The sequence below is a fragment of the Glycine soja genome, chromosome 13 (assembly GCF_004193775.1).
Source record: "Glycine soja cultivar W05 chromosome 13, ASM419377v2, whole genome shotgun sequence".
Classification (NCBI taxonomy): Eukaryota; Viridiplantae; Streptophyta; class Magnoliopsida; order Fabales; family Fabaceae; genus Glycine; species Glycine soja.
This window is the reverse complement of record NC_041014.1, coordinates 6,054,851-6,169,977: the sequence shown is the minus strand read 5'-3', so window position 1 is coordinate 6,169,977 and position 115,127 is coordinate 6,054,851. Positions and strand designations below refer to the sequence as shown.

The 115,127-nt window shown below is 39.9% G+C and overlaps 1 protein-coding gene across 3 annotated transcripts; it reads right to left on the bottom strand.

Moving 5' to 3' along the window:
- Nucleotides 1-32,497: 32,497 nt before the first annotated feature.
- Nucleotides 32,498-111,516, bottom strand: LOC114382303 (ubiquitin carboxyl-terminal hydrolase 13-like). Of its 3 annotated transcripts, none has more exons than XM_028341620.1 (32): nt 111,389-111,516; nt 110,937-111,006; nt 110,374-110,524; nt 110,097-110,254; nt 109,212-109,477; nt 108,908-109,126; nt 108,712-108,820; nt 108,509-108,624; nt 101,558-101,656; nt 96,360-96,469; nt 77,697-77,771; nt 75,154-75,232; nt 74,923-75,069; nt 74,528-74,608; nt 74,304-74,423; nt 65,264-65,386; nt 56,109-56,186; nt 55,920-56,008; nt 55,733-55,841; nt 42,414-42,482; nt 35,676-35,786; nt 35,395-35,450; nt 35,098-35,275; nt 34,926-35,027; nt 34,766-34,837; nt 34,364-34,429; nt 34,087-34,152; nt 33,808-33,894; nt 33,565-33,681; nt 33,347-33,421; nt 33,161-33,247; nt 32,498-33,063 (listed from the first exon to the last, which is right to left on the bottom strand). In XM_028341620.1, the coding sequence occupies exons 1-32, from the start codon at nt 111,416-111,418 to the stop codon at nt 33,022-33,024; spliced, it is 3,357 nt and encodes a 1,118-aa protein (XP_028197421.1). In that variant the 5' UTR covers nt 111,419-111,516; the 3' UTR covers nt 32,498-33,021. The 3 variants fall into 3 exon arrangements, 2 of the variants coding, with proteins under 2 accessions (XP_028197421.1, XP_028197422.1); XM_028341621.1 differs by having other exon boundaries at nt 110,937-111,003; nt 111,389-111,502; XR_003660235.1 differs by lacking the exons at nt 32,498-33,063; nt 33,161-33,247 and having other exon boundaries at nt 33,565-33,635.
- Between the last annotated feature and the right edge of the window lie 3,611 nt (nt 111,517-115,127).

The window sequence follows — 115,127 nt, the reverse complement described above, 5'->3', positions numbered from 1 at the left end:
TGCATAAATAAGTGGATTCCTCCCCCCCCCCCCCCCCCCCGATAAAAACAACCACACCCATAGTCATTCTAATATCAGTTCGAACTCCCTGCTTCCTATGGCCGCAGGAGAGAAGCCAAAGGCAATAAACTTAAACTCTGAAGTGCCCTTCCCTAAAAACCCGATACTCCGTGTAAGAACTTACAAATAACAATTAAGGAAAATAACTGAATATCCCAATTTTCCTTTGGTCCTAGATTTGCGGCACCAAAAGAAAGTAGCTTCTACAGAAAACAAAGAGCACAGTGAAGGAAAATAACCCAATTTTCCGTCTCCTTCTTTCACTATCCTTATGTCTCTCTCTACTCCTGCTTCACCTCCGCGTTTCCCTGTATCTATCTTCGCTTCTGCTTCTTTTCCTACGTTTTTCTCTGCTCCTGCTTCGTCTTCTACTTCTATCGTTGTCCCTATCCCTGGTCGAAACCCTAGACTCGAAAGAGGGCTTTTTCTTGAGCTTGTCGTGGATGGATTGGAGCTACGCTTGCTTCTTCAAATTGGAGGAGGCTTTGAAGAATTTGGAGAGGAAGGAGGAGGAGGGTTTTGGAACGTTGTCGTTTGGTGCTGAAGAGGAAAAGTCAAGACCTTGCTTGAACCTCGCAGCTCTCTCACCCTTACGGGTCAGCTCGTTGAAGTACGCCGCTACTTTTTCTTCTTCCGTCTCCAAACTTCACTTTTCAATTTCATTCTTCATCCATCTCAACTCAACTAACAACCCTTCATCCTCCATGAAATGTAAGGAAAGACAATAGAGTTAGACCGTAGAAAACGTAAAATAAAAATAACAGTTAAAATTGTGAAGAAATCGTGAATCAAAGAACGAAATCAACAAGGTACCTAAGAAGCAGGAGGAAAGGTGGAACGTTAAGAAGAAGAAGAAGAAGAGAGAGAAAAAGTTAGCTCCATGGATGGATGAATAAACCCTAGTGATTAGTGAGAATGTTGCATGTGCAGGAGCAGAGAGTGTGTGTTAGTGGGTTTTCTTTTCTTCTTATTCTCAGCTTTCTTCCTCTCTCTTGATGTTGAGGTAGAGTATGGAGGCACATGACAGAGTTCTAGCAGGCTAGCTAGGGTTTTAAGTTTTTTCAGTGGAATTAAGACGGTTTTTTACTAAAACCCGTCTTAAATTTTATTAGACATAATATTCTAAGGCAGTTTTCAATAACCATCTTAGAATGTGTGTTGTAAAAGGCATTTTTCATTACAATAATTACAAAAATGCCACTAGCTTATTTTCTAAGGCGGTCCACTTAGTGATGCAAGCTCCATTGGAGCTTGTAGGCCTAGGATCTTCTTCATCAATGGATTCCTTTGCTTCTTGGAAGATAAATGGCAGCGGAATGGAGAAGGAAGAGAGAGAGGAGACGCCACTTCAAGGAGAAGATGAGTCTAGAAGAAGCTCACCACCATAGGAGGCCATGGATAAGAGCTTGGAGGAAGAAGGAGATGAATGAAGGGAGAGGGAGAGAAGAGCACGAAATTTTGTGCTCAAAAGGAGCTCTGAAATCTGAAGTTAATATTCAAATGATCAAAGTTGAAAAAAATACACACACATGACCTCTATTTATAGCCTAAGTGTCACACAAAATTGGAGGGAAATTCAAATTTCACTTGAATTTGAAATTGAATTTGTGGAGCCAAACTTTGGAGCCAAAATTTCACTAATTATGATTAGTGAATTTTAGTTATGGTTCAGCCCACTAATCCAAGATCAATTCCAAGATTCTCCACTAAGTGTGCTTAGGTGTCATGAGGCATGAAAAGCATGAAGGACATGCACAAAGTGTGACTATATGATGTGGCAATGGGGTGTAGTAAGCAAATGCTCACCTCCCCCTCTAAAATTTAATTGGATTGGGCTTCTACCAATTCAATTAAATTTATTTCCAGCCACACACATCAAATATCCACTTAGTGCATGTGAAATTACAAAACTACCCCTAATACAAAAACTAGTCTAGGTGCCCAAAAATACAAGGGCTGAAAAATCCTATATTTCTAGGGTACCCTACCTACAATATGGAGCCCTATATACAAGGACCAAATATAATGACATCCTAGTCTAATATGTACAAAGATAATTGGACCCAACCTTGGCCCATGGGCTCAGAAATCTACCCTAAGGTTCATGAGAACCCTAGGGCCTTCTTCAGCAGCTCTAGCCCAATCTTCTTGGAGCCTCTTGCTCATGGTTCTTGTGATTGGTCCCTTCCTAGGGAGGATTGCATCACTTAGAACCTTCGTAGAATAGGTGTCGTAGAAACTTATATTTCTAGTAGTGATTGAAACTACTATCTCTCCCTGACTCTATAGCTTCTAACTGAGACTTAGAAAAGGATCAGTCTTCTGGCCCTCTTTAATATCTCCAAGTAGTTCACTGGTGATCCTCAAAACTCTCAATCTCACACTATGTAGGGACTTCCTACTCAAGGCGTTAGCCACTACATTGGCTTTGTCGGGATGGTAGCTAAGCTCAAAATCATAATCTTTAAGGAACTCTAACCATCTCCTTTGACGCATGTTCAGCTCTTTCTGACTAAACAAGTACTTAAGGCTCTTATGATCACTAAACACCTCAAACTTAGAGCCAAATAGGTAATGCCTCCACATCTTAAGGGCAAAAACCATAGCAGCCAACTCCAGATCATGGGTGGGATAATTCCTCTCATGAGTCTTGATTTGTCTAGAAGCATAGGCCACTACATGGCCATTTTGCATCAACACTCCTCCTAAACCCATCTTTGATGCATCACAAACACCTCAAAGGGTTTTCTTGGGTTAGGCAAAACTAGCACTGGAGTGATCGTCAATTTTTCCTTAAGGGTTTGGAAACTATGCTCACATTGGGTATCCCACACAAAAGCTTGACCCTTACAAGTCAGTTTAGTCAAAGGTAAAGCTAACTTGGAGAAACCTTCTATGAATCTCCGGTAATATCCTACTAAGCTCAGAAAACTCCTAATCTCAAAAATTGATTTAGGACTCTTCCACTCAAGAACGACTTCTATCTTAGAGGGATCTACAGCTATACCCCCTTGAGATAGCACATGCCCTAGGAAACTAACTTTCTCCAACCAAAACTCAAACTTGGACAACTTAGCATAAAGTTGTCGGTCCCTAAGGGTATGCAGCACAATCCTCAAGTGCTCTTCATGGTCCTCTCTAGTCTTGGAGTATACCAAAATATCATCTATGAACACTACCACAAAGCTATCAAGATAAGGGTGAAAGACTCTATTCATGTAGTCCATAAACACACCTGGAGCATTAGTCACATCAAAGGGCATGACTAGATACTCATAATGACCATAACGGGTCCTAAAAGCAGTCTTTGGTATATCTTTAGACTTCATTTGGATATGATGGTAACCTGACCTAAGGTCTATCTTGCTAAACACACAAGCTCCTACCAGCTGGTCCACAAGGTCATCTTTCTAGGCAAAGGGTACTTATTCTTAATCGTTACCTTATTCAACTGGCGGTAGTCTACACACAACCTCATGGTCCCATCTTTCTTCTTTACTAACAACATTGGTGCTCCCCATGGAGACACACTGGGTCTCACAAACCACTTCTCCAACAACTCTTCTAACTGTTTCTTAAGCTCAGCTAACTCTATAGGAGACATCCTTTAAAGGGCTATGGATATGGGTCCAGCACCAGGTACCAGATCTATGAAAAACTCTATCTCTCTCTCGGGTGGTAGACTAGATATATCCTCAGGGAACACTTTAGGAAACTCTCTGACAACAGGGAGGTCAAACATGGAAACCATTGTCTCTATTTCTAGGTTAGTCAATACCATGTACACTTGAGCATCTTCTTTTAAAGATGTCACAACTTGGTTGGCAGAGATAAGCATCATATCCTTACTCGCTCCAGAATCATCAAACACCACAGTTTTGTCAAAATAGTTTAACAAGACATGGTTGGAAGATAACCAGTCCATACCCAAAATAACATCAATTTGGCTCAATGGCAAACAAATCAGATCAATCAAGAATGTTCTACCAAAAATTTCCACAGGACAATTCAAAAACACATTAGAAGTTAAAACAGAACCACTAGTTGGGGTCTCTACCACCAAATCTTTATTAAAAGAAGGCACAGAAAGCTTAAGTTTCCATACACACGAACAGGATATAAAAGAATGGGTTGCACTGGAATCGAATAGCATAAGTAAGGGAATCCCATTTATGAAACATTTACCTTGGATTAGATCTTTGGATTTCAAAGCTTTGACACCATTAAGGGTAAAGACTCTTACCGTGGCCTTCAGATGCCCAGTTTGGTCATTCAGGCCCCCACCATTTTGCTCTTCTTGGGATATGGACAATCTCTCTGAATATTCCCCTTATGTCTACAATTAAAATAGGTCACACCTTTATCAGCACAATTTGAGGAGATGTGCCCTAGCTTACCACATTTGTAACAAGTGATCTGAGTGGGGAAAGTATTGGGTTTGCTACCACTACCACCCGTAAACCCCATAGCAACAGTCCTCTGATTGTTGGGGCGGTTACCATATTGCTTAGGAGGGGTTGAGTACGATTTTCCCTGATGTTGAGGTCCATTCTTTTTGTTCTTCATTGGACCCATACTCCTAACATCCTCAGGAAAGTATTTCTCCAAAAATACCCACTTGAAGACATCCCAGGCCACATCTTGACCTTCAACCTCTAGGCATTGGCGAGTATTCTCCCACCAATACTCAACTTCTTCCACCAGAGTATATGTACCAAAAGCAACTTTTTGCCCTTCCGCACATCCCATCACTCGAAAAATTTTCTCAATTTCCATTATCCAATTCTAAGCACCATCAGGGTTGTATCCTCCATTGAAAGCAGGAGGATTGTTTCGTTGGAAGCGGTCTAACCCTTGGTACTCAACAGCTCCAGTAGCTTCTCCCCTATTTGGATTCCCTATAGCCTGAGCTAAGACTTGGATATCATCGGCTATCGCACGATCATTCCGTCAAGCCATCGCTCCCTATACACACCAGGAAGTGAGACATGGAAAGAATACACACAAGAAAAAGAGCAACACAAAAATCACAACCATCACAAGTCCCTACTTGGTTACGTTTGAGAGTTAATGCCTCGAGAAAGCATTCCTCTAAACTAGTCCTCTCTCGAGACATTAACACTCACTTTCCATCATTTGTATTTCCTGATCGCTTGCCATATCATCCTATTGCACTTCACAAATTATACAGATGGCCAGTCTGATAACTCATGATACGGAATTGAAACTCATGGTATAGCAAACATCAGGAGAACAAACATGTTATGACTATAATAATCAAATATCTATAACTCATGGAAACACAACAAAGTGAGTAAGTTCCAATTGCAAACAACAAACATCAAGCATTCAACAAGGCAACCACAAAATGCACAGAAAAACATAGCAGGCTCACAACTCATTGGCCGAAAAGGTTCGACCGGCTCTGATACCACTAATGTAATGATCCACCTCGTCGCTACAATATCACCACTCTAAAACCGCGAGAATTTCAATTTTTAAATGAAAACTCCGTTAATTTGCTTATGAAAAAATGAAGTAAATTTTTTTTCTCGATATACATTCACCAAACAACGCACCATCACTTAAGTGTGTGTGTATATATATATATATATATATATAGTAACTCAGTACACATCATTCACATAATGGAAAGTAAATTTGTTCATACATATAATTAAATTTGTGATTTACATCCTCAATTCAACAAAAAGAATTATGGAACCAACTATGGAGGAGTTGATTAAAAAAACACAACTCTCTCCAAAAATAATCCCAATGGCATCACATCGGCTCGGCGGCTCCATAAAAGAGTTTATTGTTAAAGAAATTAATACAAAAATCAAATAACCCCAATTAGTAAGAAAACATTAACAAATATCATAAGCTTACACAAACATTCATTAGTCTAGTACACACTCAACAAATAGTCATCATCCGTCCATAGTTCCAATCAATCATGCTCAGTATGATGCATGCACCTGATCTCAACTCTCAAATGCAATGTGGTACCATCCCCAAGGAAATAGCCTAAGTGTGTCCACACGACACTCTCACTTAGGAAAACTAAGCAGTAAGTGTCGAGGTCACCCTGTCGTGCATAGGCAACTCCCCTTATGTAAGCTCCATTGGAGCTTGTAGGCCTAGGATCTTCTTCATCAATGGATTCCTTTGCTTCTTGGAAGATGAATGGCAGCGGAATAGAGAAGGAAGAGAGAGAGGAGACGCCACTTCAAGGAGAAGATGAGTATAGAAGAAGTTCACCACCATAGGAGGCCATGGATAAGAGCTTGGAGGAAGAAGGAGATGAATGAAGGGAGAGAGAGAGAAGAGCACAAAATTTTGTGCTCTAAGAGAGCTATAAAATCTGAAGTTTAATTTTCAAATGATCAAAGTTGAAAAAATGCACACACATAGTCTCTATTTATAGCCTAAGTGTCACACAAAATTGGAGGGAAATTTGAATTTCTATTCAAATTTCACTTGAATTTGAAATTGAATTTGTGGAGCCAAATTTTGGAGCCAAAATTTCACTAATTATGATTAGTGAATTTTAGATATGGTGCAGCCCACTAATCCAAGATCAAGTCCAAGATTCTTGCAGGTGTCATGAGGCATGTAACGCATGAAGGACATGCACAAAGTGTGACTATATGATGTGGCAATGGGGTGTAGCATGCAAATGCTCACCTCCCCCTTTTAAATTTAATTGGATTGGGCTTCTCCCAATTCAATTAAATTTATTTCTCAACACACATCAAATATTCACTTAATGCATGTGAAATTACAAAACTACTCCTAATGCAAAAACTAGTCTAGGTGTCCTAAAATACAAGCGCTGGAAAATCCTACATTTCTAGGGTACCCTACCTACATTATGGAGCCCTAAATACAAGACCCAAAATTAATGAAACCTTAATCTAATATGTACAAAGATAAGTGGGCTCATACTTAGCCCATGGGCCCAAAATCTACCCTAAGGCTCATTAGAACCCTAGGGCCTTCTCTTGGATCTTTGGCCCAATCTTCTTGGAGTCTTCTATCCAATGCCCTTGGGGGGGTAGGATTGCATCATCCCCGCCCCCCCCCCCCCCCCGCCCCCCGCACCCACGGTGATCAGCTTGACTCTCAAGGGAGTTCCAAATCGAGTGACATGCCCCCAAGTACAAGTATTCCTCCTCATCAGAAACTACAAGTACTTACTGACAAAGTTTATACTATTTCCATGTCATATGAAGTATGAAACATGGGCACCATCAATGCACTGACCGTGGATAATTAAAGATTCTAAGTCATCCCCCTTCAGAGATGCTTAAAACTCTTTAACCACTATATTTCCCCCACCAGGTATATCCAACAAGGTCACTGCACCCCCCATGTACATACACAACATACAACATATGAAACATGGGCACCATCAATGCACTGACAGTGGATAATTAAAGATTCTAAGCCATCCCCCTCCAGAGATGCTTAAAACTCTTTAACCACTCTATTTCCCCCACCAGGGATATCCAACAAGGTCACTGCACCCCCCATGTACATACACAATACACAACGTATGAAACATGGACACCATCAATGCACTGACCGTGGATAATTTAAGATTCTAATGATGGAAGCTTGCTTGTGAAGCTTCTACGGAGGTTGGATCTTTGAGCTTCAATGAGGTCCTTCAATGGTGATTTTCCACCATGGAGATGCAGTGGAAGGCAAAGGAGAAGATGAGAAGGGAGGCACCATCCACTAGGAAATAATCCATGGAAGAAGGAGCTTCACCACCAAGAATGTGCCTTGGATAAGAAGCTTGAAGAGGATGCTTTAATGGTGGAAAAGAAAGAGAGAAAGAGGGAGCACGAAATTGAAGGAATAAAAGAGGGAGAGAAGTGGAACTTTGAAGTGTGTCTCATAAGACTTTCATTCATCAAAGTTGCAACAAGTGTTACACATGCTTCTATTTATAGACTAGGTAGCTTCCTTGAGAAGCTTTCTTAAGAAAAATTCCTTGAGAAGCTTCTTTGAGAAAACTTCCTTGAGAAGCTAGAGCTTAGCTACACACATCCCTCTAATAACTAAGCTCACCTCCTTGAGAAGATTCCTAAAGAATTAGAGCTTAGCTACATACACCCCTCTAATAACTAAGCTCACCTCCTTGAGAAGATTCCTAAAGAAGCTAGAGCTTAGCTACACACCCCCTATAATAGCCAAGCTCACCCCCATACCAAAATACATGAAAATACAAAAAAGTCCCTACTACAAAGACTACCCAAAATGCCTTGAAATACAAGGCAAAAACCCTATACTACTAGAATGGCCAAAATACTAGGCCCAAAAGAAGGAAAATCCTATTCTAATATTTACAAAGATAAGCGGGCTCATACTTAGCCCATGGGCCCAAAATCTACCCTAAGGCTCATGAGAACCCTAAGGTCTTCCCTTGGATCTCTGGCCCAATCTACTTGGAGTCTTCTATCCAATGCCATTGCGGGGTAGGATTGCATCATCTAAGCCACCCCCTTCCAAAGATGCTTAAAACTCTTTAACCACTCTATTTCCCCCACCAAGGATATCCAACAAGGTCACTGCACCCCCCATGTACATACACAACATAACATCATCACAGTGCATTTTCAACATCATCAACATTTCATCTCAACATCAATCCCAACATCAACATCATCTCATCTCAATGACACTAACAACAACAACAACATCATCTCATATTAACATAATCATCAATAACAGCATCAACTCATGTTAACATACTCATCAATAACAACATCAACTCATGTTAACATAGTCATCAATAACAATATCATCTCATGTCAATATTATCATAAACATCAACGTCACCTCACATCAATTAATGTCATCAATAGAAATATCATTAGTAAGTCACACTCTGCATATACATATGTAGTTCTTGCCTAAGATTCACATTTCCCAGGTCTTCAGACAACACAAGTCAAATAAAAACAATAATGTTATTCATCAATAATAGATATATCGCATCCCATTAGTAAAAAACATTGTTTTCTTGAAAATCAACATGCAATAGGGACAAACATATATCCCTATAGTTAGGTTCCCTGACCCCAACTATGGTATTAAAAACTGTAAACAATAATAAACTCCCCTCACCTATCGTGAGCTCTACGTCAGTTTCTCTTTGCATCACTCAGAGACCTCTCTCATTCACGTTCGTCAGTCCAAAAGCAAGGTTCAATATACCAAATTGAAGGAAATTCAGTATAGATTTTAGAAACAAGGTTAATGACAACGTTCAGAGTCAAATACCCCTGTCAAAACATAAAGGGCTGACGGGTGTTTTAGATTCTACTAAAAGGAGACATCATTTTAAATTCTGATCACGCCAATGTGACCGGGGTTCAGTGAAGGTCATGAAAATAACATCAATATTATAAAAAGATAACTTTTACAATGTCTCATTCTCAAGGGTTTTTCAAAGAAAGTGTAAAACCACCCTATTACAGTACCCAAAACAGAAGAGACACTAAGAGAAACTCAAACTAACTAAGAGAAAGGCTTAGAATCACGGTTACTTCGAAGAAACCGCGAAGGAAGGATTGGAGGCTTCATTCTCTACCGAATCCTCAAGTTGAGTTTTGAAGATTCCGCTCCGATTAAACTGTTCTTCTTCATGCGGTGATCCAACGGCAAGCAAAGGTGGCTCGTGGCGATTACCAGTAGTCAGTGGTGGTGGAGGAGGAGCTTGGGGGTGTTGGGAGAGGGTTTAGGGGAGGAGGAGGAGGAAGAAGATGGCTCTTTTATTTTGTTGGACGTATTTGTAGCCTGCAACACTCGCCCGGGCGAGCCAAACCCGCCCGGGCGAGCTGATCCAGCTCAAAATTTTCTACTTCGGTAAAAAAATTTATATCTCGTACTCAAGATTTTATATTGCAAATCCCAACGGTTAGAATTTGTAGAATTGTCTCTGGAAGCTTCGGACAAACTTTGAAGATGATCCAACGGTTAAAGATTCCGGGATGGCGATTTTACTGAAATGGGTTTAGGTAAAATTTGAAATCTCATAATTTCAACTTAGCTCAACAAAACTCCACATAACTCAACATCCACATCAAGAAATTCACACATGACTAATTCAAGCCATACCTAAACTCATTCAAGTCAACCATATAGTCAAATAACATGATAAATACAATTAAACATCGATTTATAATTAGTAATATTACAAGGTGTTACAATTGTCAGAAGGAGAAATGGTCTCTTAATGAGCTCATTTCATACTTTGTGCAAGAAGATGAAAGAATGAAGCAAGAAATTATTGAAAGTGCTCATGTTGTAAGTACCTCTAAAGACAAGGGCAAAAGAAAAAGAAATGAGGAGCCCAAGAATGAAGCAACTAAGGGTCCAAAACAAAAGAAACAAAATCAAGGTAACAACTGTTTCTTTTGCAATAAGCCTAAACATGTAAAGAAGAAATGTACCAAATATCATGCTTGGCGTGCGAAGAAAGGTACGTTTCTTACTTTGGTATGTTCTGAGGTCAATTTAGCTTCAGTACCTAGAAACACTTGGTGGTTAGATTCTGGTGCCACTGCTAACATCAGTGTTTCAATGCAAGGTTGCTTAAGCTACCGAAAACCAATTGATTTTGAAAGATGGATATATGTTGGAGATGTTAAATCGGTGGAGGTGGAAGCTATAGGGCATTTTAGATTATTATTATTATGAACTGGTTTTTATTTTAATTTGAAAGACACTTTTGTTGTACCATCATTTAGACGGAATTTGGTTTCAGATTCTTATTTGGACAAATTGGGTTATTTGTGTTCATTTGGAAACAATGTGTTTAGGTTGTCTTTTAATTTAGATATTGTTGGAACTGGTTCACTCTTGGTTTATGATAATCTATATTTACTTGATATTGTAGCTTCCTATGGTGAATCCTTTAATGCGGAATTGCGTGGTACTAAGTGTAGAATTGATAATACAAACTCAGGAGCATTATGGCATAAGCGCTTAGGTCACATTTCTAGGAATAGAATTGAACGAATTGTGTCAAACGGAATCTTGGATTCCATTGATTTCACAAGCTTTGATGCTTGTGTTGAATGTGTTAAAGGTAAACAGACCAAAAGCAAGAAATTAGGTGCATATAGAGCTACATACGTCTTGGAATTGATACATACGGACATTTGTGGGTCATTTCATACATCTTCATGGAATGGTCATCAATATTTTATATCATTCATAAACGATTACTCCAGATATGCATACTTATTTCTTATACATGAAAAGTCACAATCTTTGGATGTGTTCAAAACATTTAAAGTTGAAGTTGAAAATCAACTCAACAAAAGAATCAAGAGTGTTAGATCTGACCGTGGTGGTGAATACTATGGTTGATATGATGGTTCAGGTGAACAACGTCCGGGGCCTTTTGCCAAGTACCTAGAGGAATGTGGAATCGTCCCACAGTACACCATGTCAGGGTCACCTAGCATGAATGATGTGGCTAAATGACGAAACAAAACTCTTAAGGATATGGTAAGACACATGCTTTGTCATTCAAACTTACCAGAGTCACTGTGGGGAGAGGCACTAAAGATTACAGCTTACATTCTAAATAGAGTGTTGTCGTAACCTACCCTTCGGAGGGAGGGCGACGCGAGACTCGCGGGTGCGTCTTCCAAGAAAGGAATACGCGCGGAGTCGCCACCAACGTTTATTTGAGGAAAACGTCGGGAAAACAGGAAAAAGACGTTGTCTACGAACTTTACGTGAAAGGTTCGGGAGTTGTATTTACGCATGGGGAAGGTATTAGCACCCCACGCATCCATCACAAGGGACGGCAGCCTTTAATCAAATGTGCAAACATGACTTCAATTTGTCTTATATTCTCTTTTACGTCTTTATATCTTTTTATGTTTTTTATATTTTTTTATATTTTTTTATCTTTTTGTGGTCGACAAGGGTGTTTCCCTTGCTCCTACGTATTCCTCAATTATGATAAGGAAATCAGACCTACGTAGTTCTTCGAGAACTAAACGTTGGTTAAGTTGTTTTTATCCCTTTTTTTTTTGCAAGATATATTTTTGATTGAATAAAAGGTCATTTAAGGCGTTGGACCATTAAACGATCTTTTGATTCTTTTTGGAAGGAGAGAAAACAATAAGGCATTGGACCATTAATGATCTCTTGTTTTTTCTTTTGAAAGAGGTGACAAAGCTACGTGTTGATTTTAGGCTTTTAAAAATCCTCGTTTAACCAATAAAAGCGAAAAAGACCATTTCAAGGCGTTGGACCTTAAAAATGGCTTTTTAGGTGATGACAAAAGTTTTATTTATGAATTGATTTTAGCCTTAATTTCACTTTGGTTATTAGTCAATTCGGTTAAGAAAGAAAATCCTAAACAAAAAACGTCCGATTGATTTTTTTTATTATTTTATTAAAAGATTTTTTTTATTATTATATTATTATTTTGCCTCTTTTTTGGTTTTAAACGTGGTTACGACATGACAGAACGGTGGAAATTAAAAGATATTACAATTCAAATGATCGGTGGAAATTTATTTTATTTTTTATTAGGCGAGAAAATGACTTAAATAAATGACTAAAGCACGTCAAAAGGGGGTATGGAAAGTCAATGAAATGAAAATAAAAGCACGCAAAACAAGTGGGGACCACTAAGGGTACATAGAATGAATTGAAAAGTTTGATTTCGGGAACTTACCGGTTGAAGACCGAAGAACGAACGAAGAACGATGAAGAATGGTGGAAAATCTTCGCGAAATCACCCACGGAAACGTCTCGGAAGCGTTACAGAAGTGCCTCGGCTTGGATTTTCTTCACGGAAACAATTTTTCTCACTAATTTTAAGTGATTCTCAGATACCAGGAGGGTTGAACATTTTTGTTTTGCCTTCCTTCCCCTATTTATAGGGGAAAAGAGGGAGGTGGTTGCCACCCAGCTCGCCCAAGCAAGCTCAGCTCGCCCAGGCGAGCTAGGTTGCTTCCACCAGAAGGCACCGCCTTCTGTTGGAAGATCCTGGAAGGCCCAAGTGGGCCTGATTTGCTGATTCTTTTTCCGTAACGTTACGGAACTTTACGAATTACATAACGATACTTGTTTTCTTTCCGTAATGTCACGAAACCTTATGGATTATGCAATCATCCCTTCTTTGGCTTCCGGAACGTTACGGAACTTTACGGATCGCGCATTAACACGTCCTTTCAACTCCTGTCATGTCACGGAACTTCACAGATTGCCTAACGATGGGTGTCAAGTGCCTCGAAGTGGTCAAGCGTGGGTCGCATCCCAACAAACAGATGGTCCCCCGAACGAAATTAGGGTATGACAAGTGTCAACCAAGGTAGCTACCAAAACACCTTATGAGCTTTGGGTTGTGCGAAAGCCTAGTCAGAAACATTTTCATGTATGGGGATGTCTAGTTGAGGCAAGGCTTTATAAACCAAATGAAAGGAAATTGGACTCCCGAACAGTGAGCAACTACTTTATTAGTTATTTTGAAAGATCCAGGGGTTATAAATTTTATGATCCCAAATTAAAGACAATTTTTGAAACAGGAACTGCTACATTCTTTAAGGATATTGAGTTTGGGGGGAAGAATAAGCTTAGAGACTTTGTATTAGAGGAAGAATCAGTAACAATTCCAAAATCAATTCATACAGTTGCTTTTGATAAAGCACAAATTCAGAACCTCTACAAGATATTGTTATTGAATCTCCCACTCAAGATAATTTGGTCGTTCATGAAGAACAAACTCAAGATCCTCAGGAACCTATGCTTTATGAGCCAGTACCTTTGTGGAGATCTACAAGAGAAAGGAGAAGTGTTATTCCAGATGATTATGTCGTATTTCTCGACAAACATGAGGAAAATAATGGTATGATGGAAGATGACCCAGTCAACTTCCATCAAGTCTTGCAAGATTTCAACTCAGAAAAGTGGATTGAAGCAATGAATAAAGAGTATAAGTCCATGCAAGCAAGGTTGTCAAACTCTAGAGTCAACTCGTAGACTCCTACGAGTTTAAGAGTTTACTCAATCCTTGCGAGTCGACTCGGAAGCAAACTCGTTTTTGTGCAGACTCGAAGCAGACTTGGTGGACTCGCGGTAGACTCGTGTAAACTTGCGAGTCTAGCCCGAGTCACACGAGTTCAGTTCGAAATTTTTTTTTCGCGATACGTCATCATTTTGTGCCCACTGCTCCACTCTAGTTTAGGGATTTTGCTTCGTTCGTTTTGTCATTGTCCCTATTCTTCATTCACGACGAGTTGGAGCTGCTCAGATGACATGGCGGCGCGGTGTGGTGGTTGCCTGGTTCTGTTGGAAGCCGCAAGTCCCACCCACGAACACGACGAGCTCAAGAGAAGCTTGGCAGCTTGCTGCTTGTGTCAACGACGAGCTTGAGAGAAGCCGCGAGTCTGGGTGAGAATTTAAAAAATTTCATGGTGTTAGCTTAGTGCTCTAAGTCTTCTTTCTGTTGTTGTGATGCATTTGCTTTACTGGCTTTGGCTAAAGCTTGGGTTAGTTGGGTAAGAAATTTGTCTTTGTACTTGTGGGCAAGAAATTTGAAACAACACAAACTAAAGGACATGTTAATGTTGGTCTGGTCAGAGATCACCCTACTGTGAAAAAGTGTAGTGGGCTAGTGGCACAAGTTTACAAACTTCTTTCAGTAAATCTAAATTCCTAGTGTCTCTGTCTCTCTGATAAATGATGTTAGTCATTAATCTAGATAAGAAACTACAAGAAAAAGCATTTAACTTTTGGAAATCATGAAGCATGAACAAAAGAGGTAATAAGTAAGCTTCCTGTCATAATTGCCTCTTCCACAGTACAATCAAAACTGATATTTTTGGAACTCTGGAAGGATCAGCACTAAAATACTGTTACAAACACAACCCACTAATGTAACCCAAATAGATTATTTAAGTAATTTGAGAAGGATAAGTATGGTTCGGTAAAATATTGTTTGAAAATAGTTAGTACTAATAACTGTCAAGAGAATTAAGACTGAATGGAAATTAAGTTGACAAAGATCAGAAGAAATAATCAGTTAAGGAACATAAGGACCTATGAGTTTACAATCAGATACAAGTTCCAACAACCTAAAAGGCATATGGTAAAAAAAACAATGTTAAGACAGAAACAAACCCAAACAACATTAAATTAAAAATAAGTAACCTGCCTTGTGCTGTTCACAGTGACATAACTGATAAGTAAATTCTCTAATTGCATATTATATTCTGAAATCATGAAGCATTTAACTTTTGTGTTGTTCCAACAACCTAATAGTGAGGCCAAAAGAAAATGTCAGGTAATTGACAAGTAAATCCTCTAATTGCCTATTATATTATGTTCCTGTTAGTACTCTTAGAGAACAATATATAGTAATACACACACCTTGTAGCTGCCATAACTGACATATACTTTTCTTTTTAGTTATTTTTCTTTGAAATTTCAGTCTTCATATTGTTGTTGTTGTTGTTTTAAGACTTACTTTGTACTATAGTGTTATATAGGGGAGGAGAAAACTACTCCTTTCTGTAACTCCAATACAACTTTTTTGCCTACTTTTTTTCTTCTTTTTATCAATGATTACTTGTGGCTTTGCCTAAAGCTTGGATTTCATTTGTTTGTACATATATTATAGGCTGTGTTCCATTTCAGTATGTCTGGGAGAGGGAATGGATCAAATTCATTAAATGCCAATACAAGCACATCCACAGGTGCAACAAGCAGAAGCAAAAATGCTTCAGGAAATAAGACTGATATTGGGTGGAAACATGGGATAGATGTTTTAGGGAATGGTAAAAAAGTTAAGAGCAAATATTGCTTAAAGATCAACAATGGGAGAATTTTCATATTCAAGCATCATCTTGTTGGGACTAGATGGGATTTTGAACCAGTTCAGGTGTCGTGGCAGACCCGCACACTGTTGTCTGGTAGAAGAAGAGCGAGACGGTAAGCCTTGGTATTTCGATATCAAGCGATACGTTGAAAGCAAAGAGTACCCACTGGAGACTTCCGACAACGACAAGAGGACGTTGAGGAGATTGGCGGCCGGGTTCTTCGTGAGCGGAAGCATACTATACAAGAGAAACCATGACATGGTTCTGCTACGCTGCGTGAATGCTAAGGAAGCTGAGAACATGCTGGGGCAGGTCCATGAGGGCTCTTTCAGTACGCATGCTAATGGGCACACCATGGCTAGCAAGATCTTAAGGGCAGGTTACTATTGGCTCACCATTGAGAGCGATTGTTATCTCCATGTGAGGAAGTGTCACAAATGCCAAATGTTTGCAGACAATGTCAATGCTCCGCCCTTGCCTCTGAATGTCTTGGCCGCACCGTGGCCATTTTCCATGTGGGGAATAGATGTGATTGGGGCCATAGAGCCCAAAGCTGCGAACGGACACCGTTTCATCCTAGTGGTGATCGATTACTTCACTAAGTGGGTCGAAGCCACGTAGTACGCTAGTGTCACCAGGAGTGTGGTGGTCAGGTTCATTAAGAGGGATATCATCTGCCGATATGGTTTGCTGAGAAAGATTATCACGGACAATGGCACCAACTTGAATAACAAGATGATGGGGGAAATGTGCGAGGAGTTTAAGATCCAACATCACAATTCCACAACCTACAGACCAAAGATGAACGGAGCCGTGGAGGCAGCCAATAAGAATGTCAAGAAGATTATCCAGAAGATGATCGTGTTATACAAGGATTGGCACGAGATGCTCCCATTCGCGTTACATGGTTACCAAACCTCAGTGCGCACATCAACCGGGGCAACACAATTCTTATTGGTATATGGAATGGAGGTTGTGCTACCATTTGAGGTGGAAATCCCGTCATTAAGAATCTTGGCGGAATCCGGATTAAAGGAATCGGAGTGGGCCCAGGCACGTTTCGATCAGCTTAATCTCATAGAAGGCAAGCGTTTGGCCGCCATGAGTCACGGGAGTTTATATCAGAAACGAGTGAAGAACGCTTTTGACAAGAAGGTACGCACACGCAGGTTCAACGAAGGGGACTTGGTGCTGAAGAAAGTCTCCCAAGCTCTGAAAGACAACACAGGAAAGTGGGCCCCGAACTACGAAGGGCCTTTCATTGTAAAAAGGGCTTTCTCTGGAGGGGCCCTAGTGCTCGCCAACATGGATGGCAAGGAGCTACCTTCACCCATGAACTCCGATGCTGTCAAGTGATACTACGCTTAAGATCTGGGGCAATTAAGGAAGTCGCTGCATGTTTTTTTATTTTTGTGTATTCTTCTTGGTTTCCCCCAGGGATTCCTATCCTCTGTAATTTTCTCATCGCAGTCTTTTAAAAGAAAAGAACGTAGGATTGAGGTTCCGGTCCTCGCTTTGTGCTTTAAAAGATGTGTAGTATTTGATAACCTGAGCCTTTTCGCTCAGTCCATGAGATGCCCCAAGCGCTTAAATGAAACTGAACCCGACCAGCTTTCACTAAAAGGATTATTGCATTTGAAAATGCTCATGCATACGCATACACATGCATATTTGTTATCTTATGACAAGAGTAGGATCGTCTTAGGCGATGGTCAAATACCGAGCCAAATCCAAAGACAGAGACAAATCGAGGTAAACGGTAACACGACCACGATTTGCAGTGCAATGTCATTTCCTGCTTTCAGGTACTTAGGGACGGATGCGTGTAGAGGCTAGGCCCATGATCGACAGATCGTCGTCCCATGTCCAGCTCCGGACAAGCGGGAAGCGCTGCTGGGAGGCAGCCTATTATCCTTTAAATTCCCAGTTATTATTACTGTTGTGTCTTTAAAGGTAATGGTCAGATGCCTAATTTACCTTAAGGGGGTTCGAGTAAGTGAACGTCGACCCATAGAGAGCGCGTACCTGTGTTTTTTTTTTAAAAAAAAAAAATGCAGGGTTAGCTCGCCTGGGCGAGCACCCCCTGCATGAAGTGGTTTAAAAAGAGAGGGGGAGTGCAGTTTTCCCCCAAGAAACTTCTCCCCCTCACTTAAAAAATGCTGCACTCACGGGATTGCTGGTTTTTTCTGATCCTAGGCCACCATTGTGTGCTTTTTGCTTCCATTTTAGTGTCCTTGCCATTCCATACAAGTAAGTGCACTATCCTTTGGTTTCTAGCTTTCCGTTGATTCCTTTTACGCTTTAAATTATACATGATTTGACCAATTTTGTGAGACAATTTGGGGAAAATTTATGCTTTGATTCATTGAATTGGGGGGTTGTAGGGGATGGCCTTAGGACTAGGTTGTGTTCTGAAATGATGGGGCAAGCCACATTGCCCCCATTCCCTTGTTGTTGGTACCCAAAAGTGCGCCCACCAAGTGCTCGGTGAAATGCTCAATGGTGTTTTCACCTAAGTTTGTGAATATGGCTTTTAGATTGGGTTTGTGTATGTATGATTACCATTTTTGGGATGCGGACAGCTTGCGAAAGTTAGGATAAATGCCAAAACATGATTTAGGCCTAGGGGGCCCAAGCCTTTGTTTTTTGAAATGCAAGAAGGCATGAAAGTGAGAGCATGTTGGTGAGGCTTCCCCTTAAGGCCAGCACTTGGTTTGGGCTGCACCATGTTTTTTTTGTACCTAGATAGTGTGAAAATGTTGTTCACCACGTACATGTGTATGTTGAATAGGTAGCTAAATTCTTTGCAAATGTTCATATATGTTGAAAATGGCACGAAAATGCTTCTCAAAATAGGAACATATGATATGAAATTGCCTTTCAAGAATGTGAATGAGTAGTACAAAAATTGCTTTTCCAATGAAGGTGCGATATGAAATTGTTTTCAAATGAGTGTAAATATGTGCGAATATATAACATGAAGTTGCCTCTCAAATGTATGAACATGTATGTGAATGAAATGTGAACATATAGCAAAAAATGGGGTAGGTAGGTAGCAAATGCCTTGGAAAATATGTATGGATAGTTTGACATATAGCGTAAGGAATTTCTTGGCAAAAAAAAAAACGAAAGTAGGTGCGTTTTATAGGATGTTGTTCATCGAGGGAAAGATAGGTATAAATGTATGAATATCCTAGGAGAACCCGCGCATTAACGCGTAGGCATTCCTTTCAAAATTCGTATGGATATTCATGCTTTGTTGGAAAAAGGGTACGCTGTTTGGCTTGATCTGGCTTTCGTTATGATTAAGTTTTCTTGAACTAACTTTCCAAACGCTTTGCAGGAAATGGCTCCGAAGAAACTCTCCACGAAGAGGTCTAGAAGAGACGCCACAGGAGAAGGGTCTAGTACCGCCCCCGAGTTTGATAGTCATCGTTTCCGGAGTGCCGAGCACCAGCAGCGCTTCGAGGCTATCAAAGGATGGTCGTTCCACAGGGAGAGGCGTGTCCATCTCAGGGAGGATGAGTATGCGGACTTTCAGGAGGAGATAGCTCGCAGGCGTTGGACACCGCTGGTGACTCCCATGGCCAAGTTTGACCCTGAGATAGTCCAAGAGTTCTATGCTAATGCTTGGCCCACGGAGGAGGGAGTGCGAGACATGCGTTCATGGGAGAGGGGTCAGTGGATTCCCTTTGACGCAGATGCCCTCAGCCAATTCCTGGGTGACCCGCTAGTTTTTGAGGAAGGCCAGCAGTGTGAGTTCAGCCAGAGGAGGAACAGGGTTGACGGGTTCGATGAGGAAGCCATTGCCCAGCTGTTGTGCACACCGGGGCAGGATTTTGCCCGAACCGCTGCAGGGAGGCGGGTGCAGATCATGCGCACCATCATGACCACTTTGACCCAGACATGGATGACACTGCTGCTCAGCAATTTCTTGCCTAGCGATCACAACTTCGATCTCCCTCTGCCTAAGTGCCAGTTGGTGTATGCCATACTGACACGGATGAGCGCCCACGTGGCCCAGGTGATTGCTGACGCCATTTATTTGTTTGCAGGTATGGCGCCTACTAGGCACCCTCTGGACCCAGATAAGTCCAACAGGGCCCTGGGGTTTCTACGCTGATCACGGGCCTCTGGCAGTCCTACGGAGTTCCCGTCACTCCCAGTAAAGTAATCCGACCGATCACCCGGCCCTTCATCGAGAAGTACTGCACGCCTAGGCAGGCGCAGGGTGATGCACATCAGGCCGCAGACGCACTGCCACCACCTCGGCAAACCGATCCAGCTGGGTCACTGGGCGTGGAGCATTATCTACAGCATTTGGTTCACCAGCAGGCCGCCAACCACCGTGGGCAGGTGCAGATACATGAGTGTCTCTACCGATTCAGCCTCAGTCAGCAGGGGCAGGGTTCCGCCTTTTTTGCATGCCCTACTCCAGAGCAGTTTGGGGCTGAGGTCGCATGGCCTGGAGACTGGCTCGATGCCCAGGCAGGGGAGGAGCCTGCAGGATCCCCCGGTGAGCCAGATGAGTCCCATATGGATGAAGATATGACTGACTTGCTCGGTTTCTTGGGAGGGAGCGGAGCCACGTGACCAAGGTCACCGTACTTATGTTATTAACATTGTTGTTTTCTATTATTGTCTATGTTGCTATTAACATTGATGTTTTCTGTTATTGTCTATGTTGCTATTAACATTACTGTTTTCTGTTATTGTCTAGGTTGTGACTAACATTACTGTTTTCAGTTACTGTTTTTGTTTCTGCTAGAATTTGGCGTTATGGCTCTCAGTTATTTCGTCACTGTTTATTTGCGACTTACCATTTCGTGCGTTTTTTCGTTTAACTTGTGGTTAGGCGTAAGTAGGTAGTATGCGCCTTCGTCCGCACGACCTTTTCAGAGAGAAAAAGAAAAAAAGGAAATAAACAAATGATAATAACTTAAAAAAAGGGAAAGAAAAAGAAGAAAGAGAGAAAAAAGAAAAATAAGTTGCATAGCTGAAAAGTCAACATGCTTTTGAAAAGAGATAACTTCCAGCTTTTCTTTGGATAAAAATTCACTGATCATAACCAGTTTTTGAAAGAAAATGTGTGTAATACACCTGAAGGGTAAATGCTGTGAAAATTTTCCCGAACGCCCAAAATAGACTCAGATGAATGCATGAATTGATAAAAGAACATATTTTGGAAACACTGGGTTGACTTAAATAGGAAAAATGAATCCTGAGCCCTAGTGTCACATGACCATGAAAACTTGATGCTTGAGTGTCCACATGGGTGCATGCATGACCAGTTTTGCGTAAAATTTCCTAATCATCATTGTTGCATGTGTATCATGGAAATAATGTGGGACATCCTCTTTATCCCCGAACTGCTAGCCAAACCCTGACAGATATCATGTCCAGCCATTCTACAAGCCTTGAGCCAAAATCCCAACTTACCATAAACCTTGACCTAGGGTGAGAATGTCAATCCTTGCCATCGAAAGAAAACAAAAAAAGAAAGTTCCCAATCAAAAGAGTGGGAGAAAACAAAAAGAGAAAATTCCCAATCAAAGATTGAGAGAAAGCAAAAAAAAAAAAAGAAGAAAGAAAATTCCCGATCAAGGATCGGAAGAAAACAAAAGAAATATGCAAAAAGGTTTTTGGACCAGACAATATCTGAACAATACAGAATTGTCACCAAGTAAACAAGAAAAGAAAGGAAACCACGACCTAAAGTGGTCCTCTCCCTTTGATTGCCAACCAAAATCCTGTGCGTCGGTGGCTTGTTCATCTCACACTAAACAAAAACAGAAAAGGAAAAGGCCAAGAACACTCAAAGCCAAAATTCCCACAAAGAAACAAATCGTTCCCAAGAAAAAGTCCTATTGATCCATGATCACGCATGTAATCTTTGATTTGATAGGAAATGATTTGCAAAACCAAGTCATGACATATCTATGGTTCGGAATTAGGATGAAACACTTGCCTGTGTGAGATTGATACACTTTGAGTGATTTTCTTCTATTTTTTGTTGGACCCAGTATTTCCTCTATATGGTCATTTAGAAACGAAATGCTAACATCCAAAATCTCATTTATGGCTATGAGAAAATTTCATCAGCATACTCTCCTTCCCCGATAGACACATTGTTTTTCATCCAAAAAAGCATATGTTGCTCTGATCAGTTGGAAGTTTTGTCTCTTTACTAATGCATGTTCACATTTTAGTGAAAAAACACCGAGACTATTTTAGTCTCACAGTTATCAAAAACTACGTAGGTCTGAGTTCCTCATCACAAATTGAGGATACATAGGAGCAAGAGCCTCGCTTTTGTCGGCCGCCCCACAATCTCTGTCATACTGACCCTGAAGTCAGGTGACATGCGGAGATACACAAGTAATTTCTCCACACCAGACTACCTCTATCAAGCACTAACCCATGAGGTTAGGGGGCAGGCGGAAATACCCAAGTGGTTATCTGTATAAACATTTTTTTGCTATCTGTAAGACTCGACGCCTAATAGCATGCAGAGACTAATGTCGTCTTCTGCACCCTTTGTCAATCGCGACCAACAAGCCCGTTGACACGTGGAGATTTACGTCATCTTCCACATAGACTACCTCTGTCAAGCACTAACCCGTGAGGTTAGGGGGCTGGCGGAAATACCCAAGTGGTTATCCGTATAAACATTCTTTTGCTATCTGTAAGACTCAATGCCTGATAGCATGCAGAGACTAACGTCGTCTTCTGCACCCTTTGTCAATCGCGGTCGACAAGCCCGTTGACACGCGAAGATTTACGTCATCTTCCGCGCAGACTACCTCTGTCAAGCACTAACCCGTGAGATTAGGGGGCAGGCAAAAATACCCAAGTGGTTATCCGTATAAACATTCTTTTGCTATCTGTAAGACTCAATGCCTGATAGCATGCAGAGACTAACGTCGTCTTCTACACCCTTTGTCAATCGCGGCCAACAAGCCCGTTGACACGTGGAGATTTACGTCATCTTCCGTGCAGACTACCTCTGTCAAGCACTAACCCGTGAAGTTAGGGGGCAGGCGGAAATACCCAAGTAGTTATCCGTATAAACATTCTTTTGTTATCTGTAGGACTCAACGCCTAATAGCATGCAGAGACTAACGTCGTCTTCTGCACCCTTTGTCAATTGCGGCCAACAAGCCCGTTGACACGTGGAGATTTACGTCATCTTCCGCGCAGACTACCTCTATCAAGCACTAACCCGTGAAGTTAGGGGGCAGGCGGAAATACCCAAGTGGTTATCCGTATAAACATTCTTTTGCTATCTGTAAGCCTCAACGCATGATGGCATGCAGAGGCTAACATTGTCTCCTGCACCTTTTGTCGTCCTAACCCGTGAAGTCAGGTGACATGCAAGGTTACCTTGTGGTCACCCGCACCTTTCGTCAACCAGGGGGCGAACGAGCCCATTGACGCGAAGAGACCGACATCGTCTTCTGCACCTTTTGTCATCTAGGGACGGCGAGTCAGGTGGTAGGCGGAGATACCTTATGGTCATCCGCACCTTTCGTCAACCGAGGGGAATGAATTCGGCGGTATCAGGATGATGTTGGTCGTTCGATGCTGATCATTTTCAAATTTTTGCAGGTTTTTTACTCTCGTCGTCCGAAAATATTCAAGCCCAACGACACGCGGTATTCTTCTCTGCTGGGCAAAGACGATCGGGTGCAATGGCGAAGGGAAGTGTTGTGGTCGTCCAACTTTGTCGTTTTCAAAACATTGAAGTTTGTTGACACTTCTGATGCCTTTTCTTTTCTTTCTGAACGACAGGTTCCGCTGGTGTGGATATTGACCGATCGAATGATGTTCCGCTCGAACGAAATTAGTGTCTTATCTTTACTTCCCTTTTATCTCCAATAAAAGACAAGTAAAGAGGGGCAACTGTCATACCCTAATTTCGTCCGAGGACCATCTGTTTGGTGGGATGCAACCTTCACTTAACTGCGTCGAGGTACTTAACACCCATCGTTAGGCAATCCGTGAAGTTCCGCGACATGTCGGGAGTCGAAAGGAAACATTATTGCGTAATCCGTAAAGTCCCGTAACATTCCAGAAGTCAAAGAGGGGATGGTTGCATAATCCGTAAAGTTTTGTGACATTACGGAAAGAAAACAAGTATCATTACATAATCCGTAAAGTTCTGTAACGTTACGGAAAAAGAATCAGCAAAAAAAGGCAAAGGGGTGTATTTAGTCAACAAGGGTGTGCAAATAGCAAACAGGCCCACTTGGACCTTCTAGGGTGTTCCAGTAGAAGGCGGTGCCTTCTGGTGGAAGAAACCCAGCTCGCCTGGGCGAGCTGGGTGGCAACCACCTCCCTCTTTTCCCCTATAAATAGGGGAGAGAGGGCAGAGCAAATTCGTTCAACCCTCCTGTGATGCAATCCTCCCTAGGAAAGGACCAGTTACCAGAGCCATGAGCAAGAGGCTCCAAGAGGATTGGGCTAGAGTTGATAAAGAAGGCCTTAGGGTTCTCATGAACCTTAGGGTAGATTTTTGAGCCCATGGGCCAAGGTTGGGTCCACTCTTCTTTGTAAATAGTAGAATAGGTTGTTTTCTTATTTTGGGCCTTGTATTTTGGCCATTCTAGTAGTATAGGGTTTTAGCCTTGTATTGCAGGGCATTTTGAGTAGTCTTTGTAGTAGGATTTTTTTTGTATTTTCATGTTTTTTTGTCATGGGGGTGAGCTTAGCTATTATAGGGGTGTGTAGCTAAGCTCTCGCTTCTCAAGAAAGCTTCTCAAGGAGGTGAGCTTAGTTTTTAGATGGGTGTGTGTAGCTAAGCTCTAGCTTCTCAAGAAAGCTTCTCAAGGAGGTGAGCTTAGTTTTTAGATGGGTGTGTGTAGCTAAGCTCTAGCTTCTCAAGGAAGCTTCTCAAGGAGGTGAGCTTAGTTTTTAGATGGGTGTGTGTAGTTAAACTCTAGCTTCTCAAGGAAGTTTTCTCAAAGAAACTTCTCAAGGAAGTTTTCTTAAGAAAGCTTCTCAAGGAAGCTACCTAGTCTATAAATAGAAGCATGTGTAACACTTGTTGTAACTTTGATGAATGAAAGTCTTATGAGGATACACTTCAAAGTTCCACTTCTTTCCTTCTTTTATTCCTTCAATTTCGTGCTCCCCCCTTCTCTCTTTCTTTTCCTCCATTAAAGCATCCTCTTCAAGCTTCTTATCCAAGGCAATTCTTGGTGGTGAAGCTCCTTCTTCCTTGGCTTATTCCCTAGTGGATGGTGCCTCCCCTATCCTCTTCTCCTTTGCCTTCCGCTGCATCTCCATGGTGAAAAATCACCATTGAAGGACCTCATTGAAGCTCAAAGATCCAGCCTCCATAGAAGCTCCACAAGCAAGCTTCCATCATCCTGGTATTTGAGATTCACTTGAAATTAGTGAGAAAAATTGTTTCCGTGAAGAAAATCCAAGCCGAGGCGCTTCCATAACGCTTCCGAGACGTTTCCGTGGGCGATTTCGTGAAGGTTTTCCACCGTTCTTCATCGTTCTTCGTCGCTCTTCGATCTTCAACAGGTAAGTTCCCGAAATCGAACCTTTCAATTCATTCTATGTGCCCTTAGTGGTCCCCACTTGTTTCACGTGCTTTTATTTTTATTTCGTTTGCTTTCTGTACCCCTTTTGACATGCTTTAACCATTTATTTAAGTCGTTTTCTCGCCTAAATCAAAAATAAAATAAATTTCCACCGATCATTTGAGTTGTAATATCTTTTAATCTCTGTTAGAATAAAATCCGACCGATCTTTCACGCCGTAACCACGTTAAAAAACCAAAAAGAGGCCAAATAATAATATAATAATAAAAAAATATCTTTAAATAAAATAATAAAAAAAATCAATCGGACGTTTTTCTTTGGGATTTTCTTTCTTAATCGAATTGACTAATAACCAAAGTGAAAGTAAGGCTAAAATCAACTCTCAAATCAAGCTTTTGTCATCACCTAAAAAACCATTTTAAAGGTTTAACGCCTTGAAATGATCCTCTTTGCTTTTATTGGTTAAACGTGGACTTTTAAAAGCATAAAATCAACACATAACTTTGTCACCTCTTTCAAAAAACCAAGAGATCATTAATGGTCCAATGCCTTCATGTTTTCCCTCCTTTCAAAAGAATCAAAAGATCGTTTAATGGTCCAACGCCTTAAAATGACCTTTTGTTTAGTCAAAATATATCTTTCAAAAAAGGATAAAAACAACTTAACCAACGTTTAGTTCCCAAAGAACTATGTAGGTCTGATTTCCTTATCACAATTAAGGAATACGTAGGAGCAAGGGAAACACCCTTGTCGACCACAAAAAGATAAAAAAAATACAAAAAGCGTAAAAAGACATAAAAACGTAAGAAAGGGAAAATAAAATAATTTGAAGTCATATTTTGCACACTTGATTAAAGGTTGTCGTCCCTTGTGACGGACGCATGGGGTGCTAATACTTTCCCTGTGCGTAAATACAACTCTCTAACCTTTCAAACTTAAATTTCATAGACCACACCTTTCCGGTTTTTCCGACGTTTCCCTCGAATAAACGTTGGAGGCGACTCCGCACATTTTCCTTTCTTGGAAGACGCACCCGTGAGTCTCGCCTCGCCCTCCCGCTAAAGGGTAGGTTGTGACAAGATGTTTAAAGCCTATTTTCTAATAGTGTGATCTACCAATACAGGACGTTTTGTGCACTACTATGGCAGTTTGTGGAACCAAAAATATTGGTCAATCTCAAAGTATTGAAGACTTGTTGCTCGTTTTGGAGAAAAGTTCAGAAAATCTATGGATATGATGCTAATAAAAAATAGCCTCTCTTAAGCAAACAAATTATGATATGGCTTCATATGTTGTTGAGGCCCAAGCAACTGTGGAAGAGCTGAAATTGATTTTAGAGGATGGTTCGTGGAAAAGGTAAGGAGGAAATATGACAACTTGTACATGGTTTGGTTATTCACCAGACCTTTTGATTGGCACTTTGCCTGGAAAAAGCTTCTCAAGCACTTTGAGTTGGGCTCTGTAGATAGAAAAAGTGGAGGGTGTAAGAGCCTTGGTGAGGATGTTCGCACACTAATCAACAGTAGGAATGTGAACCACTCAAACCAGATTAGTGAGCACCTTTTCTAGAACAAAAAATAGATCCAACTCTATGTGTTTAGTTCTAGAATGAAGAATAGATTATAAGCCAAGGCAATTATGCTAGTGTTGTCATACAAAATGTTTGGAGAAGCGTGAGAAACCTTTAGTTCAGAAAGAAGAGACAATATCCAAGTAACTTCTGCTGCAACTAAAGCCATTCTCCTATATTCAACTTCAGTGCTAGAACTTGCAACAACAATATGCTTCTTGAACCACTAGGAAATCAAGTTTGGGCCCAAAAAGATGGTTGCACTAGATGTGGACCTCCTATCATCAAGATCAGAGGCCTAATCTGCATCACAATAAGCATGAATGGTATCAATCTATCTCTCTATCTCTCTATCTCTCTCTTTCTATTATCAATTAATTTAACCCAAAAAATAACTTAACAAAATAGAGCAAGAAATAATCATTCAAGTATGCTTCATAAACTTTACAGAAAGGAAAAAAAATGAAAAATTTAAAAATAAAAATATACTAGTCTTATGTTGATACCATTTATTTACCAGTGACATAATTGTTTATCTTCGTGCCACCTACATCCCAAAGAGTAAAGCTATTATTTTTATATTCTACGGTCTCTCCATTAAGTCCTGTACAACAACAAACATAAGCATCAATTGGCAAAAAAATTTCGACAGCCAAAAGATGTGTAAGAGAAGTTGAATGGTGAATGGAATCACAAGATAATCGCTATAACTTCTAAAATTGTGTAGAATAAAAGAATTTTAGTAATAAGCTAAAAATATAAGCATGAAAAGATGAATTCAGATGAATACCAATCATGGGAAGAGTTGCCATAATTTCTCTCAGGTTGAGCTAGTACAAGATGGTAGTCTTACCAATAGTGCCAAGACCATTGAGGAAACCTTTATTATACAGTTGTTGTAAAGCCAATGATTTATGAGTGCAAGAGAAAGAACTAACCTGACTGTAACGAGTTTAATTTCAAGGGAAATGGTTTCATTGTAGTCATAACCTAGCAGCTGAAGAAAACCGTTGGCAACAAGTCTTGCTTTGAATTTATTTACTGTCCCATCAGGATTTTCCTTCACCTTGAACACTCACTTGTAGCCAATGGCTTTTCATTGTTGAGCATAGCATCATACTTAACCTTCATTGCAGCTATTAAAATATGAGAGAAGAGAGAGGAAAATTGAGATCGAGAAATTGTTATTATTCAACCCAACTAACAAAAGATTACAAAGGTGATTATATAGTTGGATAACAACCAACTATCATAATTGTCAACTAACTAGAGTTAGTTGATACAATTGTCACAAAGTTGCCAGCATTAACACACTAAACAACTAATAATAACTAACTAACAGTCACAAAGTTGTCAACACTGAAAAACTAAACAACTAACTATAACTCAACTAACTAGAGAAGTTAGAATAACAACCAAACAAAAAATACTCATCAAGTAATGAATACTTTTATAGCAGCAAGCCAAGTTGGGTTTGAAAGGGACTTGGCATGTGTACACATTGAGTGAACATTGTCAGGTCTAACAAGGGAAGGTTGTATAGGAGGTTGTATAGGAGGTTCATCATTAAAATGTTGTGCTAAAGGCGAAGTAGATGGTGTGGGTGGTCCAGGTTCAAGGATTGGTATAGATGAATCAGGTTCAACGTCAAATAATTATGTTTATCAAACAAGATGAATTATGATGATCCAGGTTTAGGGGCTAGTACTACCTATACAAACAAACTTGTGAAACAAACATGGATAAGTCATGTAATATGCTAATTAACATGTCTCTTGATGGACGCTCATATAATTATTTCTTTTACGTATTCATGAATTGTGCAAATATTCAGATCATGAAAAGGCAACTTTACCAAACATAAAAGGAAGAAATAATTATGGGGTCTATGCTTTAAGGGATTTAGGATTTACTTAATTAAAGGTTGAGAGTTGAGGGTTTAGTGTGTATTGTTAAGGGTGTACGTTTTATTGTTCACAATTTAGTGTTTAATGGGTACTGTCTATGTTGTAGGGTTAGGGTTTATGGTTTAGGAATTTGGCTTTAGGGTTTTCGGTTTAGGGTTTATGGATTATGGTTAGTGTGTATTTAGGGTTTAGGGTTTACTCAATTTAGGAATTAGGGTTTAACATAATGTATTTATGCGAAGAACTTAATAGTCAAATACTACATAAACGCAAATTAAAATCTTAGTGATAACATACGAAGTTTGTCAAATAATAACAAGTATTAAAAATTGTTTAGTCATATTGCATACATATATCCTATACTACTTAATCAATTTGAACTATCTTCATGTATCCTGAGTATCCCTCCTTCATCTCGACCAAACATAAACATTTCGTTGCTCAGTGACACCCTTGGCCAATCTCAGGCACTATTCGATCAGAGTGTATGCTTTAGTTCCAACATTAACCATCCTCATGTTGATCATGTGTTCCAAAGTTTGTGCTATCTGCTAGCAAGCGTCCTACGAGATTGACAACAAGGTAAAAAGTAATCATTGAAATCATGACACAAAAAAAGACTAACAGTGAATTGAAATAAAATTATACCATTGCATGTCGAGGCATATCTACATTAGCAGGTGCATGTAGTACTAGCATAGTTGTTGCATCCACGACCTGCTGAGGAGGTTCTAGTACAAAAAATGTATCATCATGCACCACAGGTGGATGTCTAAGAGGCTCCCCGAGCTGTGTCGAAATCATGAAGGCGTGAGATATCCTATGGAATCACTCCATGTAGTTTGCTGCACATTGTCTAGGAGCACTACAAATATGTGTAACTGGTGCAAGGTATTCTAATAATAACTGAAGCCATCTATCGTCAATGTTCTCTTTAGATAAGGATGGAGTAGCCCGGTGTTGAGGAATGGTCTGCACATAACCTAACTGTCGCACTACCCTCTTTAGTCGGTGTATGACAATAGATGAACCCCATCTCATATGTTTGGAAAATAATGAGATGAGCTCAAATTCTCAAAATGAACAGTGGTCACCATAAGGAATCCAACATACATCTTATGATGTCAATCTATCCAAGAACTTACGATACGTCCACACTGGTAATAGCTTCCCAGACTTCCATCGACAAACACATGGCTTTCCTTTCATGATAATCCTCATCAGCAACAATGGAACAAGGATGCCACATCATCGAGGGTTATAGTCACTTCTCCTACCGGTAGATGGAAACTACTTGTTTGCATGTGCCACCTCTTGGCAAAAGCATATAAAAGTCCCATCACCAGTGTCCAACGAATAGGTGATCGGAGAACTTAATTATGTAGCAGCCATTATGCCTTCAATCTCAGGTATAAGCCTTCCAAATTTCTCTATCTTCCTCCCATGAGAGGCCAACTTCAACTCAGGACGTTCTTGGAAAAAAAATTAATTACTTAAGTTAAATGATAAATAGTTATTCAAATATTATTTAATTCAATAAATAACTATATCTGTTGTCCAAACTAAGGCTACCACATAATAAACATAATCCTACAACACTGATGTATCTTAAGGCCCGTCAGGAAAACCCTCTATATCAACACCTACACCATCAGTAACTAGCTCCTGAGGCTCCTCATGAACCTTGTCAGCATGATGATCAACAAGGTCATCTTCCTCAACAACAGCTGCATCTACCCATTGTCTACGTGCAGATGTTGTCAGCCTTCGACGTTAAGGGGTTTTAGGAACTTCTTCCGTATCACCTCTAACTTATCTCCCTACGGATCTTCCTAAAACTTTGCCTAAAGTTCGACGCAATCCTCTGATTCTAACCATAATCTACAAATTTAAACAATAATAACATGGATAATGTCATCGTTCAAATAACAATTAAGTTTCATATTTCAAAACTGAATTTTTGTCATTGTATTAATAAAAAACTAATTAACATATTCACTAATAAATCTTATAAAACCCTATTGTATTATGAAATATAGTATATTTTAACAAAGGTAATAAAAACATTTAAATGAACATTAAATGATTAATGTAGCAAACTAAAATATGTGATCAAAATCAAACTTCAATTCAATTTAAAATATTTCATAATTTACTATTTAATGTTTCATAAATAAATATTTAATTATTTTTTAAATAACTATTTTAATACCTTTATATATTCATAAATCAATATACAAATTCTTTTTTTAAATTTTTATACTTTACATCACTAATTCTAGTAAACTAAAATATATGATCAAAATTATAATATAATTTTCCTTTTTATTTCTAATAAATGAGTATTTCAATATTTTACAAATAACTATTTTAATACTTATAAATATTTATAAACAAATGAAAAAATTCTTTTTTTTATACAACCAAACACTATTTATATAAATATTTAATACTATTAGTGTAATAATATTTATACGAATATATTAAAAATAATTCATATACCTTATAAAATAAATCCTAAAATATATACGTTTAAAAAAAAATTGGAATTTTTGTCATTTAACAATGTTATAAATTACTATTTTAAATATAAAAATTAATTAAAATAGTTATTTTAAAAATACATAAATAACAAAAAAATATATAGATTCATTTTTAAATAAACAAATTTATTTAATTAATTATTTGATAAAAAAAAGTTATAAAAATCAACTTAAATAAACAAATTTAGTTAAATAAATAAGTACATTTTTAAAATGCACAATAGTTTTTTATAAAATATTTAAATAATTTTTTAAAAATAAATCATGTATTAATATATAAAAAATAAAAAAAATAAAAATATAAATTGAAAATCCATATATGATACATACGAATTATCCATCCATATTAGACCAACGAACTGCCTTATTGACTAGGATCGGTCCACATTAATGGAAACAAGTTTTTTACTGACTCTAAACTTGTCTGTGCACCCTTTTCATCTTTGAACATTTGAAAATCATGCATCTTTTTCTATCCCACACATTCCAAATCACTCATGCCTTCATGCCTTCACTATGCATATTCCAATGTTGCATTACTACACGCATTACAAAGCTGAAGCAATGCACCAATTCATGCAAATCAATTAGTGACCGTGCCTTCACCGGATCGATCACCGATTCAATTTTTAAACTAGCGATATTCTATTAGCATAAGCTAACAATAACATCACTACAGACACAGTACTTGGAAAATCCAGTGCATATATATATTTGTACCTTTGTACGAGTGCAAAGAAATGAAGTAACAAAGAAGCAACATTGTTGTAACAAAAAAATAAGAAACAATGTTGCTTCTTATTAGCATCTAAGCACCTAACTGGCCATTTAATAGTCTTTGCACACTGGCGTTTACATTTTTTTCCCAACAGGTAGGGAAATGTCAACATCCAATGTAATAGCCCTTCATATAGCTGAAGTGAGAAAGCGCTTCCAATTTTTTTCTCCAATGTTGTATTCATAGTATAAATGAGAAGGGGGAATAAGAGAAACAACCATATGAAATGGTGAAAACTTTATGCTGACCAAATAGATATATATGGAGGCTGGTAAATCTTTTACATTACAATAAAAAAGCTGTCTCTGCTACACCATTATGCAGCCCTCACTTAGATTAACACTTCTAACTGGACAAAATCAGGAAGCAATCAAGAAAAATGGAAAAAGTCAACCAACTATACCCTGTATACACTCACTAATCCAAAAATCTTATGTACTGATACATTTCAGCGATGATGATCAATGACCTCAACTTGTAGAACCTCCATATAAAAACGGAAGTAATAAAAAGCTCAAGGAGCTGTGGTTGGCAGATACAAGATGTTGAGAGCAATGTTACTCCATTGACAGAAAGAATTACATACCACAAACTAACTTAAAAGTCTGCAGACACCGCCTGAATTTCTGATTTCATTGCCTCCTATACATAGTTGCCTTTTGCCATCTTCAGTGCGTTTACAAGCCCATATAAATATAACAATGCCGAATTCAGCCGATGCATGAACTCATCAATATAGCAGTTTCCTAATTATAAATCTTTACTGGCTTCTCAAATGTGTGGCGATTCTGAAAACAAAAGCCATATTATTTTGAATGGTGCAAACAAAAGCAAGCATTTTACCCCAAAGCAAAAGAAAGCTTACTCGACAGAAAATTCACTAACCTGGTTGACAGCATATGATCTTTTAGGAGCATTGTCAGTATGCTCCAAGCCAAGATATTGCTCCCAAGCACCATAAACATCTCTTCTCTATCATAGGATACCAAAACAAGTGCAATGTAATCACAAATAAAAACATGAATACAGTGGATAACTTTTTAAGAAAAAAAATTACAATGAAGTCTCAACCTGAAAACGACTGGATACAACGTCAGAATCTTGAAGGTACTCAGGACGGCCCAGTGATAGAAATGCAAATTTCCACTGGCAAAACCAGAAATAGTAAAAAGAAAAAACAGTTAGATGAACTGACATCAGATATAATTATCAACTTTTTCTCAGTCAAAGCATCAAGCAAAGAAAATTATTCAAAAAGATGGACATAAAAAAATAACACGAGAAATCACCTTGCAAAATTCATCATCAGGAACTTGAAGTTTCTTTTGTATTCGCACTTTAATTTCGTCTAGAGTTTCACCTTCATGTATAACAAGAAAAAAAGGTTCCCCAAAGTTTTGAATTTGCTGTAAATTTTTGAGGAAAAACAAAAATACAATACTTTTGTCATACAATAAAATATCAGCATGAAAATCAAATACATCTAAGTTTTTAAAAATAAACCAAAAAAAACAAAAATTAAAACTAATTACCATTTGGTTTTGAGCCGCGTCTTTATTGAAATGGTACACATGAATTAGACGATCATGAGGACCAAGATTTTTCTCTTCTTCTGGAATCTGTTACATTTGAATATGACCATGTAACAATTACAATTATTTTGTGAGAGGAATTGAACAAGAATAGAACGTAATTATATATTTAGAAGAGTCGGGTAGTGTTATCATCATTTGAACAAATAAAAGCAGGAATACATTAAACTAAATTCTATCTCCCTTGATCTAGCCCCTCAGACAGAAAGAGATTCCTACCTCCTCTGCTCGTAATGTCCAGTATTGATCATTAATGTTTTCAATCTTTTCATTGGGAGGGAAGACCTGCACAGGAAGAGGGCAGGGAAGTGTAAAAAAAATTCAACAAAAATGAGTTTTGTGATAGTCAATAGCGCACAAGCAAAAACAGACAGGCAGAGAGGGCAGGATCATAATTGAAATTGAAAATTTAATCAAGATTTCCAGTTGATTTTTTTTAAACAATAACAAAATAGAGTAATACATCCACAAGTCATCAACACATGTAATTTCATACCTTGTATATTTTGTGATAGAAGACTTCAAGCAACCGAAGTTCAGCTTCAGGATCAGATAACTCTACCTGAGCAATAGTAAAAAGTGGGCATGATATATAGAAATATAGTATACTTTCGTTTAAAATTTATTAATGGAGGAAAAGTTGCCAACATTATTAGGAAAATTTGGCATTTGCCCCACATTGCAGTCACAACATCTCGAAACAGCTAAATATGGGGTGAGCATTCCCCCTCCCCCTACTGTCTTGGCCACATCACTAGTCAATGTGGGATCTCAAACATTGTTAATTGGCACTGTCTTATTTCTCTTTTGACTTCAGATGAAGCCATGTGTGATAGTTGTGTGCAGTTGTGACTTTTGACTGTAAGCAAGTTAATGAATGAAAGTTTAATAATTTCACCTTTGTTTTAAGATCATCAAGGACATCCCCAACAATGCTCTGCTTTGGGAGTCGAATAGTATGAATAACCACCTGATAAGAATATTTAAGGAAACAAAGAAACTGTTAATAAAAGAAAATCTACATAAGAAATGGAAGAGAATCTGGTAAACATACTCACTTCATCCTTAGTGGCATGATGAAATGCGACTTTCAGAGTTTTCAACCCTTGTAATTCTGGTAGAGGGATGTCAAGTACTTCATAGTATAGTATATCCGATGTCTGACATTGAGAAAAGCAATAAGATCTATTGCCTTTTCATGAACATCAAGATTAATATAACAATAGTTACCTGATTGTAATGAACTAACATATCAGACAAATGTTCTACCCCTCGGTATTTGATAGGCTGGGGTTTTGGTTGTTGAGAGTAGCAGTTGTGTGGTGTAAGCCGTATTTTGGACGGATCATCCAAACCAAGTTGTTGGGCTACTCTCTCCACCACATCATCATATGTAAAAAGCCTTGACCTAGAAGTTAACATATGGGAAAGTATAAGACTAAGGACAGAATGCTCAGCATAAATTAGTAAAAAATTTAAATAGTATCAAATTTAACAATTTGCCCATGTAAGTTTCAAGATGCTTACATCTCCAAGAAAAAGTCATCTTCCTTCGGTCTCTCCAGAGATCGAAAGTGAACCACCTAAGAGTACATCAAATATATGAGCAATTCTAGCTCTCATTTCAATATTAACATGAAATTTGCAAGATTAATTAATTACACAGTTATGCACAGCACAAACATGGGCACATTGTGAAAGGAAGGCCAGATAATCTACCTAAAAATGACTGAATCTGGGATGTTTCACATCCACATCACCAAAAACCAAACAGATTTGCATTCAGTAAACCCAAACAATAAAAGTACCTGGCGATTGTGCACATATTCTAAATATGAGGGCACGTCTGGATACCGGACATTTTCCTCAATATCCATAGAGGAAGCCTTCTGAAAGCAAATGATATCTCCATCTTCCAGCTGCAAAAATAGAATATAACAAGTTAATAAACTCAATTGAGGCATTTGGTTTGCCAAATGTTTTCCAATAATGGGAATTGTTACAGAATACTGGATTCCAATGATTTCGATAAACTGAGAGAAAACAGAGTAGAAAAAGAAGAAGAAAGCTGATATTGTTGATCTGTAAAAGATAGTTAGAGTTAGTTACAATTGAGGTATTTATAGACCTCTACACAGCTTAACTAACCATAACTGATTCTAACTAATCCTAACTGAATTCTAACTAACTGATCCTATTAAGATGCAGTTAGAGAAGTCCTTACACCCCTGAATTACTGACTAACACTAGATGGGTGTTGTTAGCAAAAGCTAACAGCCCTTACAGTAGTTATTTATCACTGGATGGGTGCTGTTAGCAAAAGCTAACAGCCCTTACAATCAATATACAAAACTGTTTTCACAGTTATACATTTACATACACTGATACCACCCCTCAAACTCAAGGGGGAGAGTTTTCATTGGAAACACTTCGCATTGAGTTTGCCTCTAAGAGCTTCAAATGTTGACGCAAACAAAGGCTTAGTTAGAACATCAGCCCACTGATCCAGAGCTGTTTCACCAAAATCTTTTCCCTCGCAAAAACCACATCAATCTCCATGTGTTTAGTTCGACCATGAAAAACTGGATTGTTAGCAATAGAAACAGCATTCTGATTATCACAGAATATTACGCGAGTAGTGAAAGAAACTTGTAACTCTGTCCACAGAGTAAGAATCCAAGTCAATTCAGTAGAAGTTTGAACTATGCTGCGATATTCAGCTTCAATACTAGACCTGACAGTAACCTTTATTGAAATTCTGATACCAATGACAGATGTCGTACCGGATGTCACGACATCACGCTTCAGAACATGCAGATTATATTTGACAGTATGAACAGATTAAACAAGTAAATAACACAAGAGAATTGTTAACCCAGTTCGGTGCAACGTCACCTACATCTGGGGGCTACCAAGCCAGGGAGGAAATCCACTAAAATAGTGTTAGTTCGAAGATCTAACAGCCACTGTTTACAACCTTCTCACCTAACCACTACCCATGCAACCTCTACCTAAGAGCCACTCTTAGATATGAGAACCCCTCTCACTCCCTCTCAATCACTCTCCCGTGTTTACAAATAAATCAAAGACACACCAGAGATTGCTCTCTGAACAATAGAGATCAACTCTACACACTCAGGTCCAACACTTGATGTTAGGGTAGCATCAAGGTGGCTCACAAAACACTCAAGTCCCAAAACTCACAAAATAACTCTTCAATCTCGGACTTGGTACAAAACCCGTGCAGCCTTCATGTTTATATAGCAGTGTGCGTATCTGGGCTGCAACAACTTGCGCTGGATAAGATCTATCATTCTCCCGAAAAATCTGCACTTAAAGATCTAGAAGATAAAGTTTGATCTTTTAGTTTTTATCTTTAATCTTTAATCCCTGAACGAACTATTCAAGTTTGTAATTCGAACTTTAATTATCTTTTAATTCGTTCCTAAAGATAGATCGCCTAATCTGTTGCTGACTGCACATTAATCTGTTAAAGGTATAACAGATTTATGTGTCCAGTATTTTCGGGCAGGATGTCCTGGACATTGTATCCGACATCGTGGATTCTGCAGCTTCAATTCTTCATTTGACATTTTATCTTGCCTTGTGCATTGTGCAGCCCGATCTGATTCCTTGACATAACGTTGGACATCATGTGCAGCAACTCCAGCTTTCCTTCATTGTCTAAGTGCTTATGTTTTAACAAAATTTTAGCCAATCTTTTAAAACTCAGTAAAGCTAAGCACTAACATTTATCAGTCCCTGAGGTTGAGCTCCTGTCATCCACATCAGATGCCCAATCAGCATCACAGAATGCTCAAATAGCCAAGGGATTTTTAACAGAAGCAAACCATGAAATAGAGTACCTTTGAGATATCTTAGAATCCTTTTCACCACCCTACAGTGAGAATCCAAAGGAGCAGCCATAAATTGGCAAACCTTATTGACAGCAAAGCTGATTACAGGTCTGGTGAGAGTAGCATATTGTAATGCACCAACTATAAACCTGTATAGAGATGGATCATGAAAGACATCAGCATGTTTAGACAACTTGCAGTTAGAAACCATGGGAGAAGAGATTGAATGAGCTTCAGCCATGTGAGTTTTGTGAAACAAATCACGAATGTATTTACTCTGGGTCATTAAGATAGCACTGTTGGACAAATATTTGATTTTCAGGCCCAAGAAATAATCCAGATGACCAAGTTCTTTAAGTGAAATGGCAGTATTTAATCTGTTTGTGAGCTGTTGAATCAGAGTGGTTGAGCTACCTGTGAGAATTATATCATCCACATATACCAACAGATAAACAACATCCACTGGGTGCCTATAGATGAATAGGGATGAATCACTCTTGCTTCCAACAAAACCAAACTGCAACAGAGTAGACTTAAGTCTGTCAAACCATTGCCTTGGAGCCTGTTTTAACCCATAGATAACTTTATTGAGCTTGCAGACCAGTGACTTGTCTGCAACTTCAAAACCAGGAGGCTGTATCATAAAAACAGTTTCTTCAAGAGTACCATTTAAGAAAGCATTATTCACATCAAGTTGAAACAGTTTCCATCCATAGGACAGAACAAGAGTAAGAATAACTCGAACAGTTACAGGCTTGATCATAGGAGAGAAAGTTTCATGAAAATCAAAAACCATGAACTTGATGAAACCCCTTAGCTACCAATCTTGCTTTGAACCTATTAATGGACCCATCAGCATTTTCCTTGACCCTGTAAACATTTACAGTCAATGGCCTGTCTATTAGGAGGTAATGATACTAAGTCCCAAGTATGATTTTTCAGCAAGACATCATACTTTTGCTGCATAGCAGTGAGCCAATCTTTGTTTGCCAGAGCTTGTTTCACAGTTTTAAGCTCAAACTGAGTGAGAAAAAGTGAAGGGTGTAGTCTAGGATTGTCAATACCAGATTTAGACCTTGTTTGCATAGGGTGAGTGTTGACTAGGATAGAGTTGGATATAGAAACAGATTCTGAAGTAGATGTAGGAGGGTTAGTAGACTCAGAAATTTGAGGCTGAATAGAGATGGATGCCGAAGAAGTAGATGGACAAGGTAAAGAAACAGTGGTGATGGGGGAATGAGCAGGTAATGGCGAAAAACCAGGAGGAACAAGGGGAGCAGAGCCTGAATTAACAGGTGATGCTTGAGATGTTTGAGGAATAGAGGTAACAAAAGGTGGAGAAAAGTTAGGACTTAGACTAAAATAGGAATCAAGATTTTTTGTGGAACTAGAGGAAGAAGGGAAAAGATCAGCATAAGGAAATCTCAATTCATTAAAAAAGAACATCCTTAGAGATGTAAATTCTACCAAAGGATGACAAGCACTTATAACCCTTGTGAGACAAGGAGTAACCCAGAAACAAACACTCTTAAGATCAGAAATTGAACTTGTGTGTATGATATGGCCTTAGTAAAGGAAAACAGGCACACCCAAAAGTTCTAAGAAAATGATAATCAGGCTCTTTATTAAACAAAGTAACAAAAGGAACAACAAATTTGAGAGTAGTAGTAGGAAGCCTGTTAATTAGATAAATAGTTGTAGTAAAGGCATAATCCCAAAATTGCAAGGTTAAACCCAAATCGACTATGTGTCTATGTTTTCTCTCAACCACACCATTTTGGTGATGAGTGAAAACAAATTAGTCTATGAGAAATACCAAAAGAGGCTAGAAGAATAGAGAAAGGTTTGTATTCACCTCCCTAATCAGATTGAATACTCTTGATTTTGGTGTTAAGCAGCAACTCTACCATTGACTTGAAATTTTGAAAAACAGAAATGGTTTCAGCCTTGGACTTTATAGGAAATATCCATGTGTACCTAGAGAAAGCATCAATGAAGGAAACATAATATGTATAACCAGCATATGAGGTAACATGGGCGGGTCCCCACAAGTCAGTAAAAATAAGTTCCAAAGGTGAATAAACAGAAGCAGAGCTGTGAGTAGGTGACCTATGAACTTTTACCCATACAACAAGAAGAACAAATCTCTGTGATGTTTTTATTTAGTTGAGAAATATTACACTATTTGAGAACAATTTTCATTACATGATCATTAGGGTGCCCTAACCTAGCATGCCAAAGATTAGCACTACTGGAAGTGTTAACAACAGAATTTGAAACAACATTAGAGGTATTATTGACAGTAGCAGTTGAAGTAGGAAAATTAGCATTTGGAACAAAGGCAGAAGTGGACATCAACAGAGAAGGGTTGCCTTGAAGCTTGAGGTTGTGAAAAGAATAGAGTCCATCAGCATCAACTACTCCTTGTAGGAGGATCTTATTGGTCTCCTGAGATTTCACAAGACATGAATGAGGATGAAACTCAAAGAAAACAGAGTTATCTTTGGCAAACTGACTCACACTTAACAGATTTTTCGAAATTGAAGGAACATGTAACAATTTATGAAGTTTAAAGGTTATGCTAGTATCATTGGGAGAAAGAAAAGTTGAGGAACCAGTGTTGGAGACCATTGCCTATGAAAATCTGCTCAGGTCCATCAAATTGAGTAAACTGTTTAATGTTTTGAAAATCACCAGTAAGATGAAAACTGGCTCCAGAATCTGGTATCCAAGTGGAGCCAGGTGCACCATTACCATGAGATGATGAGTTTGCAAGCATGGCACTGGGTTGACTGGGACCAGGAGAATAGGGGATAGGTTGTAGCGTGGTAGGATCAAAAATAGTCAGGGACTCATGGCTAAAAACTGATATCAGTCCTGAAATGGCAGACATTAGCAGTGTGCCAATACTTAAGACAAATTTGGCATTGAAAATTAGCAAACCAGCAACCTCCACGGCCTTTGCCGGAACCACCACCACCATGTCCTGGAATTCTATCAAAAAAGGCACCACGACCACCGCCACGGCCATACGAGCCTCAAGAACCACCAGAATCACTGTTTTTGTAAGCGTTTGGTTGCGTGTAACCCTAAGTGTAGTTTAACTACGTAGAACTGATCATTTGAGCATTGCGATTGTATAGTGTGAACCTAGTCTCATGACCATAGAGTAGGGCTTCGATTTCTGCAATTGATGGAGTGTGTTTCTTACTCTCAATGACAAAGATCACAGGCGCATAATCAAATGATAATCCTTCGAGGAGCGCATCAACATACTCCTCATGACGAACAAGAACACTCGCACCTGCCAGTTCATCAACGTATCCTTTAATCTTGCACAAGTATTCATCAATCAACTTTCCATCAAGAGTGACTGCGCACATTGCAGTGCCGAGTTTTCGCGCACGGGATTTAATATGAAGACTGATGTATTCATGGATTCTGTCCCAAACCTGATACGAGTGATTGGAACCTAGAACTCTTGACAACATAAACTTCGAAAGCGTAGACTGCAACCAAACAAGAAGAATTTGGTCTTGAACTTCCCAGGTTTCATATTCTGGGTTGATGCGATCAGCAATGCGATTGTCCTCGGTGAGATAACGAGGTGGAACAACTAGATTAACAACAAATCGCTGCAACTTGTGCAATTTGATCACTGGGTTCGACATGTTGTCGCCAATGAAGATAATTTGAATCATCAAGCTTCTCTACAATAGAGTTAGGAAACAACTGAGAAATGAGGTTTGAAGGAGCAGAAGCCATGAAAGCGCTGAACAGGACCTTGCAAAAACACAGTGATTATGAAAAAATGGCTCTAGATACCATTTTCAATAAACTGAGAAAAAAGAGGAGAAAAATAAGAAGAAAACTGATATTATTGATCTGAAAAAGTTAGTTAGAGTTAGTTACAATTGAGGTATTTATAGACCTCTGTACAGCTGAACTAACCATAACTGATTCTAACCAATCCTAACTGATCCTATTGAAATGCAGTTAGAAAAGTCCTTACACTCCCTGAATTACTGACTAACACTAGATGGGTGTTGTTAGCAAAAGCTAACAGCCCTTACAATCAATATACAAAACTGTTTTCACAGGACAGCTACACATTTACATACACTGATACAATGTTTGGCAAAATTACTAAAATATTCCAAATCAAACATGATTGCCAAGAATATTTTTCCGGAACATTCTCGTAGTAGTTTTCGTTCCTGAGGAGGGAGGTGGGTTTGCTCCATTCTCATAGCATGTGAATATTTCTGCCATGCAAGTAGTCCATAAACAATTTCCATGATTGCCACCTCATGCAGTCTCAAATTGCCACACCTCGGCAACTCAATGCCATTGCCAGTCTACCACTGACTGACAAAGGAAGGCACCTTCTGCCCACATCACCAGAATCCACCACTGTCTGCCATAATTGATAAGTTGACAGTGGACACCAACAGCCCTGTCACCAGAATCCCCCACCCTCTGTTTCGTCAGAAGTTGACAATAGCTGATGACGGATCACTGGAATCCAGCCACTCCCCACCACTAATGGCAGTTAGAGTCAGTCCTTGGAATGTTTTTGTCAACCAAACATTGCAATCATTATTCCAAGTAATACCATTACCAAGATCCCCAGGAATATTTATTTTCAAAATCTGAAAAAAATGTGCATCAATTATGGATATAACTCACCTGGCTTGTTCGAAATGTTACTTTCTTGTCAATAGGTTCACACATGACATTTGGTTCAAACTTAATTTCCTGCAGAAACAAAAACAAAAAACAATAAAGCTTGGTAAATTCACTAATTGCATCACCCAGTCTATAGATCAGAAAAAGAATAGTAAGCATGGAAACAACACAGGCACGGAAGGAAAATTTAAAAAAAAAAAAAAAACATAAGACGCAACACATTTATAATGTTTTGCTTATAAAAAAAAGTAATGATGCATCATATAAAATTAATCTGAAATTAAATTAAGATTGAAATAATGAGACAGCATTCAAGTTTCAAAAATGTGTACGAGAAAGTATAGACATAAAGAAAAAGTCAGAATGAATCTAATTGTGGTATTCCAATCAATATTGGTAAAAGAATTGAATAATAAACAAAAGTAAAATTATATATGAAATTAAAAAAAACTATTTGAAATATTCATGCAGTATCCGATATTTGATAATCTGATATGAATCTGACAAGGTTACAAAAAACATGGCACTATCATTTAAATTTTCTGTCCTTAAGGTCATGCCCCTTTTTGATAGGATTTATGCAGGAACCAATTATTTGCTGTGGTATTCCAATCAATATTTGTAAAAGAATTAAAAATAAATAAATGTAAATAGAAGTATTGGAAGTTTTTGAAAATCAGAATATTATATTCTAATTCTATTAATAATAGTGGTTTATAGACACATTATATTTGATTTGGAGGAAACACAATATCCTCTATTTATGTCTAATTAATGTAATTAACCCATATAAACACGCATCTATTGTGTACTTACAATTTTAAGTCAATTATACTCATTTCTCCTATTTTAACATGGTATCCAGAGCCGGACAGAGGTATCATGAAAACCGTCCCTCACCAGGGACAATGCATCCCGGTGAACCTGCTCCTCCATCGGACGTCTCACACGCCTCCCTTTTTGACGTGTTAAAAGTCAGCCAAACAGCGCCTTTATTGGCACATGAGGCTTCTATTCCAGCCGTGACTTAACCACCAGGGTCACCCATTGATTAAGCCTCTACCTGGAGTTTCAAGTCAGCCAAACAGCGCCTTTACTGGCACATGAGTCTTCTATTCCAGCCGTGACTCAACCACCGGGGTCGCCCATTGATTGAGCCTCTACCCTGGAGTTTCAACTTCATCGGAGCTTGCTCAGAGATGTCTCATTTTTGCTAACCTTGTTCTGTTTGTTTGAGATTATGGGCACTGTGCATTACATTTGATGTGTTTGCATTGCATTGCAGGTTCCTATCTATCTTCATCACAATGGCTCCCACATGCCACCGCCTTCTGCTTGTCATTCATTTACTGGCAAAGAAGTCTTCAGTCAACTATCCTGCCACTGTCCTTTTCCAGCGTGTTTTCCGGCCACTGCCTTCTACTTGCCTCTCATTTTCCAGCAACGAACTTTCCAGTCGACATCCTTTTCCGGCAACTTTTCTGTGCTTCACTGGTTGTGCATTTCTGCCATTATTTTCCTTGCCCATGGCTATTTATGACAGTTTCCTCTTTCAAATTCAAAATTTTTGGGTCTCCTAATATTGGTTAGATGCTTCGAAATGCGGTTCTTATGACAGTCAGGAACTTACCATAAATTTTCTTAGGCTAATGGTTATTCCAGCACTATGCCAATGTTATCTTTCTAGCAATACTCCCCAATTTTGCCAACACCCTTGAGTTGTCTTCTAAACATTTTTTTTTGTGGAGCTCAATTTTTATACTTTTTAGTTATTTGTTGGGAATAAATTATTTCTTTTAAGGTAAAGCTTAGTAAGCTTCAGCATGAGGGGGAGTGTTGAAAATTAATACGAACCAGAAAATATCAAAACAGGGAAACAAAGAAAAACAATACAAATGAGAGGAATTAAGAGCTTTATTGATGATAATGGAGTGATTACAGACTTAGGACACAATAAGCCTAATTCTGACCAGAGCGAGGCTCCTATAGGGCAGCTAGAGCCCCCTATTCATTCTGACAGATCTAGCAATAAACTTTTTGATACCTCTCTCCTCTAACTGCCTACTCCTTATAATGTGGAAATGATTGGTTGCTCCCCTCACTCTCAGCCATGTCACTGACTGCTAGCCACTATTGACCTTCTTACCCCTTCTAGAATAAACTTGCCATATCTTGGGTCCACCTTTGGCATGATGAATTAACTGTGACTGTGGATTATTTACCTGGGCCCTATCAATACTTTCCTCTTCAATTTCAACCTTGTCCCCAAGGTTGAACTTAGGAAATTGACTTTTGAACATCAACAAATCCTCCCAAGTCGCCTCTTCTACTGCCTTCCCCTTCCAATGCACTAGTAACTGCTGCACCACCTCTCCCAGTTTCTGCACTTTCCTGGAAGCTAGCACCGCTTCTGGTTCTGCTGTGTCAGTCAAATCTCCCTCCATATGATCTGGGAGATCCTCTTCCTCAAAATATTGTCCTACTGCCTTCTTTAACAATGAGACATGGAAAACTGGATGAACTTTTGACCCTTCTGGAAGCTTCAACTTATATGCTACAGCTCCAATCCTTTCTAAGATGGGGTAAGGCCCATAATAACGACCAGCTAATTTGGCATTAATCCTAGTAACAACAGAGTTTTGTCTGTGTGCTCTGAGTTTCACAAACACCCATTCTCCTGGCACAAAGCTTCTGTCACTGCGCTTTTTATCAGCTTGATTCTTCATCCGGTCTTGTGCTCTTTTTAGCTGAAGTTTTAGTTGCCTGAGTGCTTCATCTCTATCCAGGAGATCCCGCTGTACAGCTTCCACCCTTGTTTCACCTTGTCCCCACCTTATCATAGCTGGAGGTGGTCTCCCATAAACTATTTCAAAAGGAGTCTTCTTGGTAGCACTATGGAAGGTGGTATTAAACCAATATTCTGCCCAGTGAACCCAGTTCATCCATGTCCTAGGTTGATCAGAGATAAAGCATCTGAGGTACGTCTCCAAGCATCTATTAACCACCTCTGTCTGCCCATCAGATTCTGGGTGATAGGCAAAGCTTACCCTCAGCTGTGTTCCTTGCATCTTAAACAATTCTCTCCAAAAACTGCTCATGAACACTGGATCTCTGTCACTTACTATAGAAACTGGAATGCCATGCAATCTAACAATTTCCTTGCTAAAAACTTCAGCTAAACTTCTTGCAATGTAGGGGTGTTTGAGGGGAATAAAATGACAGTATTTTGATAACCTGTCAACCACTACAAATATAGCTTCATACCCCTTAGACTTGGGTAACCCAGTAATAAAATCCATTGAAATATCCTCCCATATGCGTTCAGGAATGGGTAATGGCTGCAGAAATCCTCCAGGGGAACATGCTAAATACTTCTGTCTTTGGCAGACATCACAGCTTCTGACAAACTCCTGAACCTTGCTCTTCATCCCTATCCAATAAACATTTTCAGCTATCCTTCTGTACGTCTTATAGAAACCTGAATGTCCACTTTGAGGAGTAGCATGGAACTCTTGTAACAGTATAGGGATTAAAGTAGAATGTCTGGATATCACCACTCTATCTCCATAGAATAAAATTCCTTGCTTGTACACATATCCAGGCCTGGAATCAGGATTCTGCTGCAGCTCTGCAATAATCTTCTGCAACTCCTCATCTTGACTTACTTCAGTCATCACATGTTGCTTCTGGTCCCATTGTACCAAAGTAGTGATGTTGCTTAACTCCATTCCTTCATTAATTCTGGATAACGCATCAGCCCCTTGGTTCAATCTTCCTTGCTTATACACAATCTCAAAGTCATAACCAAGCAGTTTGGCTGCCCAGTTTTGCTGCTCTGCAGTGACTATCTTTTGTTGCAGCAGTTGTTTCAAACTTTTCTGGTCAGTGGATACTGTAAATTTTCTTCCTAGTAAATATGGCCTCCAATGTTGTATAGCCATCACCACAGCCATCAACTCCTTTTCATAGGCAGACTTGGTCAAATTTCTCACTCCAAGTGCTTTGCTAAGTTAGGCTATGGGCTTCTTGTCTTGCATCAGTATAGCACCTACTCCTGTGCCCGCTGCATCACATTCAATCACAAAGCCTTTGCTGAAGTCAGGCAAAGCTAGCACTGGAGAGGTGGTGAGTTTCAACTTCAATTCTTCAAAGGCATCCTGAGCTTGCTTTCCCCAAATAAAATTGTTCTTCTTTGTAAGCTCAGTCAAGGGTCTTGCTATCCTCCCATAGTCCCTTATAAATTTTCTGTAATATCCAGTGAGTCCCAAGAACCCTCTCACCCCTTTTACATTTTTTGGTACTGGCCACTGTGTGACACTTGCTACTTTACTAGGGTCAACAGCCACCCCTTCCTTAGATATGATATGGCCCAGATAGTCCACCTTGGTTTGAGCAAACTGGCATTTTTTTTCATTTGCCACCAGTTTATTTTTTTTTTTGGTCAGCAAAAATAATATATATTGATATATGAAAAAGTACCAGAGGTACTATAGATACAAGAGTATGTAAGTAAAGCTAGTAAATCCTCATATCAGACTGAGTACAGACTGATAGGAGATTACTAGCCTACTAGAAAGCTACAACAATTACAGAACCACAGCTGGTGTCACCCTAGTTTACTGAAAACCAGCTGGAAGATTGCTTGACCAAAAGTTGAAATGTATTGTAAAGTTTTCCTCCATTGCTCTGAACCATGTCCAGCCAAAAATAGTGCATCTTCCAGCAGCTTACTGCCATTGAATGGGGCATTCATAAAAATAACCTTATTCCTATGCTGCCAGATGGACCAATTTAGAGCAACCCACCAGCACTTCCACCTCTTGTATATCTTCCCACCTTTCATCCCAATGTTGTGCTGCAAAAAATGGTGCCTAGGATTTATAGGGTATGCCCCCGAAGTCCCTATCCATGATTGGGATTCCCACCACAGATGCTGTATTTTGCTGCATTCAAAAAAGAGATGAGATGCAGTTTCCTCCTTAATACTGCAGAAAGGACATAGGCTGTCACTTATATCTATTTGCCTTCTCCGTAGATTAGACTTAGTCGGCAATCGATCTCGAATTAACCTCCACGCAAAGATCGTGGCTTTAGTCGGTATCTTCAGCTTCCATAAGTCCTTGAATATATCATCCATGCTTGCCGCATCTGAATTCCCTTGCAGCAATCTGTAGGCACTCCTAGAAGAATAATAACCATTGGACTCATGTTTCCATGTCCAACTATCTGCTTCGTGTTGCTGTAGTGTGATGTGAAATATGTCTTCTAAGAACCCAACAGCCGATGCTACCTCATTGTCAAATAGGGGCCTTCTCCACAAAAGATTCCATTCCCAGGCTGACTGTGTGAAGGCCACCAGTTTATTATTTGCCAGAACCAGCAGCACTTCCTCTAAGTGTTGTAAATGATCTCCCCAACTTTGGCTATAAACCAAAATATCATCAAAAAACACAAGGACATGCTTCCTCAAAAGCAATTTGAACACTTCATTCATGAGACTCTGAAATGTCGAGGGAGCATTCATGAGCCCAAAAGGCATCACAAGGAACTCATAATGCCCCTCATGAGTTCGGAACGCCGTCTTATGCACATCAGACTCCTTCACCCTGACCTGATGATAGCCTGATTTCAAATCCAGCTTGGAATAAAATTGAGCACCATGAAGTTCATCTAGCAACTCTTCAATCACAGGTATAGGGAATTTGTCTGGTATGGTTACCTTGTTAAGAGCACGGTAGTCAATACACATACGCCATGAATTATCCTTTTTTTTAACTAGTATTACTGGGCTAGAGAAAGAACTGGTACTGTGGCGTATGATTCCGGCAGCAAGCATTTCCTTCACCTGTCTTTCAATCTCGTTCTTGTGGTGATGGGGATACCTGTAAGGTCTGACATTCACTGCATTCTGCCCCTCCATGAGGTTCATAGCGTGCTCTTTTCCTCTAATGGAGGGTAGACCAGTTGGTTCTTGAAAAACTTGTGAGAACTTGTGGAGCAACCTTTCCAGTTCTTCTTGTTGCCCTGGTGTTAGGATCTGATTCTCCTTCCTTTGTTCGTGTTTCTCCATCCCCCAAAATCCACCATGTACCTCCTGTTTGGACTTCCTTAAAATGCTTTGCAACGCCACCATAGACTCTCTACAGTTTCCCAGGCCTTGCAGGGTAACCCAGCGCTTGTCCATCCAAAAACTCATCGTTTGTTGCCTCCAATTAATGATTGTATCCCCCAATGTTTTGAGCCATTCCATACCCAACACCATCAATACCTCCTAACTCAAACAAATGTAAATCTGGGCTCAAAGTGAAATCCCCAATGCTCATTTCCAGTTTCTTACATATACCTTTGGTAATGGTCTGGTACCCATCACCTAGCTTAATCCTCATCTCCGGGGTATCATCTACTGGCCAATCCATCTTATACACTAATTTCTGGGAGATGAAATTATGTGTGGCTCCACTATCCACCAAAATAAGCACAGGAACACCACGCACAATGCCTTGAAACTTCACGGTGTGATGATTTTCTTGGGCAATGTGATGCAAAGTCAGTAAGCTACACTCCCCACCTTCCTCCTCATCCGTATCTTCCACTTCCACTGCCAGGATTTTCACATCAGAGTTTTCTTCCTCCTCGTTCTCTATCACCAGGACCCTCAACTGCTTGTCAGGACATTGATGCATTGGATGAAAGGCTCCTCCACACTTGAAACACAGCCCCTTCTGTTTCCTTTCCATTAACTCTTGATAGGATAAGTGGGTAAAGCCCCTGTCACGAGGCCCATGTTTTTTTTTGTCTCCATGGGTTGACCCATCTCTCTTAGGCCCAATAGCTGGCCCTTTGGACCCTCCAACTTCCTTTCCTTTTACCAACACCCAATCAGTACTGCCCCGTCCTCCACTAAACGAACCGGGTCGTTGTGACCCATTTTCGAATCTGGAGCTCCGATTGAAACCCGACCCGTTTCCTCCTTTCACTTCTTTCTCTACAGCACGTGTCACTTGCAATAATTTGGAGCGGCTCATTTCCCCCATTGCTGCCAAGCTTCTTACCTTCCCTCTTATCTCAGACTTCAAACCATGTAAGAAGTACCCCAAAAATTGCTTACCTGAAAGTTTGGGTATCTGAGCAATGAGATACTCAAATTCCAAGATGTACTCCTCTACTGTCCCCTCTTGCTTCAGCTCTGTCAGCTGCTCATATACATCACCGTCACCATGCCCCCCATACCTTTCCAGCAGCGCCTCTTTCAGATTCTCCCACGTTAGTTCACCATCTTCTCCAATCAGTGAGTTGAAGAAGTGAATGGTGGGTCCTTCCATGCATAGCTGAGCCAAGTTCACTTTCACCTCCGGAATGGTGTCTTGAACCCTGAAATAGACTACTGCACGCAAGATCCACCCCGCCGGATCCTCGCCGTTGAACGCCGGCAGCTCTACCTTCTTGACGGATTGACGAAACTCTGTCATCGCGTCACCTTTGAGGTTACTGAACGATCCACCGGTACCCTTCATCTTCTCCGGTGACCCCTGGTCCACCGTCGCCGTACTTTTTCCCCGTACTTCCTTCTCCGACGTGCAACGTCTTACCCAAACATTTTTCCAGCAACGCGAACAAGCTCGCGTGGTTCTCCTTCACTGTGTTCTGAACATCAGCTAGTGTTGAACGAACTTCAGAAAGCTCGCTCTCCAACGCTTCGACCCTAGCTTCCATTTGCTTGAGCACGTTAGTTTTCTTTGGTGGCATCCACTGGCTCCGTCGTCGGAATCCGGCAGGTCGGACCAGTTTAATACGAACCAGAAAATATCAAAACAGGGAAACAAAGAAAAACAATACAAATGAGAGGAATTAAGAGCTTTATTGATGATAATGGAGTGATTACAGACTTAGGACACAGTAAGCCTAATTCTGACCAGAACGAGGCTCCTATAGGGCAGCTAGAGCCCCCTATTCATTCTGACAGATCTAGCAATAAACTTTTTGATACCTCTCTCCTCTAACTGCCTACTCCTTATAATGTGGAAATGATTGGTTGCTCCCCTCACTCTCAGCCACGTCACTGACTGCTAGCCACTATTGACCTTCTTACCCCTTCTAGAATAAACTTGCCATATCTTGGGTCCACCTTTGGCATGATGAATTAACTGTGACTGTGGATTATTTACCTGGGCCCTATCAAAAGTCCTATGATTCTATTAATAATATTGGTTTATAGGCAAATTTAGAGGAAACAGAATATCCTCTGTTTGTGTAATTAACCTATAAACATGCATCCGTTGTGTACTTTTTTTTTTTTTTGAGAGGCAAAAGATAATATATATATTATTCATAATAAACACAGCAGCACCAGAGGTACTGCTGGTGATTTGTACATAGGTGCAACACACAGAAAAACAAACCCCCTCCAATACAAACTGAGAAATCAGTTATAACCCCACCACATATGCTAGATATATGTGACCGAAATTATCCAAAATATTGCACAATGTTGGACGACCAATAGTTGAAAGAAGTACAAAAATTTTTGTCTCTGAACTTTAACCATGACCACATAAGGAATAAGGCATCTTCCATCACTTTTGGAGGTTCGAATCTCTTGCCTTGGAATATCATAGAATTCCTATGCTGCCATATTGAACTTGTTAATGCAATCCACCATCGACGCCATCGATTTTGCTTTTTGCCAGCTCCAAAGCCATCACAGAATTGAACATAATGAGTTGCTGGAGAGGCTGCAAGGGGTCCAACCATCCGACTCCATCTCATGGATTCCCACCATAAACCATTAGTGAATTTGCAGTTGAAAAACAGATGACCAGCCTCCTCTTGATGGGATCTACATAAAGGGCAAGTATGATCTTGAATGGATACATTTCTTTTTAGAAGATTGTGTCTAGTGGGTAGTCTGTTTTTGATAATTCTCCAAGCAAAAACCGCAGCTCTTGGGGGTATGTTAAGCCTCCAAATTGTCTTGTAGATATTGGGCTGAGGGAGATTTCTGTTGACAGTGATTAGCAGTCTGTAGGCTGACTTAGTTGAGTATAGACCCAAAGGATCAGCTGTCCATCTCAAGGTATCCTTCATTGGAGGCTGAATGTGTGCATTATTAATTACTTCCATAAAAGCCACAGCTTCAACCTGTTCATGATCAAATAAATTTCTTCTCCATTTTAAATCCCAACACCATAGACCATGAGATAAGCTACCCATATTGCAGATAGTGCTGTTCTGCTGCCTACTGATGAGAAACAGCTGATTATACTGCTGTTCCAGGTTAGAATCAGTCCCCAGCCATTTGTCCTTCCAGAATTTAACTAAGCTCCCATCCCCTACCTTCCATTCCATGTGTTGAATAATAGGGCTGCAATCAGGCTGCTTAACTAATTTTCGAAGGTCCTTCCACCATTGAGAATGCCAAGGTCTATCTCTGCCATTAATAAGGTCTGCCCAACCACCATATTTGGATGATAGAATTCGAACCCATAGCTGGTTTTGATTAGAGGATAAATCCCATAGCCATCTTCCCAACAAAGCTACATTAAAACTAGTAATATCCTTAATCCCAAGGCCCCCAAACTCCTTGGGAAGGCAGATGCTCTTTACCCACGCAATTTTCTTAAGATCTTGAGACCCCCCCCCCCCCCCCCCCCACAGAAAATTTCTTTGTAAGGAGGTCACTTTCCGAGCTACTTTTTGGGGAATTTTGAAAAAAGATAGGAAATATATTGGTAGAGCAGTCAAAACTGAATTTATCAATGTGACCTTCCCAGCCATTGATAGAAATTTCTGATTCCACTTAGACAGCTTTGATTCGAATTTTTTAATGAGTGGTTCCCACACCAGGCAGCTAGAAGGCTTAGCCCCTATAGGAATCCCCAAGTACTGAAAAGGAGTCTCCATGTGTCTGCACTTGAGAAAAAGAGCTGCATCATGAACCCAGTTGATATCATCTCCAAAAATCCCAACACTACTTTTGGAAAAGTTAATCTTGAGCCCAGATGCCATTTCAAAGCCCCTAAGCATGGCCTTCATCACAATTACATTGTCCCATACAGCTTCTCCCACAAAGACAGTATCATCTGCATATTGCAGAATGTTTACTGGCACCTTCTGCTTTCCTACTAGGTAACTACTGTATAGACCTTTGATTAAAGCTGTCCTCATCATACCATTCAAGCCTTCTGCCACAATATTAAAAAGTAAAGGGGCTAAGGGGTCCCCTTGCCTCAAACCTCTAGTTGGGGCAAATTCCTTTGAAGGGCTACCATTTATTAGAATGGAAATAGTAGCTGATTGATTGCATGCATTGATCCATTTTCTCCATTTGAGGCAAAACCCCATTCTGTCCAGCATATAGTCCAGAAAGGACCATGAGACAATGTCATAGGCCTTTGCAAAATCCACCTTAAACACCAGGGCTGGTTTCTTACATCTTTTAGCTTCCTCTAATACCTCATTGAGTATCAAAGTTCCATGAAGGATGTGTCTATCCTTTATTAAGGCTGTTTGTCTCTCATCAATGAGGGCAGGCATTACTTTTCTTAACCTGTTAGCCAATAGTTTGGCTATTATTTTATGCATACAACCAATGAGGGAGATGGGTCTGTATTCATTAAATGACTGTGGATGGTTTGTTTTAGGAATTAAAGCCAGGAAGGATGCATTACTACCCTTAGGAAAGCTTCCATTAGCATGAAACTCATCCACAAACCTCCTGAAATCTGGTTTTAGAACCCCCCCAAAACTCCTTTATGAAATTAAAATTGAATCCATCCGGCCCAGGGCATTTATCTCCACCACAACTCCACACAGCATCCTTGAGTTCAGGATCTGTAAATGGGGCAGACATATCTCCTCCCTTTGAGAGGAGGTAATGGTATTAAACTGGACCCCATCCAAGGTAGGTCTGTCAAACTTTTCCTCTGTGAATCTGGCAGCAAAGAATTTTACAACTTCTTCCTTAATCAAATTTGGTTGCTGAACCCATGTGCTTTCAATGAATATACCTTGGATTGCATTATGATGTCTTCTGAAATTAATGGATTTATGAAAAAAGGCAGTGTTACTGTCACCTTCCTTGAGCCATTTAATCCTTGATTTTTGCCTCAAAATTCATTCATGAGCAAGAGAAACCTTCCACAATTCCAGCTGAATGGACTTCATGGTCTTAACTTCATATTCCCCAAAAGTTCTGTCCTGGGCTAATGTATCAAATTGATGCAGCTGCTGCTTCAATTGTTCCACTTTATTCTTATTGATATCCCCATTCTCAAAACTCCACTTTTTTAAGCTGGATTTTAATTTCTTCAGTTTGTTTTTCAACACAATACTCCCCCATCCAGATTGCATATCCCCACACCAGACTTGCTTAACCAATGCTTGATATTGATTGTTTTTCAGCCAGCAATCCATGACCCTAAATGGCCTAGGACCCCAATCCACCATATCAGTTTTCAAGAGGATTGGACAATGATCAGAATAGTCCCTATGAAGCACATGTTGAGATGAATCAGGCCATTTAGCTAGCCACTGATCAGATGCCAAACATCTGTCAAGTCTACTCCTAACAGAACCATTTGGCCTACACCAGGTATATCTGCTGCCAAAGCTTTTGATTTCCTGAAGCTCCATGTCTGATATCCACACATTGAAACCAGCACTATCATGAACACCCACAGTCCTTTGAGAGGAACCTATTCTTTCTTCCATACTTCTAATACTATTGAAATCCCCAAGGAAACACCAAGCACCCTCAAGATTAGAAGCTTTTAGCTGCTTCAATTGTTCCCACAATTCTCTCTTCCCAGCAATATCACATGGGGCATAGACATTTACAATGTACAGCTTCATATTTTCCTTAATCCATCTCCCTACAAACATTAGGAAATTCGTGCCTTTCACCCTCCTATCTACCTCAAAGGCTAGATTATTCCACATGCATAGAAGACCTCCAGCAGTGTGAATTGAAGGAGCACTGTCCCAAGACACATTAGCATCTCCCCATATATTCTGACAAGCAAGCTTAGGTCCACCTTATGCTTTAAGTTGAGCTTTCTTTGTTTCCTGTAAACAAACTAGGTCCACTTCTTTCTTTGTTTCCTGTAAACAAACTAGGTCCACCTTATGCTTTAAGTTGAGCTTTCGAATAGCAGCCCACTTCACCCCCTACCCAAGCCTCTGCAGTTATATGAAAGAATTATCATTAATACCTTTATCATCTCCCTTCTCTGCTTCCATGTCTACCAAACATCCCATAAGCTGCTGAAAATCCCCCCCACAGGTCAACCCCATTTGATTTAGAAGCTCACATTGTCTCTCGATAATTTCTTCTTTTTCTTTCACTGATAAAGCAGAATTTGTGTCTGTCAATAACTCCTGTTGGGCTTTTTTCTTTTTGCACCACTTTCTCCTGGAATAGACCTGCAGACCATTGGATATCAACTGTTGTTGCGGGTGGGGGCTATTGTGTTCCTTTAATTGGGCCTCAGGGGTGCAAGGCCCAAAAAGGTTGTGAGGCTGTAATTCTGAATACTCATAAGGTGGGGTGTATGGACCGTTGTGATGATAACTACTCTTCATATTTTGTCCAGAGGTAGGGGCATCCTCCTCCTCAGAGGGGCTATCTGCAGAGGTTCAAAAAAAAGAGCTGGGACCTGCCTTGGTCATTTGAGGAAAACTTTCACGAAGCACTGATATGTTATGAAGCACTAATGCCAATACCATTCGATGGTAAATTTAGTTGCTAAAACACTGAAATAGAAGTATAGAACACAAAATTGAAAATATATTACAGAATCTACTCCTACAGATTATAAAGGTAAGGAGCTAGTCAACACCAGTTACAAACCACAAGATTTATGGCTAAATTAGTAAAATGAAATGTAATGTGTGTGTGTGGGGGGGGGGGGGGGGGGGGTACAGAAACAGTAAAACATAGACAATAATCCCAAATGCTATCAGAGTTGAAGACAAATTTCTTATGCAACCTCAGTTACAGCTCCCATTTGATTACCAATCCCACTAAATATTGTGAGTTAATGTTACAAGATGAATGGGTGGGAGTTAATAAGCATCAAGGGGCATTATTCTTTATGTAACCACTAAGAATTAGAAGGGTTATTGACATTATGCACATTTAGTGTGTTAATTGAAGAGTCATGTAATGGTTATGGGTTGCTCTACTATAAATAGAGCGGTATCAAGCAGTTTACTATTATGCACATTATGCACATCTAGTCTCCTTTACTATTTTTCTAACAAAGCGGTATCAAGCAGTTTCATAAAGTTACAACTGAATTAAAGGAGACAATACAACCAACCTCATATAGTGCAATATCTTCTTCAGGGTCATAACCAGCCATTTCATTTAACCTCGCTAAGATTTCCAATGGCTTACCAGTACACTTCACAAAGAGCCTTCCAACATAACTGCAATTATAGTGAAATAAATCTTAAGTCAACCTAGGCCTCACATAAAAATGTTAAAATAAAGAAATTACTAAATACCGCAGCTCCTCTTTTTCAGGATCATATAGCTTGAAGAAAAGTAATATATCATCCTTGGTCTTGTCAGGTGGTGCGATGGGACATGAATCCTAAACATGAATGCAGATTTCCAACAGGTCAGTGTTTTAATTTTACATTAAAGTTTCATGCTATTAAATTAGTATTCAATTTCCCTAATAAAAATGTTACCATCCCCGGTTCCACTTCCAAAAACAATTTCAGTTCTGCATTGTGAACCTTGTTGGACACTTCTCTCAATTGTCCAACCTGCAATACAGTGAAGTAGATTAAGAAAAACTACAAATAATATATTTGTCATTTCACATTACCAAGCACCAAAACAAACAATAATCACAAACATCAAAGCATTCACAGAACAAGGAATACAAACCACAGCATCCAAAACAATTAATATGTACATTACTAAAACGGATTGCATTTTTTTCCTTTTTGAAGACATAGAAAACAATTAACAAAAGATGTGGAAAAATGAAAACTCTTAGAATTTAGCCTTAAGGCCTAACTCAACGCCACAACCGCAATTGTGGCCACAATATTGTTGTTGCGGAGCTGCTCAGAACAGCTGTTATTTTGTCTTACTTGCTTCCTAAAAAGTTGTTTTTGATGTACCCTAAAGGTCTGTGGAGGGCAGTTTCCCCATGTTTGAACCTGTCATTTCCCTTTCCTTCTCTTGTACTCCATCTAATATATATTAATAAAAAGCTGGTGCTTAGTGAGTAGAACAACACAACAGCACCTTTCTTTTCACTTAAGTTCTCTCAAGTTGGTATCAAAGTGGGATCATCATCCACCGATGACCATTTTTTCCAATGAACCTGGGTTAGGTGTGCTTTGTAGAGCATGACCCAGCCCTAGTGGTCTCGGGACAAGTTTTTATAGACGCGCTCCCACAAGCCCTGTTTGTTTTTGGTTGTGTTAGGCACGTGCATCCGCTTCTTGGTATTCAAGTCTTCCTATTGAAGACAATCAAGCTCATTCATCCTCCACACCAAGTGTCTAAACAACCTGCATTTCTCAACTGTGGAAGGTCATGGTCCATGGGTAATAGATTCAGATGCTTCTGATCACATTGCTCGTAATGATTCTCTATCCACTTCTACGTCTTCCCCAAAGTTTCCTCAATTACCCTAGCAAATGGTGTTTCTGAAGGTGTTGGTCAAGTTTCTCTTTCTCCTTCTCTAAATTTAAAATCTGTTTTGTATTATCCCAAATTGCCCCTTCAACCTAATCTCTATGTCAGTTAACTCGGTCTTTGAATTGTACGGTAGGATATGAATCAAGAGCAATGTTGTTAATGGCGGATGGCGCTTCATGGCGGAAAGCCAAAAATCCGTAAAAATATGGCGGATGGCATAACGGAAAATGACGGACGTCATGACGAACAAAAGAAATTATATATATATATATATATATATATATATATATATATATATATATATATATATATATATATATATATATATATATATTAACAAAACAATAGATAAAAAATAAATATAAATAAAAAATTAAAAAAACAATGGATTGTATTCAAATAAACTAAAAAAGTTTCATGAGTTCACACAATAACCAAGTACCAACACCAAATAAACTCATTCAAGAGTTCAAAATAACAAAAGGATAAAAGCATAAAAAAACAAAAAAAGGGGTGTCAAACAGAAAAAGATCGTAAAAAAAGGGCTGAACAAAAAATAAGGGGTGAACAGAAAGAAAAAAAAAAAGCATAACCAAAAATAAAAAAGGGGTGTCAAACAGAAAAAAGATAAAAAAAATAGAACAAAAACAACAACAGCAACAAAAAAAGAAAGAAAAAAAAACAGAACCAGTTGCCCTCCGCCTCCGTCGCTGTCCGTGCTTGCGTGTGGGATGCGCTGGTGCGGGGTGCCGTGTCGCATGCGTGGTGCTGGTGCGGGGTGCCGAGTTTGCCGTCGTGGTGCAGGTGCTGGTGCGGGGTGCCACGTCTCGTTCGCGTAGTGCCGTTCCTGCTCCTGCTGCTCACCCCTTTTGCATGCGAAAATCGGGTTAGGGTTGGGTCAGGTCAGCCCAACACCTATCCCGCAAAAAACAAAAAAAATAGCCGCAATTCCACCATTGCCGCAATTCCGCCATGACCGCCATAGCTATGGCGGCCGCCATGGCGCCGCCATCTGCAACCCGCAACGCCACCGCTATTTGGTGGCGGTTTTTCAAATTCCCACAACGCTATTCCGCCATGACCGTTATTTGATAACACTGATCAAGAGGTCTTTATTATTTGTCAGTAAGCCCCTAAGTGTCCAGTTTTGCAGCCTCTTCTCCAAAACCTTTGCATGATCGTCTTGGCCATCCTAGTCTGGCAAAGTTGAAGATGATGGTTCCTAATCTTAGTAAACTATCAGTCTTAGATTGTGAATCATGTCTACTAGGCAAACATGTTAGGTCTTCCTTTCCTAGGAAAACTGAAAAAAGTCAATTTTTCCCACCATTCACTCAGACATTTGGGGTCCAATTCATGTAACATCTTTCAGGTTTGGATATTTTGTTACGTTTATTGATGAATATTCTTGATATACTTGGGTTTACTTAATGAAAGATCTGTCTAAACTTTGGTCTATTGTCATGTCATTCTTTAATGAGGTTAAGAACCAATTTGGTAAAATTATTAAAGTAACGAAGTGACAATGCTAAAGAATATTTCTCTTCACAATTTTTTTCTTTTTTATCCTCACCGGGTGTTTTACACCAATCTACATGTCCTCACCAGTGCAACAGCCCGCAATGGTGGTATGAATATCAATCATACAAAATGCTGCAACGCATCCGCAATGTAGCCACAACGGAACCTCATTACTATTCTATTCCACTTTATTGTCAGAAAAAGACAAGATTCAGATTACAATCTTCAATTCTAACTTCTTAGTGTCACTTGAGATTAAGATGTTTGATAATAATGCTTGAGTGTGTTAACTAACACTCAGCTATATACCAAAAAGGTAAAACTGAGTACATGAGCAAACAAACCAGGAGGTTGCTTCATGTAAATCTCTTCTTCAACCTCACCTTGAAGAAAGCTATTTTCAATGTCTAACTAATGAAGAGGCCAATGACAGATAACAACCATGGCAAGAAAGAGACGAACAATAGTGATCTTGGCCAAATGAGAAAATGTATCACCATAATCAAGGCCATATATCTAAGTGTAGCCTTTGGCTACTAAGTTGGCCTTAAGACAATCAACTTCAGCATTAGGGGCAACTTTAATAGCATAGACCCATCAACAACCAATTGCCTTCTTTCTAGGAAGAAGTGGAACCAACTTCCATGTACCACTATGTTCAAGAGAAGATAAGGCTGGAGAGACATCATGCACAAAACAGGTACAACCAAAAACCTTAGGAGGAACATGATATAAGGGTGCCTTGGGAAAGATGATTGAATGAGGAATCTTATTATCAAGTGTTGAAGAGGGCATGATATTTATTAGAAAGCAAGTAGAGGGAATTTGCATTAAGCAATAAGATGCATGCAGTCTCAACTAAATGCCTAGTTTTTTCTTTTCTGCAATTTCATTTTGTTGTGGTGTATGGGGGACAAGTAGATTAATGCAAATTACCCTATGAAGATAAAAAGGAAGATAAGCCAGAAGAAAAATATTCTTTGGCTCAAACAAAACCGAAAGAGGTCGACGAACATAACCATGGCATCGCGCCTGAGTTCCAGTGGCCAGATACCAGCATGTGGGTTGGACGCGATGGATGGGCCACGCTTGGAGAGATGCACCAAATCCAGGTGTCATTGGAGACTAGACCAGGGGAACAGGTGAGGCCATATGAAATATTGGAGGATACCAAATCTTAAAAGGAATGGAAAGTCACACTATCTTGTAAATAAAAGATAGACCAACATATAATTTCTTGATGTAATGGCTGCAATCCACATCACATCAGCCACAATGCCCACAACCACTACCACGACTACAACCTCAATTTAGAACCATGTACTTTGGCATTGTTGAATATTTTAGTATTTATCTATGTTTGGTAGCTTAGTTGGTAAGCTTTATTCAGAAGACAACAGTGAATTGTCACTGTCAATAGCCCTTCTCTCTCTCTTGTGTCTTGCATATATGTATCATTTTAAAATAAATAAAAGCTAAGTGAGAAAGAGTGATTTTTTCCCTCAACTCACCTCAGTCTTCAAGTTGGCATCAGAGCGGGTTTCGTCCGCCATTTGCCGCCATCTCCAGTCGTTTTTCTCCGGCGAGACTAGGGTTAGGATCGCCTCGAAAAACGCGACCCACCCCTGGAAGTCAGGCCACCAAAGGAGCTCCCACGCGCCGCCTTTGTCTCGCGCGACTTCCGACGCGTGAAGCCCACGCGCTGCCGCACCGCCGTCGGAAGCTGACCTGTTTGGTCCCGACAGCTTTGTCATCAGTCCCTGAGCATGTTTCATGCCTCACCTCTCGCTTCCGGCAAGCTTTTTCGTTAGCCCTTTTGTGTTATCCCTTTTTCGTGTTAGGGTTTGTTGTTTGGATCTGAAATGGCCTCCTCTGGACCTATTTTCTCCTTTTCTGGGACTCGAACCATCACCACTGCAAAGCGTAACTGGAAGAATTACCTTTCCTGGTCTGCTTCCATGGAGTTGTGATTTCTCGGTCAAGGGCACCATGACCACTTGGAGAAAGCTTTTGATTCTGTTCCAGATGATAAAAGACCTGAATGGGAGAAGCTTGACTATCAACTCTGCGCTGTGTTATGGCAATCAGTAGAGCCAGATATTTTGGAGATCCTTCGATCATTTAAATCATGTCGTTCTTTTTGGAAGAAAGCCCAGGAAATCTTTGCCAATGATATCCAAAGCTTGTTTGATGTAACCATGAAAGTTACAGCCCTCAAGCAAACCAACCATGACATGATCGCTCATGTGGGTAAGGCTCGGGCTACCGTAGAAGAGCTGAGAAAGTTCCTTGTAGCTGATTCATTGGAAAAAGTGAACAAGAAACTTGACAAGTTCTACATTCAGACTTTGATCATGTGCGTGATCAAGTACTTGCTGGGGACCAGGTTCCATCAATGAATTCCCTCATCACTAGACTTCTCCGCGTGCCTCATTTATTGAAGGATGAGAATCCTGCTGATGGTGTGGAGAGGTCAGCCATGGTTGCATCTCAAGGTAGAGAGGCGGCCGCAACTATAGAGGAGATCGCAATGGAAGGGGTGGACGTCCTCATTGCACCTATTGCAAGAGGATGGGTCACACCCAAGAGAATTGGTATTCGTTGCATGGGTTTCCCGACAAGGTCACACAGGTCTCTAGATAAGAGAAAGCAGAGTCTAGATTCTCTGATGAGGAGTATCAGGAGAATTTGAAACTTAAATCCGAGAAATCCAGCAACCAAGCTCAATCCTCATCTGTACCATGTTTTCAAACAGCATGTATCTCTCAATCCATTGAAGGTCCTAGTCCTTGGATACTCGACTCAGGTGCCGCTAATCATATTTTTGGTAATAAGTCCTCCTTTTCATCCTTTTCCTTTCCAAAAATTCATCACCTTGTTACTGTAGCTAATGGCTCCAAGGTTGCATCTCAAGGAAGTGGTCAAGTTTCATTGTCTCCCTCTTTGAAATTAAATTTTGTGTTATTCATTCCTCAGTGTCCCTATAATCTAATCTCATTAAGTCAGTTAACTCGTTCATTAAATTGTTCAGTAACCTTTACTGCTAATTCTTTTGTTATTTAGGAACATGGGACGAGACGACTGATTGGAGAAGGATATGAATCACGAGCACTTTACTACTTGGAATCCAGTCCACCTGGGTCTTGTTTTGCAATCTCAAAACCCAAACTTTTGCATGATCGTCTGGGTCACCCAAGTTTGCCAAAATTGAAGATGATGATTCCTAGTCTTAAGAATCTTCGAGTCTTAGATTGTGAGTCTTGTCAACTAGAAAAACATGTCAGGTCATCATTTCCTCAAACTGTACAAAGATGTAACTCGGCTTTCTCTACCATTCATTCTGATATTTGGAGACCAAGTCGTGTTACATCTTTTGGTTTTCAATATTTTGTAACCTTCATTGATGAATTCTCCAGATGTACTTGGGTTTATTTAATGAAAGACAGATCTAAACTTTTGCCTATATTCATGTCATTCTACAATGAGCTTGAAAATCAATTTGGAAAAACAATTAAAATTTTCAGAAGTGATAATGCTAAAGAGTATTTCTCTCGTGATCTCTCTTCCTTTTTGTCTTCCAAAGGTATTCTACATCTATCCACATGTCCTCACACACCACAACAAAATGGTATAACAGAAAGGAAGAATCGTCATCTTCTTGAAACTACATGTTCCCTAATGCTAAATTCTAATGTTCCTACACATCAATGAGGAGATGCGGTGCTTACTGCTTGTTTCCTAATTAATAGAATGCCCTCTTCTTCTCTTGAAAACCAAATCCCTCACTCAATTGTCTTTCCTCATGATCCACTATTTCATGTTTCTCCTAAAGTGTTTGGTTGTACCTGTTTTGTCCATGATTTGTCTCCTAGTTTAGGCAAACTTTCTGCTAGGTCAATCAAATGTGTCTTCTTGGGTTATTCTCGTCTTCAAAAAGGTTACAAGTGTTACTCTCCAACCACGAGACGATACTACATGTCTGCAGATGTAACCTTTGAAGGCACACCTTTCTTCTCACCCTCCGTAGACCATACTTCGTCTCTCCAGGAAGTTCTTCCTATTCCTTCTCCTTGTCCTCTAGGTAACTCAAACCAAAATGTCAGTGTTGTCCCATCTTTCCCACCAAATTCACCTGAAGTTGCCTCTCCACCTCTGATTATAGATCAACACAGGACAAGGCAGATTGGATTTCCATTACCTGAAGTCTCTCCTCGTGATCCTCGTTCTTCTTCAACTAGTCCTCAACTCATGGATCCTTCCTCTCCTTCCACTTCTTCTCATCATTTTGACTCACATCGGCCCATTGCCATCAGGAAAGGTACTCACTCTACTCCTAACCCTCATCCTATTTATCATTTCTTAAGTTATCACCGTTTGTCTCCTTCATATGGTTCCTTTGTTTTTTTATTGTCTTCCCTTACTATTCCTTCCACTGTCCATGAGGCACTTGATCATCCTGACTGACGACAGGCTATGTTGATGAAATGCATGCTCTTGAAAATAATGGTACTTGGGAGCTCGTTCCTCTTCCTCCTGGCAAGACAATTGTGGGTTGTAGATGGGTCTATACTGTTAAAGTTGGGCCCAATGGTAAGGTTGATCGGCTTAAGGCTCGCTTGGTAGCTAAAGGCTACACACAGGTATATGGCCTTGATTATTATGATGCTTTCTCTCCTGTAGCCAAAATCACCATTGTTCGTCTGTTTCTTGCTATGGCTGCCATCCGTCACTAGCCCCTCCATCAGCTTGATATTAAAAATGTCTTCCTCCACGGTGATCTTGAGGAGGATATTTATATGGAGCAACCTCTTGGGTTTATTGCTCAGGGGGAGTATGGCCTTGTGTGTAAACTTCACCGATCTCTTTATGGGTTAAGCAATCTCCTCGAGCTTGGTTTGATAAATTTAGTCATGTTCAACTTTTTGGACTGAAACAAAGTGAAGTTGATCACTCTATTTTTTACTGTCATACATCTCCTGCAAAATGTGTTTATCTAATGGTTTATGTTGATGACATAGTGATTACAGGGAATGATACTACTAAGATCACCCAGTTAAAAGAGCACTTATTCAGTCATTTTCAGACCAAAGATCTGGGATATTTGAAGTATTTCCTTGGTATTGAAGTGGCTCAATCAGGAAATGGTGTTGTGATCTCTCAAAGGAAGTATGCTCTTGATATTTTAGAAGAAATAGGTATGCAGAATTGTAGACCTGTTGAAAGCCCTATGGATCCAAATCTGAAGCTCATGGCAGATCAAAGTGAAGTTTATCCTGACCCCGAGAGATATAGGAGGCTTGTGGGAAAAACTCATTTACCTCACCATTACTAGACCTAATATCTCCTTTGCTGTGGGAGTGGTTAGCCAATTTATGCAGAATCCTCATTTGGATCATTGGAATGTTGTCATTCATATTCTGAGATATGTTAAGAGAGCTCCTGGGCAAGGGTTGTTGTATGAAGACAAGGGTAATACGCAACTATCGGGATATTGTGATGCTGATTAGGCTGGCTGTCCCATTAATAGGAGGTCTACATTAGGCTATTGTGTCTTCGTTGGAGGAAATCTTATCTCTCGGAAAAGCAAGAAACAAACTGTTGTCGCTCGATCTAGTGCAGAAACTGAATATCGATCTATGGCTATGGTTACTTGTGAACTCATGTGGGTTAAACAATTTCGGCAAGAATTGAGGTTCTGTGAAGAGTTGCAAATGAAGTTGTATTGTGATAATCAGGCTGCTCTTCATATTGCCTCAAACTCAGTCTTTCATGAAAGAACTAAGCACATAGAGACTGATTGTCATTTCATTCGAGAGAAGCTTCTCTCCAAGGAGATTGTCACTGAGTTCGTTGGTTCTAATGATCAGCCAACGGATATTTTGACTAAGTCCTTAAGAGGACCCAAAATTCAGACTATATGTTCCAAGCTTGGTGCATATGATTTATATGCTCCAGCTTAAGAGGGAGTGTTGAATATTTTAGTATTTATCTATGTTTGTTAGCTTAGTTGGTAAGCTTTATTCAGAAGGCAGCAGTGAATTGTCACTGTCAATAGTCCTTCTCTCTCTCTTGTGTCTTGTATATATGTATCATTTTGAAATCAATAAAAGCTAAGTGAGAAAGAGTGAGGGACTTCCAACCTGAAGCGTGGCAAATGCAAGTGACGCAAAAATAGATCAAAGATAAGCTCTTATACCATCTAAGAATTTGGGCTTATGGCCTAACACAACACCACAAAACCAGCTTGAAAGGTGAGGGTTGTCCACCTCTTATATACACTACATTGGCCTCATCACTAATCAATCTGGGACTAAACCACTAATTTTGAGGCTGCAATTAAGGTAACCCCCAAAGAGGCTGCAACTAAGGCAGGCTAGGAGAGCACAATTAAGGCAGCTTTCCAACAAAACAAAAAGCAAACCACAACGAATGCACCATATGCCTAGCCCACTAAATGGAATAAATACATAACAAGCTAGTACAATCACATAATTAAACAGGCTGTTGTAAGATGAAACAAAGCTATATTACCAAAAACATAACCATAAGGTTTAAGGAGCTTATTATAATTATACAGAACATCTCCATATTGAATAAAGAAAACAGATAGTCGGAGAAGGAAACGTAGAAAATAAATTGAATATCTCAAGCAAGGATGAGAATTTACAGATTGTGCTTCCTCAATGTGACTCAATGGTCTATTAGGACGATAAGTATGGTTTTGCCGCTTTGCCCATAGCCAATAACGCTGAAATTGAACTGGTATACCATACTCTTTTGCAACCTCTTCCTGTATATTACAGAATATGCAAACGGCCATCAAAATCAAAAATAAAATATATAAACAAATGCTCTATATTTTTTTTATCAGCAAGAGGTATGGTACACACCTAACAGTATACAGAAGATCCTAGAGATCAGTGTTGATACACTATCGAGATATCATTTCAAATAACGAAAGCAAATTCACAAGGTTAAGACAATAAAAATCCTTTCATCAAAAGAAGAGGTTCAGTAAAATGAGTTACCGTGATTTTAACAATATTTTCCAGCAGCTAGGAAGTGAAATAGTTTTTTTTTTTGCACAGCAAAAATTAAATATTATATATGAACTTCAGTACTAGGTGTACTGAAAATATAGATATGAATACAAGGCATAAAAAGCCTAAACCCCACGAGGGAGAATCGATAGATAGGACGAAATACAAAGCCAACCCAACCCCTTTAGGAAAAAGCCTCCTTCAGATTAGTTGACCAGAAATTAAAGTGCAATTGGAAACCCTTCTCCACACACTCAAGCCAGGACCAGGTGTGGAATAAAGCCTCATCCATGACCTTTTCTGGATTGAAAGGCTGATTATTGAAAATCATGCCATTTCTGTGGTGCCAAATGGACAATGACAGAGCTATCCAGAGAAATTCCCATCTCTTGACTGTGCTGCTTGGTCTATTCCATTGAGAGAATTACAGAAAATGATTGTTTGGGTCAGTGGAGAGAGGACCCACTCTATTAACCCATCTCATAGGCTCCCACCAGAGACTCCTAGTCTTGGAACAGTTGAAAAAAAGATGATTGACAGATTCTTCTTCAAGGTCACATAAAGGACAGCTATAAGAATGCAGAGTCACTTGCCTCCTTCTGACATTATCCCTAGTAGGGAGCCTGTTCTTGAATAATCTCCATGAAAAAGCACTAGCTCTTGGGGGAATTTTCAGGCTCCACATGATCTTAAGAACCCTGTCCTCATTAGCATTATTATGAGCCTCCTGCAGCATTTTATAAGCAGACTTTGTGGAATATAGGTCATTAGGATCAGGCTTCCAGCAAAGGAAATCCCTGCTGGAATGATTGATGTTGCCTGACTCAATGTCAGCTAGGAAGTCAGCTACCATGTCAATTTCATAGTCAAAAAAGTTCCTTCTCCATGTTAGCTTCCATTCCCATCTCTCTTCCACAAAGTTCCCCATAGAATTGATTGAAGAGGTCTGCTGATTGCTTATTAAAAAAAAAAGTAGGATATTTTGTTTGAAGATTATAATTATCCCCCAGCCATTTGTCCTTCCAGAAACTGATTTAGGTGCCACAACCCACTCTCCACTTGAGGTTATCAATAAAACAGTTGTTGTGCTGCTGCTGGAAGATAGCCTTTAAGTCTTGTCACCATTGAGAGTGGAATTTACTCTTACCACCAGAGATCATCTCTTTCCACCCACCATATTTGGAGATTAAAATTCTACCCCAGGGCTGGTTCTGGTTATTGGCCAGCTCCCACCCCCATTTGCCAAGTAAAGCCTCATTAAAGATGGATAAATCTTTGATCCCAAGGCCCCCTTTGTTCTTGGGGAGGCAAACTGAACCCCATTTTACCCAAGAAATCTTGCTGGCCTCTTGCTGACCTCCCCACAGAAATTTTCTCTGGATGGAGACAATCTTGTGCACCACTTTTTTGGGAATCTTGAAAAAAGAAAGAAGATAGATAGGTAAGGCAGCTAAAACTGAGTTAATGAGAGTGATTCTGCCCCCCATAGATAGGCTTCTTTGCTTCCACTTTGCAAGTTTATCTTCAAACTTCCTTATAATAGGCTGCCACACACTCCAGCTCTTCGAGGACACCCCTAGAGGAATTCCGAGATAAGAAAAAGGAAAATCCATGTGACTGCAGTTAAGGAATTGAGCTGCAGCCCTGCACCAACTTCCAGATTTGCCCAGACAGCCAAGATGGCTTTTAGAATAATTAATCTTGAGGCCAGAAACGTTTTCAAAGCATCTCAGAATGCATTTTAAAGATCTAACATTTTGCTGAGTGGGATCTCCAAAAAACAGGGTATCATCAGCATATTGGAGGATGTTCACTTCTTCTTTTAAAATTCCAACTCTATAGCTGCTGAATAGATTCTTGGACACAGCTGATCTCATCAAACCTGTGAGGCCTTCCGCTACAATATTGAAGAGAAGGGGTGCAAGGGGATCACCTTGCCTTAGACCTCTCTTAGGAGCAAATTCCTTAGAAGGACTTCCATTAATTAAAATGGATATGGTTGCTGTAGACAGACAACCATTAATCCATTTCCTCCACCTATCACAAAAGCCCATCCTCATGAGCATGTAGTCGAGAAAGCCCCATGAAACCGAGTCATATGCCTTTTCAAAATCCGCTTTGAAAACCAAGCAAGGTTTATTTCTAGCCTTAGCCTCAGCTATAACCTCATTAGCAATCAAGACACCATGCAGAATGTGTCTTCCTCTCATGAAAGCTGTCTGTCTATCATCTATAAGGTGAGGTAGAACAAGGGCCAGCCTCTTGGCCAGAACTTTAGCCACGATTTTATAGACGCACCCTATGAGGGAGATGGGTCTATAATCATTAAAAGATTGAGGATCATTAATCTTTGGGATGAGGGCTATGAATGAAGCATTAGTTCCTTTGGGGAAGGAACCATTGATGTAGAATTCATCCATAAACCTGATGAAGTCAGGTTTCAGGATCTCCCAAAAATGCTTAATGAAGTTGAAATTTAGCCCATCCGGACCAGGGCTTTTCTCCCCCCCACAGTCCCAAACTGCTGATTTGATCTCCACTTCAGAAAATCTAGTCACAAGGCTTTCTTTATCTCTTGAATCAAGAGTAGAGAACTGGACACCATCAAGGGTTGGTCTTCTAGGAGCTTCCTCTGAAAATCTGTCCTTGAAATAAAGGATAGCTGCATTTTTAACAGTGCAGGGTTCGTGAACCCACACACCATCTATGAAGATACCTTGGATGGCATTTTTTCTCCTTCTATGGTTGATCAATCTGTGAAAATAAGTAGAGTTGTTGTCCCCTTCTTTTAACCACTTTACTCTAGCCTTTTGTCTTAGCATAGATTCATAAGCATAAGCTGCATCCCACAATTGACCTTGAAGGGATTTCTTAAGAATCAATTCCTCCTGAGATGGAGCTCTATCAATTAAGCCAGTCTCCAAATCATTCAGCTCCTTTTTAATATTCTGGACTTTTCTAGCATTAGCTTCCCCATTTGTCAAACTCCAGCTCTTAATACTCTGCTTAAGGTGTTTTATTTTGTGATTCAGGACAAAGCCTCCCCAACCAGGAGGGTGGTAATTGCCCCATTTCTGCTCCACTAGCTGCTGGAACCCCTTGTCCTTCAACCACCAATCCATAACCTTAAAAGGTTTTGGCCCCCAATCAATGTTCTTTGACTTCAAGAGAATAGGGCAGTGATCAGAAAAATCCCTATCAAGCACAAACTGAGTTGAATCTGGCCATTGCAGAAACCACTCATCAGATAAGAGGAACCTGTCCAATCTGCTCATGGCACTGCCATTGGGTCTGAACCAAGTGAATTTCCTTCCAATGGACCTAACCTCCTCTAATGCCATCTCTGAAATCCAAGAATTGAATTCAGAAATGCTCGGGTCAGGACCCACAAACTGAGCTGCACTCACTCTCTCATCTTGGTGCCTTATAGAGTTGAAATCACCTACTACACACCATAGACCTTCTTGAGAGGATGTCTTCAGCTGCAGAATTTCATCCCATTGCTGTCTCTTCCTATGGATGTCACACGGAGCATACACATTGATAATGGAGATCCTCTTATTGTCTTTGATCCACATTCCTTCCAACAAGATAAATCCTGCCCCCACTACCTTTCTATCAACTGAAAAAGAATCATTATTCCAGATGCAGAGGAGGCCACCAGCAGCATTAATTGAAGGGGCACATTCCGAAGCAACATTACAGTCAGCCCATAAATACTGACAAGTCCTCCTATCAATGGCTTCCATTTTTGTTTCTTGGATACATAGAATATCAAGATTGTTGGTCAAGGTCAGTTTTCTGATAGCTGACCACTTGACACCACTACCCAGCCCTCTAGAATTAAAGGATAGAATATTCATGAGTCAATCTTATCCTTTCCCATCACATCTGTTACCTCTGCTGTATGTTCACTAACAACCTTAGCAGTCTTCATGTTTATAGAACTGTGTTTATGCTCTTCAAAAGAAAGTCCCAAATCTCTGGCTAATTGAAGATGGAAGTCTTCCTTGTTTTCTAGAGGAGCTTTGTTGAAACTACTGGAAAGAATAGGGCTGAGACAATGCTGGTGCTGAATTGAAGCCACCTCCGCTACCTGAACATCCCCTGCCATGTCATCTTTTTTATTGAGCGTGTCATTTTTTGTAAGATCCAGGGAAAAGGTGTTATATACGTCCCTTTTGGCCTTTGCAGCAGAGTTGCTGTTTAAATGGGCCAAGAAATTTCTTCCTACACCCTCCTTTCTTCTAGAGTAGACCTTTAAGCTGAGGACAGATTCCTCTCCCTTTGATGTTGGGCCATTAGTAATGAGGCCCAAATCCTGTAACTCCACATTACAAGCCTTTTTCTGAACGGTGTTGTTTACTTCAAAAGTCTCTTTGTATGAGAGATTTGAATTTGGTTTGACCAGGGGGTATGACACTAGGTTAATATCCTCTGGATCATGCTGTACGACCCAAAGGTCAGCCCCTTTACCAGAGTCAACTTCATTGGGACCTTCACCTGCTTTTTCCTTAAGAAGCATCTGCTGTTGGCCAAGGGAGGAATCCCTACGTTCCAGAATACCATGTCCATGCAAGTGGCTATGGAGGGGACCGTTGTAGTCCACGTGTCGCGCGGGGAGAGGCGATAGGCCCACAGCAGATGGCGCCTCCAAACGATGCACTGACACGTCGTCGTCACAATGGGCTTCGGACTCCGTGCGCCACAGGTTGATGGCCCTGGTCCACCATCGGCGGCGTCTGTCCCTGAGGCAGTTTGACGAAGCTCCGACGGGAGTGAAAACTGTCATGCCGTCGTCCGAATCCTCCACCACTGTTGTGAACGGCGATGGCGGAAAAATCTCCGATTCCGGTCGTTGTTGCCGTTTTCCTTTAAAACAAGGCATGTCCTCCCTTAAAACCAACTGATGCTCTGTACCATTCACCATAACCACCATGGATTTGAAGAAAAATGGCTTCTCCTCCGTACGTAACAGAACCCGCGCGACGTCGAGTCTCGAGCGATCCTCCGTCTCCTCGTCGAGCTCGATAAGTTCTCCATATGTCGATAGCAAAGTCGCAAAATGTTTCGCACCCCATATCTCCAAGGGAAGAGCCCAAATGTGAATCCATATTAAGCGGAATTCGGTCTTCATCTCCGGTGTCCATTTCTGGATTGAGTATAAGGGTGTCTCTCCATTAGATTGTAGGGTTTTTATCTCCAGTCACCTGTTCACTAACAGCAGATTTGGCCATGTAGATGATGCAATTGATTAGGAATATTTGTGTAATTTTTACATTATGAAATTGATTAAGCTAAATAGCAATTTTGGTACCCCTAGTTTCCCAAATCCATGATTTTTAATTGTAACATTTGCCCCCCCCCCCTAGTTTTACAAATTGGCAATTTTGCTAGATTTTTAACAAATAATTGTGATCAGTAAAGTTATTAAGTTAATTACTAATCATTTAAAAAACTTTAATCAAAGATTATTAACTCTAACCTCTTCCCCTAAACCTCTCTTCTACATCCCCTCTTCCTCAGCATCTGCAAACATTGTCTTTTTCTTTTATCATCTAAAAAAACAATTAAATTACAAGCGGCAGACATTGAATATTAATTCTCAAAATCACCTTGAATTTTTTTAGTTGCTAGAAAATAATTTGACTGTAAAGAGACGGGAATGCAGAGTTAGAACAAGAAAAAGAAATCCTCGAAAGCAGATTTGAGCAAAGTAGATTTCTGGTTATGATTTAATGAAGGTATAACATGCTCCAAGGATTTGAAATCCCTCCACGGGTATGAAACATGAAACCACAATACCAAGGAAACTAGAAACATAATGCTAATTGCTTCTTTGCTCAACGGCGACAATACTATGAACAACTAAATTAGATTCTTAAGAATTAAAAAGGCCATTGGCATTGGCCCTAAGGAGTGCATGCATTTTTTACAACACCAAGCTGAAACTGATTCAATGAAATTAAATGTTCTTGTTCACTGTCTTTCCCCTCATGCAGAGAGCCTCTACGGACAAAACTGTGAGCTCCAGATGCACATCTTGCACCACCATCACCTCTGCATGCAAATGGTGGTGCAATCGAAGAAGTCGGAGTTGAGGATGCAGATCCCACGCTTAAGATGCAGATCTTGCATTGTTCACTGCCGCTGAGCGCAGATGGTGGCACAATCAAAGATGTCAAAGCTGAGGATGCCGATCTGGTTTTGAGGACGAAGGATACTGCATCCATGTCTCCTCCTTCAGCCTTTTTCTTAGACTTCCAATCTGTCTCTTTTTCTGTTCTACTTACCCCTTTTTTGTTGAAACAAAAGTTTTTACATTTACTGTCTATGAGAAGAATGGCAAGTAAGGGTTTGTGGGGTTGGAGAAGAGAGGTTTAGGGGAAGATGCTAGGGTTAATAATCTTTGATTAAAGTTTCTCAATAATTAATGATTTTTAATTCATTTATAATTAACTTAATAACTCTACTAATCACAATTATTAGTAATAATCTACAAATGAACCAAAATCGTCAATCGGTAAAAAATATGAAGACCAAATATTACAATTAAAAATTAGGGGGACCAAAATCATGGATTTGAAAAACTAGGCAGACCAAAATTGCAATATTACAATTATTATTTAGAATCTCAATATATTTCATTATTTCTAAGGACTTCATCCTTGATATTGATCATTACCTTAAGAAAATTTATATTTATTAAGATTATGAATCAAATAAGGATTTATCTAAGATTTCCCCTTTGGATGCCTTGTGATATTGAGACTTTTGCGTAACAGATTGTTGATAAATTTCATTTTCCTTCAGAGAGTGTTTGAAACCAAGTTTTTTTTTTTTATCAGCCAAAAATATAATATATTCATTAATGAGTACCAGAGGTACTAGAACAATACAGACTTTAGAAGTGCAATTCATAGCTCACTAGCAGACCTAGTGTTTGAAACCAAGTTAGATGAGTATTGTACTTTATCAGTACTCTTGGTTACCAAACTCAAAAGAACTTTGAACAGATAACATTTTCTTGTGTTTTAAAGGTGTTCTTTACCAGTAAACACATTTCCATTTTAAGTGGCATCTGAAATGTGATTGGCTATGGAAGAGAAGCAAGAATTTGAAGCATTTACAGCAAAATGAACACAAAATCTAGAAAGAAAAATTAGGTACACATTTCTTCCGCAAAAGTGATCTTCAAAAGCTGACCTTTCGCAGAACAAATTCCCTAATAGCAAAACTTTATCAAGCAAAAACAGGAGGTAACCCACTATAGATGAACATTTAACCAAGTTCTGTTGACAGAAAATGCCAAGATTCAGACCCCATAAAGCTTTAGACTATGTTTAGGAGCTGGGAAGAATCAAAGGAAAAGAAGCAGAAAGTAAAGGAAAATGAAGGGAATTGAACATAGCAGGAGGTCAACACATGATTTTTGTTTCCTTTGTTTGGGATGTTTAGATGGTCGAGAATATATAGAAAAGAAAAGAGAATAAGGTAAAGCAGGGCTGTGTAGGCATGCGGAGAAAGGGTATGAAAATGTTTAAGATAATAAACATTTTGAAGAAGTAGAACAAAACGACCAACATACATGACAAGTTGGCAAACAAGCTTGGGAAACAATTGGCTAGGAAAAACAGAATATGAGAGTAAAAGGAAGAGTGGGACTGTGGGAGTGAAAGGCATCATAGTTAAGCAGAAGTGGGAAAGGAGAAAGCAAACCCCTCAGCCCTAGAAGACTCAGCAATATCCCTGTTCTTTTTCTTCTTTCTTTTATTGATGCAGACTTGCTGTCAGTTGATTTCACATACTGAATGTTGATTGATATCATCTATAAATATCAGTGATTGCAGAAAATGTGGATATTTCTAATACACCACCCTGCCATTTCATCTGGTTCCCATAAATGTGGAATAGGCCGCAGTGTGTGGTAACATTCTTGGGCATGCACTGTCTGACCTCACAGTTTGGATCAATTTCCTTGGTACGGTTGGCAGCAAATAACAGAAGTTTTATGACAGTGTATTGTGTAAACTGTAATTTGGAGTATTTAGTTGAATGAAATCTGTTGGTCCTGGCAGATTACTAGTTCTATAACACACATGCCTAGTTCTAAAACAAGCAATACAATGCCACACCTATTAAAACGTGTTTTGGCATGTAAAATTACGAAAATGAAAACCTATTACTGAGCTGTTGAACCTTTAATCAACAAAATGCTCTATATATGAAGCAGAAATAGCATTTTTTGGATATAATAACAGATTGTCAAGAAGCACCTATTTCACCAATCAATACCTACATAGGCTACTGAATGCCTTAAATGATATAATGAAAGTATACAACATAACAGAGTATCCCCCCCCCCCCCCCCCAATAAAAAAGTAAAAAGTAATATTAAAAGGAGTCAGGCCACTCAATTTCATTCCTATTACCTATGCATTTTCAGGCAGCGGCATCAATTGTCCTCTGTATTTGATTATTTTATATTACTTATCTCAATATCATAACTTTTTTTTGCTCAGCTCTCAATATCATAACTGAATGTTTTATGGCACTTTTAGTCAGAATAACAATGTGCCCTCCACTCTGATTTCTTTAATGAAAAAAAATAAAAACGACAGTATCAAGACCAGACCACCAAGCAAAAGAGCATGACTGAAGAAGTACCTTGAAAAGGTTAAAAGATGTCTGCTTTTGGACTCTGAAACTCCTCACTTTGTCATGGTCTACAAGATCAAAGTATATATCCTTTCCAATCTGCTCTTTAAGTTCTTCATCTCGTGCCACCTAAGAATATGATGCTATCAGTAATAACAAATATGATTGGTTGAGTGCAAGACAAACAAATATTCAATTGATTCTTTAAGAAATCAAGATCCGAAACTAAGAACCTTTATAATAGTATAAAGGTGAGCTTCTGCCTTTTCTTTCTTTTTGTGCTCTTTCTCTTCTTGTTCTTTCTTCAACCTCTCCTGCATTAATTCATTGCACAAAATCATGCCCAATTTCTATAATAAAGTAACAGAAAGAATACAATAAAAAAGTAGAGGACAGCAGCAAATTGAACTTGACTTAATTTTGGCCCAATACATTCACAAGGTCAGCAGCTTTTCATTAGAAAACAAATTCAGTGTGTCATCAGCACCGTTCTTAGACCTATTCTCAAATAAAACAGCCATCTAAATTTGTTTCAAGTTAAAGCAAGTGACAAAACATGAAACACGTTTGTATTCAACTTGGTTCGCATCTTTCAGAGTCCTAAATGTAGATAAGAATAGATGTTTACCCTTAAATGTGCTGCAATGTCTTTCTCATCCACATTGCATATGATTTTGTCCTTGTCACTTTCACGTATATACACCAGCATATAAGCATTTGAGTATTTGGTGAACTTAAATGGGGTGTTATTGAATCCGGGATTTGTCTGTGGTAACTGTTTAAACACAAGATTAAATCATCAACAGACAAATATTCAAAAGCAAAAAATGGAATGGTCAATGGCAATAAAAACAATTACCTCTTCCTCACCACCATACTGCTCCTCTAATGCTCTTTTATTATCTTCTTTTGTCACCCTCTCATCATCAAATTTGTACCTGAGTACCAATTAGATATTCACAAATAGTTGAGGGCAGAAATCATTACAACCAATGGTCATCTAACCTTAGAGATGCTTTTGTTCTTAGTTGAGGGCAGAAATCATAGTTTAGTGGTAACTATATCAATATGTTTTCCAGTTTGGTTCCCTCAAGGACTGCTGTGTAGTCTGTCTTGGGAACCATTCCACTGGATATTATTGTAATCATGGTACCTCTGGTACTTGGATTCTTTTCATATATATATATATATATATACTTATCTTTGCTGACCAAAAAAAAAGATATTCACAAATAGTGAATGGCAGGGACACAGGCCAAAAGGGAATTAAAAACAGTGAAAAGAAGGTAAAGTGCCTCCCAGTATGTTGCATATTGAAGTCGCCCATGTACAACAATTACTGCAATTATAGTCACTAATTCAAACAAATAAGTATCAAAGAACAGAATACTTTCAATTCTCTAGCATTCCAACAGTCTGGTTTCAAATATTATCTACAACATACTCCTTGCAACTAATCTCATAGTATGTCCATCCTTTTAAATAAGAACCTTTTTGAGAAATTTGCTTGGTCCCTTTTATAATCCAAATTGTCTTTAGCATTAATTTTTTTTTAAATACCCTTAATTACTTTACAGATTTATGGAGGTTGGGTAGACCTGCAGAGTGGTAGAGATAAAGCTTGGCATCCATCAGAATATGGTTTGGAGAGTTGGTTGTGGGGACAAAATCAAATTTTGGCAAGATTCTTGGCTGAGTGAGGGCTGTAACCTTCAGCAGAAGTATAATCAACTCTACACCATCAGCAGACAGTAGAATCTCACCATTTCTAAGATGGGAAAGTTTTCTCAGAATGCTCGGAGCTGGGAGTTCAAGTGGAGAAGGAGATTATTTGATTATGAGTATGCGATGGCTGTTGACTTCATGAATGAAATTTCAGGCATATCTATCCAGAATCAGGCCCATGATAGCATGTTTTGGAAAGCTGATTCTAGTGGTGTCTACTCCACTAAGTCAGCCTATAGGCTCCTGATGCCATCCATCAGCCCTGCTCCTTCCAGGAGGATTTTTCAGATCCTTTGGCATTTGAAAATCCCCCCACGAGCTGCGGTTTTCTCTTGGAGGTTGTTTTTGGATAGACTCCCCACTAGGGGAAACTTGTCCAGAAGAAGCATTCCTATTCAGGATATTATGTGTCCTCTTTGTGGCTGTCAGCATGAGGAGGCTGGGCATCTTTTCTTCCATTGCAAAATGACTAAGGGGCTGTGGTGGGAATCCATGAGATGGATCCGGGTTATAGGAGCTCTTCCAGCTGATCCGGCTAGCCATTTTATCCAATTCTGTGATGGATTTGCTGCTACGAGTAATCACAGTAGGCGGGGCATGTGGTGGATTGCTCTATCTATTACAATATGGCAGCATAGGAACTCCCTCCTGTTTCAAGGCACTCTTTTTGAACCGCAGAAAGTTTTGGAGGATGCATTATTTTTAGTTTGGTCTTGGCTAAAAGTTGGAGACAAAGGTTTCAATACATCTTATAACCACTGGTCTACCAATCTTGTGGAGGCCCTTGGTTAAATGATATCTGTATTGGTGTCCTTTGTGAGGGGCTCTGTTGGGGTTTTGTTATTTCTGTTTTTGGAAGGTGGCACCTAGTGCCTTGTAATTGCTATCTTCAGTACCCCTGGTACTGTTTAGTTTATTAATAATATTCTTAATTTTGCCTTCCAAAAAAAAACTTTACATATTTTTTTTATAGTCAATAATCAATAAATGTTATAACTAATAAGAAACTCTTTCTTTCTATTGTGAGGATTGGAAAGAGTTGCAATAATTTCAATTTGAACAAGATAACTCTTTTTCTTGGAAAGCCTTGTTGTTTTAAAATTGAATTTTGCATCATACAAAGCTTTTATCTGAGACTAGAATTAAAGTCATATCCTTATTGATGATTAATTTTAACTCTGGATGACAACAATACAAACAGTTGAATCTTTCTACCATCATGACCTTATGGTGACTCATGTTTTAGGTTTTGCAGTAGCTAAAATGATCATGCATCTAACATCTATAGTAATATCTACATGTTAGCTAAAATGATTATGGATCCCTTGTCTATCCTACACAAAACCTGCCAGAACTCCTTCCAATAAACAAAAAGATGTTTGTTTGTTTGCAAGTAGTAACATAATATGAGATCACACAGTATTCCCAACAGCAAGCTATTGCTCTACATATCTAGATATTTATGTGTCATTTTTTCTATCCCTATACAACACCTGCTAGAACTCCTTCCCAGTAAATAAAATGATGCTTGTAACAAAATTTGTGATCACACCATATTCCCAACAGCAAATTATTGTTCTTCCTATCTAGATATTTACCCCATCACATACATGTACAAATACATGCTAGATCAAAAGGCAATGAGCAGCAGAGATCTCCCAACATTATTACACATACCACTGTTCAGAGAGGGTTGGCCTGATAAAAGCATAATAATGTCCACCATGCACACCTCCACTGTGAACCAAAACACTGGAGAAATTTTAAAGTATGTTAAAAGCAGAACTTCATATATCAAATATACATAAAACAAATTGGATAACAATTTCTTCATCAGAATGTATAAACAGAAATTTATAACTTTTATACATTTCTTTAATTAAGGAGTAATGCTATTTAATACATGAAAATGCATAGTAATACATAGATGGTCAAAGAAAAAATAGTTTTGAAGGTAACTGCATACACCAATTACATGCATTCAGCCAGTCATATCAATTCGCACGACTTTCCCTACTGCTTGTTTGTTATAATAGAAAGGACCACGAAAGAATTAGCTAAGAAAGAAAACACATTGTTAAGCATCTTCTATCGTTTGGAATACTAAGGAGATGGATGAGTAAGAAAATAACATGTTGAACCAGTTATCAAGTCACACAGATTGCAACGTTTCGTGGTTAATCCGATTATTCCTCCTCATTATCTCACAGAAGATGATCGTGTTGCGGATCGTATCAACCCTGATTATGAAGCCTGGGAAGTCCAAGATCAAACACTCGTGGTATGGCTGCAGTCTACTCTTTCTAAATCACTGTTGTTGCGTGTTCTTGGTTCAGATCATTCCTATCAAGTTTGGGATAAAATTCATGAGCATTTTAGCCTTCACACGAAAACTCAAGCACAACAGCTCGGCACTGCCATGAGAGCAGTTACTCTTGATGGCAAAACAATTGAGTATTTGCGAAAAATCAAAGGGTTTGTGGATGAACTTGTTGGTGTTCGTGTCAATGATCATCATGAGGAATACATTGACGCACTACTTGAAGGACTACTGTCGGATTACGCGTCGATGGTTTCTGTTATCGAAAACAAAAAGTGAACTTCGTCCATCGCAGAGATTGAAGCGTTGCTCTACGGACATGAAACTCGACTCATGCACTACAACAAAGAAGCACAGGTGATGAACTCTGCTTCGATAAATTACACGGAAGGTTGTTTGTATTCAAACACCTAGAAAAGTGGTGATTATGGTGGTTCTCGCGGTGCATACGGTCGTGGTGGTAGTCGTGGCGCCTTTTCAAACCGTGGTGCAGGCCGTCGTGGTGGTGGCTTCGGCCAAGGTCGTGGTGGTGGACGATTTGCAAATTTTCAATGTCAAATATGTCTCAAATTTGGGCACACAGCTAATGTTTGTCATTTTCGGTCTGATGTGACCTTCCATTCTCATGAATCTTTAACTTTCATTGATCCCATTACATTACAGCCTATCCCATACTCTACTGGTTCAACCTCAAACACCTGGGTTAATCCGAACTCTAAGAATTCTGGTCCAAGTCATAATCAACCTAGTGTCATGCTCACTAGTTCAACCTCTCAAGGGAATGGGCGAGCTGGTACCACTTGGATTCCAGATTCTAGAGCCAGCTTTCATGTAACTAGAGACTCACAGAATATTAAACAATTCACCCACTTTGATGGACCAGATCAGATATTCATGGGCAATGGTGAAGGTTTAAGTATTTCTAACACTGGTTCTGCATCATTTATATCTCCTAATGATATTGGCATAACCTTTAAACTTCACAAGTTACTACATGTTCCTTCAAATTCGAAAAATTTGTTAAGTGTTAGTCAATTTGCCAAAGATGACTCTGTTTTCTTTGAATTTCACCCTCATGTGTGTCTTGTAAAATCTCAAGAGACCAATAAGATCCTTCTTAAAGGAGTTGTTGGTGCTGATGGACTTTACTCCTTTCATAATCCCAAGCTTCAAGAGAGTTCTTCACTGATGGTGTCTGCTGTTTCAAGTGTTGCCTCTCCTAGTTCAGCTCTCACTATTAATAATAATAGTTCTACTGTAATGTCTGATTTTGTTTCTTCTTCTCTCAGTATTGCTAATCTCTAGCATGCTAGGTTAGGGCATCCTAATGATCATGTAATGAAACTTGTTCTTAGTCATTGTAATATTTCTTCATCAAATAAAAATTCCACAAAGTTTTGTGCTTCTTGTTGTATGGATAAATCTCATATATTACCTTCTCATACTTCTACTTCTGTCTATTCTCCTTTAGAGCTCATTTTTACAGATTTGCGGGGACCTTCTCATATTACCTCATATTCTGGTTATAAATATTATGTCTCTTTCATTGATGCTTTCTCTAGGTATACTTGGGTATATCCTATAAAGTCCAAAGCTGAAACCATGTCTGTTTTTCAAACTTTTAAGTCCATGGTTGAACTACAACTTAATCTCAAAATCAAAAGTGTCCAGTCTGATTGGGGAGGTGAATACAGACCCTTTTCCACACTTTTAGCCTCTTTTGGCATTTCTCACAAACTTACATGTCCTCACACTCATCATCAGAATGGTGTGGTTGAGAGAAAGCATAGACATTTAATTGAACTGGGTCTCACATTGCTGCATCATGAATCTTTACCTTTGCAATCTTGGGATTATGCTTTTACTACGTCTGTTTATCTCATTAACAAGCTTCCCACTGCTTCTCTAAAATTTGTCACTCCCTTTGTTACCTTGTTTAAAAAGGAACCTAATTATCATTTTCTTAAAACTTTTGGGTGTGCCTGTTTTCCTTTATTGAGACCACACATAAACTGAATTTCCGTTCTCAAGAATGTTTATTCCTAGGGTATTCCTCTCCCCACAAGGATTACAAATGCTTATCTTCTTCTGGTAAAGTGTGCATTTCTAAAGATGTTTTGTTCAATGAGTTAAGGTTCCCTATTCTGATCTGTTTCCCACTTCTGTTAGTTCAATCACTAACCTTGATTCCTACTTTAGTCCCAATCCAAATCTTTCTCCACCCTCTGTCTCTTCCTTTTCTCAAACATCTCAAGTGTCTGATACAGCTTTTGTTCCCCTTGTTCCTCCTGGGTTTTCTCCTTTATCAACTCAGTCTTCTGGCAACACTGAGTTTGTACCTCAAAATTCTACTTCCACTGTGTTTGCCTCTGTTCAGCCTGTCAATTCAGAGTCTTCAAAATCTATTTATGTACCAAATTCTGTACTAGTGAATACTCATCCTATGCAAACAAGGTCTAAGTCTGGTATTCACAACCCTAGGTTACATCCTTCTCTGTTTCTTACTCATTCTAAGCCTAAAACTGTAAAACAGGCTTTGGCAAATGCAGATTGGCTCATTGCTATGCGACAAGAGTATGATGCCCTGCTAAAAAACAGAACTTGGGACTTGGTATCATTACCTCCTAATAGGCAAGCTATTGGTTGTAAATGGGTTTTCAGGGTAAAGGAAAATGTTGATGGTTCAATTAATAGGTTCGAAGCTCGATTGGTAGCCAAAGGATTTCATCAAGTGCATGGTTTTGATTTTCATGAAACATTTTCTCCTATGATCAAACCTGTTACTATTCGGATCATCCTTACTTTGGCTTTGTCTCATGGGTGGAAATTATTTCAACTTGATGTAGATAATGCTTTTCTGAATGGGTCACTTGAAGAAACTGTTTTCATGACTCAGCCTCCTAGTTTTGAAGTTGCAAATAAGTCATTGGTATGCAAACTCAACAAAGCCATTTATGGCTTAAAACAGGATCCAAGGCCTTGACAAGCTAAAATCTACTTTCCTGCAGTTTGGTTTTATTGGAAGCAAAAGTCTTTATTCATTTTTCGCCAACAAATGCATGTTGTTTATCTCCTGGTCTATGTGGATGATATCGTTCTAACAGGTAGTTCACCTTCACTAATACAGAAGATTACATACAAGTTAAACACTGCTTTTTCACTCAAGCAGCTTGGTCATCTAGATTATTTCCTGGGTCTAGAAATCAAGTATCTACCCAACAATTCTATCCTTATGACTCAGACCAAATACATTAGAGATTTACTTCACAAGACTAACATGGCTGAAGCTCACTCTAACTCTTCTCCAATGGTATCCAACTGCAAGTTGTCTCGACATGGTGTTGATGCTTTTCATGATCCAACCTTATACAGGTCTGTAGTTGGTGCATTACAGTATGCTACCCTTACTAGACCTGAGATCAATTTTGCTGTCAACAAAGTTTGCCAATTTATGGTTGCTCCTTTGGATTCTCACTGGACAATGGTAAAAAGGATATTAAGGTATCTGAAGGGCACTTTGTTTCATGGTTTGCTTCTTCAACCTACATCTGTTACAAAGCCCTTAGTTGTTCGAGCTTTTTGTGATGCTGACTGGGCATCAGATGTGGATGACAGGCGCTCTATCTCGGGAACTGCTATTTTTCTTGGTCCAAACTTAATCTCTTGGTGGTCTCGAAAGCAGAAAGTTACTGTCAGGTCTAGTACAAAAGCTGAGTATCGCAGTATAGCTCAGACTTTCACTAAATTAACTTGGATTCATACTCTACTAACAGAATTGCAAGTTTCATTCACTACTCCTGTTATTTTTTGTGATAATCAGAGTGCAGTTTCTATTGCACACAATCCAGTTTTTCACAGTCATACCAAACACATGAAAATTGATGTCTTTTTTGTAAGAGAGAAGATTTTGGCCAAGCAACTTATTATTGTCCGTGTTCCAGCTCTAGATTAGTGGGCTGATATTCTCACCAAGCCTCTTTATGCATCACAATTTGAAGTTCTTCAAGGCAAACTCAATGTGAAGAGTGTTTCTTCTGAAAAGTCTTCCCCTTGAGTTTGAGAGGGGGGGGGGGGGGGGGGGGGGGGGGGTATTAGAGTATGTTGTTAGTCAACTGTGAAAATAGTTCTATAAACTAATTGTAAGGGCTGTTAGCTTTTGCTAACAGCACCTATCTTTTTTTTTTTTTTTGCACTGCAAAAATCTGATAGTATTAATAAAACTTCAGTACTAGATGTACTGAAATGATGTATAATTACAGAGGCATATTCTGCCTACCCCATCTGCAAAAATCTCATAAGATGAGAACCCATACAACCAAAATTCTAAGACATTTCTTCCTTAAGTCTAGTGGACCACTGATTAAAATGAAGATGGAAGTCTGTCTCCATTCCATTTAACCAAGACCAAGTGTGAAAGAGAGCTTCATCCATGACTTTTTCGGAGCAGAAAATGTGGTTGTTGAATACCAGAGAATTTCTATGCTTCCAAATAGTCATAGATAGAGCTACCCAAAGGACCTGCCATCTTTTATCCACTGAACTTCTCCCACTCCATAAAGAGAATTGCTTAAAGTGATCTCGAGGCTCAATGGAGAAGGGACCCACTCTATTGACCCAACTCAAAGTTTCCCACCATAAGCACCTAGTTTTTATACATGAATACATTACATGACCAACCGTTTCCTCTTCCTCATCACAAAGAGGACAAATAGAAGAGGGCAGAGCCACATGTCTTCTCCTTAAGTTAACCTTGGTAGGTATTCTGTTCTTGAGGAGTCTCCAAGAGAAAGCACATGCTCTAGGTGGAAGTTTGAGATTCCAGATATTCTTAAAAACACTGTCTTCAATATGCTGTCTGTCTTCATTCTTCAGAAAGTTGTATGCTGACTTTGTGGAGTATGACCCATCAGAATTAGACCCCCAGAGAAGAAGGTCCCTGCTTGAAGGTTGGATTTGAACCTCACCAATGTCTGCCAGGAAAGCTGCTGCCATGTCAACTTCATGATCAAAGAGATTTCTTCTCCATTGAAACTTCCATTCCCATCTATTGTCAACTAAGATACCCATTGCCTTAATGGACTGCTTCTGCTGTGTGCTGACTTGATACAAACTTGGGAATTTATCTTGGAGACTTAAACCACCTTCCCTCCACTTATCTTTCCAAAACTTGATTTTTGATCCATCACCCACCTTCCAAGTGAAATTGTTAATTATGCTGTTACTTTGATGTTGCTGGAACACAGCCTTTAAGTCCTTCCACCAATGAGAAAGGTGAGCACTGTCCCGATCATAACAAAGAGCATTCCATCCTCCATATTTGGAAATCAACACTCTAACCCATAGCTGATTGTGATTGTTTGCCAATTCCCATCCCCATTTGCCAAGCAAGGCTTCATTAAATATAGACAAATCTTTAATCCCAAGCCCTCCTCTATTCTTGGAAAGGCACACAGTGTCCCAATTTACCCAAGCTATCTTGGCTGCCTCCGGGCCTCCTCCCCATAGGAAATTCCTCTGAATAGATACCACCTTATGCACCACTTTTTTAGGAATTTTGAAGAAAGACAAAAGGTAGATAGGGAGGGCTGTTAGGACAGAATTAATAAGGGATATCCTGCCCCCCAAGGAGAGACATCTCTGCTTCCATTTGGATAGCTTTGATTCAAATTTGCTGATGAGAGGCTGCCAAATATCCCATCTTTTAGAGGTGGACCCTACTGGAATTCCAAGGTAAGAAAAAGGAAATTCCAGCTGTCCACAATTGAGGTAGCTAGCTGCTTCCCTGCACCAGTCTAAGGATTTACCCAAGCACCCAAATTTGCTTTTAGTATAATTAATCTTGAGCCCTGAGACCAGCTCAAAAATTCTGAGGATAGATTTCATGACTCTAACATTGGCTGTATTTGCAGATCCAAAGAACAGAGTATCGTCTGCATACTGCAAGATGTTGATCTCCTCCTTTTGCCTCCCCACTTTATAACTACTGAAAAGATTTTTGGAAACAGCTGTCCTCATCAAACCAGTGAGACCCTCAGCTGCTATATTAAATAAGAAAGGTGCAAGGGGATCTCCTTGCCTCAGCCCCTTCTCAGGCACAAATTCACTAGTAGGGCTGCCATTGATCAAAATAGATACAGTTGCACTAGAGAGGCATAATTGGCGACGAGCAGCAAGTTACATGTACTTGTATTCAGGAGTGTAGAAATAAAATCCATGTACAGTATGCTCTCAATTCCAGAAACTCAAATATGATTTAGGCTATATGTCCTGAGCAGAATGAGCGAGAGAGAGAGAGAGAGAGACTGAGAGAGTGGGAGAGGGTGAGAGAGAGAGTGAGAACGGATGGACCACAGTGATTAGAGGGAAAGGAAAACAGAGGGAAGGGGAGAGATTGAGAGAGGATCCCAAAACGCACTAAGGCAACAACAATCTTGGGCAGTTCCACAGGCATCATCATCACAATTGGAGGGATAAGGATGCTATCACAACGTTTTATTTTACGCGGTTCCAGGAACACATAACAGAAGCGGATCTCTGGGCGCAGTTCAAGAGATGGGGGGATGTAAGGGAGGTTTTTATCCCCAAAAATAGAAACAAAGGAGAAAGAAGATATGGCTTCGTAAGGTTTAAAGGCGTAGGTGACAAACATAAACTTGAAAAACAGCTCGATAACATCATCCTAGACGGACTCAAGCTGTACGTAAACGTCCCAAAATACGGGAGAGGAAAGACTAGTACGGAGGAGCGTATCATCAAACCTAGCTTTCTGAAGAAAGGGCAAAGCACAGAAACCATACCTGCGCGACATGGAGCAACACAGTACAGGAACCCACAGAAATCATATGCCAAGGTGGTGGCCTCCACTCATATGGGCCACAACGGTCAAGTGAAGCACCCTAGACCTCCACAACTGAATCACCGAGAATCACACTCGTCAGTACACCTACAACCAGAAGCGGGGCAGATGAAATGGCTCACAGAAGCATGGGTGGGCAGGATCAAGAAACTGCAACATTTTGAAAGGATCGAGGACGACTTACCCTGGGAGTTAGGCGTGGACGTCGTGCCGAAATACATAGGCGACGACATGATTCTTCTCCTTGGTCTGTCGGATGCCAAAGCTGAGGAAATCATCACCGCAGAAACCCAACATGGTACATCTCCGTTTCGCTCACTAGAAAGATGGAACCCCACGTTGAGGCCGGGATACAGACTTGCGTGGGCGCAATGCTGGGGTATCCCTCTTGAAGTATGGGACATGGAGAACATCCGCAAAATCGTGGCGGCCATTGGTGACCTCGTTGAGGTTGACGATGATGTTGAAGAAAAGAGAAGGATGGATAGAGCTAGAATAGTCATCAGAACTCCATGGAAACCGCTCTTCAACCACACCGTTTCAGTCACTATCGGCGATGCGACCCACCGAGTGTACATAGTCGAGGAGGGGGCGAGCGACATTGGGGTGCGAAACCTTCTGGGACGAAGAACCTTTGAATCATCGGAAGAGTTAGACTCCGATGATGCCGAAGGAGTGTCCGATGATGACTCGTACCTGCCACCGTACGAGCTCCTTCGGCGCAAACCAAAAAACCCGAAAGACGACCCGAAAGTTGTCGTCAACAGCAATGGTGGAGCCCGCCCAGTCAATGGTAGCTATGGAGGGAGATCGGCGGATCCAACGGCAACCAATCAATCTGGTGACATCCTCGGAGACCCAATGACCTCAGCGCAGTCACAGGGGAACACGAGCCTGTGGAAGACGAGCACCTCCGACGAAGAACAGCCTCCGGTCGTCGCCAGCAAGCCTCGGCCCCCTTTACCCAAAGGTCCTTCACCAACTCAAAACACAGCGGTTATTGCCCAAGGCAGCTGGGTAAAATCCCCTAACTTTGAAAACGGGGAGCATTTAATGCCTGAAACGGCTACGGAGCAGGAGAACGACGGCAAGGGACCAGTGACAGGGATCACAGAAGGGGAAATATGTGTAGGGGAGACTCAAAAAAGGAAAGAACAGGGGGAAGGACTCTCATTGACAGCTACAACAGCACCGCCAGATGACATGCAAGAGGAAAGAGCTGTTATGAACCCCCAAATTCAAATGAAAGATGTCTCTGAAATTCTCAAGGGGCCACCTCACTCTCTTTTGACTCATCAAAATACGGATATTGAGTCAACTGACAAAGTGGGCCAATCCCAACATTTTATATCCAGCCCAACATACAAAGCCACGGACAAGGAGCCTCTAACACCACCAATAGGAACACGGGATTTTAAAAAATACGAGGGTGGATCACTTAACGGGCTGGACCTTACTAAATGCACCGCTACAAACAACTTTCAACAAAACACTAGTGGCCCATCGTACCAATCAGCTGAAGGCAAAACAGAATGGAAGGTGTTTGTTAGGAGAAAGGGGTGTAAAAAGCAAGTGGCCAAAGATGAACCTAACAAAAGAAAGGTCTCAAAGCCTCTATTTTCAGAATATAATTCTCTCACAGAATCCACTGAAAGAGCCACATTAAAACAGTCAATAAAAGCCACATCAACACTGCTCGAACCTGTTGACGGGCAATATGAAGAGGCATCTTTCCAATGGGAGATAGCAAAATTGTTAGGGGTGACCACAGATTCAGAACAGGCAGCAATCATTCACAAATTCAAGGACATGGAAACCAGAGACAAAATTGAGGCAGAGGAATTGGGTGGCAACATACCTCCATCATGAATATCATCTCCTATAATGTAAGGGGGCTTGGCAGAGGGGTCAAATGGGGTGCAATAAGGAGGCTCGTAAGGAATCACAAAGTAGATATTTTGTGCATTCAAGAAACTAAGAAGGAACACATTGATAAATCTATGTGTCAGGCCCTGTGGGGAGACTTGAACGTGAACTGGGAATTCCAGCCAGCAATAAACACAGCAGGAGGCCTACTATGCATATGGAACGATCTGGCTTTCAAAGTGGAAAGAAGCATCAAGGGCAGAGGTTTCATTCTACTGGAGGGCGTATGGACGCAAGAAAACAAGAAGACAGTTATTATTAACATATATTCACCCTGTGATAGCCATAATAAGAGAGAATTATGGGAATCTCTCAAGCAACTGAGAGGTCAGGACCCCGAAGGTTTGTGGTGCCTTCTGGGTGACCTAAACAGTATTAGACATCCCTCAGAAAGAGAAGGAGTGTCTCAAAGGGGAGTGGAAGCAAGTAGCATCAATGAGTTCAACGAATGGATTTCTGAGTTGGAGCTCGTCGAAATACCTAGTGTGGGGAGGAAATTCACTTGGTTCAAACCAAACGGGGCATCCAGAAGTAAATTAGACAGATTCCTTGTATCCCATGAGTGGCTTCTAAAATGGCCAGACTGTTCCACCCTCATATTGGACAGGAACTTCTCAGACCACTGTCCCATCCTCCTTAAAGCTACCAATATGAGGGTCAAGTTCAACCAAGTCACCAAAAGCCGAAACAATACGTGCGAGATTCTCCGCGTCCCATGCCGTTAATGGCACCCCCCAAATGCAAACCCACGTCAGACGATGAGAAGGCTCCATCGCCGGCGACCATCTCTGAAAAGAGTAAAAAGGGGTCCCTCCGTGTTGCTGTTCGTCGTGAATAAGCTGGTTAGCTGTGTCATCATCCATGTCATAGATTATGATCTTGTCATCTCCCCAATACGCAGTCTTCATCTCCAGTCCAAACGCCCCCTGAACCTCCACGTCTACCCTATCAAACATACCCTTATTCTTTAAGCCCCCGACCCACGCATTGTCAAGCCATTTGAGTTTCTCCGACGACGTCTGAATGCTTATGGGTTCCACGTTGTCTACTCTTAACTCCTTCCCGGGGATTGAGTGAACGCTACCATTCTTTACATTGTTGCTCTGTTTCACAACCTCCACATATGATTTCAGTCTAGTAGACGTTGGGACTTGATGTGCCTTCTGTTCTGGCCCATCCGGCACCCTGAGGCTGATTTTTAGTCTATTATGAGGGTCCGAAGATGGTTTAGCTGCCCTGCTACCACCCCTGTGAAATTTAGGCTGATTGACAAACAGCTTCATCCCCTGAATATAGATATACTTTTTTTGGTCTGCAAAGATAAATATATATATTGAATAATAAGTACCAGAGGTACTATTACAAATTTAAAGTCCATATAAATGGTTCCTGAAAGCAGACAACACAAGTCTGATAAGGAACCAAATTATGGAAGGAATACATATGAATTAACAAAGAGTGTAACCCTACTACTGCAAAAAATTCTGTCGAAGGTTACTCGACCACTGATTAAAATGCAAAGAGAAGTCCTTCTCCAAATTATGAAGCCAAGTCCATAATAAGAAAGACGCATCTTCAACCAGTTTGTTGCCATCAAAAGTTGCATTGGAAAATACAATGCTGTTTCTAAGCTGCCAAATAGACCAAGTAACCGCCATCCACCACCACTACCACCTCCTAGGTCTTATACCAGCCACTTGCAGGGAAGAAAACTGCATGAAATGATCTGTTATGCTCCATGGAAGAGGTCCCTGCATATTTATCCAATTCATTGTTTCCCACCATATAGGTTGAGTCTTAATGCAGTGAATAAAAATGTGGGAAGCATTCTCCTCCACCCTTCTGCAAAATGGACAAGTCAGATCCGAGATCTGCACTTGCCTGGCCCTTAAATTAGCTTTTGTAGGTAATCTGTCCCACAGTAACCTCCAAGCAAACATTAAAAATTTACTCGGGATCTTAATCTTCCAAAGGTCCTCAAAACACTCATGAAGGTTGTCAACAGCTACCTCCTCCCAAATCGATGAGTAAGCACTACGAGTAGAGAAGATACCCGATGCTTCTGCTGTCCATACCCAAGTGTCAGAACCTTGAGAATTAATGGATATACCTTCAACTTCAGAGAGGAAGGATATGGCTGATTCTATTTCACTGTCAAACAGCTGACGTCTCCAACTAAAGTTCCAATTCCACCCAAGGTTGCTATGCTGCCCCAAGGAACCAACCAGCTGGTATTGATGGTTGGAATTCACATAGAGCCACGGGTACTTTTCAGCTAAAGATTGGTCGTGACTAATCCACCTATCCTCCCAAAATCTAACCTTATTTCCAGCTTCTACCTTCCACTTAATTTGTTGATAAAGAGTCTTTCCATTGTAGGGCATATGCATAGCTTTTTTTAAGTCCCTCCACCAAATTGACTGACAGCTTGAGTTTCCTTCTCCAACTAGACCTCTCCAGCCCCCATATTTAGCTTCCAAAACTGCAACCCATAGAGCCCCTTGTTGGTACATAAGGTTCCACATCCATTTGCCAAGGAGGGCCATGTTAAAGGTATGGATGTCTTTAATGCCTAAACCTCCTTTGTCTTTGGGTAAGCAAACTGTTTTCCAAGATATCCAGGCAATTTTGTTGTTGTCATGACCTCCTCCCCAAAGAAAGCTTCTCTGAATTCTGATTAATTTGTCAGCCACTATACGGGGAACCCTGAAAAAAGAAAAATAATAAATAGGAAGAGAAGTAAGGACTGATTGGATAAGAATCACTCTCCCCCCATAAGAGATATATCTCTTCTTCCATGTAGCTAGTCTCCTCTCAAATTTTTGTATAATAGGTTCCCACACATGAGCTTGCCTCGGGTTGGCCCCAATGGGTATACCAAGATAAACAAAAGGAAGAGCTAACTGACTGCAATTAAGATAGGTAGCTGCCATTTGCCTCCACTGGTCATCCCTACCAAAAGCACCAAAAGAGCTTTTGGCAAAATTTATTTTTAAACCAGAAACCACTTCAAAAGTTCTAAGGATAGCTTTGAGAACTTTCACATTTTCCATAGAAGCTTCACCAAAAAAGATCGTGTCGTCCGCGTATTGTAATAAGCTAATACTGACTTCAGAACTAGCAATATTGAAGCCTTTGTACAGGTTTGCTGCCAGCGCTGTCCTCATCAGACCATTCAATGCCTCAGCTACTATATTGAATAAAAATGGAGCCAGAGGGTCCCCTTGTCTAAGACCCCTTTGAGGCTTGAACTCCGTTGTGGGGCTACCATTGACCAAGACTGAAATTGAGGCTGATTTCAGACACCCTTCCATCCAGCTGATCCATTTAGGACTAAATCCTGTTCTTTTCAGCATATACAACAAAAAATTCCATGATACCGAGTCATAAGCCTTTTCATAATCAACTTTGAATATGAGACAGGGTTTATGGCTCCTTTTAGCTTCATCAATGACTTCATTAGCTATGAGGACACTCTGAAGAAGGTGTCTCCCTTCAATAAAAGCTGATTGAGCTTCATTAATGATGGTTGGCAGCACTGTCTTCATTCTCTTAGCTAGGATCTTCGCTACAATCTTATACATACAGCCTATGAGGGATATAGGTCTGTAATCATTCAAAACTTGTGGATCAACCTTCTTTGGAATTAAAGCTAGGAAGGAAGCATTGCCTCCCCTAGGAAAAATTCCATTAGCATGAAATTCATCTATAAATCGGAGAATGTCAGGCTTGAGCAACTGCCAAAAATTCTTGATGAAATTGAAGTTGATCCCATCAGGCCCGGGGCTCTTGTCACTTCCACAATCCCAGATTGCTTCCCTCACTTCCTCCTCCAAAAAAGGCTTCACCAGCTCGATATTTTGTTGATGAGAAATGCTTTGAAAGGGGGTACCATCTAAAGTGGGTCTATGGAGGTCTGGTTCCATAAACCTATGCATAAAGAAAGATCTAACCTCCTCCTTCACAACATGAGGTTCAGTTGTCCAAACTCCATCCACCATAACTCCTTTTAAAGAGCTGATACTGCGGTTGGCATTTATCACCATGTGGAAAAAGCGAGAATTGCAATCACCCTCCTTGATCCACCTTGATCTAGATTTCTGTCTCAGCAAGGACTCATGGGCTTGGGCTGCAGCCCAAAGATCTTCCTGCAGTTGTTTTCTATGCTGCTGTTCATGAGGGGACAAAATCCTTTGGCTTGTGTCTTCCTCTAGTTTGTTTAGATCAGCCTCAATCCTGTTAATCTTTGATAGAGTATCTCCAAATAGGTGTTTATTCCAAGCCTTCAAGCTGTGCTTCAGGTTCTTAAGCTTTTGTTTGAGGATAAATCCACCCCAACCTGGCTGTTGAATAGAATTCCAGCTATGGTGAACAGCCTCCTTGAAAGATTTATCTCTAAGCCAACAATCCAAGATACGAAAAGGTTTTGGGCCCCAATCAATTTCCTTAGAGCGAAGTACAATTGGGCAATGGTCTGAGAAATTCCGAGCAAGAGTGAATTGAGAACTGCTGGGCCATCTAACCAACCAGTCATGGGAAACCAAAAATCTATCAAGTCTGCTTTTAGATGTACCATTAGGCCTATACCATGTAAACTTCCTTCCCAGCCAAGGGACCTCTAAGACTTCTAAATCATCAATCCACTGATTAAATTCTCTGGTACAGCTATCTTCATGAGGGCTTTGTACATCAGAAAATCTTTCATGAGGGCTCCTTATAGAATTAAAATCTCCCATTATACACCACAAGCCCCCCTCCATAGACTGTCTGAGCTGCTTTATAGAGTCCCATAGAATTCTTTTGTTATGAATGTCGCAAGGAGAGTAAATAGTAACTAGAGTTATCATTTGAGCTTCTTGAATCCATTCCCCAACCAATATAATAAACCCAATTCCAAGAATCTTCCTTTGCAATCTGAATGACTTCTCACTCCATAAACAAAGAATACCACCAGCAGAATTAATAGCTGGGAGCATTTCCCACCTTACATCTACATTACCCCATAAAGCCTGACACATAGGTGAATCTACCAAATCTTTCTTTGTCTCTTGAAGGCATATAAAGTCCACAGCCTCCTTCTTGATCATTCTTCTGATTGCTCCCCACTTAACACCCCTCCCAAGGCCTCTAACATTGTAGGAAATTATCTTCATAGATTCCTACTATTATTAGCCCTTCTTGTTGCATCCGCTCTATCTCTCTCCTCCATGTGCTGGAACTTCTCCAGAATTTCCTCCTTGCTTCCTTCTCCAGTAAGGCCCAACTGTTTTGCCACATCCAATATGAGATTTGCCTCATGATCGTGTTGGGTGTCTGATATTGGAATTGCCCCTGCTGCTTCCATTGTGGACTGTTGCTGTAAAATATCCTGATGAGTTTCCTCTGGCTGTATCGAAATATTATTCTGATGCTGTTGTTTGTTTCCAAAGATTGTTGAGCAACTAGGATTAGAGGGGAGGAGGCCCGTATTTGATTGCTTTTGGGACCTCTTCTTCCTTGAATAAACTTGCCACTGATTTCCGTCTAGCCCAACTTTTGTTTGAAGGCCCAGCAAAGAATTTTTTTCTTTGGGGGTAGAAAAGGAAATATGCTCATCTTTTTGTGCTGACCAGAGAATGTTGTTTGTTGGGTGCCCCTCCATTTCACTGTCCATAGGCTTATCATATGTGTCAGCCCTGTCTTCAAATAATGCCACGTGTCTGTCTTCTGCATGAACTTTCTTTTGGCCATAAACCCCCCCCCCCCTAGACCTCCCGTTACCACCATTACTCTTTTTGTGATGTTTCTTAGCCTCTACACTCCTGGCGTCAGGGCTGACCAAATGCCTCATCTCTGCTTTTGTCTCCATAATCTGAGAAGAGGATTTGAATTTATGTCCAGGCAAAGGAGTTACCCATGTTTCTGCTATGGACCGAGGGTAAATACCCACCGGGTCGCACCCGTCTGAATATCCAGTGGGTAAAATCCGTGTCTGCTGGACTTCGGTGCCCCGCGATGAGTTCGCGACCTCACCCTCTCGCACGGATAGCAATTCCAACACCGACGGACGTACTCGACTTGGCCCCCCTCGGTCTTCGGCGCCGACGGAGTTCTGAGAAGCTCCCCCGTGAGGATTGCTACAGGACTCCAACTCCGGTAGGTCTGAAGCGTTATCGCCGTGGTCCCAGTTGATGTGGGATGAGCTATCGAACATGGAGTCATCGGAGTTAATCTCCTCCGATGACCCTTCTGCGTTCCCCCCCCTCCGCGAACATCCTAGGTGGCCTTGACAGGATTCCTCGGTGATGTGGACCATGAATTTGGCGCCGTCGATCATGACTTCCACCGTATGTTGAATTGATGGCCGCCATTGAGTCCGGATAAGAAGCCGCGCTATATCCACCCTTCTTTTCTCCTCGACTGAGTCGTAGATGTCCACCACCTCACCCATAGCAGCTATGATCTGGTTAAAGTGTTTTGGGTTCCATGCCTGAACAGGGATCCCCCAACACTGAATCCATGTTAACCGATAATCTACTCTCATATTTGGGTGCCATCTTTCAATAGATGAGAATAAAAATGTTCTGCCTCCATTGATGAGCTGGTTTGCGTCATGTTCAGAGAGACCCAGCAGGAGGACTTGATCATCACCCATGAATGTTGTGCGTACATCCCTTCCCGTCTCCCACAGTAACTCTTCCTCCACACGATCATACATTGCTGGGTTTTTTAAGTGAGCTACCCATGCTTCCTTCAACCACAAAGTATCTTCTGGTTCAAGTTGTATTTGGGCCACCGATAAGGAAGTATATTGGTTGTTGGGGTTGAAAAATGTCTTCTGATCTCCCTCTCTGCTTGTGTTTCGTCTCAGTGCGTCTGCATATGAAATTGGCGGCGCGTGTCGATTACGAAATTCCCCTCCTTGCTTTCTGTCCATGGATGGCTTTGCCTGGATATTTCCCATTGTCTCTCGACATTTCTCCCTACCATACTTTGGGAGATTAACGAACAGTTTCAAACCCCCTATAACGATGCTATCCAATTTCTTCACCAAGTAAGGGATATCTTGAACCCCTTTAAACCTGACGAAGCCGTATCTTCTTCCCGCCAGGTTCCTTCTTTTCGGAATGAAAATCTCTCGGACATCCCCCCATCTCTTGAAGTGATACCACAGATCTTTCTCTGTGATGTCTTCGGCAAAGCGGGAGAAATATAAGGACGTGATGTCCTTATGATCTCTCCAATTAGTCACTGAATGAGTCAACTTAGCTCTTCCTATGTTTTCGGCATAACTCCGTCGAGACGTCTCCCCGAGGCTCTCTCTCTCACACTTAGCTCTGTTAACCCTCGGTGTATCTCTCCCCCTCCCAGAGTTTCTCTCTCTCCTCACTCTTTCTCTCTCTCTCAATCTCTCTCTCTCTTTCTTTCTCTCTCTCTCATTTGACTTTGATTTGGACAAAAATGAAAAAGACCTCACCGATCTCATGTTTAGGGAAAATCCCTGAATATAGATATTGTTGTCCAGCCGTCTCTCTAATGAAGCTACGTCTTCCACCCCTTTGAAACGCACGAAGCCATATCTATGGCCATTTTTGTTCTTCTTCTGCGGTATGAATACCTCCCTCACCCTTCCCCATTCCTGGAATTTCTTCCAGAGGTCCTTTTCATTGGTGCCATCGGGGAAGTGGGAGAAATAGAAGGAGGTTATATCCAACCTATCCCGCCACATTACTCTGTGGAGCCTTCCTATTTCAGTGCGCTGGTAAGAGTGTTTCAGAACTCCACTACCCCCACGAGAAGTTGAGCCACTCTTCAAAGATGCCTTTCTTCTGCCCATCACCTGAATCCATTGCCCCTCGTGTTGGTTGGCGTGACTGTTTCGTTGCCCATCGTCCTCCATAAGCTCGGTGTTGGCGACCTCCGCAACTCCACATCTGTGTTGATCGTTCTGACTACGGTGGTTGACTTTGTTGGCCTCCACTCCTTGTTGAACACGTGCGCTAGAGGGTTGTCGTTCCTTCCGTTTGTCATTTGGTCTTTCTCTCTCTCTCAGATGGTCTCTCTGTCTTTCTCTCTCTCTCTGATTCTCTCTCTCACTATGGCTCTCTCTCTGTCTCTCTCTAGCTCTGGTTCTATCTCTCTCTCTCTGTCTCGCTCTTCCTCTCTCTCTCTCTCTCATCTCTAGCTCTTTTTTTTTAACAGCACCTATCTTAGAGTTGGTTAGAATAAGTTAAAGCTGGTTAGATTTTGTTAGTTAGTTACAATCTGTAACAATAACAGAACAGAGGTCTATATATACCTCTTTTATAACCTTCTGTAATTAACTTTTGATAATCAATAAAATTAGCCTTTATGTTCAACAAGTTTTCTCTTCCTTCTCTCTCTCCCAGTTTATTCAACAGTTGTTCACATTCTTATTGAAGTAACCAATTGCTTTATGATAATATTTACCTCATTTTTACTATTCCTTAATGATTTAGAAAATGTCTTGGATTGGATTGGATTTGATTTGATTTGGAAGGGCCAAGTATTGTTTCTCCCCAAGATAAACTGTTCTATTTATTTGTTCATAAGTAGCCCTTTCCAAACAAGCATCTGTACTAATTGCTCTATTCATTTTTATCCTCAACCACTATCCTCGATATAAAGTGCATTTACCGATTGCAATAGATAAAAGTATATGGAGGGCAAGCTATGCCAATGTATCAATAAGTGATTCTGAAACTTGTGCAATTCAGCAAAAGATATCACAATGCTTTAAACAAATCAAAGACAAAGACAAATAAGGAAATCATGTTACCCACCACAGAAAACATCACAAAAACAACCCCAATTAAGAAGAGATGAAGTCAATAAAATAATATTGGATAGGAAGCTTATAGCAGCCACTTTCAAAATGTTCTTCATAACATTCATGGAAACCATATATAAAATGAAATCATTCTATGATAAAAGATGATCCATGTATATTAACAATTTATTTCATTCAGATATGAAATGAACTAACTAATTGCACATGAGGAGAAAACTATGCAACATATATAGCAACAAGTGCCTATAAAAGTTGCACCGCTCAGCAAATAATCATACTCTAAAAAAACCGAAGACAAAACTGGGAATTACATACCCAATCATCAACCGCATACATAAAATCACAAAATAACACCAGTTATGTATGCTGGTAATGTAAATAAACATACTATTAAGAATCTCATGCAATCTGTACTAACAAATACTACATGCACTACCATAACATTACCTGTGAAGTGTGTAAAGATTGCGGACACTCCTATCAGCATCAGGTGATAGATATTTCCCATCCTCACGATCAAGATCAAGTTGTAAGGGAAACTCATAACGGTCATTAATCTATATAGTGATATGACAAACAAAAAATAAATCTTCCATGTATTGAAAAGGTGGGCAATCTATCAATGTGAATGAAAATTGCCAGAAACATAGACATTTATGATCATAGCTGATCCCCATGCTCACTCTTGCAGAAAATCCTCCTTCTCTGTAACAATCTCAAATGATGGAAGTAAATAGTCAATCATACAACCCCCATCCCCTATACCAACAGCACTAATAAAAAACTATTTTAAAATAATTAAATATTAAGAAACAATCACTTAGGGTATTATTCACCGGACAAAAATTATAGAAATGTCTAGAGAGAGAGAGAGAGAGAGAGAGAGTGGGTGAGGGAGGGAGCAAAACAGGGTAAGAAAGTGACCATGTCTCAGCTATGCCGAGAAAGGGTACGAGCAACGCAATGTGGCAACAGTGGTGGCACAACGAGGTGAGGGGAGGCGGAAAAACTGGAGGGACGCATTAGACGTGTCTTCCTTCTACTTCACGTGTTTTCCAAAAGTTATGGGGGAAAAGGACGTATGGTTCGAATTTAAAAAATGAGGCGACGTCAAGGAGATTTTCATCGCAAAGAATAGAAACAGAAGTGGGAGGAGATATGGTTTCATGCGATTCAAAGGGGTTCAAGATGTTCGAAAACTTTAGAGGCAGTTGGATAACCTGATTATCAGGAAATTGAAACTGCACGCGAACCTCCCAAAACATGGAAGGGAACAAAAGCTGACAAGGAAAACCAACATCGCTGATCAATAAAAGGAGGGAAATGTTAGGGATAAGCTGGCAGAGCGAGACGAGGGCATCGGCAGGCTGAAAACAACATAAACAATGTGGAACAGAGGAGCCTGGAAGCATTATCCTCAACTAAACACATTACCGGTTTCGTATGCGAAAGCGGTTGCAACAGGCAGCAAGACGACGACAAAGAGATGGGTCCCGACACATAACCAAGTGATGAAGCAACCATCCCACTCGTCAATACCGCTAACGATACCCATCGAACAGAGGAAATGGTTCAGTGAAGCATGGGTTGGTAGGTTACGAAACCTGACGATGGTCGACAGATTAGAGGAAGAACTGATGTGAGACAGAGGTGAGGACGTTAGGCCTAAGTACCTTGGTGGTGATATGGTACTACTCATAGGCCTTAGTGATACCAGAGCAGAAGATTTGTGCAGGAAAGAAGACGAAAGTGGTTTGTCCATGTTTCATACATTGGAGAAATGGAGCCCAACCTTGAATTCTTGTTTCAGGTTGGTTTGGGTCCTATGCTAGGGAGTCCCGTTACACGCATGGGACATGGAAAATATCAAAAAGATTGTAGGGGTGGTGGGTGAAGTGGTCGACATTGATGACGAAGCTGCAGACCTCCAACGCCTGGACAGGGCAAGAGTGCTCATTAAGACACCATGGCACCCCACAATTAACCACAGGATGCTGGCATATCCATTAACAAGGTCGAATATGTCAATAATATCGTGGAGGAGACATGTTACAGCCCCTGTAGCTGTAAAAGCAATGGGGACAGAGCCTGATGTCGAAATACAAAATGTTTGTCGGCAAGTCATCGGCAGAAGCCATGTACGTGGGAGCAGTAGAGAGTGACCAGCACAAAAGCAAAGGGGAGAATCTATTGTCTGCTGGTCAATGTATTAAACAAAGACCCATGGACATTAGTCAGGACCCTCTGCCAGGTAGACCAATCAACATTAGGCCTAGCGACAATAGTACTAGCCATGGGGTTGAGTCTCCATGTGATGCTGACAATGTTGTTAATGGCGGATGACGGTTCATGGCAGAAAGTAAAAAATCCGCCATAAAAATATGGCGGATGGCGTAGCGGAAAATGGCGGATGTCATGACGGACAAAAAAAAAAAAAACATATATATAAACTCATTGAAATTGAAAAAAACAAAGGATTGCATTCAAATAAACTAAAAAAGTTTGATGAGTTCATACAATAATCAAGTACCAACACCAAATAAACTCATTAAAAAGAGGACTGAACAGAAAAAAAAATAAAATTGTGGTGTCAAATAGAAAAAAAAAATTAAAAATGGGACTGTCGAAAGTAAAAGGGGGGTGTCAAATAGAAAAACGGAAAAAAAAGCTGCAGACAACAAAAAGGGGTGTCAAGCAGCAAAAACAAAAAAAAAAGGCTTTGGCCCACCCCCACCAGTATAAGTCACGGTTCTGGCTGGGTCGTCTTCTCCGTTCGCGTTGCCATCGTTCACGCCGTGCTCGTCGCCGCCATTCGCGTTGTCGTGGGTGGTCGCTGCCATGCTCGTCGCCGCCGTGGGTCGTTGCTGGTTGCAGGTGTGGGTGGTTCCGAGGTCGTGGCTGGTCACAGGGATCGTGGGTCGTCGCGCTGTGTTGGAGCTTCGAGGTCGAGGGTTGCAGCTGCATCCGCCATTTTCCGCCTCGCCGCCACATCCGCCATGGCCGCCATGGCTATGGCGGCCGCCATGGCGCCGCCATCTTTAACCCGCCACGCCACCGCTATTCGGTGGCGTTTTTTCAGAAAACCGCAACGCAACTCCATCATGGCCGCCATTTAACAACACTGGATGCTGACAGACGCCAAACACCCACCCTGGCAAGCCAACTTGGTGAAAAGGACAGATACGAAAAAGATGACAGATGTCAGGAGGTAGGGCAGCGGAGGTTGACGCAGGAATGGTGAATGGTACTATGGTTGTTGGAAGAGAAGAACGAAAACAGATGTAACAAAGAAAAATATAGAGAAGAAAAGGGCCCACAACTGACCCATAATTTTGAATTAAAGGGGGAGGAGGCACATGCTGATTCAGAGGAAAGAGAAGAAGCTCTATGCCTCTATCTATTACAAGGCCCACAAACAAAATAAATGAGGAAAGAAAGGGAGACAGATATCAGATGGTGGGCTCTAACATAAATGAGCCTGACCCTAAGTGGAAGGTATACTCTAGAAACAGGTGGTGCAAAAAGGAAGCTGGACCCAAAGAGACAAATGGACCCAAAGAAATAATTGGGCCCCAAAATGATCAGCAACAGCAGCCAAGGAAAGGAGCCCAGCTCCAGCAAAACTAACCACGAGACATCCCCAAAATTGCTAGGGGGTAGCAGACTGAAAGAAATAATAAGATGGGAGGAAAGGCACAATGATGATTACAAAACAGGTGTATTAAAGTCAGCTATGAGTCCTACAAAATGTGAGCTGGTAAAAGAAGCTGCAAGCAATTGGGATATGGCAAAATATTTGGGAGTCAAATGCTGTAACCAGGAGGACATAATGGTATGCAAAATGGTGAGCATGGAAGAAAGGAATAAGGGAGAGGTGCAGAGGATTAATGAAGTTTATAACATACAATATAAGGGGGCTGGGGAGGGGGTTAAAGTGGGCCTCAATCAGAAAACTAGTGAAAGAAGAAAGAATAGATATGTTATATCTACAAGAGACTAAAAGAGAAGGGATAGAAAGAAGGTATGCCAAGCTTTGTGGGGGGATCCTGAGGCTAGATGGGAGGTACTGCCAGCACGTAATAGTGCTGGAGGGTTACTATATGGAATGAGGAGACATTCAGACTAGAAAACAAGTTGATTAGAGATGATTTCATTTACCTGGAAGGGACACGGCATGCGGATGGTGGCAGAGTCATTATAGAGAATATATACTCACCATGTGATGCAGTTTTGAAAAGAAATTTGTGGGAACAGATCAGACAGATAAGGCATGCAAATATGGGGGGCTTATGGTGTATAATAGGAGATTTTAATTGTATTAGAAGACCCTGAGAAAGAATAGGCACTTGTCAAATGATGCAGGATGAGGGTATTATGAAAGAAATTAATGAATGGATTGCAGATTTAGAGGTTGACGATGTACCTTCTGTGGGACGAAGATTCACTTGGTACAGACCAAATGGGACAGCCAAAAGCAGATTGGACAAAGTTCTTGTATCCACTAGCTCCACTTCTATTTAATATTGTTGCAGAGGGACTAAATGGTCTGATGAGAGAAGCATTGAAGAAAAAGTTGTTTTAAAGTTTCTCAGTTAGAAGAAATAAGGTGGAACTCAGTATTTTATAGTATGCAGATGATACGCTTTTCTTCGGGGCGGTGTCAATGGAAAATGTAAGAGCAATCAAGGTGATATTGAGTAGTTTTGAGCTGGTATCAGAGATAAAGATTAACTTTGAAAAAAGTAGTTTTGGGGCGATTGGGAACTCAAAATCCCAAGTAAAGCCTCTTTCTTTGCTTGGAGATTAATCCAGGACAGGTTGCCAACAAAGATTAATCTACGCAGGAGGAACGTGGAATTTAATGACGTTATATGCCCATTCTGCAGAAATAATGAAGAGGATGCAGCACACTGATTCTTCAGTTGTGATAAAATTATGCCGCTTTGGTGGGAATTGATGTCATGGATAAACATGGTGGGAGTAATCCTGCAAAGTCCGAGACATCACTTCCTCCAACATTCCTTCAGCAGGTTTTCTGGTATTAGGTTGCAGCGCTGGCAGATTTGGTGGCTCTTCCTAACATGGTGTATTTGGCACCATAGAAATAGAATCGTGTTCTCAAACGAAAGTTTCAACAATAACTAATTGACGGAGGATGCTCTATTTTTCTGCTGGACATGGCCAAAAAACCTGGAAAAAGTATTTGACATACCTTTCCACTACTGGTCCAGTAATATCAGGGATGGATTTTGTAATCAGGGGGGGTTTAGTATGTAGACAATGGGTAGTATTGTGCCAAATTTACAGTCAGATTTATGGTTACTTAATTCTTGCTATACACCTTGTATTAGGACACCATATTTCTGCATATTTTGGTGCTCATTTGTATATACAATAGTACCCCTTTTACTGCTTTTTTAATAAAATATATTAGTAAATTTCCTGATCAAAAAAAAAAATCTTCATCAGCCTTTTATAGTAGAGCTGAAGCGCACCACATGCACCTTACTCCTTACAACAGTTGGCATAATTGAAGCTCTATTTCAACACAAGTGGTAAAATTTCTACAACCTAAATAGAAAGGTACTAACTGCCAGACAATATCAAGATAAGGCATAAAGAATTTTGTCAACTGGACTACCAACCTTAACCATAGTATCCCGCATAAAATCATATTCAAATCTTTTTAGCTGGAGTTGAAGGACAGGAGGAAAATCAATAAATAGGACACCTTTCTTAGCATCCTGAAATAATCATGTACAATTAAAAAGTAAATTAGTTTATGCATCAAGCTCAATAAAAAAAAATAAAGCTTCTTAAATTTTTGCATTCAGACAGTAAATACAAGCAAGCAACTTAACAAAATATCAAGAGACTGTTTGAAGCAAATAACCAAAATGTTTTGAGCTGCAAAAAAAAAAAATTATTTCTGAGTAATATAATAATATTGGAAGCCAGGGAGCTAAATATAAATAAATAAATCATACAATTCATGTTGGGTCTGGCAAATTTGCCTTGTACATTTTATTCTTCATCCAGTACACCTAGTACTGATTAATATATAATACTATCTATTTTTGCTGTGCAAAAAAAAACAATTCATGTTACACAAAAAGGTGAAAAATAGTCAGTTTCATACTTTCTAACAGTACTACATTCTAAAATTTCAAGTCTCAGGTATGAGTTGTGATTGAGAAGTGTCTACAAAATCCAAGAAATTTCTACCTAACCACTAGATGAACAGCAATAAACTACGGCAATAAATGTTGGGCAATGGGCTGTGAAGTGCAGCTAGAACAAAACTAGAGTGTACCAAATATGAGAATTCAGAGGTGGATGACTGAACAAACAATATAAGATTAGGAGTGATTGTATTCAAGAGAAAGTTAGGGTTGAACCACAGGATACAAGATGTGAAAAAAATTAAAGTCTCAGGTATGAGTTGTGATAGAGAAGTGTCTGCCAAATTCTAGAAATTCTACCTCACTGCTATATGAACAGCAATAAACGATGGCAATGAATATTGGACAATGGGCAGTCAAGTGCCAGCTAGAACAAAAACAGAGTGTGGCAAAGCCGAGAATTCAGAGGTGGATGGGAGAACATACAATGCAAGATTAGGAATAATTGTATTCAAGATAAAGTTAGGGTTGAACTACAGGAGACAAGACGATGGAAACTTGTGTAAGGAGGTTTTCTAATATGATAAGAAGACAGAGATGCTCCAGTGAGAAAAATAGGTCAAATGGAAGATATCCAGTGAATGGTAGAGGAGAACTTATGAAAATATTAGGAAAAACAATTAAAACATACACTAAAATCAAAAGCTTAACCTCATGAGTTATATCCCTAGATAGTTTCATTAAGTCCAAACTTCCTACCAACAAAACTATTTTTGAGAGGAAGGACATGATGTTCATGATTGTACAAAGAATATGGATTAATGCTCAATTTCCAAGACCCCAAAGCCAATGCATGCATTTCTTTATTATGTTGCTTTTCATAGACAATATAAAGGCTATCATCAACATGCACATCATTACTGGATTCCAAATATGGTGGTTGGAGATCATTGGCTGAAGGAAAAAGAGGCAGCAACGAATCACGGTGGTGGCAGGACCTAATGGAGGTGACCCATGATCAACAACTAGGTAATGCCCTTCAAAATGGAACAGCCTGGAGGGTGGGGTGTGGAGATAAAATCAGATTTTGGGAGGACTGCTGGACTGGTGATGGTGTAGCATTAATGATAAAATACCCTAGGCTGTATCAAATCTCCTATCAGCAACAAAAACTCATCCAGCAACTGGGTAGCTTCACAGAAACAGCCTGGGAATGGAATTTTACTTGGAGAAGACCCCTATTTGATAATGAAGTTGACTCGGCTATCGGGTTTCTGGGGGAGATAACACAGACAGCAGTTCAACAACATACAGCAGACAATTGGAGGTGGATACCTGATCCCAATGGCAACTACTCTACAAAGAGTGCGTATAATCTGCTGCAGGGAGAATCAGCGGAGGAGAAGATGGATGGAGTTTTTGAGGACCTAAGGAAGCTAAGGATCCCAACTAAAACATCAATCTTTGCTTGGAGGCTGATTAGAGATCGTTTGCCAACTAAGTCCAACTTACGAAGGAGACATGTAGAGATAAATGACTCGATATGCCCTTTTTGCAGAAACAAAGAGGAGGATACAGCCCATTTATTCTTCAATTGCATCAAGACATTACCTTTATGGTGGGAGTCATTATCTTGGGTCAACATATCGGGCGCATTCCCTCAAAATCCGAGGCAACATTTTCTACAGCACGGAAATGGGATGAATGAAGGGATAAGATGCAACAGATGGAAGTGCTGGTGGATAGCTTTAACCTGGACTATTTGGCAGCAAAGGAATAGGATCATTTTCTCCAATGAAACATTCAATGGAAGCAAGTTGATGGATGATGCATTATTCCTAGTCTGGACATGGCTTAGATCAATGGAGAAAGATTTTGTAGGGCACTTTAATCAGTGGTCCAGCAACCTAACAGTAGGCTTTTGTAAACTTAAATTTAAATGTGTGAGGAAATTTCACTCACAGGACATATGGTATTCATGTTTCAGCTTACGATTTATAGAGTACAAAGCATAAGAGAGAGAAAGGGGGAAAGGATAGCCTAGCCTAGTCTATGTCTGCTGACTTCTAAAACAAGGAAAAAATATTTAGTAATGATGCATACAAATCTAATTCAGAAACCCAAAAGATATTCAACACTCCCCCTCAAGCTGGAGCATATAGATCATATGCACCAAGCTTGGAACAAATAGACTGAATCCTAGGTCCTCGCAATGACTTAGTCAAAATATTTGCTGGCTGATCATTAGAGCTAATGAATTCAGTGACAATTTCTTTGGACAATAGCTTCTCCCGAATGAAATGACAGTCAATTTCCATGTGCTTGGTTCTCTCATGAAAGACTGGATTTGAAGCAATATGGAGAGCGGCTTGGTTATCACAATATAACTTCATCTGTCCAACTTCACAGAATCTCAATTCTTGAAGTAGTTGTTTAATCCACATAAGTTCACATGTAACCATGGCCATAGATCTATATTCAGCCTCTGCACTGGACCGGGCAACAACAGTTTGCTTCTTGCTCTTTCAAGAGATAGCATTCCCTCCAATGAAGACACAATAACCAGAATTGGATCTCCTATCCATGGGGCAGCCAGCCCAATCTGCATCACAATATCCCGATACCTGTGTATTACCTATGTCTTCATACAACAATCCTTTCCCAGGTGCTCTCTTCACATATCTAAGAATGCGCATGACAGCATCCCAATGATCAACATGAGGATTTTGCATAAATTGACTCACCACTCCAACAACAAAGGAGATATCAGGTCTTGTAATAGTGAGATAAATGAATTTTTTCATAAGTCTCCTGTATCTCTCGGGGTCAGGATAAGCTTCTCCTTGATCTGCCATAAGCTTTAGATTTGGATCCATAGGACTATCAACAGGTCTACAATTCTGCATACCTGTCTCCTCCAAAATATCAAGAGCATACTTCCTCTGTGAGATCACGACATCATCTTCTGATTGAGCAACCTCAATACCAAGAAAATACTTCAGATATCCCAAATCTTTGGTCTGGAAGTGACTAAACAAGTGTTCTTTAAGTTGGGCAATCTTAGTAGTATCATTTCCTGTTATCACTATATCATCAACATATACAATTAGATAAACATACTTCTCAGGAGATGTATGACAATAAAAAACAGAATGATCAGCTTCACTTCATTTCAACCCAAAAAGTTGAACGGTATGACTAAATTTACCAAACCACGCTCGAGGGATTGCTTCAACCCATAGAGAGATCGATGTAGCTTACATACGAGAATACTCCCCCTGAGCAACAAACCCAGGAGGTTGCTCCATATAAATCTCCTCCTCAAGATCACCATGGAGGAAAGCATTCTTAATGTCAAACTGATGAAGAGGCCAATGGCGCATGGCTGCCATAACAAGAAACAGACGAACAGTGGTGATTTTAGCCACAGGAGAAAAGGTGTCACAATAATCAAGGCCATAAATCTGAGTATAGCCTTTAGCTACCAATCGAGCCTTAAGTCGATCAACCTCACCATTAGGCCCAACTTTAACTGCATAAACCCATCTACAACCCACAGTCTTCTTGCCAGGTGGAAGAGGAACAAGTTTCCAAGTACCATTATTTTCAAGGGCCTGCATTTCTTCAATCATAGTCTGTCACCATCCAGGATGACTAAGTGCCTCATGAACATTAGAAGGAACATGGTGTGACAATAAAGAGAAAACAAAGGAAGAATATGAAGGAGACAAGCGATGGCAACTCAAAAAGTTATAAATAGGATAAGGGTCACGAGTGGATCGAGTACCTTTTCAGATGGCAATGGGTCAGTCTGACTTAAAGTGATGAGAGACTGGTGAGGAAGCAGGATCCATGGTTGGAGGACTGGTTGGAGAAGGATGAGGATCACGAGGAGAGGCTCAGGCATTGTAGAATCAGCTGGTCGTGTCCTACGATGATATGTAAGCAGAGGTGGAGAGGCAACTTCAATTGAATTTGGTAGAGAAGATGAGACTTCATTGACATTTTGGTTGGAGTTACCTAGAGGACAAGGAATTGGCAATACGTCCTGGAGAGAAGAAGAATGATCTACAGAGGATGAGAAGAAAGGTGTGTCTTCAAAGAAGGTTACATCTGCAGACATATAGTATCGTCTTGTGATTGGAGAGTAGCATTTGTAACCCTTTTGAAGACGAGAATAACCCAAAAAGACACATTTTACTGACTTAGCTGAAAGTTTGTCTATAAATCAAGGGAAAGATCATGGACAAAACAAGTACAACCAAACACTATAGGAGAGACATGAAACAATGGGTCATGAGGAAAGATAATTGAGTGAGGAATTTGGTTTTCAAGAGAAGAAGGCATCCTATTAATTAAGAAGCACACAGTAAGCACTGCGTCTCCCCAGTGATGTGTAGGAACATTAGAATTTAACATTAGGGAACGAGCAGTTTCAAGAAGGTGACGATTTTAACTTTCAGCTATGCCATTTTGTTGAGGTGTATGAGGACATGTGGACTGGTGTATGATACCTTTAGAGGATAAAAAAGAGGAAAGATCATGAGAGAAATATTCTTTTGCTCACTTCTGAAAATCTTGATTGTTTTTTCAAATTGATTTTCAATCTCATTGCAAAATGACTTAAATATGGGCAAAAGCTGAGATCTATCTTTCATTAAATAAACCCAAGTACATCTGGAGAATTCATCAATGAAGGTTACAAAATATCGAAAACCAAAAGATGTAACACGACTTGGTCCCCAAATATCAGAATGAATGGTAGAAAAGGCCGAATCACATCTTTGTACAGTTTGAGGAAATGATGACCTAACATGTTTTCCTAGTTGACAAGACTCAGTCTAAGACTCGAAGGTTTTTAAGACAATGGTGGCCGGAGGTGGCGGTCAGAGGTGGCGAACGGTGGCGGCGGCAACAATGGTGGCCGGAACCCGCTCTGATGCCAACTTAAATTTAAATGTGTGAGGAAATTTCACTCACAGAACATATGGTATTCATGTTTCAGCTTACAATTTATAGAGTACAAAGCATAAGAGAGAGAAAGGGGGAAAGGACAGCCTAGCCTAGTCTATGTCTGCTGACTTCTAAAACAAGGAAAAAATATTTAGTAATGATGCATACAAATCTAATTCAGAAACCCAAAAGATATTCAACATGTAACTAGGAGAGTATACCAGCTGATGGATATTGTAGTAGCATATAAGGTGAATAGCTTGGCTCTCATCAGACTGAAATAAGTCTGCATATCGGAACCAGCTATCTACCTAAACTGATTCTGTAAATTTAGTACCACTATATATATATATATATATATATATATATATATATATATATAATTACTTTTGCTGAGCAAAAAAAAAAAGATAGTAACATATAAATGATTTTACAGGAATTTTGATACTTTATAATGTTCCATGGTATCAATTTGATACAAGTAGCTACTCAAACTAGCAGGAAAGTCATACAAAAAAAACAGTTTAAATTATGATTAAGACAATATTGGATATTCCTGACATTCTAACAACCTGATTTAAAAAATTGCTATGATGTTTTGAACTTCAAGTGGTGACAGAATTGGCAACCAACTACAACAATAGGTTATCAATTAAACTATAACTAAACATTAACAGAGGTACAAAAGTTTCTAAATGTAGTGTCTCCAGTGTTGTTAATGGCAGAGCACGGCAGAGAGCCCAAAAATCCACCATATAAAAATGGCGAATGGCGGAAGCAATGGCTGACATATATACATAACTGGCTTGCAGAGGTAGCATTGAGTAGTCATAGAAGTCAAAGGGAAAAAAAGAGAGGTTAAGGGTCGACTTAGTTAGAGAGAAACAAAAGCAAGGTTGAAGTAGAACAAAACAAGAGGGAGGTCACGAGAAAAGCGGCTGAATAGAGCTTGAGTGGGAAAAAACAAGGAGAAATTGAAAGGTCACGAAAAAGGATTTGCAGAATGTAAAAGGATCAAAAAGCTCCGGATACCATGTAAAGAAGGTATAGAGAGAGAGAGAAAGAGAATCAGGACTTGTATTGTTGAAGAAGAAAATACAAAGCCACTGAAATCTCTTACAAGAGCAGTAGTTATACTGCTGAGATTCAGTTATAACTGTCAACTGACCAATGCTAACTGTTAACTGATTACAGTAGAAAAACTAAGGTTAGTTATTCACACTTACAAAAAAACTATGGAACTGTCAATTTACTGTTTCCTGCACTTTCCCAGCTAATATTCAGGAAGATGCATCACAGTTTGAAAAATGCACCCAACATCTGACCAGACAGTATCGATGCAGAAGAGAAAAAGTAATTCACCAAACCCAAATTTCTTATATTTTTAAAATGGAAATGGTTCATAGAAGACATTATAATAATATCAAAATAAGTTTACAGAAAAATTCTTTGAAAAACACTAAGGTTAACTTCTACAAATAATATTATAAGCTGCTTCAGCATTTAAGAATAGCAACTAACCTGCAAACCATACTGTTCAGCATGATATTTGTTATCCCCCTCAAGACTTTCAACTTCGACATACTTATCAAAGGAAGCATAAACATCACGACAACCTTTAACATCAAGCTGAAGGTCTAACATGCATATGCAAAACTAAATTAGAAATACATAACAAGGAAGAACAAAACATATAATTGAATTCAAAATGCATAAGGAAGTACCATAAAATGACTCCTTTCTAGTTGATTTGTAGTCTACATTGATGCATTCTATGTAATTCATATGGTGCCCTTCAAATAATTTTTGTATGGTTCCCTCAACAACAGTTCCCTGAAGACAAATAACACAAAACAACCATTTGATATGGTCACCCATCAAGAATAATCATGAACAAATATTCCAAAACTCTTGCCATACCTTCATTTTGTCTTCAAGTTTTTCACAAAGAACCCGATTTAGTTCTTGAACATCATGCTGCATGAAAGAATCATATGTATCCCATCCAAAAGACTTTGTCAGCTCCTTTGTTGCAACACTGGTGTCACTGTATTGAAGCTTGTAGAATAAACTTTGCAAGGCCAAAGGGATGCTACCAGTGGGCATATCATTCTCAGTTGTTGGCATATGGTACACAGCCTGAAATGTCCAGGAACAACTTCCCATTACTTTTCAATGGATAAGTGAACTTCAGGCAAAACAAAATAAGACAAACCGTTCTAACCTTTCTAAAATAAGGAATATGATACAAGGTTTGGAGTAGAGAATTCATATAACACGTAGCTCCTTGGTTCTTAAGCCCAACATAGCCAGTCTCCTTCTTTGAATCATAAGTCCAGTAATCAACAATCCTACGAACAAGAACCTCAGCTTCGACTATAAGAGTATCATGCACAAGATACCCTCTACTAGGATCATACAATTCACCAAGAGGCATGAAGGATGTGAAACCCCAATCACTTTCGCGTGCATTAAACTGGTGCTGTGTGTCTGCATAGTATAAATAAAATTAAGCTTGACCAAGGTCATAGATAAATCCAAAAAGAATTGTGCACTTTCACTTCCTCTTTTAATAAAAAAAAAAATAATCGAGACAAGTAACACCAACAAGTTCATTTAGCGGAAATAGACTATAGAACTCATCATCTCATTCTCCACCTAAATTTAAACAAGGTGCAAGAGGATGGAACCAAAGGTTAACCACAATATGAACTCTGTCATATGTATATGAATGGATTTAAACAACTGCTAACCAATACCCCACCCCCATCCACTCCCCCCTCCACCTTCCAAAATGCCACTATCCTAAAGTGAATACGGAACCAAAGGGAAAGATGCAGAAAATTAACTAAGAAACTATAAATAAATTACAGAATGAGCAAAGGTGTCACATGATTTATTATATAATGTTGTAATGATAATTGAGTAATACATTATAAAAGAATCTTTAACGTGTGAGGAGGTATCAAATGCCCTTCCATCCACTAGTTGCAACAAAAACCTAGTAAAAAATTTCAATTTTAATTCCAGCAATGCTCTTTCTTATTTACATTTATGAATAATCTATGTCATCATGTAAAAGTGTAAAAGATCAAATTGCAGGGACTACCTTTTCTCACAGAATACTTATTATGCATTTGATTAACAACTGCCAAGCTAAACTGTGCATATCTACTCCAACCATAGGGCAAACTGGCTGAATCAGCAACATCCAAATACATGGACAAATAGTCCACATTGTTTCCTTTTGGGAAAATAAGCACACGCCTGCCAAGATAAAACCAAGTTTGGCAGAGGTAATCACTGAAAACAAGTATACATACCAGAGCATATTCAAGAAAATAGAACACCATTACTAACAAGTTTAGTAAATCTCAGAAAAATACCATTTATAGCCACCAACAACAAATATTTCCGAATAGAGCTTCTTTGTATTCAGCCTTGAAAAGTTATCAATTCTCCATGTAAATCTAGATGACGGAGGATCTTCAACGGGCTGACTCTCCACAGTATTGGCATTTTCAGGTTGAGCTACAACTAACGATCATCAAAGGAACAAAAAGAAAAAGGAACAATCACGTATCACATCTGGAATTAGCAGAAAACTTAATTTACCAACAAAAACAGAAAAAAAAATCTTTAACTGAACTAGACCCTCCAACAGCTGACCAGGAACATAAGTAAAAAATGAGGTTGGAGAATTAATTACACAATCAACAAATGCATCGAAATCCCACAAGTTCCAAATTACAAACTAAAGAAACGATTGGATGCAGATTGTTTTCCGTTCTGAAACATTAGCTGAAAAGCCTTTTTTTTATTCAAAAACCAATCCAAATCCCAGAGCAGACACTCATTAAAAAAATTCCCTAAAAATGAAGACAAACACAAAACCTAAAATCCTCAAACCAATTTTTCACTCAGCGATCGAAGGAAGCACGAGAAGTACCTTCCATGGGTTGGTGATTGTTCTCAGGCAAATCCGCGTCCGGCACGAGCACGTCCTCGTCCTCTTGCTGCTGCACAAAACAAAAACCAAAACCAAACGCGTCACCCTAGTTCGGATCCACACCGCAAAGCCCTAAAATCAAAACCCCAAACTGCACTAGAAATCGCAAAATAGCGCGAAACGCTCACTCGCTCAGATCAAAACGACAACAAAAGAAAAAAGAAAAGAAGAGAAAATAAACCCCGTCAGTGGCACCACCACTCGACGGAAGAAAATCAAATTGAATAACACGACTCGTCGTTTGGCGAAAAATCGCGCGAAGAGAAACACGTTGCGCGAGTAATTATTATTGTTATTCTGATTGTGAGGAATGAATGAATAAATAAATATGAGCGAAACGGTGCGTACAGATACAGAGAGAGTGTGTGAAGGGTTAGGGAAGGAAGACGTACATCAATGGGAGCGGGCATCATCACGGTCATGGTGAATTGGAACCAGCAACAGCGAGGGTTATTGTTAGAGAGAGGGGGAGAGAGATCAGAAAGAGCTGGTTTCAGAGAAAAGAGAAGGAAAAAGATCTTTGCTCTTTATTTGGGGGTTTGGGCAAAACCGGGATTTCACTTTGCTACTGTGGACCTAGTTCTTAGAATCTTATGAATCATAGGGTACTTCTGAAATTTACTCATATTTCCGGGATATACCTTCAACATCCATTTTTATTACACAGGTTATCTATAGTAAATCTTATAAATGAGATGTACATAGAAAAGGTTATTATGTTCATGTTCCAACTGTTGACATGTGTCCAATTTATTAATTTTTTGGGCATTTCTGCATCAAACTTTCACCTTTGTTGGTTGCTCCACGTATCATTGCACGTGTCTGCTTTTTCTTGAATTGCTTGTAGGTGTCATGTGTTGTTGCATTGTCCGTTTTTTTCTTCGTTGCCTTTTGATTTCTTTCTTCTTCGTTGTCTTTGTTTCTTCTTCATTTTGCTTTCTTTGTTTCTTTCCTTGCTTTTTTTTTCTTGCAGGTGTCATCAGTCGATTCTTCACCAACTGTGTTTGCTTTCTTTCTTCTTCATTGCCTTTGTTTCTTCTTCATTTTGCTTTCTCTGTTTCTGTTCTTGCTTTTTTTTTATGTTTTCCATGTTAGGTCGGGGTTTTGTTTTCTTTATGCTTAAATACTTAAAGTTTCCATGTTTATTTTCAGCTATTATTATCCGATTTTGGTTTTTTCTGTTTTGGTTTTCGCTCTTAAGGTTTTGTTCTTCATTCTTGAGGTTTTGTTCCTTGCATGCACTGTGTGTTTGCCACGGATTGTTGTTTCAATATGCATGTTTGGTTACACATGCATGTTTTTTGGTGGTGTTGTTGATTTGTTGTTCACAAATGTATGGTTTGGTTGTGTTATAGGCAGGGTGACGAGAATCCTAAAACTGTCCAAATACAGGGACCTATGACCAGGAATAGGACCAAACAGTCAGTAGATACCCTCCAACAAATTATAGCAGGCATATTTAGCAAGGCCCAAGTGGAGAAAGACAAAAGCCCAAATGGAGAAGGACGAAGGCCGAAGTGGAAAAGGACGAAGCCCCAAGTGGAGAAGGACAAAGGTCCAAGTGGAGAAGGACGAAAGACCCAAGTGGAAAAGGATGAAGGCCCAGAAGCAGAGGCACTACTAAGCATATAAATCGTTGCTGAAGCCCAAGATTAATTTGAAGGCCCATGCCAAATATGTTCTATTTTTAATTTATAATTATTTTCGTTGTAATTTTGACTCAAACTGTTTTGAATGTCCATGTCTATTTATTTTGTCAGATACACTATAAGTATTGGTTTTCTTTTTTAATAAGAACTTTTGGTATTTTCATAAAATTTGGTGAGAGCTTTTCTCTGGGTTCCTTGTTGAACCAATCTCAGACTTATCAAGGTAATCCTTGTGGCGTCTACCCTGACTTATCTTGCTTCACTGGAAGTGGCGTCATCCAAATCTCCGTAACCTGTACCAAGCGATCCGCTCCTAGTCAGGATCACATCATCCGGTATCAGAGCTTCGGCTCTTGATACAGGTTCTATCCTATCCTATTATTTTCTTTGTAATTTGCCCAGGTTCGTGTTTTGTCCTTGCTCTGTTATTTGCATTCTTGTTTGCATCTTGTTTTGTTTTTGTTTCGTTCTTGTTTGCATCTTGTTGCATTCTGGTTTTTCTTCTTGTTCTGTTATTTGTTTTCTTGTTTGTGTCTTTGTTTCGTTCTTGTTTGTGTCTTTGTTTCGTTCTTGTTCTTGTTCTTGTCACGTTTTTGTTCTTGTTCTTGTTTCTTTCAGACTTTGTGTCAAAAAAAAAATTTGTTTGAACTCTGTTTCAAGTTAAAAAACAAAGTTGCAGAAATTTTGAAGAAAAAAAAAGAGAAGAAAAGAAGAAAAAAAAGAAAGTGGGTGTTTGATCTTTGAACACGAAATTGAGGCAATTAGAGGCGTTTTTGTTTTGCAAGTCTGTTATTTAAATCTTTTTTATTCTATCTGTTATCTTATCTATTATCTTATTTGTTGTCTTCCTTGTTTATTCTATTTGTTATCCAAATCTGATCTGTTATCCAAATCAAATCAAATCAAATCTGATATCCAAATCAAATCTAATCTGTTATCCAAATCAAATCAAATTTGCTATCCAAATCAAGTCTAATATGTTATCCAAATCAAATCTAAGTCCAAATCAAGTCTAATCTGTTAACCAAAATCAAATCTGATTTGTTATCCAAATTAAATCTGCTACACAGTCTGTGATAATTAAACTGTCTTTCCTGTTATATACCTTGTGTGTCTAATTTGATTCATCCAGGAACTTAAGAGGGAGTGAGTGGTAAAAGGCAAGAGTGAAAACATCACACAAAAGCCTATATTGAGAGCATCAAACACGAGTGAACTACCATCAAAGAGAGAAACACGTGAGTAGAGTGTGGTGAGGTCCTAAAACTTTTCTTTAATTACTACAAAAGATTTTCTTCTCTGTTTATTATGGCAGGAGCTGGTGATGGTGGTGGTGATTATCATCAATTGGACGGATCTCAGTGCTTATTACTGGACGCGATGACTACACAAATGCAACAATTGCTAAATCGTAACAATGAAGAGCTCTACAGACGAATAGAAGGACTAGAGCACCAAATGAACCCAAATGCTGGGAGACCTTATGGTAGGAACAAAAGGGTCAATAATGGACCGAACCGAATAGAAGGGCAAGACAGAATTGAGGGAGTAAAACTCAATGTTCCCCCTTTTAAAGGCAGGAGTGACCCAAACGCCTACCTTGACTGGGAGATGAAGATTGAGCATGCATTCTCCTACAATGATTATCCTGAAGAGCAGAAGGTGAAGTTAGCAGCAACTACATTCTCAGACTATGTCCTTGTTTGGTGGAAGAAAAAATCAAAGAGAGATGAAGAGAGAAGAAGGGCAGGAGATAGATACATGGACTGCGACGAGTTAATGTTAAGTCCCTTTTTGGGCGACGAGTTAATGTTAAGTCTCTTTAAGGGCGATGAGTTAATGTTAAGTCCCTTTTAGGGCGACGAGTTAAAGCTATTTTGAGAACAATTGAGGAGTCGTGTGTTTTGTACAGTTCATAGATAGAGTCTGTGTGCTAAAATATTTTCTGGGTTGGACCTGAATCAGGAGGGAGAGATCCTAACGGACTCTTCAGAGTGTAGGCCTTGGGGGTCACCCGGTTTGAGTGCTCCTTTAAGCCTATGTTGATCCCATATGGTTGGAGCATTCTCGCAAAACACTGTGACCCTGACTGGTCTCCCTATGATATTACCTAGTGAGAGCGACTTGACTTACTAGTGTGTGGTTTGTCTTGTCATGTACTCCTAGGTGCCCGACGAGGTTTTTCACTGATATGGTACCACATTGCATATAGGCTTGAGTCTTAACATAACTGTTGCATACGCTTGCTAATTGTTTATTATGAAACTGATGTGTTATTATGTCTTGATCGGAGTGTGTGATTCCTGTGTATTGTGATTGATGATTGAAAGGTGTGATTGATGGATGAAAAGTGTGATTGATGAACGACAAAGTGATGAAATAATGTGAGATATGCTAAGTAAATTGTATTTGGCTACTATATATTGTGTTGTTTCTCTCTAGTAGTTAGAAATGTGATAACTCACTCCCGGTTTGCTGTTTG

Bases quoted from the DNA above. Each gene is read 5' to 3' on its own strand.
- LOC114382303 (XM_028341620.1), bottom strand. From the start codon at position 111,418: ATGACCGTGATGATGCCCGCTCCCATTGAT. The intron at 35,028-35,097 runs GTAACTATTGTT...TCTCAATGTCAG, and splicing joins TGTTAGTTCATTACAATCAG to ACATCGGATATACTATACTA. The intron at 33,422-33,564 runs GTGATTTCTCGT...TGGTTTTGCCAG, and splicing joins CTGATGATGAATTTTGCAAG to TGGAAATTTGCATTTCTATC.